Source organism: Geotrypetes seraphini, chromosome 3 (genome assembly GCF_902459505.1).
Source record: "Geotrypetes seraphini chromosome 3, aGeoSer1.1, whole genome shotgun sequence".
In the NCBI taxonomy this organism is placed as follows: domain Eukaryota; kingdom Metazoa; phylum Chordata; class Amphibia; order Gymnophiona; family Dermophiidae; genus Geotrypetes; species Geotrypetes seraphini.
Genome location: NC_047086.1, coordinates 153,152,510 through 153,296,688, shown reverse-complemented (window position 1 = coordinate 153,296,688; position 144,179 = coordinate 153,152,510). Strand labels below are relative to the sequence as shown.

The 144,179-nt window shown below is 42.4% G+C and overlaps 1 protein-coding gene across 1 annotated transcript; it reads left to right on the top strand.

Annotated features, from left to right (window-relative positions):
• Positions 1 to 25,831: 25,831 nt before the first annotated feature.
• RFX6 (regulatory factor X6) lies at positions 25,832 to 143,256 on the top strand. Its single transcript, XM_033937575.1, is given in 19 exon segments — positions 25,832 to 26,057; positions 26,305 to 26,461; positions 29,650 to 29,773; positions 38,384 to 38,445; positions 48,526 to 48,603; positions 50,138 to 50,165; positions 83,673 to 83,780; positions 90,455 to 90,532; positions 90,652 to 90,765; positions 95,575 to 95,624; positions 98,752 to 98,911; positions 100,986 to 101,130; positions 106,487 to 106,581; positions 115,369 to 115,486; positions 117,301 to 117,423; positions 124,283 to 124,492; positions 129,043 to 129,561; positions 137,433 to 137,666; positions 142,889 to 143,256. Coding segments are annotated over 19 exon segments (2,805 nt in total). The 3' UTR covers positions 143,065 to 143,256.
• The last annotated feature ends 923 nt before the right edge of the window (positions 143,257 to 144,179 follow it).

Sequence of the window (144,179 nt, the reverse complement as noted above, 5' to 3'; positions counted from 1 at the left end):
ATTCAGTTTTGTGTGGCTCCCTAGATTGACAGCGTTATTATACCAAAAGTGCTAAGTATATATGTCTGTATAACCTGATGCCTTTAAGAACTGCCCCTATGAGGAAACCTTCACTAATGGTGGAGCCTGTCCTTTATGAGAAAGAATACCCCGTCTGCCTCCCTTACTATAGGTCCTAGCTCCGGCCCCTTGTGTACTACAGGCTACTGTAATCCCATGGTTTTCACTATCACTGACCCATATAACTGGAATGCCAATGTCCAAGTCCAGAAGGCCAGAGACTGCATGGCATTGTATATTGATGGTAAAAGGTGAGACTCAGGTACTGATGTATATGTCCGAATTGTATCCCACTCATGTGCTCCTGTCTATCACTCTGTGGTGTTTCCCCAGTTTTATGAAATTATGAAAGTAGATACTAATATCCTGTAATCACTAGAAATCTGTTTATATAGTTTGCTGAAACTATAGGTCAGACTCTTAATGTTAGCAATTATTTTGTATGAGGAGGGACTGGTATGGGAGAACAGTGGCTATGGGAGGCAATGCAGCTGGACATGTTAAACCTGACTTCACAGACCCTCACTTTTACGTCAGGTCCACGACCTTCACGATGGGCCTTGTGAACCTCCATTGTTGCTTCCCACTGTCTTCAGCCCTTCAGACACTGCTTAATGGAACTTCCTATGAATTATGGTCAGCTCCTGATAGTTGATACTGGCTCTGTGATCTGTTTGCCTACTCTTGGTTGCCTGCTTAATGGACTGGTACATGTGTGCTTTGCATGATTCGTCCCAGCTTCTTCCCGATGGTGAACACCTGGGAGCCCCTGTATTCAACACCAGAGGTCGCCAAAAGCGGTCTACTTCCACCAATTCCCTTAAAATAGGTGAATGGGGTGATGACTGGCCTGCAGAACGGATCATTGCTGCTTATGGACCTGCCACATGGACCGAGGATGACACCTGGGGCTATCGGACCCCAATCTATATGCTGAACTGCATTATTTGTCTATAAGCTGTACTTGAACTGATAACCAATGAGACCTCCCGAGCTTTGAGTACCATTGGCAGAGCGAATGCTAAAATGTGCACTGCTATTTATCAGAATCGTCTAGCTTTGGACTATTTACTAGCTGCTGTGCCTGTGATAAATTCAACCTCTCCAACTGCTGCCTTGAACTTGAGTAAAGTGATTGAGAACGATGTGGATCGTATCACCAAACTGGCTCATGTTCCTGACCAGACCTGGCGTGACCTTACTGCAGACTGGATCTCTGGTACCTTCAGCTCCTGATTGCCCTCTGGTTCAGCATTGAAGATCATCTTGCTGGTTGCTGCCCTGTCTTCTCTGCTCCTTTGCTGCCTGCCCTGTGTGGTCCCCATAGCCATAAAGCTGCTCCACTGAACTATGGACTCTGCTGTCAAACGTTCCACTGCTGCATTGGCCCTCTCCCAGTATCGTCCCTTACCCACTGGGAACCCCGACTTTCCTGACCCCTAACTTTATTTTGTCAGGCTTGGCTCCTTAGGTACGCCAGCCTGAAAGGGGGGAATGTAGGGTCATGAAATAGTTAACTGTTGTTTAAAATATTGCTCTGGCCTACATAGCTGAAAACAGTGTATAATCTATTGACTGCATCTGCCTAAAATGTATGTCCCTACCTTACCACATTGTAAGCTGAATAGATAAGAGTTTGAGCCATGATGTACCCTGCCCTTCTGTACATTTACCTGCAAGAGTTAGATAAGTGTCCTGCTAGTGACCTGCTAGTGTGAGCTTAGAACCAATGAGTGTTAAGAAAAGTAACACGTGAAAAGCTTTTTCTAGAATTCAGTTGTATAGCCAGAAAAATGAATAAATATCTCTGTAACTTCCTGGTTTCGGCACTTCTGAGCCAGCTTGAAGCTCAGGGGTCCAACATGCATGCTGTGAATAAATTTCTTTTACTTTCTTCACGCCTCTGACTTTGTGTGTCCAAGTGACCTTTCAGTTCTTTTAGCAAAGCAAGTTAGGCAGTGACAGCTCTTTGAAAGGATTCATCAAAGTTTGATTGGAAGCTTTTTTTCCAGGTCTTATTTTAGGCATGTTTCACATCAGGTGATATTGCCTAATGCGGAGAGTTTGTCCATTTGTTTGTCCACTTGTCTACTGTATATTTATGCAGTAGTATGCAATCAGGGGATTCAGTGAAGGCCCTGACCATAACTGCCTGCTCTGCGATGCGCTAGCTCCTTGTTACCTCCTGGTTCCTCCTCTGGGCCAGCCGACACAGTCCTGAACATTGTGCTGTTGTCCTACAGTCGGAGAGATTTTTTGTAGTCCAACCTCTAGCATCGTGATGTCAGGGGATTCTCTTCCCAGCACTGAATCTCCTCAGGCTGATGGTTGACCAATTAGAGGCTAGAACAGTATTTAGGCTCCTCCTCTATAGTGTCCTGTCATCGTCCAGCATAGAGTCTTGACTGAATCCGAAAGGGTGTTTTGTTTTGATTGCTTGGGCTGGCAGAACTTCTGAGCCTACCCAACCAATGAAAACAAAGCAAAAAAATCTGCCTTTGAGATTCACTTGGCTCTGAATCCTCTGAGGCAGGAAGTGCTTAAGTGTTGTCTGCACCTGTGGTTTGCGCTTGCAAGTGTCTTGATGAAGGCTGCCTTTTCCTTCGTGATCCGGGACTATTCAATGCTGCAGCAGGAAGTTTATTTGAACTTGTAGAAGGGAATGAGGGGGGGAGGGGCATTCAGTTTCTCCAACTCATCCAAGCCCAGTAGGATGAGATATTTTCCCCTTCTCTTCTTTTTTAAAATTCTCCATCACCTCCTTCAGGGCAGGCAGGGCCGGATTTTTCTATAGGCTAACTAGGCTTCAGCTAGGGCCTCAAGATCCATGTCACATTTTTTATAAAGGTTAGTACCAATAACAATATGTTTCATTTAACATATTGATATATATCAGAGTAATGATGTATTTTATTATCTCTCATGTAATTTACAAACTTAAAAATGGGAGGTGAAAGGGCCTCATAAGTGGAATAGCCTAGGGCCTCTTTTCATCTAAATCTGGCCCTGAGGGCAGGCTCAGTTCCATCAACATTTTATTGTGCAGTGATTACACATTTGGTGGCAGCCCAGAGGCTCTCGTGATGCCTCTAGCTAGTGCAATGCTGACTCTAGAGATGCCCTACTGGTGACCGGTAACTTAATTGTCTTTGACATGGCATCACTTCATGTGCTGTCCTTGTAAGCTTTTCATCTGAATGGAATGAATTCGCTATGCTTTTCAGTGGTCTGAATATCGCCACTAACTAAGGCCCTCTTTTACAAAGGTGCGCTAAGCGTTTTAGCGTGCGCTAAATCAACATGTGTGCTAACCTCTAACATGTCCATAGGATAACATGCACGCATTAGCATTTAGCATGTGATTAGCACACTTTAATATTTACCGTGCGCTAAAAAGCATAATGCACTTGTGTAAAAGAGAGGGTAAGTGATTGCCCTGTAAACCTCTGCCCCTGGACTGCCCCTAACCTAGCCACTTAGGGAATGGCTGGTTAGTGGAGATACTCGGTGGCATTACCTGGTTAAGTGCTGCTGTATATCAGAGGCCGATCAGCTCAAAGGGTTTAACTAGACAGGAGCCTCTTCTGCCTGGTTAAACCCTTTGTAATATTGACTCCCACTGTTTTTTTCTTTTTGTTAAAAGTGGAGTCGTAGCTGTGTTAGACCATATTAAAGGTTAATAAATAAAGAAGGCGGAGTCTGGCAAGAGATGGGCGCTTGAGATCTGAGCTCCTCTTGCCTTTAGCTGAAACCAATTTGTAAAAAGAATTGAACAATGTACAACCATCATTATTTAACACCATATATTTACAAGAAAGACTAGCGGTAATAATGGTTTTTGACAGAAGCAAATTCTAGCTCAGTTGGAAGTGAAAAAAGGCTTCAGTACCCAGATAAGTGCTGTTGGCCAAGTTATGCCCAAATATTCAGCACTGGCTTGGATCCAGAGACTGGCACTGAACATTTGGGTATAAAATAACTGTGGCAGCTGATATTTAAATTAAACACTGACCTCTACAGCTAAATATTTGGGGAAGGTGGGGAGAGACCCTTGTATTAAGTTTTGGTAAACACTAATGCATGCTTACTGAAGGGTAAAAAGCACTACCATGGAGAGTGCTCAGTCGTCCTGAGGTAGTTTCAGGATCTGCATGTGCTTTCCACATGCTAAAAAAAATATTTTTTTGGTTTTAGCAGTGGGGTGTATTTGGGGATAGAGATTTTGAGTGTTCCTGGCTAGTCAGTTAGGCCCCGATTCACTAAAGTCAGCAACCTGATTCACAAAACAGCCCACCGTGTGCTTTCCCCCTTGATTGCCCATTTTCTGATCTGGCCATGAAAATTTGTAAAACCCCATGCAAAATAGCCAAGCAATTGATTCACTAACATTTGCTTGGCTATTTTGTATCGGGTTGTACAATCCTAAAACCCATCTGCTGTAGACCTGTCTTGATGCCTAAGGCCGGAGGAGTAGGAGGGTCTGACTAGGTACCCCTTCTGCTCCCGACGTAAAGATACAGGGGGGAGGGGCTGATGGAGGGTGATGATGGGGGCCCCAATGGCAGGAAGGAGTGGGCATCCCTCCTGCCAAGTTTTTTTGTGGGGGAGGGGTGAGGTATTTGTAGGCAAGAGGGAGAAGGCATCCCTCCTGCCATATCTAAGTTAGGCATGGGTTGGGGTTTGGGGGGTTCTGCGGGGAGGGTGGGGGAGTGGGCCGATGGCAGGAGGGAGTGGGCATCCCTCCTGCCATATCTAAGTTCAATGAGTGTAGGGAGCAGTGTGGGCCATTCAGTGCGGCTCCCCGCGCTAGAAACTGCTATCGCAGTTTTGTAAATGAAGGCCTAAGTATATAGCCCTCTGATAGAGACTGCCCCAACTTTGTTGGTTGGACTGAGAACTTTTCAGCGGCCCCTCCTAACTATATCCATTTTTAGACAACCCCTTAAAAAAGGGCCACGGATGAGAAATATGCATTAGTATGTCAAATTTCAGGTGTGCATATCTTATCTTTTAGAAAATTCAAATAATAAATCATGACAAATAAAATCAATAACTTGACTCTCAACAACATGTTAAAACCAATATTGTCATTCATTAATCACTGGGCATAACTTACTGATGCTCCTTTCGTATACTTAAGTCAACCTGGAGAGACAATGCAATGACAAAAATGATTTTAATGGTCTCATTTAGCTGTGCACAAGCTTTGAGCTCAAGAGGGGGATTGATCTGGATGGAAAACCAACCTGCATGCAATGATGGGAAACAGATACTCTCCTTTCTAATGGTTCTGTTTCTTAAGTCAGTATTTATAAAATTTGTTTCTCTGTAGTTTGAGAATGCTCATGGGTGAAATTTTTGTCTATTTTTCCTTTTTTCCTGAATTCTCTCCAGTACTTGGCTGACTCTGTACAAAACTGTATTCAGGGCATAGAAGTACCAGTCTGCTCTTTAACTTAAAATTTCAGAGTGATTCTGTCAAATTCTTGGAAAGTATCACATGGCAGCCTGTCTCATGAACATGTAACAGAAACATGAAAACGAAGAAATAGAAAATGTGACAGCAGAAAAAGATCATACAGCCAATGTTCCCTCTAAGCCAGGAAAGCAGATGTGCAAGTCGTGATATGTTCTGAGCAGCAGTTGGTTTAGGCTGGGCTGGCACATGGTATGTGTGTGGGGGGTTAGGGGGGAGAAGGAGTGCACAGACAAGCATTTTTTGAAAATTATCCCAAATGATGTTAAAAAATAAAAAAAGTTAAATTAGTTCTATTGAACTGTAAAGAAAATATAAAGCTGTACATAAAATATATGTATACTTGTATACATATATGTGAAAAAGTTTAACCCCCCCCCACATTCTAATTTCCCCTATTAGTAAGCAGAGGGGGAAGAGTAGGGGAGCATGGCATGGTGATGTGGTCTTTTCCGGGCACCACCCTCCCTCACTACGCCACTGGGTGGTCTCTCTCTCCTCCTTGCACCCACAGCTATCTGTCCTCTTTCCTTAACCCTTTTTGTTGTCTCTAAATAGTTTTATATATTCTTTTTTACTGTTCTTATTTTTTACACATTTATGTACATTTATTTTTACTATTTTAATCATATTTTACATTTTATTATATATTATACATATGGATGCCCTGTGTTTTCATTTTAATGCCCTTGGTTTCACTAACTGATATCACGGTTCTGAGACTACTACACAAGTTTCCTGCCCACAGTGAAGAGTGGAAGGGAGTGGGGAATGTATGTGTTACCTGCAAGGGTATCAATTGGGTATGCAATACATACCTGATCACAATAGGCCCTTGCCCACCTATAGCATAATCCACAATAATGCTGAACAAAACATGCATTGATGCAAGACAACAGACTGTGAAACTCAGCAAATGTTATGAGACATATAACAAAACAGCCCAACTTGGCCACTAAAACACTGTAGCTCAGGATACAGCTTGAGAATAGACCAAGGAGACTCAGCACATAAATATTGCTCACTGGTCACAGCCAGAAGACAGATCCAACTGTCAGGTTTTCCCTAACCTCATGCCCTCGATGGGATTGTTCTATAGTACAAGGGGTTCATAGTCATTCGCGCGCGGGACTTCAGCGTGCTGACATTACAGTGCAGACAATTTGGCGCAAGACCCCAGCGTGCCGCCTAAATAGTTACTTTTAAAGAGCTCTGACGCGGGGTGTGTGGGGGAACCCCCGTTTACTTCATACAATCCGTGCTGCCGTTGGGGGGGGTTGGGGGTTGGAACCCTCTATTATAGAGTAAACTTAACTTTTTCCCGATTTTTTAAGAAAAAATTGTTTTCTCTATAATTCACAGGGGGGTTGCACCTCCCACGCCCCCCCAACAGCAGCGCGAACAGTATGAAGTAAAGTGGGGAGGTTGCACCCCCCACACCCCCCACTGGAGCTTTTTAAAAGTAACTTTTTAGGCAGCGCGCTGGGGTCTTGCGCCAAATTGTCTGCACTGCAATGTCGGCACGCCGAAGTCTCGTGGGCTTTTGTCCTTTCACCGTACAAGGACAAAGTTTCCAGACATTCTTTTATAAAAGCATCCTCTCTGTCTCTTGTGGACTGGATTTTAGCTTTGCCAAAGCTAAAGCAGTATAGGGTAAGGTGAGGGGGTCAGTAGTTGATGATGTGAGAACTGAACCCAGTTTTCCTGGCTCCACGGCAATTACCCTAACCATTATGTTAAGGGTCAAGACACATCTCTAAACCGTATAGGCTAGATACTCAATAAATTACCATGGTATGGGATGTAGGAGGGGCCAGCAGTTGTAGCAGACTGGCCACACAGACTTCCCAGCAGAGCAGTGGGTACCTCAGGGAACACTGCAGTGAACCTCACATAAAAGATCCTAGGTAGACATCTCACCATAATCCCCTCATATTGAATAGGAAGCCCTCCAAAACCCACCCAAAACCTATTGGCCCCCAACTGTAGATCACAACAATAACTCTTCTGCCTGCAGATGGCACCTATATGTAGGTACAGTGGAATTAGGGTGGGTTTTGGAAGGCTCATATAATCCACCATAAGTGTGCTGTTTAGTGTGGGGAATGGGCCTCAGTTACATTATGAATCAGGAACATGTGGAATCCTAAATTTCCAATGATAAATAAGTATATAAAAATACAAATATTTGTATGTGTTTTGTGTCTTTTTACATATCATGCCATATGTGAATATTCTTAATATGTTTATAGTTTCATAAGGTTCATTATTCTTTACAAAATTGCTTAAACTAGAGGAAAAGCCTTAGGGCATGGTCCGATATTATAAATATCCTCACAAACCTGTCAGGGCCTGATTCTGTTTTGAGAATCGGACACAGGCGTCCTATACAGAATAGTGTCTGTCCTAACAGACAGATGCCTAACCACCTTGATTCGCTAACTGGCGTTCATGTCACAGGCACCATTTAGTGAAATGTGTTGCCACTGAGCTGATCTGTTCAAGGGAATCTCCCTGCCACGATCAGCTAGTGGCAGGGAACCCCCGACACCCCCCCAGCAAGTTGACTGGCAGGAAGGATGCCCATTCCCTCCCGCTGCCATTCAAAAATCCCCACACTGTATGCAGCATGAGGGATACCCACTTCCTCCTGCTGGAACCCTCAAAACAACCCTCGGCAGGTCTCTCCGCTGGTTGCCACCGGTCCAACCGCTCTCTCCACCAGTCACTTGCCAGTTCCATTAGCCTTGGACCTTGGACTCCTCCTGTTCTTCTAGCAGCTTGTGGGGCAACCGCTGGTCTCTTATTCCCTGGCCTTGGGTTCCCATGGGTCCTGGACACTCTTCACCGGTCCTGCCACCGGTCATCAAACTTGAGCCCCTTCTGGACTCAAAGCTCTACTGGGCCCTCCAGCTACTCCTTCTTCCTGACCCACTCACAGTTGCTCAGTTGTCTTTTCCCAGACACACACACACTGTTTTATTCTCGGTGTTTCACTTTGGGTTGGTTTTGGGGATATTCTTCTTTCCAGTTTGAAGGATCCTCCCATGGGTGACACCCCTCTTTTCTGATTGAGAGACTTCCAGGTCTGTCTCTTCAGTATTTATGCAGCAAAGTTCTGGATTTATACTTCTTTCAGATTATTTTTTGGACTGCAAATATCCAAACAACTGAAGCAGAGAACATTTGAATTTTGGAAAGAAACTGCGCTATCATTGCATAAAGGTTTCTTAGCACTATAAAATGAGCTACAGTATCAAAGGTTATCACTATAATGGATTTTGAGTACAATAGGTTAATAAAATCTCTCTGAATATTCTGCGTGTCAGTCTTGCGCACTGCACAATGCCATTTTATCAAACCTCGCTTTGGAGGAAAACATGTTACAGCTTAGACACACATGATTAAAGCTCCTTATCATTTGTGTTTGCCAAAGTTCTCTTTTCCTTTATGTCTTTCCTAGATGGAACATATTTGCTCATATATTGTAATGGTGGATGAGAAATTAATCTACTCAGAATAATACATTGTTTACATAGGTGCACTGAAAACTGAACCCTATATACTTTCCTTACGATTGTAAACATCCTTACTTTTATAGTAAGCTGGACGTTTAATTGCTCATCGGTATGGAAATAAAATGAGTATAAAACCTGTTAGAAAGTGCATGCTAGAAGCATGGCACAAAAAAGGCAATTCTATAAGTTGGTGTCTTAATTTAGGTACAAATATTACATCTACTTTATAAAACTGCAGTGCTTATATGTGTGATTGGCACCAATAATTGGTAGTTACACACATAAATATTTTATTTATTTCAGTTTTATATCAGTTTTATAGTAGCTCAAAATGGGTCACAGTAGTACGTTCACAGTGTTTTGGGTACAAGGGTAGCAAAACTTTCTACCGTGTTTCCCCGAAAATAAGCCCTAGCATCATTTTTGGGCTAGGTCTTAATATAAGCCCTACTCCAAATATAAGCCCTAGTTCCGGGATTCGCCGGCAACTCATCAGTAATGCAGCTGGGTGAGATCCCTGACGGACAAGGCCAAGCAGCCTGTTTAGAGTGCTGCTGGCCCACTGCTGCTTCGGCTGAAGCTAGAGCTCGCTCGCAGTCGGTTGGGAGGGAAGGATGGAGGATCAGCAGGGCTGTGCAGTGAAGGTGGGGGTGCTCAAGGGTTCTGCTGCATAAGGGATGGGAGGGAGGGAGGGAGGGAAGGATAGAAGCTGGACTTAGCTGTGCAGGAAATGTGAATCTCCTCATATACCCACCATATAGTGCAAAATGTGCAAAGGTCTGGTTTTTTCTTTCGATCACTACATAGCCTAATGCCACACAAGCAGCACTGTTACAAACATATTCTGAAGGTCAATGCTAGGGTTAACAAAGTTTCCTTCCTTGGACCAGGAGATACTGACACACCACTGGAAGAGATCCCAAAACAACTACCCAGGAACAACACCCAAAGACCCACTCGTGTGTGAACCAGTTGAGTGGAGTGGACTAACTGGGGGGTGGAAACGGGCCTGGAGTTTGCTCAGCAGAATTTCCCAGGCCACCTCTTCCTCTTAACACATTGACACGCTGCCACCACCACTAGGAACACCTCACCAGGTAGGCCAGCAATGCTTATAAACTTTATAAAACACATTACCATATTTTCACTCATATACCGCGCACCCGTGTAAACCGCGCACACGGGTATAGCGTGCGGGAAACTGTAATTTATGTAAAGAAATTTTTATATACCGCACACACTCGTATACCGCGCATGCCGCCCCGACTCTCCCGTCGCCGCCCGACTCTCCTTTCGCTCGCCCCGACTCTCCTCTGGCCGCCCCGACTCTCCTTTCGCCCACCCCAACTCTCCTCTGGCCTCCCCGACTCTCCTTTCGCCCGCCCCGACTCTCCTCTCCCCCTTGAAGTCCTGTCCCCACCCTGAAAGCCTAATGCCCCCCCCGATGACTGATTCACCCCCCCGCAGGACCGCTCGCACCCCCACCCCAAAGGACCGCTCGCACCCCACCCCCATCATGGAGAAGCTCCTACCGTTAAAGTTCCGTTAAGTACCGTTAAAGTTCCGTTAAAGTACCGTTAAGTTCCGTTAAAATATGTGCTTTACAAGAAAATATACCGTATTTTCATGAATATAATGCACGCGTTATACACGATTATACAAACCGTGCATAACCATGCGCGTTATACGCGTGAGCGCGTTTTACAACTTTTTTTTTACATAGTTCCCCCCCGACGTCCGAATCACCCCGCAGGACCGCTCGCACTCGCATCCGCACCCGCACCCGTACCCCCACCCCGAAGGACCGCTCGCACCCCCACAGCCTCCCCACCCCTCCAAATCATGGAGAAGCTCCTACCGTTGTCCTGCTGCTTCCTCTGCTGGCGGACCCGCCCCTTCTGTGAGCCCTGCGTCTGCGCTGCTTCCTCTTCCAGCGGTCCCGCCCTTTCTCTGACGTCAGAGACGCTGGGACCGCCGGAAGAGGAAGCAGCGCAGACGCAGGGCTCACAGAAGGGCCAGGACCACTGGCAGAGGAAGCAGCAGGACAACGGTAGGAGCTTCTCCATGATGGGGAGGGGTGGGGAGGCTGTGGGGGTGCGAGCGGTCCTTCGGTGTGGGGGTACGGGTGCGGGTGCGGGTGCGAGTGCGAGCGGTCCTGCGGGGTGATTCGGACGTCGGGGGGGGGGAACTATGTAAAAAAAAAGTTGTAAAACGCGCTCACGCGTATAACGCGCATGGTTATGCACGGTTTGTAAAATCGTGTATAACGCGTGCGTTATATTCATGAAAATACGGTATATTTTCTTGTAAAGCACATATTTTAACGGAACTCTCTGACATCCTCAGCCTTGCCATTCACAAAACTAGAAGGAAGAAAAGTTCCCATTTCCTGCTGTCTCATGTCCCTGGCCTATGCAATATTTTTCTTCTGCAGACCCTTCAAAAGTCTGACCAAATCCTCATTTCACTTGCATTATGCCATCTATCCCCAATCCCAGGTCCTAAAGTCTAAGACACTAGCGCAAACTAGTGCTGCCCGATTCAGGAAAAAAAATTTAGATTCAGCCTATTGAATTGTTTTTTCGATTCGATTTTCCTGCCCAATTGGGTGTTTTTTTCAAACATCCTGGTGGGTTTATTTTATAGCTTTTTCACCCCCTTTGGCTTCTCCTAACCACACTGGCGCTGTGGTGTAAATAAAATAAAGAAACAAAAAGGATTTTTCCTCTCTGTTAAATCCTAGCTCACATTTGCGGTCTAACACCAGCTCTGGCAGGATACACATTTCAAATCTGACATATTGTAATCTCAAAACAGAAAATAAAATTAGTTTTCTACCTTTTGTTGTCTGGCTATTTTTCAAATCTTGTTGGTCCAAGGCTCTGGCTGTCTTCTGATAACTTACTTGCCAGGGTCTCCTTCTTTCTTCTTTCTGCATGCTAACCATCCATCTGCCATCTCTGTCCTCCCCTCCCGTTTCCCTTCCCTCCCCAAGAGGTCTGGCAACTTTCCTTTTTTTCGTCTCCTTCCACAGATCCACCTTTTCTTAACTACCCTTTCATCCGGCATCTCTCCCTCCTTCCCCACTACCCCAGCGTCCGCCATCTCTCCCTTTCTTTTCCCAACTACCCTGCTATCTAGTTTCTCTTTCCCCCCTCCATACCATCCCTTGTGTCCAACTTCTCTCCCTTTCTGTTCCTTCCCTCCCTAAATCCCATGGTCCATCATCTCTCCCTCTCCTCTATTTTCAGACACATTATTTCTGCCCCCCTAAAGTCCGTCATATGCAAGTCGCTTTGAACCCCCCTTCCCTCCGTGTACGTCTACACCAGGGCCCACCTCCCCTGAAGGCCTGTACCCCCTTGAAGGCCTGTCCCCCCCTTGAAGGCCTGCACCCCCTTGAAGGCCTGTCCCCCCCTATGAAGGCCTATCCCCCCTGAAGGCTTGCCCCCCCTTGAAGGCCTGCCTGCCTGTCCCCCCCTTGAAGGCCTGTCCCCCCTTAAAAGCCTGCCTGCCTGTCCCCTTGAAGGCCTATCCCCCCTTGAAGGCCTGCCTGCCTGTCCCCCCCTTGAAGGCCTGTCCCCTCTTAAAGGCCTGCTTGCCTATCTCCCTTGAAGGCATATCCCCCCGAAAGCCTGTCTCCCCCCATGAAGGCTTGTCCCCCCCTTGAAGGCCTGCCTGCCTATCCCCCCTTAAAGGCCTGTCCCCCCCTTAAAGACCTGTCCCCCCCTTGAAGGCTTGCTTGCCTGTCCCCCTTGAAGGCATGTCCCCCCGAAAGCCTGTCTCCCCCCCATGAAGGCTTGTCCCCCACTTGAAGGCCTGCATTCCTCCCTGGAGGCCTGTTTCCCCCCTGAAGGCCTGCCTACCTGCCCCACCCTGATGGCCTGCTGCCCCACCCCGAAGGACCGCTCGACCCCCCACCCCGAAGGACTGCTCATCCCCCTGGCCTCCCCGTACCATTTACCGTAGCAAAGCAGCTTGCAGCAAGATCGCGATGCCAGCGATCTTGTGCTGCTTCGTGCTGTTTCCTCTGCGCATTCCTGCCCCTTCCTCTGACATCAGAAGAGGGGCGGGACCGCGGTGGAGGAAACAGCACCGAAACAGCGCAAGATCGCTGGCATTGTGATCTTGCTGCAGGCTGCTTCGCTACGGTAAATGGTGCGGGGAGGCCAGGGAGGGGAAATCAAGACGCCAGACGCCAAGGGGGAGAACCAGACGTCAGGGGGGAGGAACCGGATGCCAATGACTTCAGGCCGGGAGCACCGCATCAGGGTTTGCACCCAGGGCGGACCGCTCCCCCACTCGCCCCCCCTTGGTACGCCACTGGCAATAAGTGATATTACGAGCATTAAGATATAGAAGAGTGTGGCGTCAACTGAATTTCTATTATGTTAGAAGGAACATGTCTACATATTCCTAAAAGATGAACTATCTCTTTAAGATTTGCAACAACTTGTTTTCCCTTTTATGTGGTTTATTTATTAGTTTGTCCCTGCTAGCTGAGTTATATAGGTTGTTAGACTTCATGTGCACTCAAAACACAGTTGTCTGAACATTGATACAATATAGAACACAGAAGGGGAGTGGATTTCTTGGTGTGGCATTGCATTACGCTAAATCATTCTTTTAATGACTTCAAATGTGCAGTGATTGATTGCATCATTCCTTCTCAGTGTAGAGACAACATAAAAAAGAAGCTCCGTGAAAGTGAACAGAAATGAATTTTTACACTCAACACAATATGTCTGAATGGGCTTAATCAAAAAAATAGAATGACATTTTTTTTAAAAAACAGAATTAAAGAAATTAAATAATGCTGCTCTGGAAGTTTTTTAAAGATATAGTCCCAAAAGTAGATAGGCTAGGAATTATACACAGTGAAGTGGGCGTCTGTGGGTTCTGGACCACCATTTTTGAGTATAATTGCACAGATTTGTGATGCTATAAACCCGTCAATCAGCCAGAAGTGGCAAAACGAGGACCATAGAAACATAGAAATAGACGGCAGATAAGGGCCACGGCCCATCTAGTCTGCCCACCCTAATGTCCCTCCCCTACCTTTGCCCTGTGAATAGATCCCATGTGTCGATCCCATTTGGCCTTAAAATCAGGCACGCTGCTGGCCTCAATTACCTGCAGTGGAAGACTATTCCAGCGATCAACCACCCTTTCAGTGAAAAATAATTTCCTGGTGTTACCTAGTAGTTTCCCGCCCCTGATTTTCCACGGATGCCCTCTTGTTGTCCTGGGACCCTTGAAAAAGAAGATATCTTCCTCCGCCTCGATGCGGCCCGTAAGATACTTGAACGTCTCGATCATGTCACCCCTCTCTGCGCTCCTCGAGCGAGTATAGCTGTAATTTGTCAAGCCGTTCTTCGTATGGGAGATCCTTGAGTCCCGAGACCATCCGGGTGGCCATTCTCTGCACCGACTCCAGTCGGAAGTTTTTTAAAGATATAGTCCCAAAAGTAGATAGGCTAGGAATTATACACAGTGAAGTGGGCGTCTGTGGGTTCTGGACCACCATTTTTGAGTATAATTGCACAGATTTGTGATGCTATAAACCCGTCAATCAGCCAGAAGTGGCAAAACGAGGACCATAGAAACATAGAAATAGACGGCAGATAAGGGCCACGGCCCATCTAGTCTGCCCACCCTAATGTCCCTCCCCTACCTTTGCCCTGTGAATAGATCCCATGTGTCGATCCCATTTGGCCTTAAAATCAGGCACGCTGCTGGCCTCAATTACCTGCAGTGGAAGACTATTCCAGCGATCAACCACCCTTTCAGTGAAAAATAATTTCCTGGTGTTACCTAGTAGTTTCCCGCCCCTGATTTTCCACGGATGCCCTCTTGTTGTCCTGGGACCCTTGAAAAAGAAGATATCTTCCTCCGCCTCGATGCGGCCCGTAAGATACTTGAACGTCTCGATCATGTCACCCCTCTCTGCGCTCCTCGAGCGAGTATAGCTGTAATTTGTCAAGCCGTTCTTCGTATGGGAGATCCTTGAGTCCCGAGACTATCCGGGTGGCCATTCTCTGCACCGACTCCAGTCTTAGCACATCCTTGCGATAATGCGGCCTCCAGAATTGCACACAGTATTCCAGGTGGGGCCTCATCATGGATCTATACAATGGCATAATGACTTCCGCCTTACGGCTGACGAAACCCCTTCGTATGCAACCCATGATTTGTCTTGCCTTGGATGAAGCTTGCTCCACTTGATTGGCAGTCTTCATGTCCACACTGACGATTACCCCCAAGTCTGCTACCGTTTTTGCTAGGATCTCACCATTAAGGGTATAAGACTTGCATAGATTTTGGCTGCCCAGGTTGCTCAAGGCAGTGGTGAAGCAAGGGTAGGAGGCGCCCAAGGCAGTGGCACCCAGCATCACACTGCTGAGCGCTCCACTACCCCCCCACCACCACTTTTCTCCTACATTTGAGCACTCTCCCCGCATACCTCTTGAAATGTTCACCAGCATGAGCAGCGAGTTCCACCTGCTGCTTACGCTGGCTTTGGCTCACTTCTAATGTCACCTCCTGGTCACAAGACCAGGATGTGATGTCAGAAGGGAGTCGAGGCTGGCACGAGTAGGAGGTAGAAGAATTTGCTCGCACTGTCAAACATTTCAAGAGGTACATTTTTGCTCTTTTTATGTATTACCTGCTTTTTGTTGCTGGAGACATTTATTAGATTTGCTTCAGACATAGGATAACCGTCTGAATTATCTGCTATTGCTGTTCCTTTTGTTACTTTCATGGTTGACATACTGTTCTGTTTTCTACTGTCATATACCAATAAAAATATTGAACACACAAAAAAAAGAGGTATGCGGGGGAGAGTGCTCAAATGATGGAGAAAAGTATGTGTGTGTGTGGAGGGGGCGGGGGTGGATGGAGCGCTCAACGTTATGATGTTGGGCGTCGCTGCCCCAGGTGCCTCCCGCCCTTGTTACAGCACTGGCTTGAGCAAATCACTTTACCCTCCGTTGCCTCAGATATAACTACATAAAAAACTTGGGGCTAGATTCACAAAGCAAACCGATCATGTACCGATCGGTTTGGGACACCTTTGCAACCAGATTTCCCTCCGGCCCGATTCACTAACCTCTCCTGCGATCCACTTCCAATCTTTGCGTGCAAATGAGGGGAAACGCATGCAGAGTAGACAGGGACCCGATTCACCAACAAAATTTTTAAAACCGACTGGGTTGGCCGATCAACGCCAGAGGCGTCTGCTGGGGACCAGTCGCAAACGGCTTTCCGACTCTCCAGCCCCATTGGAGCTCTGCTCTCTGCATGCCCTGCTTTCTGCTGCCCCGAATCTCTCCTGCCTGCCTCCCCGATGCTCTTTCCCGATCTCTCCTGCCTGCTCTGACCTGAATCGCCGCCGTGCTCTCTCCCGAATTGCCGCCCTGCTCATCCCTGGATCTCTCTTGCCTGTCGTCCTGAATCTCTCCTGACCTTCCCCACCCTGCGAGCCCGTGGTTGTAACCTGCGGGTATAAAGCGGGTTAAAACCACAGGCTCGCTCTACAGAGGGTCCGCGCATGCATTGGGATCGCACACCAGCAATCCGTGCCGGCAGATGTGGGCATTCCTCTGATCGCTCTCATCTGCATATTAGAGGTTGAAGAATCCATCGGACCTGCCCGCCCGGATTGGCCACGAATTGGTCCTGATCGGGCAGGTTTGTGAATTTAGCCCAGACATGGGCAACTCCAGTCCTCGAGGTCCAATCGGGTTTTCAGGATTTCCCCAATGAATTTGCATTGAAAGCAGTGCATGCAAACAGATCTCATGCATATTCATTGGGAAAATCCTGAAAACCCAATTGGATTCCGGCCCTTGTGGACCGGAGTTGCCCATGTCTGATCTAGCCCTAGGTTTTCCAAAAGGTAAATACCTTATATTTTCACAAGAGGACCCATGCGATTTACTTACTAATAATGTGCTATGTTAACACTCTTTTTCATTGCAACCCACCCATTTCCTTCATTCATATTTCTTTGTTACTTTGCATTCAGATATTATAGGGGTCCTTTTATTAAGGTGCGCTAACTGATTTAGCGTGTGCTAAATTCTAAGACATCCATTATATTCTATGGGCGCCTTAGCATTTACCGTGCGTTAAATCAGTTAGCGCATCTTAATAAAAGGACCCCATATTTACTTATGTAGTTTACTTTGAGGATTCCTGAGGAAGGCACATTGTGCCGTAACATGGACCATGTTGAGTTCTGCTTGCATGCATCATTTTTATACACATTTGAGGCTGTATATCTTCAACAAATTGCCTGCTTTATCCAGATACTATGGCTGCTTCCCACTTCTTTGGTGCTCTTGGGTTAACATGATAGTACATTTGTATTAAATCAATGTGAAGATAGACCTCTTTCTGTTTCCTTATTACATAAATGGTGGTGTGATTTATTACCTGATCGTACATAAGGGAAAATTTTACAGAGTTGGAGTGAGGAACTGGGAAGTCAAATTTCACTTTTGGATTTTACACAAGCTATTAATAGAATACCAAAAATTATTACAGGTTCTATTTGGAGGGAATGTTCATTTAGAGTCTTACATAGAACTTATTTTTCATAACTCCAAGCTTTTTATGCAGGCTTGATTAATACCCCAATTTGCATTAAGTATAATAAGGATCCTGGTACTTTAACACATATGTTTTGGTAATACCTTTTAATTAGGTCATTCTGGTCTGCCATCCTGTTATTTTTAGGCTCATTATGGGGTAGTTCGGTTGTTGATTCATCAAGGAGAGTAATTTTTGGAAAAGCTGCGGCTTGTGGGGTTTTTGGTAAAAAAAAGTGTCTCTTATTTCAAAAGGCATGTATAATAGGACATAAATGTATTATGCAATTTTGGTTATCAAAAGAAGCACCTAGTTTTTGGCATTGGAGGAACCAATTTCATCATCTATTGTTATTTGAGACTTGGGAAGTTAGGTGTTCGGCTAGGAAAATTCATATGTTTATGGAAATTTGGGATCCGTATATTCAGAATCTGTCAACTAATCTAATCTAATCTAATCTAAACCTTAAATTTATATACCGCATCATCTCCATGAGAATGGAGCTCGACACGGTTTACAAGAACTTAAAATAGTGGGTAGAGAAGAAGAAAAAGGATTACATGAACTTATTACATGAACTAAGGCAAGAAGTTTAATTCTTAATGATTTACATTGAAGCTATGATTATTTATTTAAAATTTCCAGTTTTTTATTTTTTTTATTCTTTATTTTTGTCAACTTTCATTGGGTTTGGGGGGTTTAATTTTTGGGTTATTTTATTTCTTTACTAAAAGGATTACACATAATTTAGGGGGATAGGGAAGGGAGGATGGGGGGGAAGGTGAATAAGGAAAAGGGATGGGGTTAGGAAATAGGGGGAGGGTATTGAGAGATGCAATGGGTAATTTGGAAATATATTTTGAAGAAATGAAAGACATTTGATGGAAATTAATATGATAAATTTTAATGTAGTGACTATTTTATTGTATTTTATTATTGCATATTTACTGATTTCTTCAATAAAATGTTATAAATTAATTACTTATATTGTGCCTGAAAACCACTAAAGCAGGGCTGTCAAAGTCCCTCCTCGAGGGCCACAATCCAGTCGGGTTTTCAAGATTTCCCCAATGAATATGCATGAGATCTATTTGCATGCACTGCTTTGGTTGTATGCTAATAGATCTCATGCATATTCATTGGGGAAATCCTGAAAACCCGACTGGATTGCGGCCCTCGAGGAGGGACTTTGACACCCCTGCACTAAAGCAATATACCTTCAGATATACAGTATTAGTTATTTTTCTGTTGCTAGAAGGTTCATAATCTGAGGTTACATCTGAAGCAATGGAAGGTTAAGTGACTTTCCCAAGATTTTTAACTGGGCTGTCCTAGTTCTCAAAAATAGCTATTAGGCTGCATCTAAATTCTAGCTCAGGGATGGGCAACTCCGGTCCTCGAGGGCCGGAATCCAGTCGGGTTTTCAGGATTTCCCCAATTAATATGCATGAGATCTATTTGCATGCACTGCTTTCAATATATATTCATTGGGGAAATCCTGAAAACCCGACTGGATTCTGGCCCTCAAGGACCGGAGTTGCCCACCCCTGTTCTAGCTCTTAAGACTGCATGCTTATGCAACATACTTTGAACTCTGATTTGAAAAGGAAAACAATCGTATAGAAATCCGAGACTCGTCATCATTTTTCCTTTAACCTTTTCACTAATCCTCTGCATCCAAAACCAAATAAACACAGAAAATTTTGCATTGTTGTACAGCGCTGCGTATGCCTATTAGCGCTATAGAAATGTTAATTTTTAGTAGTAGTAGTAAAATGATGGCAGATGAAGATTGTTCAGCCTTTCCAGTATCTCTATCTGTCTTCTAATCTGGATGTCAGTGTAGCTTGGATGTCGATGAATGGGCTTTGATTAAATACAGTAAAACCTGGGATTGCAAGTAACTTGGTTTGCAAGTGTTTTGCAAGACAAGCAAAACATTTTATTACATTTTAACTTGATATACAAGCAAGGTCTTGCAATACAAGTACATACAGTATACACACATCACAACTGAGCCGAGAGTTCTTCTCTCTCTGATGCTGCAGGAGTATAGTGCTGTTCTATATGAGCGAGGTCTTGCAATACAAGTACGTATAGTATTTTGTATTAAAGTTTTTGGGTTGTGGAACGAATCATCTGAGTTTTCATTATTTCTTATGGGGAAATTCACTTTGATATATGAATGTTTTGGATTGCAAGCATGTTTTCGGAACAAATTATGCTCGCAAACCAAGGTTTTACTGTATATCAAGAGCAAAAATGTGGTTATCATCTGCTGGAAATCTTGACACACCAGTGAACTTTGTTTATCATGGAGTTTCAATTCCACTACAACAGGAAATCAAAAGTTTGGGGGGTACTGTTAGACTCTTCTCTATCTTTTTGAAGACATATCGTTTCAGTGATCAGGATGATGCTTTTTTAAGATCTGCCTGGTGCTAAGATTGTATAAGTTGCTTTTGCCTGAAAATTTCCATCAAGTTATGTAGTGTTTCATGCTGCCCCATTTGGACTACTGTAATGCACTTTTTTGTGGTTTGGCAAAAAAAAAAAAAAAAAAAGTTACGTGCATTATAGGTTGCCCAAAATGCTGCAGCAAGGGTGATTGGTGGTCTCCCTTGCACTGAGCATGCAACATAGTAAAATAGTAACATAGTAATGTGGTAAATGATGACAGATAAAGACCCGCAGGGTCCATTCAGTCTACATGTTGCTGAAAGTCTTGGGTTCTTTAATTAGATCATATGTTCCCTCCCATTTTTTTGTGATTCATGTCTCAAAATCTTTTGGACGTTCCATCTTTGCGGATTATTACAAAAGCTACAGTTTGCTCCAAGGTATTTAGGGCTCCTTTAACAAAGCCGCGGTAGAGGCTTCAGCACGCGCGACTTTCATCACACGCTAACTCCTGCGCTAGCCTAAAAACTGCCACCTGCTCAAGAGGAGGCGGTAGCGGCTAGCACGGCCGTGCGGTATAGCGCATGGTATTACACACGTTAAACCGCTACCGCGCCTTCGTAAAAGGAGCCCTTAGTGTCATGGGCCCATACCTGTGGAATGTGCTTTCAAGGCTTTTTTTTTTTTTTTTCTAGGAAGCTTTTGGTAATTTATGAAAGGAGAAACTGTATTTGAGTACAGTATTTTATTATAATTTTAATTTATGACTGTCTGATTCAATGTATTTGTATGTTTTTTGTAATCCGCATAGATTTTTGTGATCTGCGGAATATAAATGTTTTTAAATACATACCAACTACTAAGCTCTACAATTCCTTTCTCTCTCTCAGAAACCTTCTATGCTTTCCCCATGCCTTCCTGCATTCAACTATAGTCCTTCTTTCATACTTCCTCCACTGGGAGGCTGTTCTATGCATCCGCTACCCTGTTCATCTACTCTGGCACAGTTTGCAACACTAGCTTCAGAGTTAGAAAAGTACAAATAATCTGGTTAGTCATGTTACCTGTGTTGTATCAGTTGTACTTGTCAGAGATGTGTTGCTTGAAAGCAAACTGATTTTCTTGCATTCTAGTGACAGTGATTTATTCTAAGGACTTGGACAATCCACTAATCATACAGATAAAGTCTGGCTGGCAACAATAAATACAGAATGTGTACACATATCTACCTTATCTCTCCTAATTCAAACAAATCACCTGCTGACTGCACCTTTCTTTACCTCATTCCTAGGTAAATATTACATAGAACCTTTTAAACATATACCAGCATCAAACTGGAAATAGTAAGAGCTTAAATACTGATGACTTTGGTTATGATAAAGCCTTTCTCATCAATTTGTCAACATTTTTTTTTTCTAAATTTTTATGAACAGATGCATAGATGAGAAAAGATAAAGACTGTCCGACTGATATTCAGCACTGTTTAACTGGCCAGAAACGGCGCTGATCGGCTAAATTGTGTTTGACTAAATCCAAATATTCAGCGCAAGATAACCAGTTATCTCTGCTGAATATTCCCGGTTAGTGGCTAAAAGTTAACTGGCTATATCACGCAGTAACTAGCAATTATTAGTGCTGACTGGCCAAGTTTAGCAGCCAAATTAGGCCTTGCAAATAATAGTCCTATCTTTGGCTACTATAAACTTAACTGCCCAATGCTGACTATTGATTTAGGGGCTCATGTTCAAAAAAGATAGATGTCCAAAAGATGGCATAAACCGACATTTGGACATCTTACTAGTCAAAATGTCCAAGTGGGCATTTTTGAAACTGACTTTCTACACGTCTTTTTGGTCATTTTGTCTCCAGTGCATCTAAATCTTAAGGAGGCATGTTAGAGGTGTATTTTGGGCAGGATTAGTGTGGGATTAGTACTTAGACGTTTTACAGTGATAATCAAACATTTTACAAAACATCCAGTGCACAGTTTGGACATTTTGGGCTAGATCTGTTTTTAAAACAAATAAGGGCCAAAAAGGTACCCAAACTGACCAGATGACAATATGTCTTCCACACACTCCCCCAGTGGTCAATAACCTCCCCTTCTACCCCCCAAAAATCCGCATGAAAGATTACCGTATTTTCACGCATATAACGCGCGTGTTATACACGATTTTACAAACCGTGCATAACCATGCACATTATACGTGTGAGCGCATTGTACACATGTTTTTTTTTCATTCGAATCCGGCATTCCCCCTGCGAACCGGCATCCTCCCCCCCCGCTCGCGTCACCCCCCTTCCCCCGCGATCTTACATCCCCCCCAGCACCGCAAAGACAACTCTTATCCAATTGGGCACCGGCACCGGCACCAGCACCAATGCACAGGATGTGCCAGTGCCAGTGCCCGAAGATCCTCCCTCATTGGGTTGGGCTGGGCTGGGCGGTGCAAGAGAGATCCTTCTTCTTCTTGTGCCGGGCTGGACAAGATAATCTCAGAGAGAGCGAGACCAGAAGGCTTTGAGCTTGCGCAAATGCTCAAAGCCTAGTCCAGCCCGGCACAGGAAGAAGGAGGATCTCTCTCGCACCGCCCAGCCCAGCCCAGCCCAGCCCAACCCAACGAGGGAGGATCTTCGGGCACTGGCACTGGCACATCCTGTGCATTGGTGCTGGTGCCGGTGCCAGTGCCCAATCGGGTAAGAGTTGTCTTTGCGGTGCTGGGGGGATGTAGGATCGCGAGGGAGGGGGGGTGACGCGAGCGGGGGGGGAGGATGCCGGTTCGGAGTAGGCGGGAGGAGGTTTTAGCATGCGCGGTATACGCGTGTGCGCGCTATATTAAATTTTTTTTACATAAATTTGTGTTCCCCGCACGCTATACCTGTGTGCGCATTTTACACGGGTGCACGGTATATGGGTGAAAATACGGTACACATCTGTCTCTATGATAGCTGCAGATACTATGTCAAATCCTAGTAGAGCTGCAAGCAGGTCTCTGGAGTAGCCTGTTTGGCAGTACAGTGGACTGTGGAGAAGGAGACCCAGGCCCATATGCCACCCTAACTAGTACACTTGTGGTGGAAAGTGTGAGCCCAACAAAACCTACTGTACTGCCATATACAGTAGATGACACCTTCAGGGTTAAGGGCTATTGGGGTGGTAGACAGGTAGGTTCAGTAGGTTATGGAGGAGTCGGCTCACCATATAATGCACATGGGTTATGGTGATATGTGTACCTGGCACCCTTAATGTGAAGTTCACAGCAGCGCCCCCTGGAGTGCCTCACTGCTCTGCTAGCATGTCTGTGAGGCCAGCTCCCCTCTCCTCCCCCCAAAGAAATGCTGGCCCCTCCTACATGCAAAATGCCCAAAATCGGACAGACATCCTTTTGAAAATGCCTCTCCATGTCAGTTAACTTTTTAGTGGCAAAAAGTATCCCTGCATTAAGTATCTATGGTCAGCATCGACTTTGGGAAATGTCCGGCTTGCCTCCTGGCGGATGAATATTGGACCCTAGATGGTTTTAATTTCCAAGGCTTTTCATAAATTAAAGTGTTCTTTTCCCCTAACTTTCTGAAGACTTGTTTCTCTAAAAGGGTATGAATTGTAGTAGTCACGTTTTGAATAATGCCAGCTGTCATGAAACTGTAACTTAGAATGAAAAATAATATTCACCATGACTTGAAAAAGATACTTGAATCAAATAGGCCGGGGGGTACCCCAAGTTCCAGTCAAAGAGCAGCATCTGAGTGGAGGCATTCCCAGTGGCATAGTAAAGGAGGGGGCATGGTGGAGCAGTCCGCCCCGGGTGCCATCATTCTAGGGGAGCTTGGACCCCTCCACCTCCCCCTGCCGCATGCGCCCCTTGCCTTCCCCTGTACCTTTTTTACTTCTCCGTCTCGAGCAACATTGCTGCCCGCGTTGGCATCGGCGTTCTCTCTGACGTCAGCTCCAGGTCCCGCATCTAGGAAGTAATGTCAGCGGGCGAGCCAACACCGACACGGGCACGCTGCTCGTATCGGAGAAGTTAAAAAGGGTATGAAGAACGAGAAGGGGTGCACGCGCACAGCAGGAAGGCAGGAAAGAGGATGGGAGAGGGCCGTTACCGCCCCGGGCGCCTCTCACCACACTACTCCACTGGGCATTCCTGGTGCAAGACCTCTCTGCAACTCATAACAATTACTTCACATCTGTCCTGAGGATGTTACTTCTTCCAGCAACTAGGGACAAACAGTGCAACTACCCTGTACCCCACAGCTCCGGGGGTACCCCATGGGCCAGGATGCCCTTCCCTTCTCTTTCACCCCATTTCAAAGCCCCTTCACCTTTTATAATTCAAAGGGGTAACCAGCATGGCAGTGATTCTCTAGCACTGCTCATGGCTTCCTCGGCACTGTTCCTCTGTCGCAGTCTGCCCCCTTTATGCAACTTCCTGTTTCTGCTTGGGCAGACCACAACAGACAAACTCCATTGAAGAAATCACAAGTAATGCTAGGGAATTGCTGCCATGCCTGTGACCCCTTTACATTTTAAAAGGATAAGGGGGCTTCAGAATAGCATGGGGAGAAGAACATCCCAGTCCCCTGGGGGCCCCCCCTGGAGCAGCTGATTTTTAAATAGAAACATGATGGCAGATAAAGGCCAAATGGCCCATCTGCAGTAAACATTATCTCTTTCTCTCTCAGAGAGATCCTGCATGCCTAACCCAGGCCCTCTTGAATTCAGACAATGGTTAAGGGAAGGGATAGGACTGCACAGTTGTCTGGGGTGGAAGAGATGCACCAGAAATCCTGCATCAGATCCACCACTTTTACTTTCTGCTTCCCTTTTGCTAAATTGGGTTTACATAGGATAAGTGGAAACTTTGGATTTCTTTGTACATTCTCTCTTTGGCATCCTATTTGAACATTTTCTCTGGGAGATAAATGTATCTCACCAAGCCACTCCGCCTCTGTGAGTCTCCTCCTTCCTTGCTTGGATGGCTGCTGATTTCCAAATTTCTCTGCCTGCCTCGAAATGAATGAATACAGCCACTATTGATTCTTGAAAGGAACATGCTCCCCACGTATCATAGGCTTCATCTGTCCACCGTCAGATATGGAAACACACAATAAACACTTCTATGACTGACACAATCAGAAATGATTGTTCCAGCCTGTTAATTATTAATCCACCTAATCTGCTGTCCACCTTATTTCTACTCCCACCCCCACCCCATCTGACAATAAATAAACCCAATTCATTAGGTTCACGTCACATTCAATGCAATTAACGCTGGCAGAGGGTGCCTCTTTTTTTTTTTTTTTCTTTCTCACAGTAAAAGTACCTGAGATCCCAAGCTTCAACCTGCTGATGATCAACGGCTTTCTTTCTTAATAGTAGCCCTCTGCCTGTGCTGGGGGGGGGGGGGGGGGTGTCTCGCTAGCCACCTTTAAAACCCCGGGGGATGTGCAGAGAGCAAGAGCACGGCTTGGTAGCACTGGACGGATAAAGCTAGGGAATGAAATTCATGCTCAGCCTGGAATACATTTTCTCCTGCTGTAAAACAAAACCCTCCCTTGGCTCCACATTTCTATAGATGATCCAATTGCAGAGTAATAATAACTGTTTCTATTACCTGAGCGCATCCAGGGAAGTCTGAACGGCTGATATCCAGAAAGCTAGCTCTGTGGAATGAATGGCCCGTGGCTCTAAAGGGTCCATCGACTAAGTCCATTGAAACGCCTGGTCTGGCGCATCCACGAGGGGTGGGGGAGGGGGGTTGCTGGACAGTAAAGGCAAGAAATGCCCATGAAGAGGATGCTTAGGGCAAGGGGAGGGGAAGACTCCTTTCCGCCCCTGCAGCAGAAAGTTTCCCCGGGACTCCAGGAAGAATGCTATGGGGAGCTGGTTGGAAAAGCTTTGTTTTCTTACCCAGAACCAAGTCTGTGCGTCGGAGAGCTGGAGGAGCCTTCACTGTCCAGCAGAGAGGAGGAGGACGAGGATGCTCTGGGAGTGGGAATCAAGACAGGTGAGTGCCTCAGCTTCCTTTTACTGCGCCTTGCGGCGATCTCTTGTGTTTGAATTGCACGGCCTTGATTTGTAGAGATGGTCTCTCTTGCTCTCTCTCATTTGTCTCTCATAAAGTTTCCCCAAAGTCCATGCTGTTGCCAAAAGAAATGGGGCAGCAAATTAGAGAACTGTGAAAACATGACTGTCTTTCTAAGAGTCGGACAGCCCCTTGATGAGATTTTTCTCCCCCTCCTCTGTTACATCAGAAATACATGGTGTCCATGAAATCCTGTCCTCTGGAGATGAAGATGCTGAGATTCTGTATGGAAAACACAAAGCACTAGACAAGCCACTGACTCAGAAGAAAACCGTCACGCAGATTATTCGAGATAAAAAGAAGCAAACGCAACTCACCCTCCAGTGGTAAGAATTTAAATGTTAAATGTCAGAAACATCTGCCTTTGTCAGCTTTGGTAGTTGCTATTTCTAGTTTTAGAGAATGAGGGATGTGACAGAGAACCAGTACATTTGGAAAGGTGCTGAAGTTAGCAATGGGCATTTTCTATCTTCTAGTTTTGCATGGAGATTCAGTCTGATTTTATCTGTTACACACTACAGTGGCATTCACTTCTTGCCTGATACATTTGATAACAGATTAAATCTGCTTCTGAATGATGTAGTCAGATCTGCCTCCTGTACAGAATACAATGTTTATGGTGGTTCCGCGCCATTTCAGCCCAACTACGACTATCATCTGTGAAAATGGTGTACTGTCTCCCCATGCACCATCTCTCCTTGCCCTCCATCCTATGTTCAACATTTCTCCTTCTCCATGCATGTCTCACTCCCCTCCACCAAATGTAGGATTTCTCCCTCTCACCCTTTTCTACCTCTTTGCTGCATCTCCCTTCCTCTTCTCCAGCCTATGTGCAACAATTCTTCCTCTCTCTTCCCCCTCCCCCCCCCCCCCCCGCCCTATAGTAGCTTTCCCTCCCTCCCTCTGTGTAGCAGTTTTCCTTTGCTCCCTCCCTGGGTCGGATTTAGACATCCTGGGGCCCAGGGCAGAAATTAAGGAGGATACTCTTGATCCTCTCTCCTCCTTGCCTCCTCCCTCTAATCTCCTCTCCTGCCATTACTACCACACATAAAAACAACTTTAAATGACTTCACACACAAAACACAGACCTTTTTAGATCTGGGAACCCCCAAGAAATTAAACTCAGCAGGAGAAAGAAAAACCAGATATGCACTTATGGTACTGAACACACAGGGGTCCTGGGCTCAGAATCTCCTAAAATTAGTTACCTCCCTTGTTGGTGGGGATCCCAACGCACTACCAGTTGAAGACTACCTCCTCTGGTCTGGTAGCCAGAAATCTCCAAGCTCTGTAGCTAGCAGCAGTGTCCCCGAGCTGCCACTAGCTGCAGAGCTGGAGAGTTCTGGCTAATGAAGAGGTCTTCAGCTGCCATGGCTTTGGGATACCACATTTGCTGTTATTTATATTTTGAATTTGGGGAAGGGGCATGGGGAAGGGCAGGGAGAAAATTTGGTGGCCATCCATTTTGGGCTCAGGGCTACTGCCCACCCTCCCTCCTCTCCCTTCCCCCATCAGCTGTCTGCTAAACCACTGAACACCAAACAAAGATCTGTGATAAACATATCCCAAAAGCTGACATATTCTGGTTAATACATTTATTTATTTATTTTTTATAACTTTATTTATTAATTGGTTACAAATTATATAACAAACATAAAAGAATATCAATTACAGTCATCAGCATAAATAATGCTTAGGAAAATAATCTAAGGAAAACAAATAATTCAACGATCTAGCCCAGTGGTTCCTGGAGGACCACCAGGCCAGTCGGGTTTTCAGGATAGCCCTAATGAATATGCATGAAGCAGATTTGCATGCCTGGCACCTCCATTATATGCAGATCTCTCTCATGCATATTCATTAGGGCTATCCTGAAAACCCGACTGGGAATATTGTCTCGGTGTTGGGAGTAGTAAGTGACGATTTTAAGGTTTGGATTTTGTTGGCAAAGTGGTCAGCTAAGATTATTGCGGGGGGCGGGAGTTCTGAGCTAGAGCGTTTGTGAGAATCGGTATCTAGAAGGGAGTTGACTAATCTAAAAAGTGCTTTGCTGTTTAGGGAGGGGGTGTTGATGAGTTGGGAGTAATATTTACTGCGTTTTTCAACTATCAGTTTTTTGTATTCGCTAACTTTATTTCGCCAGTTTAGTCTGTCGTTGTCGTTCCCTAATTTGCGCCATGTTCGTTCTAGTTTCCTTACTTCGCGTTTTATGGCTAAGAGATCCGCATCAAACCATTTGTTTGAGGGCCGAGGGTTTTTTTTTGTGGAGTCTTGGGGGGGCGATGGTATTAAGGACTTGGTCACTGAAGTGTTTCCAGTCAAGGTGGAAGTTGGGGTTGGGGTCGGGGTTGGAAATGAGGGTGTAGTGGGACCAGAAGTCTACGGGATTTATTTTTTCTCTTGTCCAGGTCATCTTCTTTGTTTGGTTAGGTGTGTATTTCCTGTCTGGTTATTTTTTTTACCAGGATAGTTCAAAATGACATAGGAGATGGTCGGACCAAGGGGTGTTAGACCAATTTTGTTTTGTGAGACTTATGTTTGGAGTAGTGGGGGAGTTGGAAAGGAAGGTGACCATGTCAAGCTGGTGTCCTTTATTGTGTGTTGTGGTAGGAGGGGGCTTGGCGAAGCCTAGTGATGTGAGGAAGGAGTATAGGTCTGCAACATTGGGGTTTTCTTCTTGCTCAAGATGAAGGTTAATGTCTCCTGCTAAGAGGTTGTGGGTGCCAGCTGCTGAGTTTGTGAGAAGGAATTCAAAGTAATCTTCTTTTGCAAGGTTCCATTTATTCGGGGGGATGTAGAATAGCGTGACGTTGAGGTTATCGAAGAGGTCGGTTTTAGAGATTTTGCAGGTGAGGATTTCTAGATCATTGGTTGATTTGGAATCTAGGATTTGGAAGTGGAAGTGGTCGCGTAGTATGATGGCCAGGCCTCCTCCCCTTTTGGAGTTTCTTGAGAGGGGGATGATTTTGTAGTGTGGTGGGAGAATGTCTGCTATGATGGCATCCTGGTCGGAGATGAGCCATGTTTCTGTTAGAAGTACAAAGTCTAGATGGGTTTCTTCTAGCCAATCTTTAAAGAGTTGGGCTTTATTTCTAACCGAGCGAATGTTCAGGTAGGCGCCAGGAAGAATGGATTGTTCTAGGGGGGGCGAGGGTTCCGTGAGCGTGAGCGCCCCGGGACAGGTAGGGAAAAATGCTTGAGTACCTGAATGTGGACCGGCTATAAGTGGTACATAAGTACTAAAATAAATAATAAATACTGATCATTAGTGCATGTTAAAACGATTAGTACACGCTAACAGTTAACAACCATTGATGAATTCTCCCCCTTAATTCAGCTTAGTAAAAGAGCACCTATTTATGAAAGCTACAAGGCTTAGATGAAAACGTTCAGTGGAACGAGGAAGAAGAGAGCAAAAATAAGTGAATAACGATTGGAAAGCTATTAAATAGGAAGAACGAGGGAATCTGGTTTGGGTTTTCTGCTAAAAGAATGACTGTGTTTTAACCTGCAGGCTGGAGGAGAATTACATTGTATGTGAAGGAGTCTGTTTACCAAGATGCATTCTCTACGCACATTACCTAGACTTCTGCAGGAAAGAGAAACTGGAGCCAGCTTGCGCTGCAACATTTGGGAAGGTGAATATAATATTTTCTCTCCTTTTTATATTGATGAGATGTTCTTCTAGTGCAGGGGAAGGGAACTCCAGTCCTCGAGAGCTGTATTCCAGTCGGGTTTTCAGGATTTCCTCCATGTATATGCATGAGATTCATTTGCATTGGGGAAATCCTGAAAACCCGACTGGAATACGGCTCTCGAGGACCGGAGTTCCCTACCCCTGTTCCAGTGTAAATGTTTCATATGCTGCAATCGTATGAGCTGAAATAAGCTCAGCTGTTGAAGTCATCTGTCATTAACATCTCTTGCAAACTTGTAGTTCAAATGTCTAGCTCATGATATGGTTGACTTTGGCCTCTCACCCTTCAGCAGCAGAATGCATTTGAAGCTCAGCTGAGGAAAAGCTAAACACTGACTCTTCTGCAGTGCTTAAGAACTTTACCATACTTGCTGTTCAAACTCAAACTAATGTTATATTGAATGGCCGTATCACATTAACATGGATTTCATTTCCGAGCAGCTATTCTTGTTTTAAGCACCTTCAGATGAACACATGATAGTTAAGCTTATTTATAAGCAGTTCTATGAGACTAGTAGGAGCATTTTCAAAACACTATAATGTCAAAAGAACAGCATAAATTGACATCGAACATATTAATCGCCAGGACATCCAAGTGCCAATATTTGAAGCTGTTTTTCTGGATGTTTTGCAAGGTGTCCTAGCTGTTGTGCATCTAAAGCTAAAGGGGGAGGGGGGGGGGAGTGTTGGAGGTGTGTTCTGAGCTGGCCTAGACTTGAAGAGTCTTGTGGGAATAACCAAACCTTTTTCAAGATGTCCTGGATGGAACTTAGACATTCTGAGCTAGACCTGTTTTAAAAGCACCTAAATGCCAAAAAGGTACTCAAATTGACCAGATGACCTCTGGAGGGATTAAGTTGTGATCGAATTCCCACCACACTCCCCCAGTGATCACTGACCCCTTCACCCCCCCCCCAAAAAAAAAAAAACAAACAAAAACAAATCTGAATGACACAGTAAATAGAAAAGCAGCTTATGGTATGGGAAATCCTAGTAGAGCATCACACAGGTGTCTTAAGTAGCCTTGTAGGTGGGCTAGTGAGCCATAAAGAGGAGGACACAGGCCCATAAGCAACTCTAACCACTACATTTATGGTAGAAAGTGTGAGGCCACCAAAACCTACTACTCTGCTATAGTAGAATCTCAGCTATCTGGCACCTATGGGGATTGGTGGATACTAGATAACAGTTTTTCTGGTTAATTGAGAGTGTGTTAGAAAACTTGTCTAACGCAGTCTTAATTCCACCTCCCTCCTGCCCTGAAGCACTAGAGTGGCAGCGGTCCTGAGTCCCTCTCCTCCCTCCCTCAAACCCCCTTAGTGGCAGAAACAGGTGGCAGTCCTGTGCCGTGAATCCCCTCACTACCTCCCTTGCTCCCTCTCTCCCTTCCGTACCTGAAGTGTGGATGGTTAGCAGGAAGCAGCCTCAAAGCAGACTGCTTGTGGCCAGCCCCGGCAGGGTCTTTTCTCTATTGCATCAGAAGTAACACATCAGAAGAAAGGCCCTGCCAGGGGTGGCCACGAGCAGCCGGTTTTGAGGCTGTCTCCTGCTGACCAGCTGCACTTTGATAAGGAAGGGAGAGAAGGAGGGAGTGAGGGAGCGAGAGGGTTTGTGGCTCAGGACTGCTGCCTGCTTCTGCCACTAAGGGGCTTGAGGGAGGGAGGGAGGGCTTTGTGGCTCAGGACCACTGCTGTGCTGGTGCTTTAGGGTGGGAGAAAAGGGGGAGGGGTTCCTCTCTCAGCTTCTTCGGAGCTTGGGGGCTTGAGAGAGGGAGGGGGATATGCAGCTCAGGATAATGCTGCGCTGGTGCTTTGAGTCAGGAGGGAGGTGGGGTCACGGCTCAGGACTGCTGCCACTTGTACTTATTTGGGGCTTGAGGGAGGGAGCTTTGCAGCTCAGGACCGCTGCAGCTGTTGCTTCAGGGGTCATTTGTTTTCAACGGAAATTTATTTGTCAGTTGGTTGAGAGTGCCAGTTAACCGAAACCCAGTTAACTGAGATCTTACTGTATATAGGTGCCACCTGCAGCCATAAGGGCTTTTGGGGTAGTAGACAGTAGTTTGGGGAGGAGTTTAGTCGGGCTCACCATAAATTAGAAGGTGGTTATGGTGAGATGTACATCTGGCAACCTTTATGTGAAGTTCACAGCAGTACCCTGCAAAGTTCTCTGTTGGGATGTCTGTGTGGCTAGTCAGTGTATTACATGTTGTCCCTCCCATGTCCAAATGGTCTGGATTTGGACATTTTGAACTTGGACAGTTTTGTGGTCAAAAATGGTGAACAAAGTTGGACGTCCTGGCAGTCAAGATGTCTTTGTAGATGATTTTTTTTTAAAATTGGGATGCCTAGCAATTTTGCCAGTTTCAAAAATGGCTATTTCTTCACCTCTGACTTTGGACGTCTTGTGGGAAGATGATATTTTCTTTCTCAAGGGACCCTCGGCCACAAGAGGGCACCCGCTCAAACTCAGGGGCGGAAAATTTCATGGCGACACCAGAAAGTATTTCTTCACAGAGAGAGTGGTTGATCATTGGAACAAGCTTCCAGGGCAGGTGATCGAGGCAGACAGCGTGCCAGACTTTAAGAATAAATGGGATACCCATTTGGGATCCCTACAAGGGTCAAGATAAGGAAATTGGGTCATTAGGGCATAGACAGGGGGTGGGTAAGCAGAGTGGGCAAACTTGATGGGCTGTAGCCCTTTTCTGCCGTCATCTTCTATGTTTCTATGTTTCTAGATGGCCTATCGAAAATGTCCCTCCATGGGCCTGAATTCATTTTCTTTTGTAATCCAACCTGAGATTTATATACCTGTATAGCCTCTCTTTCCAGAAGAAATATTATACACTGAGATGATATGTATGATTCAAGTGTGGAAAGCAAAGTACTATGAAGACTAATTGAGACAGTACAGAAAATTGAGTTTGGTACAGAAACAGAATTGGAGAGAGATTGAAGTGCAGAGAACAGCAAGCCAGGGAAGACTGCAGCTCAGCATCTTTAAGGTTTTAACAGACTACTTGCCAACCACGGACTGACCCAGGTTCACTCCAGCATACATCTGATGCCCCCACTCTTGAATTATCTGCATTTTCTTCCTTCCAGTCTTTCTATATCACTATTGTCACTCCTATACCACATGAATTTTACTTGCTTCTGGTACTGTATTATAGCTATTTTGGTTGAAGTTAGAAGACCATATCTACTTTAGACTGCTTGCGATGGTTTATTTGTGTATGCATGGTCTGGCTCCTGCAAGTTTGGTGGATATTATTCAGGCTTACGTCCCATTATCCAAGTTATATTCTGTCCATCATGGTGACTTGTTTGTGCCACCCATAAGGGAATTGAGACTGAATACCTTATGTGTAAACATGTTTTCCTGCAGAGGCCCCCAGGAATGGAATTGGCTACCTTTGTATAGTAGAAAGCAATGTAATTTTGATGCTTTTAAGAAGTTATTGAAGAGACACCAATTCTGTAACATGAAATATAGGCATTAAGGCATTTGCGACTGTGTAAGTGCTGGTCGCTTATTTGTTTGTGTTTTATATGTATTTTATGCATTTTTATTTATTATGTATGTTTAAATTGTGAGCTGCCTTGGGAAAGGCAGGTTACAAATAAAATAAAACAGACAAACCTCTACTGTGAGCAATACGTGAGCAGATGAGAAGGAAGAGGACAAGGTTTATAAGCGTTTTTACCACTCTCATAATCCATGCTATTATCTCTGCATGCTTGAGGACCACAAAGAAGGAAGGAGAGCTAGGTGAGGAGGATGAGAGAGGTTTGCAATAGTGGAAGTAAAGACATCAGTGTATCTGAGACCATGTGCCTCCTGAGATTTCAGGTGTGCCGCAGTACACTGGGGAGGAGGAGAGGCGCTGGCGCCAGCTGACTGCCTACAGGATGTGCCTCTCGTGGTGAGAGGCACGTCCTGTAGGCAATCAGTGGGCGCCAGCACCTATCCATCTTTCTGGCCCTCTTTCCTTCTGGAACCCTCCCCCCCCCACTGGCATCTCAGGGCCCACCTGGAGGGCCTTCACACATACGCGGACATCGACTTGATGATGTCATGCTTGCGTGTGATGTCATCATGGCGATATCCACGCACTTACAGGTGCCTCGAGCCATGTCCACTACCTTTAGTGTGCCGCAGCTCGAGAAAGTTTGCGGGACACTGAAATAGAAACGTAGAAACATAGAAAGATGACGGCAGAAAAGGGCCATAGCCCATCAAGTCTGCCCACTCTATTGACCCACCCCATTAAGTCTGAATGCTAATGACCTGGTTCCTTAACTCGACCCTCGTAGGGATCCCACGTGGATGTCCCATTTATTCTTAAAGTCGAGCACGCTGGTGGCCTTGATCACCTGCACCGGAAGTCTGTTCCAGTGATCTACCACCCTTTCTGTGAAGAAATACTTCCTGGTGTCGCCACTAAATTTCCCTCCTCTGAGTTTGAGCGGGTGCCCCCTTGTGACCGAGGGTCCTTTGGGAAAGAATATATCGTTTTCCACCTCGACACGACCCGTGACGTACTTAAATGTCTCAATCATGTCACCCCTTTCCCTGCGCTCCTCTAGGGTATAGAGCTGCAGTTTGCCCAGTCTTTCTTCGTATGAGAGACCCTTGAGCCCCAAAACCATCCTAGTGGCCATCCTCTGGACCGACTCAGCTCGAAGCACATCTTTCCGGTAATGTGGCCTCCAGAATTGCACACAGTATTCCAGATGGGGTCTCACCATGGTTCTATAGAGTGGCATTATGACTTCAGGTTTACGGCTGACGAAACTTCTATTGATACATCCCATCATTTGCCTTGCCTTTGATGAGGCCTTCTCTACTTGTTTGGCAGCCTTCATGTCTGCACTGATGATTACCCCCAAGTCCCGTTCCTCTGAGGTCCTAACTAGCGTTTCTCCATTCAAGGAGTATGTTCTGCATGGATTTCCTCTGCCGAGATGCATGACCTTACATTTTTTAGCGTTGAAGCCTAGCTGCCATGTCGAGGACCAGTTTTCTAACGTGATCAGATCTTGTGTCATACTATCCTGTAGGTTGCTTTCACTTACTATGTTACACAGTTTGGCATCATCGGCGAACAGTGCTACTTTACCCTGAAGCCCCCGGGTCAAGTCCCCTATGAATATGTTGAAAAGGGATGGTCCCAGGACTGAGCCCTGCGGCACTCCACTAGTCACCTCCGATGTCTCAGAGAGGGTGCCGTTGACCACCACCCTCTGAAGTCTTCCACTCAGCCAATCACTGACCCATGCAGTTAGTTTCTCACCCAAACCCATTGATTTCATCTTGTTTAGTAGTCTACGGTGTGGGACACTGTCGAAAGCTTTACTGAAATCCAAGTACACTATGTCCAGAGACTCTCCCAAGTCTAGCTTTCCTGTCACCCAATCGAAGAAGCTTATAAGATTGGATTGGCATGATCTGCCTCTGGTGAATCCATGTTGACAGGGATCCCTTAGATTCCCTTCATCCATTATCGTGTCTAATTTACCTTTAAGTAGAGTTTCCATGAGTTTGCACACTATTGATGTGAGACTCACCGGTCTGTAATTCGCAGCCTCTGCTCTGCAACCCTTTTTGTGCAGAGGAACGACGTTAGCTGTTTTCCAGTCCAGGGGGACTCTCCCCGTACTTAGACGTACTTAGACGGATGAAAAGAGACTGAGGGAAGAAAGAAAAGTGGAGTGTACGATGAAGCAATGGAGAGTTAAAAGACAGAAAACTTATTCAGTGACAGTATCTTGAAAGCAGTATTGGAGAGAAGGAGGAGCAGTAGAAACAGGCTGGGGCTAGAGTAAGAAACAGGTAGCCTAAGATAAAGAGCTAGGAAGCATAAAAAAAATAAATAAAAATTGGGAAAACAAGAACTTGTATAAGAAGAGCGAAGATGCGGAAAGAACAGAGATGAAAAAAAAAAAAGAAATGCATATTTTTGTTAGAATTCTGAGTTGTTTTCTTTGCTAATTAAATTGTCTCAGATGATGCTAACTCTTTAAACTGGACCAGAGCTCTTGGTTTTGGCTGTGGCTTACTTTGATGATCAAACCGTGTACGTGTCAGTTCAGTACATGATGCTGGAAACAAGGCAACAAAAATCAAACCAATACTCCCTTAGCTACAAATGGTAGAACTTCTAATTCAACTGTGCAATGGCTAGAAGATTCTAGATAGAAAGAAAGGAAGGAAGGGGGAGAAGAAACTTGTGTTGGAGTAAGCAGTCCGCATGGAGCAGAGAACAGCCATCTTGCTCCCCACAGGATAACCTAATGTTCCTCAAAAGTTGTGCAAAACAACTTTGTGAGATCTCTAGTCTGGAAGAACTAGATGCCTCAGGTGTGAGAAATGCAAACGCCATTGGGTTCCTCTTACTAGATGTAGAAAGCAAATACACTTTTAGCTGAGCAAGAAGAAAATGAATTACACACTAGGATCTGCTCGGCTTTTCTACTGGAGGCACTATAAATGATCGTAATTTAAAGGCGTTTCCTAATGAATTCTTGTGCAATAGATTAATTAAGAGCTGTAACAACTGTTTCTTGTGAAATGCAACTTACATTTCCCCCTCTATATTCGCGGTGATAGGTTGAACAGCCTGGCAGCGAATAGAGAAAAACCACAAATAACTTTTCATAAGTTATTTGCGTTTTTTTCTGTAAAAATCCATAGAAAAAAAAACAAAACTGCGAATAACCTGACCTGTTCCTGTGAAGAAGGATCGATTTTCTCTGTGCAATGCAGGGAGCAGTGATTTCCTCTGATGTAATTTTGGGGGCGGAGCCTGCAAACAAAAAAACGCAAATAACCGAACCCGCGAATACAGAGGGGAAAGCGTATTTGTTAAGGATGTGCATTTATTTAAAACAATGTGGGAATATGTACCTAACTCCCACGCTTCAGCCCAAAATGACAGTGTCTTCTTGTGTTGTAAATCGAGCACACTCTTTTTCAAAATTGCACACGTGCACAAATAATGCACACTCTTCAGAAAGAGTACACAGCATTTACAACACTGCCCTCAATACGAACACATATTAATATAGTAGCATAGTAAATAACGGCAGATAAAGACCTGAACGGTCCATCCAGTCTGCCCATTCGTTTTTTCATTAAAAATACATGATTAAATTAACTTGTCTCTTCTTTGATATTTCTGGGCCATAGACTAAAGTCCACCTGGTATTGTCTAGGTCAGTGGCTCCCAACCCTGTCCTGGAGGAACACCAGGCCAATTGGGTTTTCAGGCTAGCCCTAATGAATATGCATGAAGCAAATTTGCATGCCTATCACTTCCATCATATGCAAATCTCTCTCATTCATATTCATTAGGGCTAGCCTGAAAACCCGATTGTCCTGGTGTTCCTCCAGGACAGGATTGGGAATCACTGGTCTAGGTTCCAACTGCTGAAGTTGCCATCTAAGCTCACTTCAGCCTATCGACTGTTGTTTGCAGCATATCTACTGTAAAGTCTGGCCAGTAATGTCCTTATGTTCCAAGTTAGTGGAGTTTCACTGATGCCCTCCCCAGCCCATACTACACTGAATCACCATACATGGGACTCAAACCATACAAGTCTGTCCAATACCGGCCTTAGTTCTTTAATTTATACCATTTGTTTTCTAATTTACAAAATCCTGCAAACAATGCACAAAATTACCCTCCCCCCCTTTATGAAGCCATGTTAGGCTTTTTTTAATCACCGATCATGGCAATAAAAGCTATAGAATTCCTACGAGCGTCGGAGCTAATACTGCCACAGCCGGCGATAAAAAAAAAAACCTAACGCAGCTTCATAAAAGGGGGCCTAAATTAGTTGGGCAGCACATCCCTATTATACGCAGTCTCCTAAATAAAGTCAGACTAGTTTGGAATTATTTGGAGTTGCATAAGAGGAACTGTAGTGGTAGCTTCAGAGAGATATATCTTTTTTACCCAGTTGTCACTTATTTCTTTAGCATTTATATACCACTTATAAGCATTTTCCCTCTCTTTCCTGGTGGGCTGACATTCTACCTAATATACCTAGGGCAATGGGGTATTAAATGACTTGCCAAGGTCACAAGGAGCAGCATGGGATTTGAACCCACAACCTCAGGGTGCTGAGGCTGTAGTTCTAACCACTGCGTCACACACTCCCCTCTTGAGAGCCACTAAACAACTGATTAGCTAAAGAGAATCAGAACCTAATGTTTGCTCAGGCATTCCCCCTAAAATATCCAGCTACATCAAAATATAAAGGATAAAAGAAGTAAAACTGAAAGAAAATTATGATTTTTTTTTTCCAGGACACCTAACGAAGCCAATTGATCGAGGCTGCTAAAAATGAAAGTGTTTGCAGAACATACATTTTAAATCACAGAAGGAATAGAGCTATGTGGCTTTTATAGCAGCATGTACAATTAATCTTGTAGGAATAAATTATGAGGTAGGGCTCAGCAGTTTTCTATTTGGAACAAAATATTTCAGGATTGCTTGTCCAGAGCACATGATGACAAACTGCATTCTTTTTTTAAATCACTTTAGACCATTCGTCAGAAGTTCCCTCTTCTTACTACAAGAAGACTCGGCACAAGAGGTCACTCAAAGTAAGACTGCTATATTATATACTTGCTGAATGTATGGACAACCTCTCCCCTGATTCACTCTATATCTTTGTCTTTTTCTCTGTTTTGTGCTCACTGCCTCTATGTATTGATCTTCGTTCATTCAGGTACCTCTTTCATACCTTTGTAGAGCCATTGACCAGCCAGATATCAAAAATCGGTGCAGTAAGGTACAGGTGATGTTAGAACCTGTGACTCAGCATTATCTCAATTTATTCTGTATCAGCACTTATCAAACTCTGTGGCCGTGACCTCATTATCACAGTGATAGAACGCCCATGAACCCCAGAGATGCAGGATGATGATGTTTCTATTTAGAGTCCACTCAGATTGTGATACCAAATTTGGGTTTTGTGACCCCATTTTGGGTTATGACTCACTGTTCTATATGGACTTGCATTTCTTAACTTACATTTGGCTAAATTGATTTAGTTTATGTTAACCTACAAATTAACACAGGTTTAGCAAACAAGTATGCATTAAAAAGCTTTTACATGCATTTTTTTTATTGAAACAAATGTGTGAAGTGGACCAAAAAACACCCCAAAACAGCCTAAATGTTGTGACAGAAGCTTAAATGAACTAATGAACCAAAAGCTTTTGCCCTGTTCACATCATAACCTTACTGGGTCAGACCAATGGTCCAACAAGCCCAGTAGCTCATTCTCATGGTGGCCAATCCAGGTCCCTCGTACCTGGACAAAACCCATTCAAAGCAAGTTAATGCCATAAAAGTGGGCACAATTTTGCATCACAATCAAAATTCGCAAACCGTTCACTTTTTGTTTGATTACATTAGAAGCATTTTTCATTTGAACAATGCAATAAAGGTTGGTGATTTTGTTGAGGCCTGCTCAGAATGGGGTAAGTGTTGATATCAGACATAATGCATGGATCTTTGGAAAATAACATGATTGCTTTCGTGATGTGAACATTAGTTGCCTATTTGTTTTGGCTTGAACCTTCAGCTTTCCCTCCACTCCTCAAAGTGAGAGAGGCATGGCACTTTCATATGCAGAACATCAGACTGACATGCACATACATATTTCAATGAATGTACATTTGACATGGCTTTCATTTAGATTCACTGAATTCTTTTATGTTACTACAAACAAATGCTAGTGAAAGGGAAGCAAAAGGCAGCTTACCGTAGTTCTCTTTGGCAGTGGCATATACTACATGTAATGTCATTTAGGGGGACTTTTACTAAGTTGCGGTCAAATCTTGCCTTAGCACACCCTTATGCATGTTTTTCCTGCACGCTAAAGCCATTTTTACTGCAGCCATAAAAACGGTCTCTTTCTATTTTTGGTATTAACAGCTATGCACTACCGTTGCCAATAGTGTGCGGCAATTAAAAAATGACTGCATGGCAGGAATCCACTAAACAGTGCCTACTTTAGGCGCTACTAGACGCCCTTATTGGCGGCGCCTAGTGACCCCTGACTAAAATCTATGCACAACCTAATTTGACTTAATTGACATGGTAATTGACCATGCCATTAAAAACCAATTTAATAAACCCCCCAAATTAAAGTTGCATGTGGAATTCTGCATGGCGCCTAGCAACGCCTAAGTCATGGCACCTACCTGCACCTATCAACGCCTGTAGTAGACATGGTTAAGGGTGGAGAGTAGAGTGTGTTATGACTTAGGCGTTGCTAGGCATTTGAGTTATGCACTGGTAAATTAGGCCAGGAAATCCAGCGCCTACCACTAGGTCATATCAGCCTGCTTATGCGCTACAAGGCATGATTCTGCAAATGGAGCCTAGCAATTGATTGACAATGGCACTGAGTAGTGCCAAGGATTGGCACCTAGGCAGACTAGACGGGACATTTGGCCTTTATCTGCCATCATGTTCCTATGTTTATAAAATCAGGCCCCATGTGCTCTAGTATTACACGTGCACATACATAGGAAAACTGATTTGGTATAAATATAGAAACATAGAGTATGATAGCAGAAAAGTGCCGTCAGCCCAACAAGTCTGCCCACTCAAAGAACCCTCCCTCAACAAGAACCCTCCTTCTAAGCATTTCCTCGGAGCGAACCCACATGTTTATCCCATCGTCCCTTGAAGTCGAGCGCGTTACTGGCCTCAACTACCTGATGTGGAAGACCATCGATCAACCATCCTTTCGGTGAAGAAGTATTTTCTGATGTCACCATGAAATCTCTCACCCTTGAGTTTGAGCGGATGTCTTCCTCCACCTAAATACGGCCCGTGAGATATTTGAATGTCTCTATCATGTCTCCCCTCTCTCTGTGTTCTTCGTAGAGAATGACACGAGGAAAAAATCTGTCCCCGTCACCGGCCCACCATCCTCTGCACCGCCCCGTCACCGCTGTTCCCTTCACCGCCCCATCACCGTCAACGCCATCCCTTTCACCGCCCCGTCACCGCCACTGCCATCCCATTCACCGCCCCGTCACCGTCCCCGCTGCATCCATATAAGCCTTAGTACTGTAATATTTAGCTTATTCCTTTCTTATAAATCAAAGTTCCTGCTGCTGAACTAGAGAAAGAGATGTTCAGCTGGCAGGGCTTTGTTTATAAATTTTTATCAACACAACTAATATACTATTTTATCCTAAAGCAAAAAATAAATAAATAAATATAATTTTTTTTTCTACCTTTGTTGTCTGGTTTCTGCTTTCCACATCTTCTCATTGAATTCCTTCCATCCACTGTGTGTCTTCTCTCTGCGTCTTCCATTTGCTGTTACTGTGCCTCTCCCTTAACCCCCCCCCCCCCAATTGGTCTAGCACCCATCTTCTTCCCTCCGCTCCCGCATAGTCTGGCATCTGTCTTCTTCCCACTCTGTCTTCCACATTTCCCTTGGGGGTCTGTTCCTCTCCACCCTCCTTCAATGTCTGTTCTATTCCTTTCCACCACCACCCTTCCCTCCCTCCTTTACCATCTGTTCCTTTCTACTACCCTTCAGCTCCTCTCGCGTGGCCTATCTACCTTCCTTCCTCTTATTTTCATGGCACGTTACAATGTAATTTGTGCAAGCCACTGGAGTGGCTAAAATGCGGTGGCCGCGGGTAAACCGCCACCGTGTCATTCTCTAGTTCTTCGAGAGAATATAACTGCAGCTTGCTTAGACGTTCTTCATATGGAGATCCTTAAGTCTTGAGACCATCTTGGTGGCCATTCGCTGAACCGACTCCATTCTCTTCACATCCTTTTGTTAATGTGGCCTCCAAAACTGAACACAGTACTCCAGATGAGGTCTCACCATGGACCTGTACAACGGCATTATAACTGATAAAACTTCTTCGGATGCAACTCAGCATTGTCTAGCCTTGGCTGAAGCTTTTTCCACCTGATTGGCAGTTTTCATATCTTCACTAATGATTACACCCAGGTCCCGTTCTGCGACAATTTTTGTTATGTTTTCACCATTCAGGGTGTATGTTCTGCAGGGGTTACCTCTACCAAGGTGCATAACCTTACACTTTTTGGCATTAAAACTCAGTTGCCAAGTATTAGACCGTTGTTCCAGTAAACGTAGGTCTTGCCTCATAGTGTCGGGCACGGTTGCATTATTGGGCTTGGTTGCGCTGCCCACAACATTGCATAGCTTAGCATCATCGGCAAATAGTGTAATTTTACCTCGAAGTCCCTGAGGCAGATCCCTTACATAGATATTAAATAGTATCGGACCCAAGACTGAGCCCTGCGGCACTCCACTAGTCACTTACGATGTTTCTGAGGGAGTACCATTTACCACCACCCTTTGAAGTTTACCACTAAGCCAGTCTTTAACCCATGCAGTTAATGTTTCTCCTAGTCCAATCGTATTCATCTTGTTTAATAACCTACGGTGTGGGACACTATCAAAAGCCTTACTGAAGTCTAAATACACAATATCCAGGGACTCTCCCCATCCAGTTGTTTCGTTACCCAGTCAAAGAAGCTTATCAGATTGGATTGACAATACCTTCCCTTCGTAAATCCATGCTGATGGGGATCCCTCAGTTTTTCGTCATCCAGAATCGTATCCAATCTGTTTTTAATCAACGTTTCCATAAGTTTACACACTATTGATGTGAGACTCTCTGGTCTGTAATTTTCAGCCTTTGACCTGCATCCCTTTTTGTGGAGTGGAATGACATTAGCAGTTTTCCAATCCTAGGGGACTTTTCACTTGCTTAGGGAAAGATTGAAAAGCGCGGTTAACGGCTCTGCCAGGACATCTCTCAATTCCCGAAGTACTCTGGGGTGTAGATTATCTGGTCCCATGGCTTTGTTCACTTTTAGCTTTGATAGCTCGTGGTAGACGTTGCTCGCAGTAAATTCAAAATCCCAGAACGGGTCCTCCGAGCACCCCCTTGTCTGTAGCTGCGGTCTGGATCCCGGCGCCTCATAGGTAAAGACTGAGCAGAAATAGCTATTGAGTAGTTCGGCTTTATCTGAGTCTGAGTCTACAAAGTTACCGTCGGATTTCCTTAGGCACACAATCCCGTCTGTGTTCTTTCTTCTGTCGCTAACATACTTGAAAAACGGATTTATCCCCTTTTTTAACCTGCCTAGCTATATTTTCTTCCATCCAGAGTTTGGCATCCCTGACTGCTTTTTTAACAGTTCTAGATTTTACCAGATAGGTTTCTTTAGCTTCCGGTCATTGTGATTGTTTGTAAGATTCAAATGCTTTTTTCTTTTGCTTTACTAGTTCCGATATCTCCGCGGAGAACCACTGGGGCCTATTATTTTTCTGTCGTTTACTCATGGTTTTTATGTAAAGGTTGGTTGCTTGTTGCAGGGTAGATTTAAGAGTCGACTACAGTACCTCCACACTGTCCATCGTGCCCTGGTTTTGCCATGCCTCATAGACAAAATCTCCCATGCTCTGGAAGTTAGCTCCCTTAAAATTGAGGACCTTTGTCAATGTGTTCGACCTAGTGACTTCTTTCCTGAGATGAAACCACACCATGTTGTGTCACTGAAGGCTAAAGCATCTCCTACCAAAACTTCTGTGACACTGTCTCCATTGGTGAGTAACAGGTCCAGAATCGCCTGATCCTTGGTGGGTTCCAATACCATCTGTTTGAGGCGTGCTCCCCGTATGGAGGCTAGTAGCCTCCTGCTGCCGCTGGTCGTAGCTGAGAGTTGGTTTCAGTCTACATCAGGCATATTGAAGTCCCCCAACAGCACTGTGTCTCAACGCAGAGTGATGGTCTCGATGTCTTCTATTAATTCTTTGTCTATGTTGTCCTGTTGTCTTGGAGGTCTGTATACAACACCAAGATACAGGCATTTGTTATTGCCCCTGGCAAGGTTCACCCAGAGGGATTCTCCTGTATACTTGACGTCTGTGATCCTAGTAACTTTGATGTCCTCTCTAATGTATAGTGCTACTCCTCCTCCTATTTTGCCTTCTCTGTCTTGACGGAGTAAGTTATATCCTGGTATAGCCATATCCCATCCATGGGACTCCGAGAACCAGGTTTCCATTATCGCCACCACATCTAGGTCGGCACTTCTCATTTCTGTTTCCAGTTCCAGAATTTTATTGCCCAAACTACGTGCATTAACATACATGGCTGTCCCATTTTCCCATTCGAGTTAGTTTACCCCTCTCAGATTTTCCCGTTCGAGTTAGTTTACCCCCCTCAGATTTTCCCATTTGAGTTATTTTACCCCCCTCAGTATTGCCTTTGACGCAAATACATACCTCAGTATTCCCTTTGACGCAAATACTTACCTCAGACTAAAAGATGGAGTCATTTACCCTACTAGGATGAGAATGGATCCCCTTCCCCAGCTCACCTAGTTTAAAGCCTTCCGGAGCAGGCGAGCCAGACGTCATCCAAAGATGTTCTTCCCTCTTCTGGTCAGGTGTAGCCCATCTGATTCCTGCAGTCCTTGAAATGCCAAAGTTTGCTGAGTGTTTTTCTCGTCTTGCAAAATACTCGCAAACCGAGGTTCCATTGTATTTCTGTTTCAATTATGAGCTCCTTATTGTTTTAGTTTGTAATAACAATTTGTTGAGGTAGAAGAAAAAGCCTCATACTCCGACCTGTCACATATACTTTGTAATGTGGACAGGTACAAACTTTGGAGATACCACATTGGCACAGAAAACCTCCTCCTCCCAAATTTTGTCTCATATCAAATTTCATTTAATTATCTCAAAGTTCATTCATCTCAAGTTTTAAGCTCATATTCAAAAACTTTTAAGTTCACTTATCTCAAAATTCAGTGCTCTCCATAGATGCCAATCCAATTCAGCCGTACTATTGACACTCATCCAATCTTATACTATTTAGCCAAAGCCAATGATGGCCAGCCAGTGTTTCGCTGAAGCTGCGTCTAGGGAAAACAGGCTTAATTTTGAGAAAGAAAGACTAAATAAGTTGATGTGCATGAACTTTAAAAAAAAACAACCTCCTTCCCAGGAGTAGAAAAGCCACAAATACTCACTCTGGCACTTATGAGTTTCCCCGGGAGCACTATCAGCCGTATGAACAACCTATCAGATGCCAACACAATTGCAATGTCATGATGATGTCAGACGCTGTGAAAATAGGACAAAGGAGTTCCCAATCTGCCGATTTGATGGGGGAGTATGGAAAGTTTCTTAGGGATATTTTGGAAACCAGACCGGTTCATAAATCCAAGGACTGGGCCATTGTTTGTGATTTCTCAATTGTCCTTGTGCCATCAATGCAAAATTGTAAAGAATTAACTCCCCCTTTTACAAAAGTGTGTAAGAAGTTTTTAGTACCGGCCAACACGCTGAATGCTCTGCACTGTTCTTGTGGCCATAGAGTTCCTATGAGCATCGGAGCAGCGCAAAGCATTCAGCATGCCGGCCGGCGCTAAAAACCTCTTCTACGCTTTTGTAAAATGGGGGGAGTGGGGAAGGGGAAGTGAGCAGTAAAGCTTTTGCTTCTTGAATGCTTCTTGACTGTCTCCAGTGACCAAAGAAAGTGCATTTTGCAAAGGCCAGAGAGGAATCTTGTCACAGGTTATGTGACTCCACATGATATTGCAATACTGAAAATATAAGCTTGAGTATTATACTATATCACTGTATACTGAGTATTATACTGTATCACTGTATACTGTATAACTGAGAAAATAGCCTTTAGTGTGGTGTCATAAAATAGTTCGCGGACAGAGAGAATTACTAATAAGTTCTGGTTATTAGATTGTAAAGTTCTGGTGGAAGAATAGGGGATCAAATATTTATCAATAAATGCAGGACTGTTGAGTATTATACTGTATATTCTGATGTACAGTACCTCCATTTCACAGTTTGATATTTGTAGACAAGTGGTTCCAGCTCAATTTTGTTTCTTGTAAATGATGACTAGAAGTTATTATATTTTTCCTTTTTTTTATTAGTAGTGATTTAGTGGGCTAATAAAACTGCTGGCAGCTGGCCTCATGATAACAAGTTATTGCAAGTCCTTGCTTCGCTTATTCTTGTCATTTCCTTATCAGCGTACATTTGCTGAAGGGAGGATGATCAGATAGACAGAAACTGAACATATGTTACTCCGAAGCTCACACTGTTATAAAATTGTATACAGTGAAATCTGTATTCTCTAATTTATTTGTGAGTTGTGAGAATGAAAAGAATGAATAGCCCTTCTTATCCCAAGTTAAAATGTAATAATTCCCATTATAGATATATAAACCAGTCAAAGGGGAGAGTGTAGTGCAATGGTTAAAGCTACCGCCTCAACACTGTGGTTGTGGGTTCAAACCCAAGTTTATTTATCTTTTGATATACCATTTATCAAGTATTGGCTACACAGTTTACAAAAGTAATGATCAAAGAAAAATAGGGTAAAACCAAGAGAAAATGTAAAAAAAAACCCACCCAACAATATCATATATGTATAAATAAAATAAGGGTAAATTACAGACAGTTTACTGAAAGAATCGAGGGGAAAAACATTAGGGAGTATAATTACATCAAGATTCAATTAAAACAAAAGTGAGAAGAGGTGAGTGGAATATCATGAAAGGGAAGGGGGGGGGTCGCTTCTTAGGAAGCGCTTGTTATTCTCTGCTAGAGTGTACGTCCATATTGGAAGAGGAAGTGAGAGCTCAGGTTTTGTAGGCATCCCTGAAGAGAAATGTGTTAACTTTGGAGGGGAATTTTTCCAGCGAGGATTCTAGCTTAATATCTAGTGGGAGAGTGTTCCAAAGCAATGGTGCTGTAACTGAGAAAATAGCCTTTAGTGTGGTGTCGTAAAATAGTTTGCGGACAGAGAGAATTACTAATAAGTTCTGGCTATTAGATTGTAAAGTTCTGGTGGAAGAATGGGAGATCAGATATTTATCAATAAATGCAGGAATGTGAGTTTATTTGGTTTTGTAAATGAGGAGAAGTATTTTATAAGTGATGCGAAGCACGATAGGTAACCAATGAGCTTCGCAGAGGAGGGGAGTAACGTGATCAAATTTCTTAGCTTTGCAGATAAGTTTGACTGCTGTATTTTGCAGAATTTGGAGTCGTTGAATTTCTTTTTGCGTTATGCCTTGGTAGAGTGAATTACAATAGCTGATAGGTGATATGAATGGATGGATATGTTTATAGTTGGGAGGGGGGGGGGTGAGATCCAAGAGTGATATGAGTGAGGGTATGAGTTTTCATTTATAAAAGCATTTTTGGATGACTGAGCTGATCTGTTTGTGAAAGGTTAAATTTTTGTCCAAGATTATCCCCGAGTTTAATTTTTGTTTCCATTTGAATCGGTGTGGTATCTGTGCTGTTCCTTGTGACTCTGGGCAAGTCACTTAGTTCCCCATTGCCCCAGGTATATTAGATAGATTGTGAGCCCACTGGGACAGACAGGAAAAATGCTTGAGTACCTGAATAAATTCATATAAACTATTCTGAGCTCCCCTGGGGGAACAGTATAGGAAAATTGAATAAACAAATATTCAGCTGGTGGAGTGTGTCAACCACTGCTGGCTAAATTAGACCAGATATTCAATACTGTGCATTGAATATCTATGTTGTCCTGGCTGTTGCTGAAACTTATATGACCCTGGCTGAATACTGCGAGAACCAGCATTAGGGACTCTCCTGTTCCAATCCCCCCTTCCCAGTTGTGATCATCCCTTGCCCCTGTTCCAATCTCCCTTATCCCTCTTCCCAGTCCTAGATCACCCCCAGAACAAACATGAAGGTGATTCCTGGTATCTAGTGGGATGGGGTTGGCGTTAGAGCAGTCCCCTTTCCAGTTCTGCCCCATCATCTCTGGGTCTCAATAAACTGTAGTCACAATATACTACCACTAGGAATCAGCTTCTATATAAGAGGGGGATTGGAATGGGGGTGTTGGAGAACAGAATAGAGGGATCAGGAGGACCAGAAAGTGTGTGTGTGGGTGGGGGGACAGGAATCAGATCAGTGACCTGGAAGTTTTGCAGGTGCTGGCCAATATTCAGTGCCAGCACCCACAAAGCTAAGTGACACAAGATGCACCAATCAGGTGTTTGGGTCCTCTTCATTCTTCCTTTTAAAGTCCCTTTAAAGTAGTTCCAGAGTTGAAGATTATCTTCTTGATATAATAAAGTCTGCATCAGTTAAATCAACCTCCACAGTATTTTTTGTGTTGGATAAACGATTGCACCATATTCTATTTGGCCATTTAGCTATGTGACCACCAACAATGACTGTGAATGCATAAATGTCAGATCAAAGGTCCATCAAGTCCAGCATCCTGTGTCCAGCAGGGGCCAATCCAGGTCACAAATATGTGGCATAGATTGAAACATAGAAATTGATGGCAGATAAAGGCCATAGGGCCCATCTAGTCAGCCCATCCAAATCTTCTGTTTTCTTTTCCTCTCTCTATAAGATCCCACATCAAAGTTTATGGACTTCTCTGCAGAAACTCATCTACATGGGAACAGGAAATCAGAGGGGTGGGGGTGGGGAGAAGGGAGAAGTTTATGATGGTTTTGTCCTGTCTCCTTATAGGTGACTCTTACATAACGTAAATAGGACCCTGATGTTGCACACACACACACACACACATATACATACATATATTTGTTGCAAACCTTTGTTTGCTATTGTTTTATAGGTACCATTATTATGGCATTGGTATTAAGGAGAGCAGTGCGTACTACCACTCAGTCTATTCTGGAAAAGGTTTGACCAGGTAAATTGCAAGACTATTTATGACATTCCTCTTTCTCTGGCTAAAATTCTCACTCCTATCTCTATCTGCAATTTATTTCCCATAGGTGTAGCAGAGTAAAAGAGGGAGCAGGAAAAAAACTTGAAGATAACAGTCCAAAAGTAGCATTTCAAGAAACCTAGAAAAATGGTTTATCTGAGTGAAAGACTTAAAGAGCCTGATTTTGTAAAAGGACTTCTATTTGAGATGTTCAAAGGCAGTATAGGTGCCTATGGCCCTTATTGTAGCCATTGTGTATTATTTAAGCCACTTATCTTTTTGCTAATATGACTCGGGAGAGCCAACCCGACATGTTTCGCACTCCCTTGCTTTATCAAGGGTCTCCCGAGGGTGTCATTGTCATCCGACTCTACATAGTTTCTCTTCCAAATACTATGTAGAGTCGGATGACAGTGACACCCTCGGGAGACCCTTGATAAAGCACGGGAGTGCGAAACATGTCGGGTCGTCTCTCCCGAGTCATGTTAGCAAAAAGATAAGTGGCTTAAATAATACACAATGGCTACAATAGAGTTTTATTAGAATTTAAGAACAATATTAAAGAATATTGAAATATAAAATAGATTAGATTGGAAGCCGGTGATGAGAACCACATAATCCTTCCCGCTGTCAAAACTAACTAGCGGTGGAGTGGTGGGGCTGAGGCTTCCTTAAAACCCAGATAAAGGTTTAATATAGAGTTCTATATTTGGGACTCAAATATTGGAGTTGGCTTATTCTGAGTTGGACATCTTTTTTAAAATCTGCCTCCATGTGTCTTTAATAAATTAGGCTCCCAGACCCAGTTCACAATTATACCTGATCCTAAGTTGGTGTAAATGTATGCATGTACCCTAAGCATGTTACTCATTTGTTTTATAATATATGTACTTATACCTAAACTATGTCCCTAGTAAAACTCCTATATGCCTCTATCAATAAGAAAACACTGGAAGGACATATAAGCAACAAAAATTGCTTAATTATGATAATAAGAATGAGAGAGAAAACTTCAGTAACCAGCTACGTCAAATTGCTCAATGGCAGACGTTAAGTCGCTGTAAATAGTTGCATGCGGGAGATTTTCTGATTCGCTAATGCATCAGTTACTTCATGATGATTCTCTCTTAGTTGTGCTCAGTGGTGTAGTAAGGGGATGGGGCGGTTTGCCCCAGGCGCCATGTTGGTGGGGGCACCGGCACCCCTCCTCCTCTCTGCCTCGGGCATGCGTGGGGCAGGGGGGAGTGGGGAAGGAGCAGGGGATGGAGACAAGAGTAGGGGAGGCGCCTCTTACCATCGCTACACCACTGGTTGTGCTATAATATATGCTGCATCTCAAAATCTCAGTATGTCTCGATGTCCACTCATTGTGAATCAAATTTCATATTGAGCCCAATTTGATGTAAAACAAAAAACAAATCTATCCATATAAGTGCATCTCTAATACGCCGATATGGATAGATGATCTTACTGGTTTTCGATTGTAAGTGATCAAAGTTCCCCTTGTTCCCCTAAGGTTTTCAGGAAGCAAGCTGAAGAATGAGGTGAGTGCAAATGCTGTAAAAGGACAGAAAACTTTCACCATGCACAAATTACCAGTATATTTTTCTTTCATTCCTTCTTTATCTCTTTCACTTTATATACATCTTTTTGTGTGAGAATTCACATGATTTAGGCCCATATCCCCATTTAAAAACATGTTTTGCTGGTGTGAGACCACCTTTTTTTTTTTTTTGCTGATGAGGTGTTTGCCTTTTGTCTGTGTGTTGAAACTTTTCATAATACTTTCATTAAGCTTTGGCATGGGACACTGAGGCTGTATGTGTGTGGTTAGAGAACTGAGATTTTAGTTTCAATCGACACAAAATTAGGGAAGATATGATTCAGACGTTCAAATACTTGAAAGGTATAAACGTACAACAAAATATTTTCCAGAGAAAGTTAAATGGTAAAAAACAGAGGGTATAATTTGAGGTTGAGGGGTGGTAGACTCAAGAGCAATGTTAGGAAATTCATCTTTACGGAGAGGGTGGTGGATGCCTGGAATGCGCTCCCGAGAGAGGTGGTGGAGAAGAAAATGGTGACAAAGTTCAAAGAAGCATAGGATGAACACAAAGGATCTAGAATCAGAAAAGAATAGTAAATATTGAAGAACTAAGGCCAGTGCTGGGCAGACTTGCACGGTCTGTGTCTGTGTCTCCGTTTGGTGGAGAATGGGCTGGGGAGGACTTCAATGGCGGGGAGGGTATAGATGGACTGGAGTGAGCTTTGACGGAGACTTCAGTAGTTAGAACCTAAGAACAGTACCGGGCAGAGCTTTGGATTCTTTCCCAGAAATAGCTAAGAAGAAGAATAAAAACAAAACCCCAACCAATTTTTAGATTGAATCAGGTTGGACAGACTAGATGGACCATTCAGGTCTTTATCTGCCATCATCTACTATGTTACTATGACAACTTTTAGTTTGCTTGGAGGAAAAGATGTGCTTCTCTTGTGCTTCTGGCATGCATTTTTGGATTCTGATTTCCATTTTAAGATGATAATGTAAACTAGAATTTCAGTACATTTATTATCAGGATAAACCATCAGCAAATACTGTATGCTTAGGAAAATATTTTGTTTGACTCTAAAATATATTTCATTGTAGTTCATTGAATCTACTTTCCATGGGCCTTATTTTCAGTCCCTGAGGCCACAGGATAATCTATAGTTTTTGGTGTGTAGAGCACCAGACTGACAACAAGGGAAGTCTGCTTCAAAGCCTACCACTGCTCCATGTGATCTTGGGCAAGTCACTCAACCTTCTATTTATTTATTTATTGGGCTTTATTAACTGCCTTTTCATGAAGTGATTCACCCAAAGTGGTTATTGCCTCAGCTACAAATTTAGGGGCCCTTTTACTAAGCTGCAATAAGAGCTAATACTTGCTTATCGGAGCTTAAAACCGCCTTCCTCAGAATGTGCTCAGGCATCCTGTTGTACGTTCCAAATCAGCATGCTAATTATGCACAAAAAAATTGTACATTTTATATTGGGAAGAGATGTCTAGGGCATCTGCATTACCGTGAGCTTGGTTAGCACAGGATTACCTTATGAGCCCTTAGAGAAGTGTCTCACAAACTTTCTGGCCGGCGGCACACTAAATCTAGTGCACCGGATGGAAGTCACCCGGAAGTGCGCGGACGTCGATGTGATGATGTCACGCACATGCACGACATCATCACATTGATGTCTGTGCATGCGCGGAGGCCCATCTGGCCACGACCCACTTCGGTGGAGGGATCTGGGAGGTATGGGGACAGGAGAAGAGATGCCAGCCAGGAGGAGAGTCATCTGTGCCAGCTGACTTCCTACAGGACGTGCCTCTAGCCACGGCTCTGCTCCTCACCACGACTCTGCTCCTCGCCAGTGTATCACAGCACACCTGAAATCTCAGGAGGCACACTGGTGTGCTGCGGCACACAGATTGTGATACACTGCCTTAGAGCCTGATTTTCTTTTGGGCACCGACATTGGCATCTGCCTATGAAGCGGCCTCCGATTGCATTTGGCGATTGCGATTCACATGTTGGCGTCCAAAAGAGAATCGCGTTTATAGTCCCGATCAGAAACCTGAAATGTTGGCCAGCATTTTAAGGTGTCTGTCTTGCATCTACTTAGACATGCAGCAATGCTTAAGCCTGTCCAAGGCCACTTCCGGTCGAAGCCACGCCCATGACCCACCTTGGATGTGCTTAAGTGTTACTATGTGTCAGGCATGCTCCGGAGGCTTACAATGTGGGTGTCCTGCCTCAGACAGTTTCTTATTTTTTAACGTGCATCCTAATTGGCTGCCGGATGACGGTAGGATGCTTACCAATGTCTGCCATCAGGTCATGTGTTTTTGAGAATCAGGGTCTTACTGCATACTGTTCACATAGTAATTCTTTTTAATGGTTGCACAGTAATGGCAACATTAGCACCTGACCATTAATAGGAAAAATAGAAAAACTGGTATTTTCCAGCAGTGATAAAAATGGTCTTAGTGTGTAAAAAAAGAAAAAGAGCACTTAGATTATAAGCCCTCTAGGGGCAGGAAACATCTACTGTAGTGTACCTGAAAGTAACTCACTTTACACTACTAAAGATTTGGGCTAAATCCAAATAAATAATATTTATATTATTTATTATATATTTATTTGTATTCAGTGATGCTAACTGTTTTTTGTTTTTTTTTTAAGTTCAATCAGTTTTATTAGCATTTTGTCATAGAAATACAAGCATAGACCTCATATACATAAGAAGTTTTCACAGATTGTAAGTACAGACGGTCCATGACATGTCATCAAAAAACAGAACAAAGAATAATAACATAACCTAACGAACAAGCTTATCAGCCGTGTGTACAGGTCTGAGGTAAACACGCAAGTATAAGAGGATATAGTAACATTAAAAGGTGTCACATAAAGATATAAGATATGTCAGCATGATGATACAGTAAGGCAATTCTTGTATTCATAAGTCTGGCCCACCAGGACGGTCATGGGGCAACACAAATGCTACTTCACTAGACAGTGGTACCCACATTTTTGTGAACTTTCGGAGCGAGTTATTACGTTCAGCAGCAACCCTTTCATAGCGGGCATACAAACATACAGTGTTCCACCACTCAGTGTATGAGACATTAGAAAAATCTTTCCAATTGGCTAAAATAATACGAATTGCAATTAACAATAATAGTTGTATTAAGTGGTACGTCTCATGTATATAGGGGTCTTGAGTGGAATGTATAGTAGTGATTAAGCATGCATATGTGAGTGGAATAGTACTACCCACTAGAGAGGTAATATGAGACCAAATCTTGGCCCAAAAGCCCTTCAGCAAGGGGCACTCAAAAATCATATGTTTCAAAGACCCCATGGATAGTTTGCAAGACCAGCAAAGACCTGTTTTATCTGTATGTTGTAATTTTGATAACTTTTGTGGCGTCCAGTACGCCCTGTGTAGCAAGAAATAATAAGATTGGTACAAAGCAGCCGATCTAGAAATTTTATATGGCATAGCCCATATACCTTCCCAGTCTTTTGAATCCAGGCTTGCCAGTGCCACAGAGGTTTTTTGGGACAGCTCTGCCTGGAAGAAGTTGTAGATTCTGGCTTCAGAGGTCTGCAGCTGGAGTGGGCAACCTTTCATCTAGGGAACCTACCTAGCTGCCTGCACTATCATTAAGGACAGCTCAGGGGCTGGTCCCCTGAGATCTTAGCTTGCCCCGATTGTCAGGTACTTGAGCACAGGCTGACTTGCTCCTGCTTCGGTCCTTGGGGATTTGTGAATACCAAACGTGTCCCCCACCCTACTGAAGACATGAGATGAGATAATGGGATTGAAGGTTTTAGGCTCTGTGAGTCTGATTAAAAGGCAGCCCAAAGAGACAAGCTCCTGAGACACTGCAGGCTTGTAGAAGGCAGAGAAACTTCTTCACAACCAGCTGCTGTATGTGTGAACTGATGCAGGCAGGCACGTCTCCAGTCTGTAAGTAGACTTCTTTCATTGTGGATGCCTTAGTATTTTGAAAATACCCCTAGTAGTGTATCTAGACTTTCAGAAAGTTTTCAACAAAGTTTCTTGTGAGAGCTTCCTGAGAAAATTAAAGAGTGTTGGGATAGGAGACCATGTTCTGTTGTGGATTAAGAATCGGTTATTGGACAGTAAACAAAGAGTAGGATTAAATGGCCATTTTTCTCAATGGAGGAGGGTGAATAGTGAAATACTGCAGGGATCTGTATGGAACTGGTGCTATTCAACATATCTATAACTAATTTGGAAATTGGAACAGCAAGTGAGGTGATTAAATTTGCAGATGACAAAACTATTCAAAATTGTCAAAACACATGAGGACTGTGAAAAATTGCAGGTAGACCTCGAGAAAATAGAATACTGAGCACCAAAATTGCAGATGAAATTTAATGTGGACAAATGCAAAGCTAGGCATATTGGGAAGAATAATTTAAATTGTAATTACCTTATGCTAGGGTCCACCTTAGGAGTCAGCACTAATGCTACCAAATTCACAATTTGAGAATATCATCTAAGCATACATTGGACTCGACATAGGCCGTGTTTCGGCTAATGAGCCTGCATCAGGAGTCCAGAGCGTTAGTCATTGCTCATGGACTTTATGCCAAATCATAAAAAATACAAAAAAAACCCAACAAATGCCACAGGTGTCACAACACTTTCACCCTACTATTTGGGTTTCTGCCACTATTCTACTCCCAAACTACAAATCAACGTCCTCCAAATGCTTGATGGAAAAGATAGATTTTGAAGGCAGTCTTAAATCAGGGTACTGTAGGCTCAAACTGAACATGTTTAGGCAGTGAATTCCATAATAAGGGGACAAGGATATAGAAAATGAATTCACAACTGTCAGCAACAACAAAACATCAACAAATTCGACAGAACTACAAAGGAAAAAACAAAAATGGTACTGTGGAAATGAAGTTCTTGATGTAAAAGTTTATTGGAATAGTTCCTAACAGGATAAAAACTGATCCAAGCTATGCAGGTAATGTAAAATCAATACAGTACTCCCCCAATATTTGTGGGGGTTCCTTTCCAGGAACCCCTGCAAATCTTGAAAAACGCGAATATGTTTTTTCTTGGGGGAGACTGGAGAGGGCAGTGGGAGAGGCAGGAGAGAGCAGCCGGAGCGCCGACGAGTGAAGGAAATCACTTGCTGTATACTCCAACCGCCTCTTCCTGCACTAAAGTCGGGCCTTACTAATCAGGAGCTGTGTGTCAAAGCAGCTCCTGATTGGTAAGGCCCAACTTGAGTGCAGGAAGGGGCGGTCGGAGCATATAGTGAGTGATTTCCTTCACTCGCCGGTGCTCCGGCTGCTCTCGCCTGCCACCCCAGCTGTCCTCTCCTGGTTGGTGGTTCGCGGTCGGAAAATACCACGAATGACCAGGATCGCAAACCGCCGACCGCGAATGATCGAGGAAACACTGTACATAATAACACAGCAAAAATTGTGGTGCGGACCCGACACAGTCCATATTTCGGCTATAATTACCTTCCTTGGGTGCCCTGTAGGAATGTGTATATGTAAATATACATGAGAGATTAATGTGTACACAATACTGATGAATGTGAATGATACCACACTGGTAAATAGAAAGGCGAAAAGCGAAAGACATGCAATAAAGTGTGACGTCAAAAATACTTTAAACGGTTGTGTTTTTGCTGGATCATGATACCATTCACACTCTTAGGGCTCCTTTTACGAAGCCGCATTAGGGCATTAACGAGCAGAATAGCGCATGCTACATTGCCGCACGAACTAGATGCTAACGCCAGCATTGAGCTGGCATCAGTTCTAGCCGCGTAGCACGCGGTAATATCTTGCGTGCGCTAAAAACGCTAGCGCACCTTAGTAAAAGGATCCCTTAATTTACGTATATTTTCTTGTTATTTGATATTTGCAACACACTTTTGGATGTTTGTTAGCTGGTAAATATTAAGTTATCGTGCATTTTTTATTTGCATCCCCCTTTTTTATGATAGTTTGGATATTCACAATCACGCTCTGGCATTCAGTAAAATCCCTCGGTAAAATCCCTCGGAATCCGAACACCCCAGAACTCAAACGACTTGGAATCCGAACTATTTTTTGTAGTAAATTTTGTCTTGGAATCCGAACTCTGCTTTGGAATCTGAACGCCCTGCACATTGTATATGTGTGTTTGTGCCCCAGAATCTGAATGCTGCTTTGGAATATTTGTTAATATTTTACCTTAAAATCTAGTGTATTTCCTGTTAACATTTGAGTTTGCGGGACCCAGGAACGGATTAATCCAGTTTCTATTATTTTCAATGGGAAAAATTGTCTTGGAATTCAAATGCTTTGGAACTCGAACGGGGTTCTGGAACGGATTAAGTTTGGATTCCAAGGTATCACTGTATTTGTTTTGGCCCTTCACTTTTATATCATATTTGTTACACGTCTTTTTGGTTGCAGTTCCAATTTTGGCCTAGTAGTCTTTCTGTAGCATCCCCCCCAAAAAAATAAAAATTATTTCTAACGCTTATGTACATGAAGGTTTACATATATTGAAAAGTTTTGCAATATTTAGGAGTTTTTGAGGGGTAGATATATATTTTTGATAGGGTTCTTAAAATGCACGCGTCAGTTGCTAGACAGAAATAGCCGGCGAGGATGTAAACAACTGGTCCTCAGCAGTCGTAACTTTGTGGAACAGAAAGGCCAGTCGGTTTAGAAACATAGAAACATAGAAAATGACGGTAGAAAAGGGCTATAGCCCACCAAGTCTGCCCATTTGGACGAAATGGTTTCATGAATCAACGCGTTAAGATTTACATGCCTTTTTACTCATTTGCATGCGCAAATTGGATCGGGTGCGGATGGGATATGGAGGAAGGTTAGTGAATCAAGCTGGAGTCGGAAAGTGAGCGCAAACCGAGCGGCACACGATCGGTTTGCTTAGTGAATCTAGCCCTGGGTGCCTTTAGGATTTAGCGCACGCTAAATTGGATAGCGCGCCTTAGTAAAAGGACCCCTATGTTGGCTAATGAGGCCTTTGACATAATTTCTAAGAGTAAACAATTTGCTGGCTTTTTTTTTTTAATCTGAATTAATTAGTCAACCATTAGAGACTGCATGGCTAATTAGTCAGCTAATATTGCTTCACTATCTCAGTGCTAACTGGTCATTAAAAACAGATGGTATATAACTAAAAGGGCATACAGCAATAAGAGAAATGTATCACCTAGAGTCAAAGGTACAGCAATGTAAATCCATTAGCACCCTACCATGAGCTGATAGAGGTGGAGTGGGGTATATTTCTCATGAGAAAAAACAACCTGATTTTTTTCTTATGAAAGCTTTTAATGCATTTAATGGGAAATTGCATGATAAAGGGACACCGATTACTTCTTTTGTCAATTTAAAAGAAATCTGATCTTAGCAATCCGGTTGTTAGCCTGCAGAAGAAGGACTCATAAGGCATGTAAATCTTAATACGTAAATCCGGGGTAATTTTTATGTCAATACAGAACTGGAAAAAAAAAAAGGTAATTTTCTTTCATTTTCCTCCTTCACTGTTTGATTTTGATGATAGCAAAGGCATGTAATAGCATAAATGCACACGGTACCTCTCTTTAGCTTTTAAGAAGAAAGATTTGATTAGCAATAATTTAAAAAAAACCCTGGGGTCTGCTAACCTTTACTGCGCAATAAAGATGCTGATCAATGCAAGTTCAAATAAAGAACATACCACGCAGCTCCCTGCTATCAGCTTAGAAATTAACTAAAGAAAAAGAGGAAATACAAATCAAAAGCATTCAGAAAAGTAAGGCAATTTTATGATAGGGCCTATGCTTTAAAGACTCATAAACTAGGTGCCATTTTTCACTACCAATTCTGACCATCCAATACAAGCAATATCAAAGAAATGGTACAGAAAATGACAGAATATGATAGCCAGTAGAAGCAGCTGGTGTTTGCAATTTGAAGATGAATGCCCTAAGAGCTCCAGATAAGGTGTTTTTGTAATTAACACTCCCTTCCCCTTTTTACATAACTACAATAACAGTTGAATGCGTTGAATGCTCAGCTCACTGCTCACTCTGTCCTGCAGCTCGCCCACAAGCACCGGAACCAAGCAACGAGGCATCCCAGGCTGTGGTTGCGGTTGCAGTGTAGGGCTGTAGGCCTTTGGCAAGTATGTGAAAAATGTGTTTCTTTGGAAATTGCAATTATCTGTCCCACAGAAATTTTTTTTTTTTAACCCCCTATGATTTCTCCTGTGGTGATGTTTCTTCACATTGGCCTATGTCAGTGGTCAGCATACTGCGGCTCTTTAGCCACATGAGTGTGGCTCGCGGCTCGCCTAAAACAGGGGTCCCCAACAGGCTCCCTTCTCACTGCCCTCCCCCAAGTCACCGCCACTGGGGAACAGGCCGCCACCACAGCCGGTGAATAGGCTACCACCGCCACCATCGGGGAATAGGCTAACACCGCCACAATTGGGGAACAGGCTGGCGCCGAGTTATTAGCTCTCCCTGCTTATCTTCCTCAGCGCGGAGCCGACCGATTCTCATCACCTGACGTCAATTCTAATGTGGGAGAGGAAGTTCTGGGCCAGCCAATCGCTGCCTGGCTGGCCCGGAACTTCCTCTCTGACGTTAGAATTGACGTCGGGTGGCGAGAATTGCATACCTTCCGTGAGTTAATTTTGAAGGATCTAGATATTTTTAAAAAATCCTTTTCTAATAATACTCGTGGTTATTCTAATTTGACCACCCGTGAGCGTGCCGCCCTTGTAACTTTGAGCAAAGATACTCAGTGTGTGATTAAACCCGCGGACAAGGGCGGCTCTATCGTCATATTGAATAACCACCAGTATGTCACGGAAGTTAACAGACACTTATCTGATACGCGCTTTTACTCCATTCTTTCAGGGGATCCTACTGATTCCCTTATTACCACTATAGCCACCATTGTGGATAAAGCATATGAAGAAGGCCAACTGACCAAGGCAGAGACTACATTTCTTAAATTATCCTCCCCTCGACGTCCGACTTTCTATATTGTCCCCAAGGTTCATAAGAACATCAGTCCTCCCCCAGGTAGGCCTATAGTGTCCCTAAGGGGCACAGTTTTGGAGCCTTTATCTAAATTCATTGATTGGTTTCTTAAACCTCAAGTGGTCCGTGCGAGATCTTATCTTAAAGATACCACTCATTTTTTGACTTGCATCACCCACATCACAGATATTCAAGACACGCACATTTTGGTCACTATGGATCTCAAATCCCTCTATTCTAACATACCTCAGACAGCTGCTCTAGAACTCATTTCTAGAATATTTATGCAGGATATTCACCATGATCGTATTAGAGCAGATTTGCTTATTCAACTGGCTCAGTTGGTATTGAACCACAACTATTTTCAATTTGATCAACAATTCTTTCTCCAGACTCATGGCGTTGCCATGGGCACTGCTGCAGCCCCAAGCATAGCCAACTTATATGTTTCCCGGTTTGAAGAACGTTATCTGTATATAAGAAATAAAATTACATTACATTACTCATCAGCCTGGTATTCATACATTAAAGTATGGCGCAGATTTATCGACGATGTCTTCTGTATCTGGACGGGCCCTTCTGATTTGTTACCCCATTTCCTTGATTGGCTCAATTCTTTGGACCCCAATTTGAGATTTACTATGGTGTCCAATTTGAGCCAAATTTCCTTTTTGGATGTGTGGGTTTACAAGTCAGATCATACCTTAACCACTACAGTATACAGAAAACCAGTGGAGGTCAACAATTATTTAAGTTACACCAGTTGCCACCCTACTAAACTTAAACAATCATTACCCATAAGTCAGTTTCTACGTATTTGCAGGCTTTGTACTGACAATAATGAGTTTCGTATTCAAGCCCGGAAACTGTATGTTAGGTTCAAAGAGAGGGGGTACCCTTATCGTGTTCTCCACAATGCTTATAATAGAGCCCTATATTCCAACAGGGATCTGCTACTTTCCACTGTTCCAACTCAAGAAGAAACTGGCACTACTTGTATCCTAGCTTTTTCAGATCATGCTGCTTCTGTGGCTCAGAGCATTAGGAAACACTGGCACATTCTTCAGATGCACCCGATTTTTCAAGATTTCCCTCGTATAGCATATTCTCGTGCCAAAAATATAGCAGATTATTTGGTTCGTCCAAAATACACCACGATCAGGGGGACTCCTACTCGTGAGGGACAGCATTCTAAATGTAGTGACACTTGTGATATTTGTAAAACTACCATCGAAGGTAATAGGTGGCAACATCCTAGTACCAACAAATCCTACACCTTCAAATCAGTTACTACCTGCAAGTCTATGTGGGTAGTACATGTCATTATATGCCCTTGTTGTATGATATATGTGGGCCGGACTCAAAGAACTGTTAGAACTCGCTTAATAGAACACCGCTCACGGATCAATACCCAATCTATGAGCTCTCCCATGGTCCCCCATTGTATTCAACGTGGGCATGTTTTTCAAGATCTTCGGTGGTTCATCATTGAACAACTATTTGATGATTACCAGGGGGATAAACTATCCTGGCTGCAACGGAGGGAACAGTATTGGATATTTGAACTCCAAGCTTTGATCCCCAGTGGACACAATGATTATATTGAATGGCAACATACTTACTAGCAGTTGTCATTGTGGGGTCTAGCCTGTATCTTTACCTTCTTGGGAGTTTTTCAGCTTGTTTTATCTTTTGTTGGATGTTCCCTTGTGGAACTTGAGAGTCATCTGACTCTAATGACGCTTGTGTCTGCAGTTTAAATCGGAGGCATTCACATCGGTTGAGTGCCATTTTCTACCTTGCTTTCTTAGCTGTGTCGGAGGAATTGAGAGACTCAGCGCAGTCCAGTTGTTCCTGAGGAAGGGGGTGTGCACCCCCGAAACGGAGTCCCGTTGGACGAAGTTACCATCTGCTGGCTGTTTATCACACGGAGAAGCTAAGTACTTCCAGACTGTGATTTGCTTTGTTGGATTTGGACACTTGTTTTTCCTTTTGGCTCCCTGGATAAGGGGTAGAGACAAATTCAAATCATGTTACAGAGTGTGTTTTTTTGACTTATTTATATATTTTTTCACACTTTGCACTTTTGGGGTGCACTTTATTTATTCGCCTGTACGGAGAGAGCCCGGGGATGTTTCACAGTTAACACTCATATTGGGTGTAAGCCAGTGACAGCCTTTCATCTGGGAATTCCCAGTAGGTGGCTGTGCGACTGAGGGCTCTCCCGTCCTAACAAATTTCTGTTAAAGCTAGCTGATTCTTCGTTTTGTCTTTGTCTCTCCCCCTTATCCATTTTTATTCTTGGGGTTTGGGAGGTTTTTGCTTTTGTCGTGATTTTCTACCTCCCTTACTTTAGGGCTTCATTTTTGTTCTTCTGACCCAGAAATGAGGCACAGGAAAGGTACAACAGCACACCCTAGGGCCATCATAGAGAGGACCTTTAGACTGCTGAAGACACGATTGCCCCCTAACTCTGTGGGCTATTCAGCTGTATCTTATTAATATTTTTCTATTTTCTTTATTTTGACTTTTTGTACATGCATTAGCAATAATAATAATACATAAACCATATAATTTTGTACCATATATACTCAAATATAAACCGGGATTTTTGGGCCAAAATTATATTATGTATATAATGTATATTATGTATATAATATTATACCCCCTAGTATGTGCCAGGTTAGGATAAAACCTTGTATTGTAAACTTATACTGAAACGATGTATGTTTAACCTGTAACCCGTTCTGAGCTCTTTGGGGACAACAGGATAGAAAGCAAAATAAAATAATTAAACCAAAAGGTATTCTGCTGCCCCTGCAAATAAGGCTTCTAAAATAATCACATTTGTGTAGCTATTTATTATTTATTTTTATTTTAAAAATTTGTATCTTTGCTCCCTCCTATAATACTTTTTCTCGCCTGTCTCTAGATGGGATACTCAGTTCCAGTCCTGGAGGACCACAGGCAGGCCAGGTTTTCAAGATATAGTAACATAGTAAATGACGGCAGATAAAGACCCGAATGGTCCATCCAGTCTGCCCAAACATACACTCTGTATAATGTAATGATTTAATTTAAATTGTTGGGGCCAGAAACCCAGAGCTCTGCCCAGTACTGTGCATCTACTGGAGTCTTCATCAAAGATATCCACAATGAATATGAATGAGAGAGAGATTAGCCTGCACTGCCTCCTTGGTATGCATATCTTTGTTATGCATATTCATTGTGGATATCCTGAAAACCTGGCCTGCCTGTGGACCTCAAGGACCAGAATTCAGTAGTCGTGCTCTAGTGTATGCATTTTATTCCTTTCTTTTGCAGTCTTTCCTTCGCTCTTTGACTCTGCATGTTCCCTTTCAAATTCCACCCCTTCTATTCCAATCTCCATTTCTGCTACTTCCAATGGATTTTTCTCTCACCCTTTTTAAATATGACTGAGAGTAGCAAGCAATGGTCCTGGTTCTTAAAGAGCACTGGTCGCCGTACATGAAGAAGGACACGGTACTACTCAAAAGGGTCCAGAGAAGAGTGACAAAGATGGTTAAGGGGTTGGAGGAGATGCCGTACAGTGAAAGATTAGAGAAACTGGGCCTCTTCTCCCTCGAACAGAGGAGACTGAGAGGGGACAAATGTCCTGGACATGATCAAAACATTCAAGGTACTGAAGGGGATAGACTTAGTAGATAAGGACAGGTTGTTCGCCCTCTCCAAGGTAGGGAGAACAAGAGGGCACTCTCTAAAGTTGAAAGGGGATAGATTCCGTACAAACGTAAGGAAGTTCTTCTTCACCCAGAAAGTGGTAGAAAACTGGAACACTCTTACGGAGTCTGTCATAGGGGAAAACACTCTCCAGGGATTCAAGACAAAGTTAGACAAGTTCCTGCTGAACAAGAACATGCGCAGGTAGGGCTAGTCTCAGTTAGGGTGCTGGTTTTTGACTGGAGGGCCGACACGTGAGCAGACTGCTGGGCATGATGGACCACTGATCTGACCCAGCAGCGGTAATTCTTATGTTCTTATAAGCTAAGTACTTTAAGCTTTAAGAGTTCCAAAAGTTTGAATGGAAACAAAAAATTTATAGCACAAATGTACTTTTGATATGGCACTTTAAAGCACTAGTACACTTTTTACACTAGTGCACTTTCTGTCAGTTTCTGAAATGAACTGTGAGGTTTAAATAGTTCTAAGTATTAATGAATTATAAAGAATTAAATATTTAAAATAATGGAATTTCTTATAAAGTAAATAGTAAGGTAAGTTAGGAAAGTTTTCATATAAATTAATTGTAGATTGAAGACTGAAAAGTAATTGAAGAAATAAAGATTAAGGGCTCTTTTTACTAAGCTGTGATAGCGGTTTTAGCACGCGCTTAACAAGCTCAAAATTGTCGTGCACACTAGATGTTAATGCCAGTATTGAGCTGGTGTTACTTCTTGGCATGTAATATGGGGTTAGCACGTGCGGCAATGCAGCGCTTGCTAAAAACGCTAGTGCACCTTAGTAAAAGGTTAGAAATAAGGTAGGGAGGATGGGTTCAAGCCGGTGATGTTAATATGAGTATGAGAAAAGAATTGTCTTTCTCTTTGAAAGAACCCTGGATGGGTGAGAACTCAATACTCTGAGGCTTGTTCCCGTTTATATAAAAAGAAATAGAGAGAGAAAAAAGAAAAATAATCACCTTCTGTATCATTTTGGTATATATTGGTGGTTCTATATATTGCACTAGCTGATGCCCCGGTGTTGCACGGGTATTTAATTATAGCAATAACACTGTAAATGGATTCAAATAAAGATACTTTATAGTGGTGAATGAAATTATTTTTTTACAGCTTAATAAAAAGTACAATATTCAAATTATAATATGAAATATTTAACAAAATGAATACAATACAACTAACGCAAAACGTGATTATAAACAACATTTTTAATTTCACCTCCAGGAGCAAGAACATATAAATTGTTGGGTGAACCCACCCTTGAGCAAGCAACATAGAGTTGTGGGCCGAGAGAACCCCAAAACAGATCACCCCAGGTAGTGAGGGATCTGCATACCAAGTTTGGTTCAAATCGGTCAAGCCGTTTTTGAATTACAGTGAGAATGGCAGCTTTTTACATTTTTTCCATTGACATGAATGGGTGATATCTGATTTTCTGTTTGTAGCTCCGCCCACGTGTGCAGGTGGGCCGCGAGACCCCCAGAACATATCAGCCCAGGTAGTGAGAGATCTGCATACAAAGGTTCGGTCAAATCGGTCAAGCCGGATTTGAATTACAGTGAGAATGGCAGCTTTTTACATTTTTTCCATTGACATGAATGGGTGAAATCTGATTTTCTATTTGTAGCTCCGCCCATGTGTGCAGGTGGGCCGCGAGACCCCCAGAACATATCACCCCAGGTAGTGAGGGATCTGCATACCAAGTTTCGTTCAAATCGGTCAAGCCGTTTTTGAATTACTGTGAGAATGGCAGCTTTTTACATTGACATGAATGGGTGATATCTGATTTTCTGTTTGTAGCTCCGCCCACGTGTGCAGGTGGGCCGCGAGACCCCCAGAACATATCACCCCAGGTAGTGAGGGATCTGCATACCAAGTTTCGTTCAAATCGGTCAAGCCGTTTTTGAATTACTGTGAGAATGGCAGCTTTTTACATTGACATGAATGGGTGAAATCTGATTTTCTGTTTGTAGCTCCACTCACGTGTGCAGGTGGGCCGCGAGACCCCCAGAACATATCACCCCAGGTAGTGAGGGATCTGCATACCAAGTTTCGTTCAAATCGGTCAAGCAGTTTTTGAATTACAGTGAGAATGGCAGCTTTTTACATTTTTTCCATTGACATGAATGGGTGAAATCTGATGTTCTGTTTGTAGCTCCGCCCACATGTGCAGGTGGGCCGCGAGACCCCCAGAACATATCACCCCAGGTAGTGAGGGATCTGCATAACAAGGAAGGTTCAAATCGGTCAAGCCGTTTTTGAATTACTGTGAGAATGGCAGCTTTTTACATTTTTTCCATTGACATGAATGGGTGAAATCTGATGTTCTGTTTGTAGCTCCACCCACGTGTACAGGTGGGCCGCGAGACCCCCAGAACATATCACCCCAGGTAGTGAGGGATTTGCATACCAAGTTTCGTTCAAATCGGTCAAGCCGTTTTTGAATTACTGTGAGAATGGCAGCTTTTTACATTTTTTTCATTGACATGAATGGGTGAAATCTGATTTTATGTTTGTAGCTCCGCCCACGTGTGCAGGTGGGCCGCGAGACCCCCAGAACATATCATCCCAGGTAGTGAGGGATCTGCATACCAAGTTTCGTTCAAATCGGTCAAGCCGTTTTTGCGTGATCGCGGCACATACACACACACACATACATACACACATACATACCTCCGATTTTATATATATAGATTAAATTACAAGTAATTGGAAAAACCATGATAGAATTAATTATACATTTTGGTGGGTGAATGTGTGTACTACATACAGATACGAACGAATTAACGCAGAATGTAGGGGTTTTAGTGTGGTATTTAATAAAATTTGGAGCCCATTGACTAAATTTGTAAAAACATAATAATGTATTTTCATCATATCTCTTCTTTTCTTTGGTTTATTTATCTTTACACATCCAGAGGGGTGGGGGGTTTGAGGGAGGGGAATAAATATTGATAGTGATATTTGGGTAACTTTATTCTTTATTTGTATTGTACATTAGGATATATTATGATATTATTATTACATTACATTACATTAGGGATTTCTATTCCGCCATTACCTTGCGGTTCAAGGCGGATTACAAAAGATTAATAAAAACGGTGTTACAATGGGAGAACTATTGATTAGCTAGAGAGGTAAGTAGTAGATCTTTTAACATTTCACGGGTTGTTAAGGGTAAGGCGGTTTGCAAAAGAATTAAGAAGGGGGTCACAATGGAAGCTCTGTTGTTATTATTAGTGAAGTAAAGCGTAGATCAATTGTCAGTTTTAGAGTTATTAAGAGTACGTGATGTTATGGCTGCTTCAGGAATTTCTTGAAAAGTATAGTTTTTATTTCTTTTCTGAATGTCTTGTAGTCTGGGGTGGTCGTCAGAAGGATGGAAATCTGGTTGTCCAGCCTTGTGGCTTGAGTGGCTAGGAGGCCGTCGTGTAGTTTTGATCATTTTACTTCCTTGATTGGGGGAGGTATGAATGGGGAGTGCGTTTTTCTGTGTCTGGTAGTGGGTGCTTGGATGAGGCAGTTGTTCAAGTAAGATGGGCTGTCTCCGTTTAGGGTTTTAAATAACATGCAGTAGTATTTAAACTGGATTCTTTCTTGGACTGGAAGCCAATGTGAGTTGATGTAGGCTTCTGTTATATGGTCATGTTTTCTCAATGAGTAGATGAGTCTCAAAGCTGTATTTTGGATTGTTTGAAGTTGTCTAATCATAGTAACAGAGCAAGGAAGGAAGAGGATATTGCAGTAGTCCAGTAGACCTAGTATTAGGGATTGTACTATAAGTTGGAATTGTGTTCTTTCAAAGAATTTCCGGACTAGTCTCAGATTTCTCATGATTGCGAAGGATTTCTGAATTGTTTTGTTTATTTGCGGTTGCATGGTGCAGCATCTGTCTATGGTCATGCCCAGTAGTTTTATGGTGGTTTGGATGGGATAGTTGATTGCGTTGAGTTCTAAATTGGTTGTGGTTTGGACCTTGTCATTTTCAAGAAGGATGAATTTGGTTTTGTCTGGGTTGAGTTTAAGTTTGTGATCTTTCATCCAGGTTGTGACTGTTTCAAGTGTTCGGTGAAGTGTGTCTGTCATGGTAGGTTTAGAATTATATGCAGGAAAATGAAATTATTGAATGATATTTATGTTACCTGTATATACAATAGTGTAATATGTGGAATATCTTTTGCTCTTTCATTTGTATGACACTGTTTTTGATTAAAAATCAATAAAGAATTAAAAAAAAAAAAAAAGTAAAGGCTACTTTGTGTCCCAGTTTCCCAGCTGCTTTTGTCTCTTCTGCAGTTGTGTTCATCAATCAGTTTCCTTTTATCAAATTCTAGTGTGAAGCTTTGATTAATTATAGCACCATGGTATTTGGAAGCCTTCATAGAAGTAATGTTGCAATTTGGTTGTCTTTTATTTATTACTTATTTTTTAAAAAGGTAATATATAGAAATAAAACAAAGGGGTTCTTTTATTAAGGTGAGCTAACCAATTTAGCGAGCGCTAAAGATTAGTGCATGCTAAATGCTAAGGCACACATTATATTTTATGAAGCCATGTTAGGCCTTTTTTTAAAATCACCGGTCGCAGTAGTACATTTCTCCCTCCGTATTTGCAGCGATCAGGGATGAACAGTCCTGAGAATACAGAAAAAACGCGAATAAGTATCGGAGGAGAAAAGAGGGCATAAACTACAAGCAAACGAAAAGCGTGCAATCAGCTCATTTTACCTTCCTTTGCTATCCTTTGTGGCAGCCACCCACATCCATTCACACCCACTCTGTGCTCCATATTAAAACTCTCCCTCCTCAACGGTCGGGCCCTGAGGCCAAACCCACCTCCCCGCACGCGCCCCACCCATTAGGCGATGTGTGCGTTTCAAGCCTCTCTCTGAGCAGCCTCCTTCACCTTTAATTGGACAGCTGTAGATGCTCGACTGGTTCTCGGCCCAGAAGCGTACAAGGGTTCGGTGATTTTTCATCACACACTAACCCCTAAACTAGCCGAAAAACTACCGCCTGCTCAAGAGGAGGCAGTAGTGGCTAGCACGGACGGCGGTTTAGTGCACGGTATTACGCGTGTTAAACCGCTAATGCGCCTTCGTAAAAGGAGCCCTAATAATGTTGGTCAGTGATCTTAAATCAACTATCTAGGAATTTTGTCATGAGTGTGAATTATAATTAAACTTAACAAAACTGAAAATCAGAATAAGTAAGTCCATGACTGTATTAGAATTCTGGTAATTTTTCTACGAAGTTTTATTCACCTTGCCATGGATCAGGTTTATGATTTGCTGTAATTATCCCTGTCCACAGGGAAGTGTCTTCCAAAGACTTGAACTGTGAATTGGCTGCATCGTACAACTTTAACACACTGGCATTTTTCTAAGCCTTCTGTTTTGCTTCAAAATATGTATTATTTGCGGCCGTATTTTAGTTAGAACATAGAAATCAGAACTGAGACATTCCAGTCAGTATGTGTGTAGTTTCAATGGTATTTTAGAGAAGGATCTGCTGTCAGAGAATTTTTTCTGAAATGTATGTACATAAGAACATAAGAAGTGCCTCTGCTGGGTCAGACCAGAGGTCCATCATGCCCAGCAGTCCGCTCACGCGGGGGCCCACCAGGTCTAGGACCTGTATAGTAACCCTCTATCTATACCTTTCTATCCCCTTTTCCTTCAGAAAATTGTCCAAACCCTTCTTGAACTCCAATACCGTACCTTGTCCTATCACGCCATCTGGAAGCGCATTCCCGATGTCCACCACCCGTTGGGTGAAGAAGAACTTCCTAGCATTGGTTCTGAATCTGTCCCCTCTTAATTTTTCTGAATGGCCTCTCGTTCTTGTAGTTTTCGAAAGTTTGAAGAATCTGTCCCTCTCCACTTTCTCTATGCCCTTCAAGATCTTGTAAGTCTCTATCATGTCCCCTCTAAGTCTTATAGCCATACTGCAGCTCAGGACTGAGCTCTACAGCGCTCCTAGTGGCTAGACATAAAAAGTACACCAGTGTGTGATCCGGTCAGGAATCACCCTGAAGGAACTGGATTGAACAAAAGGAACTCAAAATCAAAACACAACCACAGTTGCACAAATGTTCATAATGAAAATTTACTCTTCAAAATAAAGATAAAGATGACCCAAACAAAGCAGGTAGTGCTGTTAGTAAAGTCTCAACAAAAAAAACTCCAAAAGGAACAAAAACAACTTAGATAACAGTTCAGGGTTTTCCTCTTTACACTAGTCAATATTTCTCCTGAGGACTTGCTCTCCTCAGAACTACTGTCCCTCAGGATTCTCACTGCCTGCTCTCAAGCAGGTGGTAATGCAAAAAATATATAGTTCTCTGCTCTGGTACTCTCAGAGATCACAGTTCCCAAAACAGAAGCCTCCAGCAGCTTCAAAAGCACTGCTGGGCAGTGGAGAGTGTCCAAGGTTTGCCTTTCCAAAAGCTTTACAACACAGCCTTCAAATTCCCTCCCTGGGTGTTTGCAAACCTCTCCCCAGAAAGACACTTTCAGCTTCTTAAATGCCAACCAAAAATGCAGAGTTTCAAAAACAAAGTCCAAAACAAAACTCACAGTCTTAGGCTTCTTTCTGGCACTTGGTGATTAAGCCTACTTCCATTGGTTCAGGAAATTCTCCAAACTCCTATGGCAATACTCCTTGTAGATCCATAGGAGTTTCTTCATCCGATATTGGCAGATCCAGGGAGTTGCCAGCTTCTACAACCTCCATAGGTGTACAGCTATCATCCCTGCTTGGACTGGGAGTTCATCGGGAGAGAGAGACCTCAACTTTCTCCCAAGCTTGCTCAACTGCCCTGATCTAACTGAGTCAACCTGAAACTGCACGGCTCTTGAGCTCCCCTGGTGGTGACCTGGATACAGAATACCTTGAGAATTCTTAGTTCTCCCGGCTCCCCCTGGTGGATGATCGGGAAATCACCGGGACCAAGGCCAGGACGGATCCTGCCTGGTCACAGTCTCCGCTTCTCCAGGGAAAAGAGCCCCAGTTTCTCCAATCTTTTGGCATATGAAAGATTTTCCATATCTTTTATCAAACGTGTCGCTCTCTTCTGAACCCTCTTGAGAATCGCCATATCCTTCTTTAGGTACGTCGACCAATATTGGACGCAGTACTCCAGATGTGGGCGCACCATCACCCGATACAGAGGCAGGATAACCTCTTTCGTTCTGGTTGTAATACCCCTCTTGATAATAATAATAATAATAATTTATTTCTTATATACCGCTATACCCTAAGTTCGAAGCGGTTTACAGTGAAGTCGTGTCTAGAGGGAGTACAGTGTTAACAGAAGGATACAGGATAATACAAAGTGGTTACAATAAGGTATGAAATATTAACATGAAAAAGCAGTTACAGTGTGTTTACAATGAGGTACAGGTACTGGGGTGTTTACAGGAAGGTTAACACGAAAAAACAGTTACAGTGTGTTTACAATGAGGTACTGGAGTGTTTACAGAAAGGTACAAGATTAACAAAAGACCGGTTACCGGATGTTTACAATAAGATATAGGAAAGTACAAGGAGAGCGGGTACTGGGGTGATTACAGTAAGGTTCAAGATATTGACGAGAGAACAGTTATAGGATGTTTACAATCAGATACAGGATGTTATACTAAGTTGTAGGAAGATACAATATGAACAGTTACTAGGGATCAGTGCTGTTTACAGCTAGATATATATGATAAGCGTAAGAGAGGTACAGCATAAGACGTTGGGGGAGGGGAAAAGGACTTTCGATGTGGTTTATAATTGGTAGGGGGAGAGTTTAGGTGGTGTTGAAGAGGCGGGTCTTCAGAGATTTTCTGAAGTCCACGTATGATGTGGCTTCAAGTATTGGTTTTGCTAGCCATGTGTTCAGTTGAGCTGCCTGGAAGGAAAGCATTCTGTTTAGGTACTTCTTGTAGTGGCATGATTTCAGGGATGGGTAGGTAAAGAGGTTTGTTCTGCGGGAGGTCTTTTTTGGGCAGTAGGTGAGGAATTGGGAGGCTAGGTAGGTTGGTAGCATTCCGAAGATCGCTTTGAAGCTGATGCAGGCAAACTTGAAGAGTATTCTGGATTCTACTGGTAGCCAGTGGAGTTTTTGGAGGTATGGAGAGATATGTTCCCATTTCTTGAGTCCGAAGATGAGACGGACGGCAGTGTTTTGGATTAATCTTAGCTTTTGGAGGGACTTTTTGTATGCTCCCAAGAATATGATGTTGCAGTAGTCCAGAGTACTCAAGATGGAGGCTTGTACTAGTAGACGAAAGGATGATTCATCGAATAATTTTTTGATAGTGCGAAGTTTCCATAGGGTAGAGATACATTTTTTGAACATTAGGTCAGTGTGTTTTTCTAGTGTTAGGTGTCTGTCAAGGGTAACCCCTAGTATTTTAATAGATTGATCAATTTCGTAATATTTGCCATTCATGTGGATCTTGTTATCTTTTATCTGCTCGTTGGGAGAGGCTAAGAAAAATTTGGTTTTTTCTGTGTTCAGTTTGAGTTTGTAGGCCTTCATCTAGAGTTCAATTTGGTTTAGGATATTAGATAGGTAAGTGATGAAACTCGGAGAAATATCAGATAATGGAAATATGACGGTGATATCGTCAGCATAGATGTGGAAGGTGAGATTTAAGCTCTGTAATAGGTGTCCCAATGAGATGAGGTAGATATTAAAAAGGGTTGGTGAGAGCGGGGAGCCTTGGGGGAGTCCACAGTTGTTGTTCCAGATGAGGGAGAGATTATCATCTTTGAGTACTTGATAAGACCTGAGTTCGAGAAATCCCCGGAACCAGGTAAGGGTGTTTCCTGAGATGCCTATTGACTCTAAACAGTGCAGCATGATGGAGTGGTCAACTAGGTCAAAGGCACTGCTTAGATCCAGTTGGAGGATCAAGGCGTTGGAGCCTTGACTGAGAAGGGAGTGTAGGAAGTTTAGAAGGGAGGCCATTATAGTTTCAGTGCTGAAGCCAGGTCTGAAACCAGATTGGTTGGTATGTAGTAGGTTGAATTTGTCTAAGTATTTGTTTAGGTCAGCATTTACCAGGCCTTCCATTAATTTGGCAGCCAGAGGTATATTAGCGACGGGTCTGTAGTTGGTGATGTTGTTGGTCGCTTCTTTTTTGTTCTTTTTTATAGGGTTAATAATAATTTGGCCTAGGTCTTCTGGGAATTTCCCAACGGATAGTTGTAGATTGATCCAGCTTAGAAGGTCGGTTTTAAAGCTAATGGGGGCAGATTTCATCACGTTGGGGGGGCAGGGGTCTAATTTGCAGTAAGATTTTGTATATTTGTTGTAGTACTTGATGAACGACAGCCAGTCTGTTTCCTTGAAGTTGGACCAGCTCATGTCGGCTTTAGAAGAGGAGTCAGGGTCCTGGAGGATGGTGTAGTTCCAGTGGGAGTCTTGTGAGTTTGGGAGGGCAAGTCTTGATTTAGCTATTTTTGAGTTGAAGAAATCGGCCAGGTCGTGTGCTGTGATCGTGGAATCTTCTACTGGGTTTGTGTAGGGGTGGGTGTCTGACAGGTCGTTGACAAGTTTGAATAATTTGCTACTGTTTAAGGAGGTGTTGCCTATAATGTTGGCGTAGAAGGTTTTTTTCTTTTTAGCGATGGTGTTTTTGTAGTTAGCTAGCATTTGGCGCCAGGCGTCTCTGGATTCTGGTGTTCCTAGCTTTATCCATTTCCTTTCTAATCTTCTTAATTCTCTCTTTATCCCAAAGAGTTCTGAGTCAAACCAGCCTGATAGGTTTCTAGGTCTGAACCTTCTTTTCTTCAGTGGGGCCATTTCGTTTAGGATTTGGGTGCTGGTGGAGATCCAGGAGTTCATGAAGAGGTTGGGATCCTCGTCGTGGTTGTGGATAATGTCATAGTGAGACCAGAATTCTACGGGGTTGAGTTTGCCTCTGCTTGTTTTGAATAGGGTGGGTTTGTGTTTAACTTTCCTCGTGTTTGGTGTCTGTTGCCATTCCAATTCGAAGTTGCATATTTTGTGGTCGGACCAAAGTGAGTCTGACCAGGTTTCTGATATCAATCGGATCGTAGGGTTTGTTGAATGTGAATTGGTCAGTGATACAATGTCCAGTTGGTGGCCTTTTGTGTGGGTTGATATTGGGGGGGAGTGAGGGAAGCCTAGGGAGGTTAGAAAGGACCAGCATTCGGTGGATTCTGGTAGATCTGGATTTTCTAAATGTAGGTTAAGGTCACTGCATAAGAGGTTGTAAGGGCCCGTAAGTGAGTTGGATAACAGGAATTCCTGAAATTCTTCTTTGGCTGCTGACCATTGTTTCGGTGGAATATATGTCAGAATGATAATAAGGGAGTCGACTAGCAGTTCTGATTGAAGCTTTAGAGAGAGGATTTCCAAGGTGGGGGAGGATTTAGAGCTGAGCATGGAGCCGTTTAAGTTGTCTTTGAGGATTACGGCCAGACCCCCACCCCTACCTCTTTCTCTTGCTAAGGAGAGAATTTTGAAGTTAGGGGGGAGGCATTCTTGGATGATGATGTCTTCATCTGAGAGTAGCCAAGTCTCTGTTAGTACGACGAAGTCAGGGTTGGTGTCGGTGAGCCAGTCGTGGATTAGTTGGGATTTGTTCCTCATAGATCTTATGTTTAGATAGGAACCTCTGAGGCTGGCATAGGTTAGAGGGGCAGAGGGGGGGGGGATGGGAGGGAGCTATGTTTTTTAGTACTCTGGTTTTTTTGGTATAGGGTCTGGAAGGTCTGTGGAAAGTAGTTAGGATTGGGATCTCTTGGATATCAAAGGAAGCTTCGATAAGGGTAGGGGGGGGTTTGGGCTTGAAGATCATACCTAGCATTCTATTCGCTTTCTTAAAGGCCGCTGCGCACTGCGCCGACAGCTTCATTGTCTTGTCTACTATTACCCCCAAGTCCCTTTCAATGACAGCCCTCCCATCGTGTAGCTGTATCTCGGGTTTCTGTTTCCTACGTACAAGACTTTACATTTCTCTACATTGAACTTCATCTGCCATCTCATCGCCCACTCCCCTAGTTTGTTCAGGTCCCTTTGTAAACCTTCGCAGTCCTGGTACTATTAATTTGGAGTTGGGGGGGAGAAGAAAAACACTGAAGAATTAAAAGGGGGTGTCCCCTAACCCATGCTGTAGAGCGCAGCGCTAAAACAGCTACTTTTATCAAACATATGTACACAGGAGCAGCTGCAAATGCAAACAGTGATCTCTGTGATTATGGACATGCATGCCTCGTCTGATATCCCTGTGCATTTTTTGGTTCTTCCCTAATCCTGCCCAAATCATACCCTCTTGTCATATGCATGTAGTTCAGATATTACATGAATAGATCCTAGCTTTCTAAAATTGGGGCTTCCATATATATTTGGAGGTACAGTATATGTTTAAGTTTCAATATTTACATACATAAATCACAAATGTGGCTTCTAAATAAGAATTATATTGTTGTAAGTGAGGAAAACCCTAAAAAAATGTTTGAGATTAAAGACAGAAGTAAAGTCCAGCTGAAAATTAACTCATCAGCTGTCAAAACATGCTGGTTAACAATTAACAGGGGGAGCAAATCTACCAGAAGAGAAAGATGCGAGGAGAAGGCTTCCTTGTTTACCTTTGACATGTTTCCGTGCTAGCATGCCTCTTTTTCTAATGTGTCAGAATGCCATTCAGCACCTACCGTTCCATGACACTCCTAAAGATCATAAAATGATCGTATGGGCAGAGAAAACCTTAACTGATTACAAGTAACATTTTTTCTCATCATCATTTTTTGCAGGCTCTGTAATCAAGAACTTTAAGTATAGAACTAGGAGCAAGATCTTAGAAAAAAAAAATGTGCCTAATTAGGATGCTAATCAAGAACTTGATACAGAGTTTTTTTCAGTATGAATAAAGATGGACCCTAATGCGCTGTACTCTTAGGAAAGATTTTTTTTGTCATATATCCCCAAATCAGCTTCTAGCAAAATTACACTATCTTGCAATATCTGCTACTTCAAATGTGCATGTCTAACTTTTAAGATCTTATTCGGCATTTGTCCTTTATTAATTCCTCTGTCTTGGATCTCTCCAAAATTTGGACAGGTTGAACTATGCATAAATGTAATTTCCCTCTCTAAAATGCATAGTTTCCACTAGTAAATTGGGGAAGTTCTTTTCCTTCAATTTAATTGAATTATGGAATAATATTCCTCTGTGGCTCAGAGAACTGGATTCCATTCAAATCTTCCATAAACATCGCTAAAAACTTGGTTATTTACCAAATTGTAAACCTTGTTTTTTCTGTTTTTTTCTCTTTACATCAAATGCTGTAAACTGAATCGAGCTTTATTCTTATAAAGATGACACATCTATAAATTTAAGGTTCAGTTTAATTAGTTTAGTTTAATCAGGCATTTATTTTAAATTTCTTATACAGGGAAAAGGGACAAGATTTGATATAATACATTTCTGTGGCTACAATCAAAGTGGGTTACATATTATATACAGGTACTTATTTTATACCTGGGAAAATGGAAGCTTAAATGACTTGCTCAGAGCCACAAGAAGCTGCAGTGGGAATTGAACCCAATTCCCCAGCCACTGCACTAACCATTAGGCCAAGAGTCAGCTTTCTATGCAGGACCGGTTGCCTCCCCATCCTGTTCTAAGTGCACTCAGGGCCCCAATACGTTTTCCCATGCTCTTTGGCAGTGTTCATTAATCCAGTCCTTCTGGACTGATATTTTTCAACATTTGGGCATCTAGTGGGGTTGTCAGGTGAATGGGTCCCCGGTGGGAGCTCTGTTTGGTAGGGCTTCTTCTTGTGGAGTATTTGGCCTGGGAAAACACCTGCTCTTTCAAAAAGCCTGTATGTTGGGTCATAAATACATTTTACAGCATTGAGTACTAACCGAGCCTCCCAGTTTTTAGCATTGGCACAATCCCATTTGAGGTATGGGAGGCTCGGTGAACATAAGAACATAAGCAGTGCCTCTGCTGGGTCAGACCAGGGGTCCATCTTGCCCAGCAGTCCGCTCACGCGGCGGCCCATCAGGTCCAGGACCTGTATAGTAATCCTCTATCTATACCTTTCTATCCCCTTTTCCTTCAGGAAATCTTAAAAAACCCTCTTGAACCCCAATACCATACTCTGTCTTATCACACCCTCTGTGTAGATCCATATCTTTACTCTCTTCCTCCTAGAGCTCATAGCCTGGTACATCGAGTCAACCAGGTGAGGTGGGAGGAAGGGGATTTGGTTTTTGCTCTTTATCTACATTTGGAAGGACTGCCATGAGACTGGAAACTATATTGGTGATGGGACTGTAAGAATATTAGTTTCCATTTGATGTATTTACTCCCTGTATCCATACTTGCTCTGTATTTTCTTGTTGATTTGCATTTTGTTCTTTGGCTTTCCTTCAATGAAAATCGTTTGAAACATAACAAAAACAAAAATTTTATTTTTCTGGTTTTGACCAAATTTATTTAGAAAATTTATTTTAGGACATTCACTTTTAAAGGAATTGCACAAATTGTTTTTAATTAATAAAGAAATAAATCCCATCTCACGAGGTGACAGGTACAGGCTGCACCATTTCGATTGCATCTGGTGATTACCCTTATGTTGCCTGTATCCCACCAGCTATGTGGCCTGAGACATTGTTTAAGTGAAGTCTTATCAATGATTTGTCTTCTTCCAGGGATGATAACTCTGGCACTCTCATTATTGCCATGCTCACAAGAACAACAAATCAACAAATGACAAAATACAATTTTAATTGGCAGTAAAATTTGGCCACAGTTTTATTTCAACTATATAACAATAATAATCATAGAAACATGATGGCAGATAAAGGCCAAATGGCCCATCTAGGCCGCAGTGACCATTATCTCTTCCTCTCTTTAAGAAGTCCCATGTGCCTATCCCACACTTTCTTGAATTCAGACACAGTCTCTGTCTCCACCACCTCTTCCGGGAGGCTGTTCCAAACAAAATTGATTTTTAACCATCACTTTCTGTTGCATCTTAACTCCCCTTTCCTCTGACTGCTAGTCAGTGACGACCTAGCTGTCATGCCATTCTTAAATACATAACAATATATAACAACAATAACAGTGTTCAAAGAGTTTTGCGGTGAAGCCAAGTCCTCACCCCACTTGTGGCAGTATTGCACATGGGCAGATCACTATCCCCATCCTTTAGTAACTATATTCCCCTCCTCCTAACTTAATTGACCACCAGGAATCAAGCCTTTCTTTCTTCTGCCACTCCGACTGCCTCCATTCCCCCAATAACGAAATCCAATAGCCTAATAACATTCCCCAAGTCCCATTATCCTCATCCACAACCATGTTAAAGAAAAGACAAGGCAATAAGAGAGGGTACCCCTCTGTCACCACACTCCCTCATGCTATTGCTTCAACCACCCAGACAGTCTTAACCCCCCCCAAAAAAAAAAAAAAAAAAAATCCTGTCCTCACAATCCTTTTCTCCACTGATCTCATAGCTTCCAACAGTTCTTGCTTGTAGCCTAACCTCTTGACTTCACTCCTTCCCATTACAAACTGCACAGCCCCTCCTCATACCTTAAACTGCCTTTAGCTGTGTCCACAAACCACCATTCCCTGACACTTAAACTGTGACCAGATAGCAGCATGACCAGAGTTTTCAGCCCACAGGTTATTTCTTTGGGCACCCTTTCTTGCTAGAAACTCCTTAGTTAAAGCGATCAATGCATCTATTTAGCCCAGTGGTCTCAAACTCAAACCCTTTGCAGGGCCACATTTTGGATTTGTCGGTACTTGGAGGGCCTCAGAAAAAATAGTTAATGTCTTATTAAAGAAATGACAATTTTGCATGAGGTAAAACTCTTTATAGTTCATAAATCTTTCCTTTTGGCTCAGTCTTAATAATAATATTGTAATTTATAGCTAAAGAGACATATGATCAAGAAACTGTTTTATTTTATTTCTGTGATTATGATAAACATACCGAGGGCCTCAAAATAGTACCTGGCGGGCCGCATGTGGCCCCCGGGCCGCGAGTTTGAGACCACCGATTTAGCCAATTTTAAATCATGATTAGTCGATTATTATGTGCCATTGAGTCTTAGTAACTACAATGTGTTTGGTTGTTGCTAATGTGGTGTTCATCGCTGTTGCTACTGAGTCGATCTATTGATTCATGCAACAAATTATAGTCAGTTGAAGACTGGATTTCCATGTTATATTGATAATAATGAGATATAAATACAAATTTAAAATAAAGCTGGCAGTGAATCACAGGGATTCAAGCACATAGATATAAATAAATTCGGGACCAGCATGACAAAAGAAAACATGGATAGGAAGAAAGAAATGTACAGTATATATACTGCTCAGAAAAAAGGGGGGCTGTCATGGGGATTGCCTTGAAGATGTGTAGTGTGTTGTGTCTGGAAGGGAAAACTAGTATGCTGGATGTGGGGTAAGGACATGAGATATAATAGTGTATGATAGAATGTGTGATATTATAAAAACACATACAGTATATACATTTCTTTCTTCACTCTAATCCTGATTTTTTTCCACTTTTTGACTCTACCTTTTTCTCTCTTTTCACCACATTACTTTATCTGTTTTCATTTATCATTGAATTTTTGTTTTTTTTGTCCACTCCCGGCCCCTGTATTTATGTTTTCAGTCCCGTTTCATGATGTCTTACCACAGTGCCAATTCATTCCATTTTCCCACAGCGTCCTTCATTACTCACCCTACATATCACTAGGGTAGCTTCATTTTGCCTTAGACCCTCTTCCCAAAGTAATTTTTTTTTGTGTGTCTTACCCCCCTCTTTTACAAAAGTGCGCTATCCTATGGACGCGTTAGCGTTAGCGCACATGCTGATTTAGCGCACGCTAAATACATGCTAAAACGCATAGCATGCCTTTGTAAAAGAGGGCCTTAGTTTTTTCTCATCTCTGATTCTGTTAAAGGTTTATACCACATCAGTAACAGCCTTTCTGTTATCCTTTAGTTTTCTTCTTCCAGTCGATTTTTATCATAGTTTTCTATACTGCTATAGCTTTTTCAGTTACTTCTGGTATTTATAACTATGGCACCTGAACTCACTTTGAATTTTACAGGCCATCAAGGATTGCAAGAAGCTCTAACTTATTTATTTATCCTAAACCAAATGGAGTCAGATATAAGACCTTTTCTGAAAGGACCTTAGCATTCCAGGCAGGCAGATTACAATGTTGGCTCGGTGAATGCATCCATCAAGCCATGTCTTATTGCTCTTTTCGTAAATTAGTAAAATCTGCTTTGTTTGATAAATTTATTACTTAATTAGATTTTTAAGATTGTAATTTTTAATCTTTTACTCTGTTTTTACCTCATTATATGTATATGTTTCGCTGATTGTTCAGTCTCTTATGATGTAAACCGCCTAGAACTCTTGGGCAATGGTGGTATAGAAAAATAAATTTATTATTATTATTATTATTAGGTTTTCAAATCGGTGCTTCCTTTGACTCGTTATGGTTTAGGTTTGAGTTTTTAAACATATGTGTTCTATACGTGCTGCTTTTATTTATATTTAAAATAATATGATTTTTTAATTCCATATTCATTATGGTTTTTAAATTGGTTCTCCAATTCTTTTTATCACAATTTTTTATCCAATCTTTTACCAGATAAATTATGTTATTTAGGCCCTCTTTTACAAAGGCGCGCTAAGCATTTTAGCGCGGATTTAACGCATGCTAAATCAATGCATGCACTAACTGCTAACACGTCCATAGGATAACATGCACACGTTAGCATTTAGCGCACCTTTGTAAAAGAGGGGGTTAGTCTATTATATTCCTTTTCAATTACCTCTTCCATTTTAAGGTTTTATCTCCAATTCTGCTAGCATCCACATTTGCCCTAGTTTAACCTCCAACCTTAGGTATGTATTCATCGCTACACTCAGAGCACTGATTATTCATCCCATTCACTCTTTTTCCATTGATTCCATTTCCTTCAACCAGATACTTATCCACTATTATGAGCACTGACACTCCATGCTTTTCTGATTGTATTAAAAACACATCTTTCGGTTAGCATTTTTCAGTGTACCGATGATACACATCCTGTGGTCACTTGACATCACATTTACACCCTCACGTCACTCGCTCATTTTTTATTCATTATTCTCTACACATTTCACTTTTCATACTCACTGTATTGTTTTTCATCCACATTCACTCATTTTGCTCATATTGTTTTCATCCCCTTTCACTCATTCATCTTATAATTTTTCCACAACATCTCTCTAAAAAGATCTATGTTCAATCTTTGCACCCCTGAGGAAGATGGTTAAGTTGAAACACAGCCCGTGTTGGGTCCGTACTTTTCAAGCTAATATGGATACTGTTGATTGCATAGACATCTGCATCTTTGTGTAATACAATAAATCACATCAAGAAAACTTAACAGATCAGCTCTACTGCATCATGAACATCAGCTCCGCAGTTTTCTCTTTTTGCTCCTTGGTTGCACCATTTCACTGCAGACCAGTTAGATTGCTTTTTTGTTTGTGAGCCATAGCTGGTCACCGCTGATTTTCATTGTCTGGCCAGCTAAGGCACGTTAATTTTAGCCATCCAGCCAATGAAAATTGGCTTGGCCAACTAAGTGGGAACTGCCAGACTTTGCTCTGAATATTCAATGCCAGCATTCAATGTAGACCTTGGGATTGAATATCTGGGATCGTTGCTGTTTGTGGGAGGCAGTCGGCCCACTGTAATAACAATAACAACTTATATACCGCAGTACCGTGAAGTCGTGTGCGGTTTACAAAAGATTAAAAAAACAATTGAATAAGAAATAGAAATAAAATGATTAAAATAACATTATACAAATCTAAATAGATTACTAAGCTTACAATTATCCATACAAGCTAATTACCCAGATATTTCAAGCACAAATGTGTCTTTCCACATATGAATTAGAAAGCTTGATCAGATGTTCCAGGTCCTTACCTCAAAATGCTGCTTGGTATGATAAAAGACATTGATGATGTTTTTTAAATTTACATCCAATTTACATTCAAAAGTCATAATCAACATCAACATCTTCTCTCATATCAAGCAGCATTTCGGGGTAAAGACCTGGAACAATTATTTATGCTTGCTAATACTTATGGGGGAATTCAGGAGATACCTAAAAACATATCTTTTCCTGAAGTACTTAGGCAGCTGATTTGTGCAATCTTTCCCACAATAACTGATCTCTAGAGCCGCTATTCACTAGTTTAAACCAGCCAGTTTTACTCAATTTGTAGCATTTTTAATCATTGTAAACCGCATAGAACTTCACGGTCCTGCGGTATATAAACTGTTTATTATTATTATAATCCTTTAGCAGACAGAAAACCAAAATTCAAATGTAAGTTCCTCCTATATTTATTGGCTGCAAAAGAAAAGAGCTCGGTCATATATTTAGGGGTTAAACCAAACAACACCCTGAAACAGAAACAACCAAACTTGAACTTCACCCACGCCTCCACCGGCAACCAATGCAGTTTCCGGTAAGAAGGTATCATATGGTCGAACTTCTTCAACCCCAAAATCAATCTGACCGCCGCATTCTGAACCATGCCCAGTCGCTGCATATTCCTCTGAGAAACTGCCAAATAGGCAATATTACAGTAGTCAAGCTGACTAAGTATAAGATACTGTACCAAAATTCTGAATGATGAAACATCAAAATAAGCCATAATAGATCGAAGCTGTATGTGCTGTTGGAATGCACGTTTAAGTAGTGGATTTTCTAATGTTCTATATAGTTCCATTTGCATTTACAAATTTGCTCTTTACATATGCAAATCTAGCTTAAACCTTCTAAAATTATCGTCTTAATCTGTCGCTGCTCAGGACTCATGCAAGGTAATTTTGTAAATCAGATTTTAATATAAAATGCTGATTTACATATGTAAATGACTTTTTCCAAAATTAGGTCAAGCCTAAAGCAAAATCTTAATTCAAGAAATTAAAAAAAATGTGTCCTGAAATGAAAGTCTAGAAAATCATAGCTGGCTCATTTTTTTTTTTTACAATGGGCATGCTGAAGGGAGGAGTTTGGCCAGACCATAGGCAGCCTTGCAATGTAAGTACATATTTTATAAAATACATATGTACACAAATACATATTAAAATTCACACCTGCCCTTGAGCAGACATAATGCCCATACCCTGAATGTAGGTGCTAATGCTGTCAGATTTGGGCTAGTATTTTATAGAATCACATAGATGGCTATAGGACTATAAAGTAATATGTCTTCCTGTTATAAAAATAGGGGTCATGGCTTTGATACACTGCCTTTCTGTGACAAAATGAAAGTGGTTTACAAATATTATTTGCAGGTACTTTGTGTCCCTAATGGACACATGATCTAGGACACATGTGGAGGGTTAAGTGACTTACCCAGGGTTACAAGGAGCTGTAGTAGAAGATGAACCTGGTCTCAGTTCTCCCACTGCACTAACCACTAGGGCTACTTTTCCACTCCTTAACAGAGGAGGAGAGAGAGAGAGTGAGTTTATGAGTGTGTGTGTGTGAGTGTGTGTGTGTGAGAGAGAGAGCGAGAGAGAGAATATGTGTATGTGTGCATGTGTCATGATAAGGACAATGTGAGTATGTGTGAAAGTGTGTGTGTGTGTGAGTGTGTGAGTTTATGAGTGTATATGAGAAAGAGATAGAGAATATGTGTATGATATGTGCATATGGGTTCATAGACAACCCTGTGAAAGACAAAGGCGCGCGCCGACAACTGAGCGCAAGCCAGAGGCGCGCGCCGAAAAAAATTACAGTTTTTAGGGGCTCCGACGGGGGGTTTTGTTGGGGAGCCCCCCCAGTTTACTTAATAGAGATTGCGCCGGCGTTGGGGGGGGTTTGGGGGTTGTAACCCTCCACATTTTACTGTAAACTTAACTTTTTCCCTAAAAACAGGGAAAAAGTGAAGTTTTCAGTAAAATGTGGGGGGTTACAACCCCCCAAACCTCCCACAACGCCCCCACAACGCGGCGCGATCTCTATTAAGTAAAGTGGGGGGATTCCCTCCCCCACGCCCCCCCGTCGGAGCCCTAAAAACAGTAATTTTCTGCGGCGCGTGCCTCCACGCTGTGCTCAACTGTCTGTGCGCGCCTTTGTCCCGGCGCACTTTTGACCTGACACCGTGCATATGTGTGTCTATGAGAGAGACAATGTATGTGTGAAAGAGAGAAAGAGTGTGTGTGTGTGTGTGCGTGTGTGTGAGAGAGAGAGAGACTAATATGTGTTTTGTTTGAACATAGTTTCTATAGTGCTGGTACACTGGAATAAATGCACACATTAATTACTTTGGAGGTCAATATTCAGTTGATGGTGGTGAGTGTCTTGCTCACTGCCAAAGGAGTTATTCCTGGATATTCTAAGCTGGGCCCTGTCTGGGCTGTGGCTTGAATATCTCGTTAAGTGGCTAGGGGTTACCACATGCGGTCCCATTTATGTGCCAAATCTGGCCACTTAAGGGCTGAATATGAGCCTTAAGTGGCCAAGTGCTAACTCTGCCCCCTGGAATGCCCCCAACACAGCCAGCTTTGAGTTAAGTGCTAACTGTGAATTTCAGCAGCTAAATGCCGTTGAAAATTAGCAGCTAGCCCTAACCAAGTGACTTAACCAGTCAGCAGCAGACCAAATCACTTTGAATATCAGTCAGATTAGCTTCTATTAATGATATATTTTTATATATTACAGGGAGGTTTCACTCGGAAATATTCTCTTAGTTCAAAAACAGGCACGCTCCTCCCTGAGTTCCCCAGTGCTCAACACCTGGTGCTTCAAGGATGCCTCTCTAAAGAGAAGGTACTGTATAACAGGAAAATGTCCAGGAATGTGTCTCCATGTCTCAGCCTTCGAAGGGTCATACTGTTGGCATTTCAAAGACAGGTTTCATACTATCAACTGACTGATTTATGGAAAATATGAACTTTTGCTAATGCTCATCAACTCTCTCGCTAGTGGAAAGATGGTTGAATAATTCACCTATTAACACACCTAGCATTTACTTCATCAATTATATGTTAGTGGGACAGAAAACAGCTACATTGTTAAAATCTAAGGACCCTTTTACTAATGTGGAATAAAACTTTACAGTTACCGTGCATTAGATGCAAAACTTAACGGGGCAATTCTAGTGTTCAAATAGTTTATTGTTTTTTTTCAGTTCAAAGATTTTTATTGATTTTAATAAAATACAAATGTAATACAAATATAAATGTTAACAAGGCAAGATACAGACAAGTTGTACAAAGCAAAGAATCATAAAATATTATCTATGCAAAACAACAATCTGACTCCTGCCTATCTAAAAAGAGAGCGTCAGCACAACCCGCAGCCATAACCATATACAATATCCAAAGCACAGAAGAAGTTATATCCTCGTATAAATATGAATAGCGAGCCATGATATAATGCATAAGTTCTGTTGTAGATATCTATATCCTAGCACAATAACTGAATTCCATCAGTCTATATTGCAATAAGAGTTGACCGGACTCCAGATTTTGATAAATAAGCTCATAGGAGTTTATTGGTTTTAATAATAAAAAAAGAAAGAAAGAAAAAGAAAAAAAATACAAACATAACAGAAACATAAAATACAGAAATGTTAATAGGACATGTTACAGACAAGCTGTATTAAAAACCTCAACATCTGTATAAATAACAGTATTCTGACCATAATACAACTGGCGGCAATTCTATAACTGGGCAGCTGGTAGGAGCCAGTTCTGATTGGAAATAAGTTAGATGTGCACATATATGCCAAGACAAGACCTTCACACTAATTATTGCTTTAATCAATAAAACATTAAATATAGCCTTTGTGTGTTATCGTAGTATAGCCGATGAGCAGCTTTGGACAGTTAGTTCAAGTACTTTGTTACACCTCTTTCCCTGATGAAGTGAATGAAACAGGGCTCGTGTCAGAAGAGGTAGTGCTGCAAGCTAAGCTAAGCCTAGTATTTTTATTATGATAAATAAGATATAGAAAAATTATAGTTAAGCAAAAAATTATAAGATTAATTGCTTACCCTACTAGGATCAATGAGGATTGCAGTCGGATTTGGTTATGCTGCCCAATGGACAGTCTAAAGATCCTTGTACCTTGATAATTTAGTCCTTGTCACGAAGGCTATATTTCATATGTTTTACACATATGTCATACACACAAAATATGAGGGAACTTCTTTTTTCTAAGGTGATAAATTTATATATCACATATGTCAGCAATAGAGCCAGTGGCATAGCAAGGGAGGCTGGCACCCACAGCGGTGGCACCCAGCATCACCACGCTTTGTGCCCCCACTTCTTCAGTATCTCTTGAAATGCTCACCAGAGCGAGCGGCATCTTCCACCTGCTGCTCGTGCCAGCCTCAGCTCCCTTCTGACGTCACGTCCTGGTCCTGCGACCAGGAAGTAATGTCAGAAAGGAGCAGAGGCCGGCGCAAACAGCAAGTGGAAGATGCTGTTCACACTGGCAAACATTTAAAGAGGTATGAAAGAGGAGGAGAAGTGCTGGCATTGGCACCTTCTGTGAAAACGGTACCTGGGGCGGTCCATCCCCCACCCCCTTACTACATCAATGCATAGAGCTACTGTGTCTGTGCCCAAATGTTAGAAATAGGTGTATGAGCTACTATATTCTATAGGTTACAAGTGTGTCATTCTTGCCCATGTGCTGCCCAGAGTCCACCTATGTGCATGATCATCTGTTAAATACACACTATGTAAGATACACATGTATTTGTAGAATAGCACTTAGGTGGAATCGTGTATTGATTCTACTTTCTGGTGGTTTACGTATACATTGTGCTAATGAATTACATATGAAATCACCACAAAACTGTTAGACTTTATATTGTTACATGCTGGGAATTTTAAGTGGAAAAGATTTCTGGTGGAATATTTGTTGGAGGCACTCTGGTATAGGATGACCTCTTAAGATTGGTTATAATATGTTTAATTCACTTGTTGTAAGAATTCAAAAATGAATAAAAAAAAAAAAAAAAAGGCAGTGATGCCTAATGTAAACTTCTTGTAGATGTTCTGATTTCCGTAGTTCATATATGAGTCTTACTCCTGCATTTTGAGCTAGTTGTAGATGTGATAGCAATGTTTTAGAGCAAAGAACTAGTGTTACATTACAGTAGTCTAGTCAGGATAGGATTAGGGATTGCACTACAGTTCAGAATGCCTGTTTCGAGGTATTCTCTGATGGATCATAGCTTTCTCATCATAAAGAAAGATTGTTTTATTATTTATTGTACATGGCTTTTCATGAATAGGTAGTTATCGATTTCTACTCCTACGATTCAGAATTGTAGTTCTAAGTCTGTGTCGTCTACTTGGAGTGTAGTTTGGGTCGACTGAGGATCCTAGCCAAATGAATTTGGTTTTGTTCTTATTTAGTTTGAGGCAGTGGGTTGAAGTCCAGTTTTCTAGGATGTGGACACAATTTTTAGCAGTAGTGAGGGTGTTGACTAATGTATCTATTACAGGTAGTATGATTGTTATGTTGTCCACATAGATGAAATGTTTTATTCGTGGCTCCCAAGAATTACAATTCACAGATGGTGAAAGTAGGGATCCTTGAGGGACCCTGCTAGAAGGGAGCCAGTTATAAGAAAGTTCACCATCTTTAGGTACTGCATAGTGTTGAATAATTAAGAAGACTCAGAACCAGGAGAGGACTGGGCCACTAAATCCAAAATCATTGAGGACCTCAAACATTTGCTCAAAGTCTACAAGGTCAAATGTGCTACTCAGGTCAAATTGGATTATGATTGCACTGTGACCCTTGCATAATATTTCTTTGCCATATGTCATCTTAGTGCTGTGTTTTGTCCTGAATCCTGATTGTGAAGAGTGGAGGATATTGAAGCTTTGTAAGTAGCATTCGAATTGTTCTGTGACATATCCTTCCATCATTTTTATAAATAGGGGGATGGAAGCTACTGGCCGATAATTGATCACATCAGAGGGGCTAAGTTTTGGATTCTTGGAAATGGGCCTCAAGATAATTCCTCCATCTGATTTAGGGAAAAGCCAGTTTTTAGGTGATAGTTGAGCCATTGGGTTATTTTCCCTATGGTGGTTGGGGTGGTGGCTTTGATCAGGTGTTGAAGCTGCAGTATGCTTTGGAGCTTTTTAGGAGAAGCTGTTATGTATCTTTGAATGTAATCTCTTGAAAATCATTCCAAGAACTATCTGCTGATATTTCTATAGGTGGTTTTGTTGCAGTGGGTCTAGCTGCATTGGTGTGTGTGTGTATGTGTTGGGGGGGTGGGGGGGTTCTGTTCTCATGTGGATTGAATCTTTGTTTTAAAATAGTTAATTAGTTCTCAGGCTGTTGGATTAGAGGAGTTGCTGCAATTTGTGATCGTGTTCATTTTGGTTAGGTTATTTAATATTGAGAACAGTTTGTTCATTTTAAGATAATCTTCTGTGTTGATCTGTTTAGAGTAGTATTCTTTCTTCTCTGCGTCAGTAGTAATTTATATTCATGGATTTTCTGGCATGGTGCAGTAAAGAAAAAGGTGGAATGACACGCTGATTCCAGCCTAGAACATAGAAACGTGTGAGGGCCTATATGAGGTAATTAACAAGGATGGGTATGAAAGGATCCCTAAGTTAAGGACCTTATGGGTCAGCGTTAGCCTCTTGAACGTGATACGGGCCAACAACAGAGAAACTTGATCATAGTGAGAGAAGTGGGAGAGAAGTCGTATCGAGTACTCTTGATTACAAAGAGTGCTCACTATTATCAGTAGACAAAAAGAAAACATAAAATGTGTGGGGTTTTTGTTGTTGACAATATACAACATGGGATATATATATATATAAACACTTTTATCTCTTACTGCTGGGATGGGAACCTCCAAATATTAAATCATTAACTGAGGGGGAGAAAAAGACCTCACAAATTACGAGGTGCTCATCAAACCAGCCGAAGCTGCAAAGCGAATAAGCCCTCAGTTCATCCTAGATCATAAAAAACTCCCCCACAGACTTCACAAATTATATTATGTTTTATGTTTATGAACATTTGATATACCGCTTATGCATATTACAGATCTAAACGGTTTACAATAAAATACAGGTACTTAGAACTTCCCTATCTGTCCCAAAGGCTCACAATATAGCTAAAGTACCTGAGTAACAATTATTAAAATAGAAAAGATATAACAAAATTCCAAGAATTGTGAGGGAAAGGTACAATTCAAATAATAAAAGAAATAAAAAAGAATAAAATTAAAATATACAAATAAGTTTAAAAGGTTGGAGACTGAGCAAAATAAATTCCAATCTGGTGCTAAGTCCAATCATCAATCCAGTCCAATAGAGCTCCACATCTGCAAGGAAGGATCGACACAGAGAAGTGATGGTGGGCTGTGGGGCTGTCCCTGCCAGAGGTGAAGGAATCAACGGCTGCATTCAACAACAGGAAAAACACAAAAATGAAGAGGGATTTTCATTCTTTTTGGCACTTGGAGTTTACAGTGGATTTTCGGCACTTGTTTGAGTGCATTGCAGTTTTACTTGGTTGAATGGACAGCCAATGAATTTCAAAGAAATCCTGCATACATGAGTGCTTTTCCATCCATAAAGTGACTTTCTTTTTGAGCTAAGCACTTTGAACTATGTAACTGGTGGTTTGGATATGGCGTGTATATTTTTTGCCTGGATTAGCTGGATTTTTTGCAAGGACTGAACTTTGTAGAGACTGCCTTTCTCGTTTATAAGCTGATGCTCTCCATTTACTGCTCCACATCTCATCTGTATTGTGAACCTCTTCATTTTTGTGTTTTTCCTGCTGTTGAATGAGATATAATTTGAAAAGCCTGTGGGGGAGTTTTTTTTTAATGACCTATGATGAACTGAGGGCTTATTCGCTTTGCAGCTTCGGCTGGTTTGATGAGCACCTCGTTATACGTGACGTCTTTTTATTCCCCTCAGTTAATTATTTAATATTTGGAGGTTCCCATCCCAGCAATATATATATCCCATGTCATGCAAATGACAGTCCATCCCTATTCAGCATTTACTACTTCAGAGGTGGAAATAATATGTCACTTACTAAACATAAAAACACATGATTAAAGCTTTCAAAAAAAGTTGAATTTGCTGGCTCAGTTCCAAAGGCATCTGATAGCTCAACATTCTTGTAAGCTTTAAAAATGTATCTTCTTTTATGATTAGTGGTATGTTAGGCTTGGTAAAATATTGTGACGTTCATCAATTTGTAGTTTTATCAAGAAAAAAAAAGAGGAAAATATCTTGGATGAATCAGGTCAGTATTGGAAGCATTTCTAAAGCAACAGCAGCCACTGCACTAGCCAGAGGATATCTGTGACTGACTTCACTCTTTTTAGAAGAAATCCTTATCTCATAATCCTATCAAACAAAGCAGTGGTATAGCAAGGGTGTCTGGCATCCGGGGCGGTGGCGCACCTCTCCTGCCCTCTTACATGCCCCCCTGCCATGCGTGTATGCCCGCACCTGGGGCAATGGAAGCGGAAGGTTAAGTGACTTATCCAGGGTCACAAGGAGCTGTAGTAGAAGATGAACCTAGTCCCAGTTCTCCCACTGCACTTACCATTAGGGCTAATTTTCCACTCCCAGAAGTGATCTCAGAGAAAGCGTCAAAGCGGACACGGGCAGCAAGTTAGTCGCTGCTCACGCTGAAGTTGAAAAGGTACGGGGAAGGGGCGTGGGCGCACATGCGTGCGGCAGGGGGAAGAGTGGGAAAGGGCAGAAAGGAGGACGGGTGCCCCGAGGAAGATCGTGCCCAGAGCGTACCACCCCCCCCTTACTATGCCACTGAAACAAAGGTCTCCTTTTACAAAGCCATACTAGCGATTTCAGCACGGCAAATGAAACAAAGTCCAATGAATTTCTATGGGCTACATTGCATTTGTCGTGCTGGAATCGCTAGCGCAGCTTTGTGAAAGGGGCTCAAAGAGAGCAAAAATACAGAAAGCAAAGTAATGTTTATATTAGAAGTATTTATATTAGAAGACAGTCTGGACCTAGTTTCCCTCCCCCCATTAAAAAATCGTAGCGTGGTTTTTAGCGCCAGCTGCTGACACTCATAGGAATTCTATGAGCATTGGAGCTGTCATCACCACGGCTGGCGCTAAAGACTGCGTTACAGTTTTATAAAAGGGGGGATGTTTTTGTTCTTTTGGAAATTTCAGAGTGAGGACGTAGCTTCCCCTTCTTGTTCTTGTTGCAGTTTTTAATTTGTAAAAATATTAATATTTCTCGCCCTCCTTTCTTTCTCTAAGAAAACCTGTATATAACCTGGGTGCCTGAAATCAAGTCATACACTCCAACTTTGACTACATGTACATTTCAGAACTTTTGAAAATTGTAAAGGAAATTGCAGTGCTATTGGCTAAAAGTCAGAATAATTAACAATATGTTAGAATAATTAACATTATTATTCTGTATTCTTCACATTCCCAATGTAATAGGTGGATACCCTTATTATGATGTATAAAACCCACTGTCAGTGTGTCCTTGACAATGCAATCAATGGGAATTTTGAAGAGGTAAGGTTACCAGAAAAGTGCATTTATGGGAATGAAATTTACAGTTGCACTATGGATGAAAAAATTTATAGTAAAGATTCTTTTTCTTTCCTTTCTTTTTTCCTCCCTTTTTTTCTCAGATCCAGCATTTCTTACTACATTTTTGGCAAGGAATGCCTGATCACCTCCTCCCTTTACTTGAAAACCCCGTCATCATAGATATTTTCTGTGTTTGTGATTCCATTCTCTACAAGGTGAGTAATACCTTTCAGGCCGCTTTCTCCAATGTCATGGAAATGGCATGCAATAGAGATACTGTACATTTTCCCAATATAGGCTGTACTCTTCTAACCTGTCTACCTATGCTGGAGACTTGCACAATTATGCTGTAAAATGGAATTATATTATGTTGTTAATAGTGCTTCTTAAAGTGCACACATTATCTCCTTCATTCTACCACAGGTCACCTATGGATTGTATTTCTCCCCCTCTTTCCCCCCCCCCCTTTTTTTTTTCTGTCAAAAGCCATTCTATGTATCTACCGTAATATGTCCATGCATACTGTTACATTATTTTAAAACATTTTTCTGGTATGAGTTTAGATAGGCAGTCTATCAAAACCTAATAAACTTGAATTTGAAACCTATGGTTAGGTGCCAATTATGCACATAAGTTATAGAGTGCCAGGGCTTTTGTACATAACTGTAATATTTGATAGGAGTGCACTCAGTGGTACTCTATAACTGTACTGTAGTAAGGGGACATTCTAAAAATTCAGCGTTGAAAAAGTACTATTTTATAAGTCATGCTTAAAGTTAGGTGCAGTTTACGAGGGGGTGCCGAAAAGTTCTCAGCCAACCAAGAAAAAATGTCGTGGATATGGTTCAATCAATGATCTGAAACAATGTCAAAACATAGAATTTTGTTTCTGCAAATTGGCACTTAATAAAATAAGATAACATTCTTTTCAGCTACAGAAGCAAAATAACACTTAGAACTTAGGAAGTTGGTTGGTTGGGTTGAGAACTTTTCAGCACCCCCTCGTATGTAATAAAAGTGAGCCAAGTAGAGGACGATCAAGTCATTGTGACATCACTGATGAGGTTGACTCTTATTGGTGGAATGAGGCATTATGACATCACAGTATCAGCTCTGGTTACCAAAGATTGAAACTCTTTACACTACCAGGGACTGTTGAAAAGTTCTCAGCCCAACCAAGAACAGAATGATGTGGATATGATGGTTCAATCAATGATCTGAAACAATGTTTAAAAAAACGGAGAATTTTGTTTCTGCAAATTGGCACTTAACAAAATAAGATTACATTCTTTTCAGCTACAGAAGCAAAATAACACTCAGAATTTAGGAAGTTGGTTGGTTGCAGTAGAGTAGTAATGGGGGGGGGGGGGCGGACTGCCATGGGCGCCATCTTGATGGGGGCACCGGCAGCTATCCATCTCACCACGCCATGCCTGCGCCTTCCCTTATCCCCTGCTGCATCTCTTCAAATCTTCATCATTGCGAACAACTTCTCTGGCTTGCTGCTCGCACCAGCCTGGCTCCCCTCTGAAATCACTTCTGGGTCACGGGGCCAGGAAGTAATACCAGAGGGAAACCAACGCCAGCACAAGCAGCAGGCTAGAGAAGCTTCTCACACTGGCAAAGATTTAAAGAAGTACAGGAGAAGGGGGGGGGGGGCACGAGTGTGGCATGTGGAGGTAGGGAAGGAATGGGTGTGTGTGGAAGAAGTGGGGGGTTGGCGAGGAGGGCATGGGGTGCCACCACCCAAGGTGTCTCCTACCCTCACTACACCACTGGTTGGTTGGGCTGAGAACTTTACAGCACCACCTCATACAAAATAGCACTTACACCCGGAAACCATGCCTAAATTTAGGCAAGGCCATTTGCACCAACAAAAAATGTGGTACAAATGTCCACATCTAAAGTTAACAAATGAAAGAACCTCCCTCACCCCAAGAAGTCTGCAAAGATTAGGGAAAAGAGATGAAGTCCAACTCCAAACTAAGCAGAAAATGAAAATAATTCTATAATTTAATTTAAGAGCATTAACCGGACAAGCCCTCAGTCACACAGCAACCTCTGGAAACTCCAGGGAAAAGCTGTCGCGAATTTGTACCCAGAAAGGTGTTAACTGCGAAACATCCCCGGGCTTGCTCCGGATAATGTTTGTGGTGCTTAACTAGTGCAAAATGTGCAATGTGTGAAAAAACTCAAATGAAAAAAACACACATTATCAAAATAAAGAAGGAATTCATCTCTTACCCCTAAGCTGGGGGCCAAACTGGAAAGTTAGTGTCCAAATCCAACCAAGCTCAAAAATACACAGGCTGTAAGGACTTAGCTTCTCCGTGTGTAATGGAAATGGTGATCCATAAGCAGTAAATGAAGTAAATGTAGTAAATCCATAAGCAGTAAATGAAGTAAATTAGTTTGGAGTTGGACTTCATCTCTTTTCCCTAATCTTTGCAGACTTCTTGGGGTGAGGGAGGTTCTTTCATTTGTTAGCTTGTTGTTGTACCTCCTCCATTTAGGGTTCTATTTTTTGTCACATCTAAAGTTAGGCATGGATACTCTTATTCTATAATTGCATGTGTAACTTAATGGAGTGTCCCCAGTCTACCCATAATCCACCAATTTCCGTGCCCCTTTTTTGACTCACTTATAATTTAGGTGCAGATCCTATGCCTAAATTTACACATGTAACATAATTAATTCTAATTAGTACTAATAATTAGCTTGTTCAATTATATTGTGCAAATTGGGTGCATGCCCAAATTTATATGTACAATTTGCAGTGCTTTTTATAGAATTAGGGAGTTAGTGCATAATTTCATGGGGGTGTTCACAGGGGGAGGAACATAAGCTGGCTATAGACATCTCCTACTTATTTGGATAACTTGTAGAATACGGTAAGTTATGTGTGTAAGCGCCACATTTAGCCAGGTACATTTATGTCTGCTATTGGCATAGGACTAAATTCTATAAATTTCAACTAAAAAAATCAGCTCCTAAAAAAAATTGCACTAAGCACTATTCTATAAATGCCGCTTAAAGTTGGATGCAGTTTATAGAATAGCACTTACACCAGGACCGGTGCCTAACTTTAAGCATGAACTAAAACCTGGTATAATTCTACTTTCTATAACTACACATGTAACTTGGACGAATGACCCTGATCTGCGCAAGAACCACCTAGTGCACTTACTTTTTTTTGCAGAACTCAGGGCCTAAATTTAGGCATGTAAATATTAGATAAAACCCATTAGTACCAGTAATTGATAGGACTCACTTATAAGCACTAATTGGCTTGTTAACCAATTAAGTTGCACACCCACAATTTGGGAGTGTGCCTCAATTTGCACGCAGAACTCATAGCGCCTTATATAGAATCCAGGGAATAGTGTAAGTGGGCATACCTAAATATAGGCTTAACAAACAAGCATACCTTTGTCCATTTTACCTTATCATCACCCAGTAGCAAACCCCTCTCATCCAAACCATATTTCGATGCAGTCATCAGTTCGCTGATCCTGAATGAACCAACACCCACCCCCTCCTGAAAATGTCACCTGACCCAATGCAGATTAATAGGAAGATAAACTACTAATAATTTCAAATAGAAAATCATGCCAGATAGAGCTAAATAAAGTTCTCTCAGCCACTCTTAGTTTACCTTGAATTGCACCTTGGAACAACCCTGTTGGATCACAAAAATCCATCCATATATAATAAAAGGCAACATTTGCTAATAGGCTCATAACAGTAGACTCAGGCTGCATTTTTGCCTTTAAGACAAATTTCAAAATCACGGCAGTGGAAATAGGACATCACACCACTTCTATCAACAAAAATGATAAAAGGGGTGGGACGACTTCTCAATGAGGAGAGGCTAAAGCGGCTAGGGCTCTTCAGCTTGGAAAAGAGACGGCTCAGGGGTGATATGATAGAGGTCTATAAAATAATGACTGGAGTGGAAAGGGTAGATGTGAATCACTTGTTCACTCTTTCCAAAAAACACTAGGGGCTCCTTTTACGAAGCCTCATTAGCGGCTTTAGCGCGCGCAACGTTTCATCACACGCTAACCCCCGCGCTAGCCTAAAAACTACCGCCTGCTCAAGAGGAGGTGGTAGTGGCTAGCGCGGCTGGTGATTTAGCACGCAGTATTACACGCATTAAACCGCTCCACACCTTCGTAAAAGGAGCCCTAGGACTAGGGGGCATGCGAAGAAGCTACTAAGTAGTAGATTTAAAACAAACCGTAGAAAAAATTTCTTCACACAACGTGTAATTAAACTCTGGAATTCGTTGCTGGAGAATGTGATGAAATCAGTTAGCTTAGCAGGATTTAAACAAGGCTTGGATAATTTCCTAAAAGGGAAGTCCATTATTGAGATGGCTTGGGGAAATCCACTGTTTATTCCTAGGATAAGCCTTATGAAATCTGTTTTATTACTTGGGATCTTGTCAGATACTTGGGACCTGGGTTGGTTACTTTTGGAAATAGGATACTGGGCTTGATGGACCTTCGGTCATCCCAGTATGGCCATTCTTATGACCTGCTGAAATATAACCCACAGATTATTATTCCTACTATTCTATTCTGATTGGATTACTAGAAGGCTATTGAATATATAGTTTAGATGGCACTTAGAGATCCCTCTGATCCTAAATGACTTCAAACCCTATGAAAAGTATATTCTTCATAAGTTTAAACTCTTCCATGTTTGTGCTCATCTGATACACTTTAATATTATCATAAAGGAATGAAGATTTTTCTCATTGTAGTATCAATTGTGGGGACCGTGTGATTATAAAACCAGGCCTATTTTGTTTAAAAGCATACCCTGATTTGGTTAACAGAGTCTTTGTGACTTCATGATTTTCCATCTCTCCAAATACTGGAAGTGGCATTAAAAAGCATCATTCACAATCCATTAATGATAAAAGTAGTTTATGTTTTTTTTCTAATAACTGGGACATTCAATTCTAGGACAATGTGGAAGAACAGAGACAAATAATGTGTGGTTTTTCTCTCTACAAGGTTCTTACAGATGTACTCATCCCAGCAACAATGCAAGAAATGCCTGAAAGGTAGGACAATCCTCCCTTAGAAATTAAAGGAAACTAGTTAATATACAGTGGTGCCTCGCATAACGAACGCCTCGCACAACGAACGCTGCACACAACGAACTTCATGTCTTGATTCACACAACGAACTTCATTTCACACAACGAACTTCACACAACGAACTTCGTTTCACACAACGAACTTCGTTTCACACAACGAAGTCGCCCGAGCTGCCGATGTATTGCATCCTTCCGCGCAGGCACTGCAGGCAGTCGTTAGTCACTGCGCTTAACTGCCCTCTCTCACTGTATACAGTCGTCCTTTTAAGATAAACTCAATATTTTTTATATATCATGGCTTCTAAAAAAAGCAGGAAGGTGATTTCTGTTGAAATGAAACGGGAAATAATTAGAAGGAGTGAATGTGGGGTAAAACAGTGTGACCTCGTCAAAGAGTTTGGCCTCAGCAAGACCACCATTTTCACCATTTTGACAAATTTATCTTTTTTTATGTCATCTTAGCATATTTTATGCTGCAGAACGAATTATTTTTTTTAACATGTATTGTTATGGGAAAACGCGTTTCACATAACGAACTTTTCGCATAACAAACTTGCTCCTGGAACGAATTAAGTTCATTGTGTGAGGCACCACTGTAACCAAATATGGTAGCATGAAGATAAAAGAAACTGAAGTTTGTTTAATCTGTGTCTGTACCATATGAATTTGCATAAAAATATGTGTGAACTCAGCATCATGGTTTATGTGAGCTGCTTAGGAGCTAGTTGTCATTGGATTCACATATTAAGTTTGTTCATATATGGGAGGCTTCTTCTAGGCAGATATGTATGGAAAATCAGCTGTTTTATTTGAATGCCCCATTTATTAATTTAAAAACTTTTTTTTTCAGTTCAGTTCACTAAGAGCTGATACAGAGAAAAATGTCCCAACTAATTGTGAACTTTGGTAAATGAAACTAATCACATCCCAGGCTTATAAAATGTAGCTCACAATTCCTGCATATAATTGGAAATCCTGAATGACTTCCTTTTTGGTATCTCTTTTAGTCCAATCCCCACCTGAATTTCTGTAAAATATTCTTGGTTAAATTATATTGGAGGTAACTATAAAGAGAGTTCTCTGCATGAAAAGTCTGTGTTATATGTGGAAAATAGCTCTTATGTGCATTAAGGGCTACAAAGGGGCGCTGAAAAGTTCTCAGACCAACCAACCAACTTCCTAAATTCTGAGCATTATTTTGCCAATGTAGCTGAAAAGAGTGTTATTTTATTTCGTCAAGTGCCAATTTGCAGAAATGAAATTCTATGTGTTGGCATTGTTTCAGATCGTTGATTGAACCATATCCACTTCATTCTCTTCTTGGTTGGACTGAGAACTTTTCAGGACCCCCTTGTAAATTCTATATATGGTGCCCAAACAACTAGGTGCTGAAAGATGCACAATTCTATAAGCTGTGCTTAAAGTTAGGCACGGTTTTTAGAATAGTGCTTTTGTCTGGGAACTGTGCCCAAATTTTGGTGTGGCCATTTGTCTGCAGCTTTCGATGTTGTTCATCACAACATCTTGATTCATCTGCTCTCTGAAATTGGCCTTGAGCTCACGGTCTTAAACTGGTTTTCCAAATTCTTGTGATCTCGATCTTATATTGTTAGCATGAATGATACAAAATCTCTTCCCTGGAAACCATTATGTGGAGTCCCTCAGGGATCACCTCTCTCCCCTATTCTTTTCAATATTTTCATGACCACTTTGAGATTTTTTAAAACATCTACTCTTGAATCTTTGTACACTTATAGCGATGAAATTTTCATTCTTCTCGAGGTCGACCCAAGTCTTTCAAACTTGTCAACAAATATAATTCGGTGTTTACTGAGACTTCAAGCCTGGGCTCTTTCTGTACAAATGAAATTAAATGAAAATAAAACTAAATTATTATGGCTTAGCCCTAAGCGGGATCATCTTTCCTCTACTGTTTCATTGCTATCAGGGGCCTCCTTACAAATTGAGTTCTCTTCTAGAATCCTGGGGGTTATTATTGACTCATCACTTTCATTTGGTGAACACATTAATTCCTTAGTAAAAAAAAGTATTTTTTTCAGCTTAGAAAAGTTAGGTCTTGCTTCCAACAGCAGCACTTCTCTGTCCTTGTTCAATCGATCATTCTCTCACAGCTCGATTACTGGAATTCCATATATCTTAGCCTAACCAAAAACAACTTGCAAAGACTTCAGCTGATCCAAAATACTGCAGCAAGGCTGATCCTACGCAAGACTAAGTTTGAAAGGCAAGTCCACTGCTTAAAGAACTATACTGGCTGCCAGTCAGGAGCAGGGTCCAGTTCAAAATTGCATGCATGGTCCATAAGGCCATATATGGAGAAAACTCAGCTAGACTCACTTCCGCCATCCATGTCACACAGTCCTTCAATGACTCAAGGACAATCCAACGTTGGAAACTACCTCTTCCCTCTTCACGCCAGGTCAGGAGGAAAGCTCTTTTCAAGACCACCTTCATGTTCCAAGGCCCCAAAATTTGGAACAGCCTCCTGAGCAACTTGCGCCAAATTCCGACTTCCAGTTTAAGGAAGGCGCCGAAAACACATTTATTCTCTTCACTGCACTAGCCTATTCTTATGCAGTCATTTGTATGATGTCTATGCCTCTGTATTATTTCTAATATTACATAAGCCATAATGATTCCTAGCTGTCAATTGTGAGATACAAGAATCAATATGGCATGGTCTGGTATATTGTAAAAATTCATAATTAAGTAGACAGTTCTGTGCTCTTACTGAATTTCTATAAAACCCATCTAGTACGACCAATCCCTACCCAAGCCCCCCAACCCTCTCTATACCCTTAGTACTCTCTAATGTTCTTCTATCTACCCAACGTAGTCTAAAATGCTTCTAATTCACCCAATTCTTATCTCCTTAAGACCTCGATCTCCCTTTGGTAACTCTTTACCCAACATTCATGACCTTAAGAAATATTATGACATCGCTTATGCTGTTCCTGCAAACTTTTAATGTAATTCTTGTTAATTTTGATGTAATCCGCCTTGAACCGCAAGGCATTGGCGGAATAGAAATCACTAATGTAATGTAATGTAATACATTGTTTTTATTTTAGTTTACTGGCAGACATAAGAAATTTTGCTAAGCACTGGGAACAGTGGGTTATGTCATCTCTGGAAAATCTCCCAGATGCCCTTTCTGAGAAGAAATTGCCTATTGTGAGAAGATTTGTATCTGCTCTGAAACGGCAAACTTCATTCTTACACCTAGCACAGGTATGCCTCCGAATCTTTCTATTCTGCATTTTTGCTTTAACCTCATTGCTGGGATCAATTTGTATTTGTAATGTAGTTTATTCATGATCTTCTGTGGCTAGAGTCCAAAAGTCCATAAAAATAGCCAAACTGGGTCAGACTTAGGGCCCATCTAGCCCAGTATTTTACGTCCAATAGTGGCCATTCCAGGTAACAAGTACCTGACAGAATCCCAAATAGAAGCAAGATTCCATGTCATCCCCCATGTGTATCTCAAAGCTGACCAAGTGCCCTAGATAAATCTTCAGCCTTGCCCTCCCTCATTTAATTTCTACGCCCTTGATCACCTTCTTGAGATTTCGATAAACCTTTCCATCAGAAACTCATCCAAACTTTTTTAAAACTCAAATATGCTAACTACCATAACTACATCCTCTGTCAAGTGAGAAAAAACAATCCTCCTATTTGTTTAAACTTCATTGAGAGTCCCCTAGTCTTTATATTTTTTGACAGAGTAAAAAGTTAATTCACTTTTACCTGTTCTGCATCAGGATTTTGTAGACCTCAATAATATTCCTACTCAGCCATCTTTTTTCCAAGCCAAAACACCTTAACCTCTTTAACCTTTCCTCATATGAGAATAGTTCCACCCCCTTTATCATTTTGGCTGCCCTTTGAACCTTTTCTAATTGCAAAGACTGGTGATGGTATGTGTCTGTGGGGGGGGGGGGGGAGAGAGATGTAGAAGTTGGAATAGTACACAAGGGAAATGGGGAGAGGAGAAAGTGTGAAGAGAAGGAGGAGAAAGGATAGGTTAGAAAGGCTGAGAGACACAAGAGGGAGGGGGCTGCAGGACCAGGAAAAATTGCTTGAGGAAGGAAGGATGGCAAGAAAAGGCAGAGAGAGAGTATATGGGGATGGCAATTAAGGGAAAGAAGAGTGTAAGGGATGTGAGGTTGAGGAAGTAAGTGCAAGAAGGGCAGAGGAGTGCATGAGGGAGTGAGAGAATGCTTATGTGGGAAAAGTGCACACACCTCATTCCACCTCAACCCTCCCTCCACACAAAGTACCCTACTTATTCTACATCACCACACATAGACACATCCACATCCCACCCCATCCCATACACATGCACAGCTCAGTGGCCCCAGCAACCTGCCTACCCCCTACAGCAATGATCGCGGCAGGAGAGATGCCTCATCTCCCCTACCACGATGCCATCACTCCTCTACCCGAACTGCTGCGACCCGCGGCAGGAGAGATGCCCTTCCTTTTACGAAGCCGCGTTAGCGGCTTTATCGCATGCAACTTTTTAGTGTGCTAACCCCTGCACTAGCTGAAAAACTACCGCCTGCTCACGAGGAGGCAGTAGCGGCTAGCGCGGCTGACAAATTAGCGAGCGCTATTACGTGCGTTAAACCGCTAACGCAGCTTTGTAAAAGGAGCCCTTAGTTTTTCTGTATTTGTTTTTTTTTTAATCTTTAACTTCTTGAAGACTAAAGTACTTAGCTTTTTTGTAGTAGCAGTACTGGCAGCTCTTAGCTATATAGAATGGCTTTAAAGATAATTCGGCTGATATAAACAGCTCTCAGCTAGATTTCTTGCTGTACTATATTTCGCTCAACAGAGTGTCCCCGTTTCACTCACATACGAGCTTCCTCAGGAAAGGCTGATGTTTCATTGTCATTTAGCCATCATTTAACCTCACGCTCTGCCAAAATCACTCGACGGCGAGAAACACTCCCTTGGAATGCTGTAGTGAAAAAATGGCGAACATGTTCCAAAGGCAGACGGCTGTGAACACTTGAGGTCTTTTCACCTTTCAAAATATATATATATATATATATATATATATGCAATTTATACATCACTAAAGTCTATAGTTTTTTTTATAAGATTCCTTCCTGTTTTCATCTTATATAAATAAATAAATCATAATGGTAAGGTTTATCAAAATCTCGAGAAGATGATCAAGGGTGTAGATGTTAAATGAGGGAGGGCAAGGCTGAAGATTCGTCTAGGGCACTTGGTACTTTTGCACTGGCCCTGTTATAATAATAAATTGATTGTGTTGATATTGGGGTTTTTTTTATAGATTGCACGACCTGCCCTTTTTGATCAGAATGTAGTGAATTCCATGGTGTCTGATATTGAGAAAGTGGATTTGCACAGTATTGGATCTCAAGCTCTTCTCACAGGTTCGGTCAGTGCTGACTCTGATTCAGAAGCCTACACTGAGTGTAAGTTCATTAATAACATGATTTTTGTCTTGTATCATTGCTATAAGAATAGCACATAGATAAAGGAAATTTAAAATATAAGCGATATTTAAAGTGATTTTTCTATTTTGGGTTTAAAGGGAAATCCAAGATCAGGCTTATTAAACCAAATGTTTTTGTTCTATCCCTTGGAAGTTTGGCAATTCCTGTAGTACTTATTAGAGAATGACATGGGAACCGTTTACTGTGGTAAACCGTGGTCACTGCAGTAAATCCGCAGGAATGGAGACATTTGCAACTGGTTTACTGCAGGAATGGGGACAAGACCTTTTACCACCCCGTGGGAGCGGTGAAAAGTCTTGCTCCTGTGGTAAAAAAAAAAATTGCACCTGCGTCAGACTCGGCATCTCCTCCCCAGCTCCTCTTACGCCTACCTTCAGGAGCCAGCCATGCCACGATGAAGACAGAAGGAACCCAAATGCAAAGCCTGAGACCAATGTGATTTGAAGAATAAAATTACCAGACAACAAAAGGTAGAAAAAAATTAATTTATCTTATATTTTGTGATTAGAATGTTTCAGATTTGAAATATGTATCCTGCTAGAGCTGGTATTAGACATAACTGGGATAGCAAAGCCCAGGCTTTGCTTCTTTAGCTTCCAGCTGGCTTAGGGCTCTCTCTCTGACCAGGGGGCAGTTGCCCTAGTTGCTCTCCCCTAACACTATTCCTACCATGTGTGACTGAAGTATTCTGTTAGCTTGATTTTTTTTGTGTAGCATTCTGTAGTAATTTGGTTTGTTCAGTTTTCACAATAGTGGAGGGGGATACTTGTGAAAGGGAGGGGAGACTGGAGTTTTGTTGATCCCTGCTCTGTATTATTTGTGTTTATAAAATGACAATTGTACAGAATATTGTCTCTTTTTATACTTTAATAAAATGAGTTCAGTATAAAATCATAACTATTTGAGGCTTGTGTGGATGAGATCTGACAGTTTGCAGGACGGGGACCGAGCTTGCGGGGCAGGGATGGTGATAAATGTTTTTCCCCATGTCATTTTCTAGTACTTATAGCAGGATTCTGTATTCCTACCATGACTCAGTTCTCTGTAAGCTTGAGTCACAAGGTGCTGGACATTCAGGTTGGTCTTACAGTTTCAAGTCTCATTAGACATAAAACTGTGAGACCAATTTGAACTTCCAGCATCACACACCTCAAGCTTGCAGAGAGCCATATTGCAGTGGGAAAGCAGGAATCCCACTTTTTCTTCTGCAGCTGAAGCCAGGTGAAGGGAAAGAAACTGGATGAAGACAGCGGCCATACCCACTTTTGAGGTAGGCACCTTGACTTAAGAGTCAGTAAGTGCCGCTCCAAGTTCTACATGGAACTCTTGTTTTTTATTATTTTTTTAATGAGGTTTTAATGGCCAATTCAGCTTATTATTCAATTTTGAGTTCCACGTGGAACTCGGCTAGGCGCCCCAATGAGGGCACCATTTATACAATCTGGCCCTTAGTTTGTGAATTAGGCAGCATCATAATGTCTAGAGAACAAAAGAGAAGAAACAAAGCCTTGAGCTAATAAGGAGAAAACAGCAAAAAGAGGCACTGGAAATGTCGCTACCAACAAAGGGATACAAGTCTTTTATTGGAGTAAAGTCACTAAAATATGTAAAAAAAAAAAAAAAAAATCCCAACTAGGACCCAGTTTTGGCAACAGCATTGCTTTCTTCAGGGGACAATATCAATCTAGAAAAATGCATATAAATTTACATATAAATTGAACAAGTAAATACACAAAAAATAATGAAAACATGGACAAATGAACTATATGGTGCATTGAAGATGCATCTTGATCAATGTGAACTGATGATTGTAATGAAACAAAAAAATGGGTTTAAAAAAAATGTTCCCAAATGTTCATCCAATGAACAAAATATCAAAATAAAATGTAAATATGCCTATTAAATAAAAAAAATTTAATTCATAATGATAGATAAAAACTATGATACATGACAATTTAAAAAAAAAAAATGAATCCAAGATGGCCGCGAGTGGCTGAATTTTGGAAGCGTTCATCAGAAGCTCGGTGAAATCGAATTTACCTTTAGTTTCAGCTTGGCTGAGTGACTGTTCTTCATGCCAAAAAGGAGGGGGAGAAGTGCTGCAGGAGCCTCGCGGCGCTCTGGAAATCCCCCGACTATCACTATCGAGCAAATGCTGAATCGGCTTCAGAGGGAGACAACGGCATCAGGGAGTCGCCCGTTGGAACCGGCGACGCAGAGTGACGTCGCTAGAGGGATCCCTGGGCTGGAGGTTACACTCAGCCCTGATGCAAGAGATACTCCTCCCCAGCCACAGCTCACCAGCTCACCACGGGAACCAGACTTGTCCGGAGAGATAAGATCTGCTATCCGGGAGGCTCTTTCATCGGTGAGTCTGGAGACAGATATCCCCCAGGACTTTTTGAGTCCAGGGAGAGATACAGAAGCGCTGGAAACACCGGAGAAGAGAGAGGAAAAACAAGACAAACAAACTACATCTTTGGAAGGTGAGAATGGTTCCTTTATGGTAAAAAAAACCCACTGAAATTACTATGGAGTCTCTATGGGACTTAGTAATAAAACTGGGGAATACTTTGACTCCACAAATTAAAGAAATGGGAAAGACAATTTACAAACAAGAGCATGAACTAAATAAAATACAAGCAGATATGACTTTAACTAAAACAAAGTTGGAAAAAAATGAACTTGAAATAACGGAGGTTAAACAAGTGCAAGAAACAGTGGTTAAAGATTGTGTGAATATTAGGCGGAAACTGGAAATGATTGAAAATGGCCAGCGAGCCAATAATTTAAGGTTCCTAAATTTCCCTAGGGTCTTATCTATGACACCTAGAGAAATGTTAAAGAAATACTTTTTGGAAGTCTTTTCAGTTTCTGAGGAATTAATTCCGCCCTTTTCTCAAGTATATTATTTGCCTGTCAGAAAAATGGAACAGCAACTGGGTAATCAAGATCAGCAGGAACCACAAATGGACATATCCACTTTATTGGAATCTTCTACAAAGGACTTGGTTACACCAGCAACACTGTTAGTTACTGTTGCTTTAGCACCAGATAAGAACTGGATTATGAAAATGTTTTTTAAAAATAGAACTAAAGAGTTCCTAGGACAAAAAGTACAGATTTTTCCAGATGTCACCAAAGAGACTCAAAAACGGAGAAGGCAGTTCCTATTGTTAAAACCAGGAGTGATTTCAGTGGGGGGAAAGTTTTTTCTTAGATTTCCCTGCAAATGCATTGTTCTTCATGGTGTAGATAAATATGTTTTCTTTGATCCAATGCACCTAACAAATTTTGTGGCTTTGAAACATCTTGAGAAAGAAAAAACTGGAATGATAACTGACTCATGATTAGGAAACTCCCTCCGATTTCAGCCACCTTGATTTGCTTATTATTGTTATTTTCTTTTTAGTTATAAGTTCACTCTAATGAAAATCTTGGATTCAAAAAAATTGGGGACTACAGATTGCTTAAGAGTAAGAGAATATGTTATATGTATTCTTCTCATTATTGTACTTTGGATACAATCTTTCTGTACAAGATATAATGCTTGATAATTTTTTGTGTAAAATGATAAATAAATAAATAAAAAAAAAACAACAAAAAAAACTATGATACATGAATTAAATATAGGTTTGGATTTGAACAAAATGTTCACTTTTTTTAATCAAAAGATATTTAAAACACAACATTGTATATAAAAAAATATTGTTTCTTATAAAAAAGGATATACAGTAGACCCAAATCAATACATTAAAAAATAAATTATAAAATCATGAAATGATTGATCATTTTAACATTTAGAAATTGGACAATGGAAAAATTTTACGGTATTGTATGCAAATGAAATGTGATGGTAATGTCTGCCATGCTTGTTTGCTCATAATTATCACATGCTAATTCATGTGATAACGGATTAGTGCAATTTAGTAAACAGGCATCTAGGTGTCTATAAAGTAGGCATGCAATAGGGGCCAGATTCTATAAGAGGCACTTAAATTTAGGCAGGCGTCAATTTAGGTACCTACCTTAATTGCTCAAACCAACTTAATGGCTTAATTATGAGCTTTAACAAGCTCTTAATTGAGAAAAAAAAAATTAATTGGCTAATAGGCATCTACCCGATTCTATAAAAGGTAGTCGCATATTGCATGGCACGTAGCAGCGCCTAAATGGACATGTTTGGAGGCAGAGACAGACCCTGGTCTATATTGCCAGTGCCTACGTTTTTTGATAGGCACCGTTAGCCACGATTCTATACATGGCGCCTAAGTGTGATTGACACACAACCGGTGCAATTTTTTTTCTAGACAACTGCTGATTTAGGCGCTGTATGCAAAATCCATTCCAGGATGTCTCTTTGTGCTCCTAGACACCTGTGGTAAACTTACCCTCCACATAACTGGGAATTTTTATATTTCACGCCTCAAACATTTTGAATGGCTACTCTGATTTGTTTTGCTTTTTTGAGCACTGGGCAAAATAGTGGCTGAGCAGCCTAACAGTTAGTGCAGCAGCCTGAGACCCTGGAGACCTAGGATTGATTCCCGCTGAAGCTCCTTGTGACTCTGGGCAAGCCACTTAACCCTCCATTGCCCCAGGTACAAAGTAATATGTATATAATTACGGTTATCATATTTTCATCTGGGAAACCCCGGACACATGCCCCCTGTCCCACCTCTATCCCCACCGCATTTTGCCTCCAGTCCTGTCCGGTTCTGCCTCCAGCCTTGCCCAGGATTCTGCCTCCAGCCCTGCCCAGTTACACCCCAGCCCCACAAAGCCTCCTCTCTTTTTCTGGATGAGCACGTCTGGAGAGCCTGGAGCATGTGCGGATGTGTGTGACATCATCCACACATGCTCAGAGGCCGTCCAGGCACAGTCGGAGCTCATTGGGGCTTTCCAAAACCCAAACAAATGCCAGGTTTTGGAAAGTCTGTCCAGGAGCCCGGACAGTCCTCTAGAAAGAGGACATGGTCTGGGTTTTTCCAGATGTCTGGTAACCCTATATATAATATGTAAACCACTTTGACTGTAATCACAGAAAAGATGGTATATCAAATCCCATCCCCCTATCTGTTTTGGGAATACACCAAAACACACTGTCGCAAGTAAAGACAGAGAACTTCTCTCATATTCCATATTTATACAAAGAATCTACTAGGCGTGGAAATATCATTTCCGTGGTAATCCTGTAAAACTGTCAGTGGGTCATTCCCCTTTTTTCAGTGCTTCATAAAATGTCACAAACTCAGTGCTACGCTCTCACATTAGACTAGTGCAACATTTTCTTTTCCTGCTGATTTTTTTACAGTGTTCCAAGATCTAAAAGACCTGCTCAAGAAGAATGCCACTGTGGAGTCTTTCATTGAATGGCTGGATAATGTGGTAGAGCAAAGAGTTATAAAGGTATATTTTACTTCTTCCCCCACATTGGGTTTCTAACATAAAATGGGTCATTGTAAATATCTATCTGGTCTAATTTTGTTTGCTTTGACCATATCTTGAAATATTTTTATAATCAACATTTCAATGGTGCGGACCGCTCCAGGTGCCATTTTTGCGGGGGCACCGACACTTCTCCCCCTATCTGCCCCCATGTACCTCTTGAAATGTTCAATGGCACAAGCATTATATTCCACCTCCTGCTCACACTGGCCTCAGCTACCTTTTGATATCACTTCCTGGTAACAGGATAAGGATGTGATGTCAGAAAGGAGCTGAGGCCAGCACAAGCAGGAGGTAGAAGATGCTGCTTGTGCCAGCGAACATTTCAAGAGCTACGTAAGGGGGTGCTCAAATGACGGGGAAGAGTAGGGGGGCGCACTGCTGGGAGCTACCGCCCCCAGGAGCCTCCCTCCCTCACTATGCCACTGCACCCAGCCATTTTTTTTCATGCTCTCACTGAAATAAAAGGGAAGGTAAAATGTGCACTAGTGTCATACCAAATATGCTTCCCTTCAGGAGAAGCTACATAGTAAAGTTGCTTACCTCTAAGGGGAATGCAGCCACACTCGCTGGTGAAGGCCTTTGACTGAGGTTGTGTGCCCGTGCTGTCCTCTAGGTATAGTAAGTTGTTGTTGTTTTTTTAACTTACTGAGCATGTGCAGACACCCTGCCTTCTGAGCTCCTCCCCTTGCTTAGTCAGTTATGTTACTAGCTTTAAAAAAAGGTGTAATTGTGGGAATGGTGGGCGGGCAAGTGTGGCTTCATTCCCCTGCTGTCTACAGAGAACCTCTCATACAGGTAAGCAACTTTGCTTTCTCTGGAGACAAGCAGGGGAAATGCAGGCACACTTGCTGGTGAGTCCCTAGCCTCAAGCAGCAATTGAAGGAGGAAACAAATTATAGCGCAAATAAATTGCGGAGGACAGATTGTCCAAACTGAATATCTTATGCTGAATTCTGGTCCAAATAATAGTGCTTAGTAAAAGATATGTACTGAGGACCAAGTTGCAACTTTGCAAATATCTTGAAATGGAACTGATTTCAAGTTTGCAATTGAGGAAGCTGTTGTTCGTACTTGATGTGTTCCAATTTGTCTAGGAGGAGACAGATGAACTTTAGCATAGCAAAAAGATTTGCAATGAGCAATCCATGAGGATATAGTCCATTTAGATACTGAGTTGCTTTGAGTAGCTGAATTGAAGGAGACAAAGAGTTGATTTGTGTTGCAGATAGGCACAGTTCCATCTAGGTAGAAAAGTAATGCTCTTTTGCAGTACAATGTGTGTAAACTTTGCTCTGCTGAAGAAGAGTGCGGAGGAGGAAAAATGACGGTAGTATTATTGACTAATTGATATGAAAATCTGAATCAACTTTTGGAAGAAATTCTGGGTGAGTTTTCATGAGCAATTTTAGGGGGAAAAAATTGAAGGAATGGAGAATAGATAATTAGTGCTTGTAATTCACTAACTCTTCTTGCTGAAATAAGAGCTATTAGGAAGGCTGTTTTCCACATTAGGAATGGAAGACCCCAAAAGTTCAAAGGGATCTTTCATCAACTGGTCCAAAACAATATTGAGGTCCCAAGCTGGAGATGAAGTCCGAAATGGAGGTCGAAGGTTATTGAGACCTCAAAGAAACCTAGAAACCAGAGGATTTTGTGAAATTGACTTTCCATCTAAAAGGTAATGTTATTCAGAGATGGCTGACAGATGAAAACGTACAGAATTAGTCTTAAGACCCGAATCTGATAAATGTAGTATATATGCTAAAATGTGATTGATCGGTGAGCGATAAGGGTCTTGAGCTTGGGAACATGCCCAGATGGAAAAACGTTTCCACTTAAGTTGATAAGACTTCCTTGTAGAATGACTGCAGGAAGAACCATTTTTACTGATGAAGAGACTGGCATGTCAGCAAGGATTGTGCATTCAATTTCCATGCTGTGAGACTGAGGCTGCGAAGATTGGGATGTAATAGGTGACCACTGTGTTGGTAGAGAAGGGACGGATGATCCCCTAAAGGAAGTGGTGGAGAGTTGAGAAGGTCCAGGAGTATCAAATAGCAGATTTGCCTGAGCCAACAAGGAGCAATGAGAATCATCTGAGCGCTGTCTCTGATGACTTTCTGAAGAACTTTGGAAGTCAGTGGAATTGGTGGGAAGGCATACAGGACAGTGAGATTCCATGGAATTGAAAAAGCATTGCTTGCGAGTGCATGAGGGGCAGGTTGTAGGGATCAATATTGGGTGCACTGAGCGATGACTGTGGAAGCAAAGAAGTCTATTGTAGGGTTGCCCCATTATTGAAAAATGTGATGAACCACTTCTGAATTTAACTTCCACTTGTGAGGATCGAGTTTGCAGCTGAGGGAGTCTGCAATGATATTCATCTTTCCTGAAATGTATACTGCTTGTAATTCTGTGGAAAGAGAGAGAGCAAAGATTCATAGATGGTAGGTTTCTTTGCAAAGAGGAAGGGACCCCAGATTCTCCTTGTTTGTTCAGATAGAACATTGTTACCTGGTTGTCAGTTTGGATAAGGAGATGAGCATAGCAAATCCAAGGGCTGAATGCTCGAAAGCATAATAAATTGCTCGAAGTTCCAAAAGATTTATGTGAAAGCATAGGTCTGGTTCTGATGACTGACCTTGAGTTTGTAGGTGGTTGAGATGTGCTCTCCAACCCTTGTTTGATGCATCTGTTGTAATAGTGAGTAGATGAGTTGGAGACTGGAATGGGCATTCCTATTGAAAGGATGGAGAGTGAATCCACCAGGAGAGGGATGCTTTGATTCTGACTGGTACAGGAATTAAGGTTGCTAAAGATTGAGTTCACCGAGTCCAATTCAGCTTGAGATGCCATTGCAAGTGTCAGACGTGCAGCCTTACATGTAGTACCAAAGCAAGGGACGCAGCCATGTAATCTAAGAGGCATATAATTTTGGATGCTGTATGAGCGGAACATTGTCACATCTGGTGTGTTAGAGTGATTATTGTTTGATGACCTTCATCTGGAAGATAGGCTCTTGCAATGACTGTGTCAAGACGTGCCCCAATAAACGTGAAACAGCAAACTGGTTGGAGCTTTGATTTGTCAAAATTGATTATGAACCCCAGCACTTGCAGAGTATGCACTGTGGTCTGAATGGTGAGAAGCAACTGCTCTCTGGAGTGTGTTACTAGGAGCCAGTCATCCAGATAAGTGAATACCATGTGATGTTTTCTTCTCAGGTCGGCTGCTACCACCACCAAACACTTTGTGAAAACTTAGGGTGCTAATGATAGGCCGAAAGGAAGAACTTTGTACTGGTAGTGGTTGTTTAGGAATATAAATTTTAGAAATTTCCAGTGGGAAGAATGAATGGGAATGTGGGTATATGCATCTTTGAGGTCCAAGGCAGCTAACTGATCATCTTTTCTGAGGAGTATTGCTGGAAGTGAAATCATCCAGAATTTCTCTGTTTTGAGGTAAGCATTTAAAGGACGAAGGTCTAGAATAGGTTGAAGACCTTGCGTCTTCTTGGGAATGAGAAAAAATCTGGAATAGAATCCTTGGTAATGTTTCTGTTTGGGAACTTCTTCGATGGTGTTGTTCTGTAGCAACAGGGGGATTTCTTCTGCTAGCTGAGGAATGTGTTGATGTAGAATGGTTGATGGTAGAGGAAGATGAGCATGAGGGTGGTGAGGAAGGAAGTTAAAGGAGTATCCTTGAGAAATGATAGTTAGTACCCAATTCTCTGTGGTGATTTTCTGCCATGCTGAGGAAAAATGGGTTAGCCGCCCGCCCCCCCCCCCCCCCACACACACACATACATACACAGGTAGAGGGTCAAAAATTTGGATCAGGTTTAAGCGAAGGGAGTTGAGGACTTGAAGGCTGCTTGTGGTCTCTTGAACGTTGCTTTTGAGCATATGAGGAAGATTGGGATCTCAGAGAAGTAGCTCTGGGATAAGGAATAAAACACCTCTGAGGATAATATTGTTGAAAAAATTGTTGATGGTATGATCTACGATAAGATGAAGCAGTGGAAGATATGCAAAAAGGCTGGGACTGATTCTGAGGATGTACTGAGAGCTCGCGCAAGGCTATGGAATCTTTTGTGAATTGCGAGATCATAGCTTTCATTTTCTCACCAAAAAGACTATCTCCAAGACATGGGGCATCTGCCAATCTGTCTTGAAGATCTACTCTAAGGTATGAGGTTTTGAGCCAGGCTGTGCGGAGAGCTGCAATGGCGACTGCTGCAGTTCTAGAACTCATGTCATAGGCATCATAGTTAGTTTTGATTAAACGGTAAGTGGACTCTTGTAATGCCATGTGGAGATTTGGAATTTCCTCAGGAGAGGCTGAGTCTAATTGTTGCAAAATAGAGTGTTGAAAATGCAGAATTTGCAACTGATGGGCCATGATTTTTGATGTTAGCATGGAGCCCTGATAGACTTTGTGTCCAATCAAGTCCAGGAAACAATCTTTCCCTGGAGGTGAATTGTATTGAGACTTTTGAGGATTTAGACTTATGAATAGTTGACTCAGATTCCATGGAGTAATCTGGTAGTTGTGGTAAATCATGTCCAGATGCCTTTTCAATCCTGTATTTTAGCTCTAGGCACCTGGAAGCAGTGGGAACTGCTTGGGTCTTCTGCCAGTTAGCAAGTTGAAGATTTTGGAGCATCTGATGCACTGGGAATGCAATAAAGTCTTTTGAAGGAGTTTGGCAGGACTTTAGGTTTGCTTGAAAATCCTTTTATTCGCCAACGTAGCAGTGTTGTTGAGACTTAGAAGAATAGAAATTTTCTGGAGGAACTTGGAATAAGAATATTCCTCAGTTTGGTCTGGCTGAAATGATTGCTGCACTTGAGAAGGAGGATCTGTATCTAAAGGAGCAGTTTCAGGGGAAAACATACCAGTCATGGGTAGGAGATGTCTGCTGGCGCGGTGAAGGGCAGAACGATGTACGAGGAGATCTAACAAGATCTGGTGGATTTGAGAAAGATTCTGAGCACAAACTGTCAGGCAAAGGATGCTGGTCAATGCAGTTAGGGCACTGTTGAATTTCCATTGAGTTGACAGGAGAGGGAGGGGTTTGGTGCAGTAGTGCAACACTATCCCTCATAAAATTTTGTAGAAGTGAGAAAAAATTAACAACAGTATGCATTGAACTTTGTGTTTGTGGAGGAACTGCTGGCAGTAATTGAGGTATAGAAAACTTCTTAGGAGGTATAATGTCCTCAGAAAGCTGGGCTGGAGAAAGAGGCCTCTTTGTACTAAATTGCTTAGAAGAATTCAAAATGTTACCTGAAGAGTCCTGTGTTGTGGCAGGAGAGGGCTGTGAAGCAGAAGCAGTGCCAGTGGGAGGCCTCCATGATTTTTTTGGGGACGTGCAGCAGTTGCAGGATGTTTCTGGGGGCATCGTACCGCCTTTGTGGGAGCCGGTGGAGGTTTTACATGCCTCCACAACCAGTTGCTTCTTTTTTCTGCTGGTCGCAGATGCCGTTTTTGTTTTCTCTAATGGCTGCAGCAGTGGTGAGCTTCCTTCCACCGGTGGTACCGAACCTGGGCCCTGAGGGGGGGAGGAGCAAGTGGCGATGAGTACGGCCTCAGAGATTTCCCGGCACCATTGGCACAAAGCGCCGGTGTGAGAGAACTGCCCTTTGTGTCCTTGAAAAGAAGAGTCTTTGCGGTCCTAGCAACCACTGGGTTAAAATGGCAGAGTTTATCAATAAGAAAAAATTCTACAGTGTTCTCTCCCTTATTTTTGGAAGTCTGACTATATAGAAAAAGTCTATATTTAAAAAAATTTTTTTATTAAATAGCAAAGAAATAAAATGGAATTCTACTATTGAGGTAGGTTTTTCTTTTTTTTTCTTTTCTTTTTTTTTGTGAAGAGGCAAGGAGAGGGGAAAGCTGCAACCTGTGAGAAGCCCGGTCAAAGAAAAAACTGACTAAGCAAGAAAAGGAGCTCAGAAGGCAAGGTGTCTGCACATGCTCAGTAAGTTAAAAAAAAAAAAAAACCCAACAACTTACTATACCTAGGGGAGAGCACCAGCACGCAAGATCATTCAGAGGACTTTACCAGAAAGGTGTGCCTGCATTTCCCCTACATGTCTCAGAGAATACAATGTGTGAGGATTTGGGGGTTTGGCAAAGTTGCATAATAGGATCTGGGCTGAGTGCTCAGAATGGTGCATTTGGTGAGATTGAGAACCTGTATAATATGTGGAGAGAAATGTTATTTCCATGCCAACTACCCCGTGTTGCTCCTTGTGACCTTGGGCAAGTCACTTATGAGGGGGCCGCTGAAAAGTTCTCAGCCCAACTAAGAGAATGATGTGGAGTCATGAAATTTACAAGTTATTCCACACTTTTCTTGACACTTTTCATTTCATATCATTAAAACAAAAAGTGTCAAGAAAAGTGTGGAATAACTTGTAAATTTTATGACTCCACATTACAGTGGTACCTTGGATTACAAGCATAATCTGTTCCAGGAGCATGCTCGTAATCCAAAATGCTTGTTTATCAAAGCAAAGTTCTCCATAGAAAATAGTGACAACAGCAAAAATTTGTTCCAGAACCCGGGGTCTGTACCTGTCAGGTGCTGGGTGTTGCAGCGCCGTCTCCTCCGTCCGTCATCTGAAGAAGAACCCCACAGTGCCACTTCGGGGGGGATGCCTGTAATGTCCGCCAGCCGCCAGAGAACCCCGCAGTGTCACTTCAGAGGAATGCCTCCTCCATCCGCCGGCCAGCCCTACACGTCGGATGCCCCTCGCATGCTGGAAAGCCCCCACCCGAGCCCACACAGCTGATTGCCACCCCACCCACACGCCATGCACGCCACGCACAACGCCGATGATTGACGCTGTGCGCGTCACACGCAACGCGCAGGCAGGACAGCACCCAGCCGCACAGGCCCAGACAGAGGTCCTCCAACCTGCAGAAGGCACCCGACATGGAAGGCTGGCCAGAAGACGGAAGAGGAATCCCCCGAAGCGGTGCTTCCTGGTCTGTAAGTGCTTGTTTATCGGGGCAGTGCTCGGTTTGCGAGTCTAAAGTTTGCTGAGTGTTTTGCTCATCTTGCAAAACACTCGCAAACCGGGTTATTCGCAAACCGAGGTTCCACTGTATTCTCTTCTTGGTTAGGCTGAGAGCTTTGCAGCAGTCTCTTGTCCTGGCTACTGTACAAAGATTGTGATCCCACCGGGACAGATAGGGAAAAAAATGCTTAGAGTAGCTGAATATAAAAAACACCTTGACGGTATTGAGAAGGGAGGTATATGAGTACCTTAATAAACCATAAACCTTTAGAAAACAGTTCTATAATCATTGCCAATGAAGAGGATTTAGAGTTTTGTAATTGTCAATGTGGGCTCCTGTTAAGATGAATCGAACCTGTCAGCATAAATGCCAATGTGCTGTCCTATGGTCAATTGATATTTGCAGCTTGGCATATGGAAAGTGACCACAACCCTCGATGGTTACTAATTTTGGATTATTTGACTCCTGACGTAGGCCTTATTTCCAAAACACAGCTGTGTCAAGCCTGATCCTTTGTATCATTGACTTGTGCATTTGAATGAAAGTAGTTTGATTATTCTATTGGACTTTAATAAAGGCTCCTCCTAGAGTACAAAGCTCTTGTTTTCCTTGCCTCTGTGGGTTTATTTCCCCACTTTTCGGTTTACCAAGATGTTATTTTACCAATAAGTCATGCTACTTTAGCACAGGTCCCATTTTATGCAATAAGACCTAGTTACTAATAATTGGGGTTAAAACGAAATAACTCATCCATGACAGTGCCCGGGGTCATCCATGACTACCCCACTGGATATGGCCATTACTGCAGGATGCCTGAGTGTGTTCCAGGGTACGCCATTTTAAGTTGTGTTAGGCACTCATTAACGTCTAACGCAGCTTAGTACAAGGGCCCCGTAATTCGCTGCACTCAGATAACAGAACTGTGCTTATACCGTATAAACCCCTGGTTAGGGATGAGTGGTTATTTTTCCATTGCAATATGTTTACGAGCGTATATGATTAATAACATTTGACAAGAAAGACCATAGTCACTTCACTATTAGGATCTGTGTCTGTGCCTAGATGCTCACTACAATTGTTTGTTTAGAAAGATCAAAGATTTCCATCTTCCAGAATACGGACATATATATATTTTTTTTTGGGGGGGGGGGGGTTTCCTTTTCTTTTTTTTGTTCAAAGAGTTTTATTGATTTTGTAAAATAATACAATACAATACCAACAATGTGAGTGTTCCCTAAAGGGGGAACACATATTAACAAGCATTAACACTTGTGAAGTGTATTAAACAAGAAGATAATAATATTGTGCCTGTACATTTTCTTGGTAAGAAAATTAATTATAAAGCATCACAGTTGTTTGAAGGCTACATTTATTTTTGAAGTGTTTTTTTTTTTTTTAACTTGTCTTTGTTATAGAGCTTTGCAATATACAGATAATTTATAGTAGAGACCATTCAACAAAGGCCCCTTTTATCAAGCTGTACTAGAGTTTTTTAGCGCAAGCCGGTGCAGTAAATGCTCTGACGCTCATAGAATTCCTATGAGTGGCGGAGCACTTACCTCACCGGACCATGCTAAAAACCTGTAGCATAGCTTAATTAAAGGAGGGAGGGGTTAAATGAAAGAAATTATTATATGAGGTGCGCTATGGCAGTGACACAGGGGTATTTTCACACAATGGCTTTTATTTCAGCCCATGTTCTTTCTTCATTCTCAGACAAGTAAGCAAAATGGCCGGTCTCTGAAGAAGCGGGCTCAGGACTTCCTTTTGAAATGGAGCTTTTTTGGTGCTCGAGTGATGCACACTCTTACACTGAACAATGCATCAAGCTTTGGTAAATGAATACTTTAGAAGACTGTTCCACTTTTCTGCATAGCTTGACAATTCATCTTTTGGTTTTCTTTCTTTCAGCCCCCCTTTTACTAAACTGTGGTAGAGGTTTCTAATGTGGCCCAGGGCGCTAAATGAGAACTATCAAAGTTAAACAAAACCCGAGTATGTATAGAACAGGAGCAAACACTAAGGGCTCCTTTTACAAAGCCACGCTAGGGCCTTAACGTGCGGAAGAGCGTGTGCTAAATTGCCACGCGCGCTAGCCACTACCACCCCCTTTTGAGCAGGTGGTAGATTTTCGGCTAGCACGCACTATAGCGCGCTTTCATCCGGTGCGTGTGCTAAAACCGCTAGCGCGGCTTTGTAAAAGGAGCCCTAAGCACAACGAGTTCTGTAGCACAAATGTTCCACAGACTGTGCGGTGCGACAGCGGAGAATCCTATAAAAGATGCAATTTTAAATTTTTGAAAGTGAAGGAGGACCTCCGTGCAGGATTGTATAGTTAAATAAACGAATAAACGTTCAATACTGCAATCCGTGTGTCATCCCAGAGCACACACCTCACCATCATAGAATCTTCCGTGCGAGATACTAAGGGCCTGTTTTTACAAAGCCGCGCTAGCAGCTGACCGCGTGGCAACAGCCCCAAAGCCCTTTAAATCTCTATGGGCTTCGAGGCCGTTACTGCGCTGCAGCCGCTAGCACGGCTTTGTAAAGCAGGCCCTAAATAGTGTCAAAATAATAAAGTGAAAAAATACTTTCAAAAATTTAAAATTGTATCTTTTATAGGATTCTCCGCTGTTACACCGCACAGTCTGTGGAACATTTATGCTATAGAACTCGTTGTGTTCAGCCAATGAGCATTGGAGCAGCGTTGGAGCATTTAGCACTCTGGGCCGCAGTAGAAACCTCTACTGCGGCTTAGTAAAAAGGGATGTGGTTAGGGTTTTTTTTTTTCATATATTAAGGTCCAAATTCCTTTGTTTCAAGCAATGGAAAAAAAATTCTGAAGTAGAAATTCTAAAAGATTAAAAAAAAAAAAAATAGTTTGTAGATTGGAGAAGCAGCACAGTAAAAGAAGAAATGCATTTCTTTGTTGCTCCTTCACCATTTCATGCATAATGTAAGATTATAACTTTAATATATAATGTATAATGTATTCAAAATTAATTTTCCTATGAACTGTTTTCCTACCTTCTTCTACTCTATGTTTATAACCTAACTAATTTATTTTTCTCAAGTACTTTAGCAAGAATGTGAGCCTTTGGGACAGTCAGGGAACTCTAAGTACTCTCTCTTCATCTTAATTAATCTTACTTATTGCATTTCTTCTGTTTCTACTGTAAACCGCTTAGAACTTCACGGTACAGCGGTATATAAGAAATAAAATTATTATTATTATTATTATTAATATTGTACTTTTTCTCAAGATTCTAAATCAGTCATGGCATACAGTTTAAGTATAAGGGAAGCACAAATAAAGGAAAGCCAGGATCATTCTGCCCATGTTAGGCCTTTATCTACCTCAAATATGAGCCCTCTTCAAATATTAAAGCTGCTTCACTTTCATCACTTTGATGTCAAGAAAGACGAAATAGTTCAAAGGCCAGTAAACATATGGAACTCAGTGGGCCAGGGCAAAGATTAGACCTAGCAGTTAGATACTATCCCTTGTTGATCTTGTCAGGTCATTTAAAGTCTAGCGATTTGTTTGTTTCACTCGTTGCTTGTGAGTGCTGAGAGATGGTCACGGAGATAGCAACTTTACATAACTCTCTTTCTCTCTGATGTCCCTCCTCATTCTCTTTTTCTCAGGTTCTTTCCACCTAATTCGCATGCTGCTAGATGAATACATTCTTCTAGCCATGGAGACCCAGTTCAACAATGACAAGGAGCAAGAGCTCCAGAACTTGCTGGACAAATACATGAAAAATGCAGGTGTGTAAATTACCTCACTTTTTTCCCGCATCTTTTCTTCAGCCAGTCAGTATTTCGAATAATTTGCTCGTAAACACACACACACATCTTGGTTCGCATCTTTCATTCCTTTTTTGTTCGGGTACCTCTTCAAACTTCATCGCATACTCTGGCAGCACCCTCTCCACTGCTTACTCCTTCTCCATCTCCCTAGCGACCCTGGGAACTTCCCTTGACTGCCACTGTACCAAAAGCAGACTGCTTCTCATTGGGCCTGAAGTCTCTCTTTCTGTAGCATCAAGGTAGTAGAATGAAATAAAACAAAGGAAATAAGGCAATACCTTTTTTATTGGACTAATTGCATTTTATGATGAGCTTTCGAAGGTAACCCTTCTTCAGATCAGATAAAAGCAAATGTTGACAGATATCAGTATAAGTATATATAAGTGCAAAGAGGCATATTACATCGGTGTAACAAGCCAAATGCTAAAGACTAGAATCAACCTACATAGATATCATATTTAGAATTGCAATACCAACTAAGATGTCACCTCTGTCAGACTATGGGCTCCTTTTATCAAGCCACACTAGTGGTTTAGCATGCGTTAAACCACCAGCTGCGCTAGCCGCTAATGCCTGCCTTGAGCAGGCGGTAGTTTTTTGGCCAGCGCGGGGGTTAGCGCATGATTAAAAGTCATGCGTGCTAACCCCGCTAGCGCGGCTTGATAAAAGGAGCCCTATATCATGCATTCAGGTTCCACATAACAATAGGAGAAAAATGCCACAGGTTTAATTGTTAAGAATTTGGAGAAAAGACCTCAGTGTCACAGTAAGATTTAATAAAAGATACAATCCTCTGGACAAAGCAGCTTCAAAAAAATTTAATAAGCTTATTCCCCTGACAAAGTTTAAAGATAGCGAAACAGGGGCCCTATCGGGAGTTTGCTGAAGGGGGGTCCGTTGATGAATATAGTTTGGATTCATTCGGACTCAGAGTGAACATCTGCTGCACCCTGCTCACATAACGTGTGGAAGAAATTCCTGCTGCAGATAAGTTTTTGTTTCTTTCTTTGCTTTGAGTTTTGAGAGGATTTGATTACGCTATTTATTATACTATTTATATGATCGTTAATTTGACTCAAGCAAGGAATGACTGTATAGAGTGGAGTTTTTTAGACCGAGGATGTGTCTGCACCTTCAAAATTTTTTTTTGAAGCTGCTTTATCCGGAGGTCTTTTCTCCAAATTCTTAAAACTGTGGCATTTTTTTCCTATTGTTATGTGGTACCTGAATGCATGATATAGTTGAGGATTTAAGGAGCATTCCACTTGATTGTTTGTTTGTTTTTCAACCTCTGTCAGACAACACTTTGGAAAAACTGACCACTGCACCAATGATTTTATGGTGAAAATACTAAAAGGGAACTTTAAGACAATACAAGAACGTAAAACCTTTGAAATCAAAATAAGTTATTTTGACACCTACCAGACAGGACTTAACAGAGATCTGGGCTTTCTTTCCCACTATAAAGACATTTAAAACTGCTCTGCCACCTTTCTGTCTCCTGTCCACCCCTCCCTCTTCCTATCACCGAAATACTTTCAAGTTTTCCTTATATATACTGATATTTGTCAACTTTTGCTTAATTCTGATCTGAAGAAGGGGTTACCTTCGAAAGCTCATCATAAAATGCATTGAGTTAGGCCAATAAAAAAAGGTATCACCTTATTTCCTTTGTATTTTTCTTATTTCTTTATACTTCCTTGGAAAGTGGACTAACACAGTCACCACACCATTTCACTCTGTAGCATCAGAAACAGGAAGTTCTACCCAGCAAGAAGCAGCCTGCTTTCCGTGCAGCCACATTCAAGACAAGTTCCCAGGGCTGCAAGGGGCACAGAGAAGGAGTGAGCAGGGGAGAAGGAGCTGCCAGAGTACATGATGAGGTATGAAGAGATGCTTGGGGAAAAAAAGAGAGAGAAAGATGGGGATCACTAGCAAGGGGGGAGAGTAAGAGAGAAAAATGTTTGGTGTTCTGCAGAGATTTATCCTGAGGTGGAGGAGAAGAGAGGCAGAGAATAGGTTCCCATGGAGGGGAGAACAAGGGGAGAAAGAAGGGAAAAGATGGTGTCCATGGAGGGGAGAGGAGATAATTATAAAAATAAAATCACCAGGGCTGTACATGCTAAATTTATTTCAGCTCTTCTACATTTGGATCACTCAATTAACCATGTGATTAAAAATTGTAATCGATGAACAGCCTGGATTACTGCAACTTGCTTCTCGCAGGTCTCCCGCCAAGCCACATCTCTCCCCTTCAATCCATTCAGAGCGCTGCTGCATGCCTCGTATTCCACGTTATGCATGCCTCGTTATGCTCATGTTATCCCTCTGCTGAAGTTGCTTCACTGGCTCCATATCCATTTCCACATCCAATTCAAACTCCTCTTATTGACCTTCTGCGGCTCCTCAATACCTCTCCTCTCTTATTACCCCCTATGCTCCACCCCGGGAACTCTGCTCATCTAATGTCTCTCTTGTCGGTGCTCTTCTCCTGTACTGCCAACTCCCGTCTCCATCCCTTCTATCTTGCTGCACCTGCCTGACTCGATACGTCAGGCTCCGACTCTGGCAGTTTTCAAGTTCAGGCTGAAAATCCACTTTTTTGAGGCTGCATTTAAATTCTAATCCTACCACATATTAGTTCCCTATCCTTTCCACCTCATCATCTCCCTTCTCATTCCCCATCAGCTACCTTTGTACTCCCCACATGAGCAACATGAATAGATTCCTGTCCCATATGTTATAATTAGATTGTAAGCTCTTGCAAGCAGGGACCATCTCTTGTGTGTTTAATGTATAGTGCTGTGTGCACCTGGTAGTGCTATAGAAATAATAAATATTAGTAGTAGGAGGAGATATGGAAGGGGAGAGAGAATGTGAAGATGCTGAATGGTAAGGGAAGAGAGGAGGCAGACACTGTATAGAAGGGGGAGAGAGGGCAGAGTTAGTGAAAGACTAGGAATAAAGGGAAGTAAAATAACAGAGCCAGAGTGAGGGAAAGAGATGGAAAGCTGCCGGTAGACTATACAAAAGAGGGAACTTGAAGACTAGATAGTAAGAATGAGTTAAATCTGGTCATAGACGGAGAAAAATTAATTGAAGAAAGCCGAAAGGAAAAGGAGGAGAGAAAAATTCTGGAAAGATGGAGGAAAGCAGAAACCAAAGAAGTGAATGGCCAGAAAATAAAGGAAGAAAAAATAATTTAATTTTCAATTCATTATAAAGTAATATGTCCCATTTTGAACAGGACCATCCCGTTTTTAGGTAGCCTATCCCGTTGTCCCCCGTTTTCAGAAAGAGAGCAACCCACTGTAACAATTTCAAAAAAGGCGCTATGCTTGGGGACAAAGGGATGGGGTGGGCCCACAAACCTCTCACCCCCCTCACCCTCCCCAATGTCAATTCTGACTTCGGAGAGGAAGTTCAGGGCCAGCCAATCGCTGCCTGGCTGGCCCGGAACTTCCTCTCCGATGTTAGAATTGACATGGGGGTGGGGTGGGAGGAGAAGGCTTGTGGGCCCGCTGCTTGTAAAGTCGCTACACACACCTGGCCTGTTGCTGCGTTGGGGAAGCAGGAAGAAATCGGCGGCGGTGGCTTGGAGAAATTGGCGGCGGTGGGGGTCAGGGAGAGAGAAAGAAAGGGGGCCAGGGAGAGAGAAAGAAAGAAAGGGAATGGAAGGGGAGGGGGCAGGGAGAGAGAAAGAAAGAAAGACAATGTTATTACCTAAAAATTAGTTGACGTCCCTTCTTGAGGAAAAAATAAATGGTCAAGTTAAGTATGGTACCTGTCTTTATAAAGGTTACTAAATGTACATAGAAAATAGAATTAAGATGATATATTTTCTTTGGACTAATTTTAACACATTTTTGACCAACTGTCAGAGACCGAAACCTTCTTTCTCAGGTCAAGACAGCTTGGGAGAATCAGGGCCTATGAGCACCTAGGCCACAGGTGTCAAAGTCGGTCCTCGAGGGCCGGAATCCAGTCGGGTTTTCAGGATTTCCCCAATGAGATCTATGTGCATGCACTGCTTTCAATGCATATTCATTGGGGAAATCCTGAAAACCCGACTGGATTATGGCCCTCGAGGAGGGACTTTGACACCCCTGACCTAGGCTAATCAGTCTTAGGCCCCACACAGTGCATCCCAGGATGCACCGTGAAGGGACCTAAGGTCCTGATTGACCCAGGAGACTAAGGCCTCTCATATGGGAGGGGCCTTAGGTGTCTGGGTCAATCAGAGTTTTGGGTCCCTCCCAGTGCATCCCAGATTGTCATCTAACAGGTACAGGGTTATGTGGGGTGTCAAGGGCTCATGGTAGGGTTTCAGGAGTTTGGGGGTGTTGCAGGGGGTATCTGGGGTTTGGAGATGTTAGTGGTTTTGTGGGGGTTTGCGGGGGCCCCAGCAGGAGGAGGAAATGGGAATCCCTCCTGCCACTCTTTAATGTAAAGGTGGGTGGTTAGGGGTTCATGGGGGACTCCAGTGGTAAAAGGGAAGTGGGCATCCCTCCTGCTGCTCTTTAAAGGTGGAGGATGGCTGAGGAAGGAGGGAATGGGTTTCCCTCCTGCTGATTTCTTTTTAAAGTTTAGGGGTGTGGGCCATTGTTGGGGGGGTCAGCAAAACTTTTTTCTTTAATGATCACAGATGTGTGTATGTAAAAAACATGCACATCTGTGCCCATTAAAAAAACTACTCTTCCTGCCACAAACAGCTGAGCGGTAGGAAATTGCTTCAGGGCTTCCCCTGCAACTCAGCTCTTCGCGACTTCCCCTGCTGGTTCTGCACATGTGTAAGTCACTTTCTCCTTGAAATAAATGGCAGAACTCCATGAAACTAATTTGCATGCAAAATTGTTTGAACATCAATCGTCGTTTTCAAATCGGACAATTAATCGGACCCACAGCAACCCGTAGGATTATAACGATTTTTGTGCATCTGGCCCTAAGTGTATAGCTCTTGATGGAGTCTGCCCCAACTTTGTTGATTGGACTGGGAACTTTTCAACAGCAACTCGTAGATAATGTGGGTGGTATGTCTCTTTGACCATGAGGGAGCGATGGTCAATTAGGAAGGAATCATTTCTTGATCTCTGTATTTAAATTTGTAGGTGTTTTTGTACTATAGAGTGAAATTGCCTATTCTAAATTCACCTGGGAACTTAGGTTTCACTGCAATCACTGGTATTTTTGGTCCATTTCCAGACTCAGTATGTATTTTTTCCAGTTTTTCCTCCTTTCTAAGTATGGCCCTTTCCTATAAAGTTTGTAATTAGTTACTTGAACTGTAGAAAGAAAGAGAGAGAGATTCTCACCTCCTTGTGTGTACGTTTTTGCCATTAATCCATCTCTTGTGGTATTTCAGTGTCGGTGAGGTCACTCACTGGGTTGGTGAGTTCTTCAGTTGTGCAAGTTACCGCACAAAGAAGTGTACCTTTGGATTGTGCTTTAGGCGATGTCCAATGATGTCAGCGGGGTGGGGGCAGGCGGAGTGACCTCCCATACCCAGGGAGCTTGCTCCAGCTCCCTTCTTAACAGGAGCCCCTTCCTGGCTGAAGTCTATCCTACCTTCATGGGTAGCACCTAACGATCTTATTCCACGTTTGCGCACTTTCAATATATAACATAGATTCTGATAAGTAACTGATCACACATGTTTAAAAGACAGAACATCTAATAACAATTTGATCTAACGTAGATGGTTTAGTGAAATGGGTCTCTGTAGAATTAAGACTACATTGTTTCTCAAGCAGATTTTAAATGGATTTAACAATGTCTTAGCTGCCTAACAGTGTAAGTGGATAGAGACATTGGAGCAATTCAACAGTTTCAGATTTCTGAACCATTTCTGAATCTTGTTGGAGAGTCTGATATTTTTCACAGTCTGGGAAGATGCAAAAGTAAAAGAGGTTAAACCAGAGGCTGGGAGTATAAATATCAGATTAACGTTTTAGTTAAAACTTCATAATGGATATTTTTTGTGGTACAGAACATTATTTTGTCCAGTTCACCATAGGGCAGTGTATTGGCTAATGCTAAGGTGTTAGAATGGGGGGTCCATGGGGGCCATGGCCCATCCATAAAATTGGCAGTACAACCTCTTGTGTGGCTTGTAGCTCCCCACCAGGTTCCAAAGCTGCCCTCACCCCAAAAACTGCAAGGAGGGCACTGGTGTGGCACAGATTCTCCAGCACTTCCAGGGTCTTCCTCTGTACTATTCTTCCACCATTCCACTGTGAAGCAAATTCCTGTTTCCAGTTGGGCGGATCGCAGCAAAGGAACTGTGTAGAGGAGGCCACGGGCAGTGCTAGAGAATCACTGCCTTGCCGGTGACCTCCTTTTAATTTTCATGGTGAGGGGGTTTCAGAACCAGATGGGTAGATCATTTTGTGGACCTGGGGGTTGGGAGGGAGAGAATAAGGGAGAGATGTTGAACGAAAGGGGCAGAGAGGAGAGGAACAGAGGCACATGGATGGAAGGGAAGGGAAGGGGATAGTTGCATGTAGATGGAGGGGAGGGGAAGGCAAGAAGGGAGGGAAAAGAGATGTACACATGGATGTAGGGAAAAAATTGCACATGGATGAGGGGAAGGGACGAGAAGAGAGGTAAGAGATGGTGCGCATGGATGGAGGGAAGGGGAAGCTAAGAGAGGGAAGAGATGGTGCACATGGATAGACGTGTAGGGAGGAGAAGGGAGGGAGTATAGGTAGGTGGGGTCTCGGGCGGATTTTTTGGGCCCCTTCCCCAAACAAAAAAAGTGTTTCACTGCCTATGGGCTAATATATTATGCACACCATTTTTCTTTTCTTTTTCTTTTCAGATGCAAGCAAAGCAGCATTTACTGCATCACCAAGTTCCTGCTTTCTGGCCAATCGTAGCAAGGCTGGCAATCATTCTGGGGAGGCTGCCGTGAAAAACGAATGCCTCTCAGAGCAAAATTATATATCACTGGCAGCTAACCAGCACCTCAGTATATCCAGTGACCTAAACCCCTTCTCCACTGGAGATGGTGAGAACATGCAGCTTATAGGTAGGAAGGAAATCTCTGTCTTTTTCATGCAATGATCTGTAAGAATGATAATGTGTATCATCACACATCCAACTCAGAGTTTGCCACCCTGTGTTGAGGAGCCTAAGGCCAGTCATTGTTGTTGGGTTATTTTGTAATTCTTTATTAATTTTCAAATCAAATACAAAGTGCAAAGACTATACAATCAATTAATACATTAAACAGCACTTATATCCAAACAAATAGTAATACAAAATACATTTCCTCCATCCCCCTCCCCTTCGGGATTTGTGTAAAAATCAATTAGGAATTAAAGGCTTATTCGATTAATCATTTTTAACAAATTCCACTAATGGACCCCAAGTTTCTTTAAATTTTTTATTATGTCCCAATTATTCAGAATTCATTCTTTCATATCTATAATATTGACAAAGAGCTTCCCACCAAAAGTAAAAGTTCAATCTGTCCCAGTTCTTCCAATTTCTTTTTATTAACTGCATAGCTACCCCTGTCATAATAAGAAGCAGTCTGTTTTTCTTTGAATCAATTGGACTCTTAGGTTGCAATAAAGTCCTAAATAAAACAATATCATACGACAGTGGAATAGAAGCCTCCAATATCCTATTAATTGTACCCCAAATAGACTTCCAAAAGTTGAGTATCAAGGGAAAATAAAACAGTAAGAGGCTCATAATTTAAAAAAACGTCTAAAAAGTGGCCTAAATGGCTACTTGGACGATCAAAAAGCCTGATCGTCCAAGTACCCATAATCAAAGCTGGTTTTAGACGTATCTAAAACCAGCTTAGGCCTTTCCCCTGCCTCTATACACACAGAGAGAAAAGAGGCGTTTTTAGAGGAGAGGAAAGGGCGGGCAGTGGGCAGGAGGTGGACTGACCTAGACCTAGGCGTGCAGCAGGTATAACCAAAACTTTAGGCAGGTTGCCTAGTCGGCACTTATACGTTTTGACTTAGACCAAGTCAAAACAGGTATAAGTGCCGAAAAGGGGCCACTGAGCTGTTCGTGGCTGCTGTGATCAATTCAGTGGCCCCAGCAACCTGCCTACCCCCTACAGCAATGATCGCGGCAGGAGAGATAGCTCATCTCCCCTGCCACGATCCAGCCTTCCCCCCCCAACAATCTGGGCAGGAGGGAGCCCAAGCCCTCCTGCCCCGCGGCACCACTGAACTCCCCAACACTATCGGGGCAAGAGGGAGCCCAAGCCCTCTTGCCCCGCGATCCCCAACCCCCCCGACCACATCGGGGCAAGAGGGAGCCCAAGCCCTCTTGCCCTGTGATTCCCAACCCACCCCGACGACATCGGGGCAAGATGGAGCCCAAGCCCTCTTGTCTCGCAATCCCCAAACCCCCTCCCCCCCAATCTGGCCAGGATGGAGCCCAAGCCCTTCTGGCCCGGGGACACCCTCTAACCCCCACCCCCCACTAAAATACGGGCAGGAGGGAATCCCAGGCACTCCTGCCCTCAACACAACCCCCCCACAACCACCCCCCGAACCCCCGATCCCCCCGAATCCCCCCGCAGCCTCCATGACCCACCCTCATCCCCAATCCCACCCCCGTACATTGAAATCGTTGGCAGACAGACGGGTGCCAAGCCCGCCCATCCGGCAGGCTAGCCATCCCAGGAATGGGGCTGGATTGGCCCAGGCGGCTCAAACCCCGCCCGCAGGTGGGACCTGAGGCACCTGGGCCAACCAGAATAGGCCCAGGAGCCTTAGGCTCCTCCTGTGGGCAGGGCCTTAGGGGAGGGGGGTTGGGATCGCGGGGCAAGAGGGCTTGGGCTCCCTCTTGCCCCGATGTCATCAGGGGAGGTTTGGGGATCGCGGGGCAAGAGGGCTTGAGCTCCCTCTTGCCCCAATAGTGTCGGGGAGTTCGGGGGTGCTGTGGGGGAGGAGGGCTTGGGCTCCCTTCTGCCCGGATCGTTGTAGGGGGGGAGGATTCTGTAACCGGTGTTGTTTTTGCCAGACACCGGTTACAGAATCCAGCTTTTAGGCAAAGGACTGGCTCCTCCTTCGTCTAAAAGCCCTTGTTTTGGACATTTGGAGCTTAGGCTTTTTTTTAGGTTGATTATATGTTATAAGTTTAGACATAGTGGTGGTCTGGGCGTTTAAACAGCTGAACGTAGAGGCAGGCCATTAAAAAAAAAAAAACCTCCTTTTGAACGTTTTTTTTATTATGGACATTTTCCCTGCTTCTACTTTCAACGTTTAAGGCCTTAGGCCAAAAGGAGACTTAGACTTTTTTTTTATTATGCCCCTCCATGTTTATATACTGCGTCCTCTCCATAATTATAGAGCTCGGCACGGTTTACAAGAGCTTAATATAAGGAAGGAACAGCATAATGGGGTTTGAGGTTGAGTATAGGGGGGAAGAGAGCATTACATTTTTGTGAATAGCCTAGTTTTCAGGTGCTTTTGGAATAGTTGGAAGGAGCCCAGATTCAATAGTGGGGCAATAAGGTTATTCCAAAGCCCTGTGATTCTGAAGAAGAAAGATTTCCCTAATTTTCCCACATAGAGGATACCTTTTAGTGAGGGGAAGGATAGTTTAAGTTTTTGGGTGGACCTGGTGGTATCAGGACTCAAGGAGTTTCAAGATAGTGGAATTAGGGGAGGGAGGTTGCTGTGTAGGATCTTAAAAGCTAAGCAGGTGCATTTAAAATGAACCCTGGAAATGACTGGAAGCCAGTGAAGTTTGGAGAGAAGTAGGGGGAAAAATGATCAAATTTGTTTTTTGCGAAGATCAGTTTAGCCGCAGTGTTCTGAATTTGCTGAAGTCTTTGAAGAAAAAACCAAGTTTGTCTCAAAGATGCTGGCGATGTACATCTCATTCTCCAAGTCCATTTCTGTGGCCATTGTGTAGCAGAAATATGCTGCTTGTTTCAATGCTCCAAATGTCTTATAGGTTTTTTAATCAAATATTCAGATATTAATTTATACCACTTGGAGGCCTGGTGCCCTTGCAAATCTGTCTGGAAACATAGGCCTGGCAAGCTATACTGATTTTTTAAGTTATGCCAATCAGGGAACCATTTCTGAATGGCCTGTTTCAACTGCAACCATTTATAACCCTGAGATTTTGAAATGCCAAATGATTGTTGCAATTGTAATAAATGTACCATTTTCCCATTCTGAATTACATCATCTAGAGCAGTGGTTCCCAACCCTGTCCTGGAGGAACACCAGGCCAATTGGGTTTTCAGGCTAACCCTAATGAATATGCATGAAGCAAATTTGCATGCCTATCACTTCCATCATATGCAAATCTCTCTCATGCATATTCATTAGGGCTAGCCTGAAAACCCGATTGGCTTGGTGTTCCTCCAGGACAGGGTTGGGAACCACTGATCTAGAGTATGTATGCCTGCCTTCAACCAATGTTTCCAGAGGATTTTAGACTCGCCGATTTGTAACTTGGAGTTTAACCATAGGGATTGACACATGGATTGTTGTATTGGAGTAGGTGTTAAATTATTAATAAATTTTAATGTATTCCAGGTGGAAAGAAGAATACTATTGTCCTTATATATTCTAGACAGCTTGATACTCAAAATATGGCAAAGACATAAAAGGTTTTCAAACAGCACTTTTTTATGTGTATAAATTCGTAATGAGAACTTTTAAATCTGCTATTTCAACAATGGAGCAAGTTCCACCCACTATTCTCATTCACATATCTTACAATTAATATGCACAGCTTTTAAAGACCCTCAGAAACACCACCTAAGACTCATTCCACTCATTGTCTTTAGGAGTTAAGTGCTGTCTCCTCATTGGGGAAAAGACCTCAGACACCCCTCAACTAAGAACATAAGAACATAAGATCTGCCATCTCCGGTTCAGACCTTAGGTCCATCAAGTCCGGCGATCCGCACATGCGGAGGCTCCGCCAGGTGTACCCTGGAATAATTTTAGTCACCTGTATCACTCTATGCTTCTCATAAGGAGATGTGCATCTAGATTATCCTTACCCGTATCACTCTATGCCCCTCATAAGGAGATGTGCATCTAGTTTACCCTTAAATCCTAGAACGGTGGATTCCGCAATAACCTCTGCTAACTAATTTCTTAGACACCTTTCACATGGGGTTATTTTTATCATAGGTCATAAAAACCCTGTACTAAAATTCTTAAATTACTTAGGCAGAAATTTTTTAAATAAGAAATAGGCACTTTATAAAAATAAGCATTTAATTTATTTTAGGGGGCAATTTTTTTCAGAGGGGGCATATCATGGGTGTAGAAGAGTTATCCAGCTAGTGCATTCACATTAGTAAGCACTATTTGGATAATGCAGGGTTAATGTGGGAGCATTTAGTGCCACCAAAATAAGAGGTGGTAGGTACTCTCAAGTTGTTATTATTATTATTATTTTTTGGAAGTCCTGTGCATTAATGGGTAAAGTTCAGTGTTAAAATGTGCTAAGCCCATATTTTAGCACATTTTAGAAAAAGGGTCCCTATATTTGTCATGTGATCCTCTCTCAAGAAGTGAGACGTTTTATACCAAACATAACTAATGCCTTAAAACATATCTTATTTCATGATTGTAGGTCAAATGGCACTTTCTCAAAGCACTGGCCATCTCATTACTCCACCTATCTCTCCAGCCATGGTCAGTAGAGGAAGTGTTATTAACCAGGGGCCAATGGCTGGAAGACCTCCAAGTGTGGGCCCAGTGCCTTCAACTCACTCCCACTGTTCACCTTATTCTGAACCACTTTACCAGACATTGTCGCAGACAAATCACAGCTACTATGGACCTAGCTCAAATTATCAGGCTGTGCTCCGAACTCAAGCCCATCATCCCTCTTCAGGAGTCTATCACCATCACCGAGCCGAGCAGAACAGGTTTGCTCCATTAAGTGACCAACAGCTTTCCAGGGACTATTTTACTAGCAGTTGTGCCGTATCTCCGTACAACCCAAGACCACCTTCCAACTACGGAACCTCTTCAAATACACAGGACACACACGGCATGCAATTTTTAAATCCAACGAGTTTTAATTATCTGAGTAATTCAGTAGCTGTCAACTGCCAAGGAACAACCTATTCTCCTGCAACTTCCAATGGTACAGTATGACATTTTATTCTTGCATTCCTTCTCTTCTTTGAAACTAGCAATCATTTTGTGCTATTAAGGAGTAATTTTATAACAGCATACTTAGGTTAATAAGGCAGGAAAGCATCTATTTTATAAAGACATGTCTTTATAAAACACTAGCATAAGTCTTGCAAAAACCTGTACCTAGAATGAAGGTGTGGGCATTATGACCCTTACTTTAGAAGTTCTATTTGTGTTTTTGGACATTTAAACCCATCATTTATACCAGTGTCTCTCATAGTGGTGTACCCTGAAGAGATTCTGGGTGTTCCATGAGAGATTCCAAAATTTGACTTTAATTTTAAAAATTCCCTTCATAAGTAGAATAGATGACGTGTATGTTGTGTACGCAACAGTCTGTCAATTTTATGAGTGTTTGTGTGCGTAAGGATACAACCGCCAAGACAAGCATCATTCTTTGTTGTGATTGGTCCTTGAAAACTAATGACAAGTGATTTTATTTTTATTTTTTATGCAGTAGTTATCCTAACTTGAGCAACAAAGCAATCAAGGCTTTATTACATATAAACATGATGGCAGATAAAGGCAAATGGCCCATCTAGTCTGCTCATCCATACTGTTTGGATCTTCTTATCTTTGCGAACTTGGATTTTCAGCTCTGACAGACATTAAATTGAAAAAAAAAGAATGATTGCAGATGATGGATGATGAAATGCGTGTTTGCTTGTCGACTACTGAGCCCTGTTTTGAGTTAATTTGCACTCAAAAGCAAGCACATCCATTGCATTGATTAGCAATTCTATTCTATCTATTTTAATTTCACCGTTGTTACAATTACCCATATATAGCTTAAAGAACTTTAAATAAATAACTCTCAAAATTTAATTTTTGGTTGGCTTTGCAATTTTATAATTTCAATTATATTGTGCCGCAAAAACACATTTGCTCCATTTAGTGTGCCAGAACTAAACAAGTTCGAGAGACACTGATTTAGACATCCATATTGCTTGGATGTCCATACCTTGATTATATAAAGTCAGAATATGAACATCTAAAACTGCAGTATGCCACTCAGCAACGTCTGATACTATAAACTCCTCTACGTTTGCCAAAAGGTGCTTAAAAAGATACAAAAAAGAAGGCAAAAAATGTCAGTAAGGACTCTATGAGTGTGTCTATCAGCTAATCACTACTGACAAACCAAACCACACAAATACCAAATGTCAATTAAGGAGTAGGGACGCTCTCAGTGTGAGGTTATTAGCGACGGGAGAACAAACTCCAGCGCTTCCACTTACAAAGACGGAGGTGAATCACCCCGCCTGCACACCATCATCGGGCGTCCCTAGTGTGCAAAATCAACTGTGCAGAATTAATAACAATAAATAAGTCACAAACAGTGAACTAGTGAGAGAGTGAATCAAACTGAAAACCCACTCATAGAGTCCTCCCCAGCCTAATCCCCAAGATGCAAAATGAAACCACAGCCAACTTAGCTTTTAAAGCGAGCCAAATGAAGTCAATGAGAATTGCAGGAGACCAGAATAGACATTGGATCAACCAGTTTCAGGTGAAACCCTTCATCAGGATCTTAAGGCTGGAGCAGAACCGGCTGGGAGGGAAACAGGAGAGCCCGCAGAGGCAACTGACCGGCTTAAAAGCAGATCCAAAATGACATCAGCAACGTCTGGACATGTCTTAGGCGGGACTAGAGAAGGACTACAATATGGATACTCAACTCCTATTTCAGAAGGGGAAGAGACATCTCTGTCCAAAATGATGAGTGTACTTGTCACATCCAGGTTACAGAAAGGTGCTCTGACTGAGCAGTAGTCCACTGGAGGGATTAAGGCAGGTCATTTATTTAACCCCCCAATGTTTGCTAGCTGCCTCCCTCGCTCCCCAGAATGTGAACCTAGCAAGGGATAACAGGCTTTGTAACAGCTTCAGGAACAATGAATGTTCACTACTAAAATCTTATTTTTTTTATTTTTTTTATTAACTTCTGATAACTAAACCCACTATCTACTATCTTCTCTGTCACTGCCCCCTCTCTTTGGAATAGTATTCCAAATTATTTACGCGAAGAATCAAATCTTAATAACTTTAAGACAAAGCTTTCTCCTCCTTGATGTCTTTGAGACCTAACTGTCCTTTTAAGGGCAATTGAGCGAAAATACTATTGGATTTAACAGCAGCCCTCCCTATTGTTTTTTCCCTAATTGGTCTCTTTTACTTTGCCTAATGTAATTCTTGCCTTTTACCTTTTGTTCTTGTTTGTCTTTGTTTTTAATAGCTTTTACAAGTTTTTATAGTTACAGTTTGGGGACATATTGTCACCTCAAACTTGTATTTTAGTTAAAGTTTGTTTTCTGTTTTTACAAATTTGTACACCGCCTAGAAGGCTGATTGGGCGGTATAAGAAATTTGAAATAAACTTGAAACTTGATTAGGCTACTTCTTTGCTCTGCATGGATATCTAGGTAGCCATTTTATAACACAAATGTCCCTGTGCTGCCACCAAGATGTCTATGTCCCTTGTTTTCCCTGTTCATACTTTGTAAAATGGATGCTTGCTTATACTGGAAATCACCAGCACATGGATGTCTGTTTCTCATGTATTTTAGAACAGGCTATATGGGAGAGGAATGGTGACATTTTTAAGGGGTGACGAGCCACATGGAGGTATTGGCAGCAGTGGCATAGTGAGGGAAGTTAGCACTTGGGACAGAGGCACCTGGCTTAGCCACCCCATGCATCCCCAGTGTACTTTTTCCTGTCGCCCCAATATTGCTGCACCCCCCTGCTCTTCCCTGCTGCTCTGATATCCCCCCCCCCCCGGTATCTCATCACATCTTCACCATCAACGAGCAGGCTAGAATACCCACTGCTCACACTGGCTCAGCCTCCCTCTGATATTACTTCCTGGCCCCGTGAACAAGAAGTGGTATCAGAGTGAGTGACGAGGCCAGTGTAGGGCTGCCTGCTCATTGCTGGCAAAGATGTGAAGAGGTAGCAGCAGGGGGCAGGGGTAGTTACATTTGGAAGTGAGGATCTTGCAATGTCTGTGTGTAAATGCCATCACTTCCATGTGTAGCTGCCCCATTTTACAAACCTAATTGTGTAAGTGTCACCAATGAAGTAGTAAAGCATCACAAATAAGTTACATAGGGTTAAGAAGAATGGTTCCCTTAATCTATGCAAAGCCCTATGAAACCTCAGAAGTCGGACTGCACATCCATAATCTGCTGTGATGCCAGCTTAGTATTATATGTTGTTTTCTGACAGGGGGAAATTGCCTTTCTTAACCCATGACCAGTATATTAGGAAGGGCAATATTCAATGCCTTTTCCATCCATGGGTAAACACATAGGTAAACTTTTTTTTGACACAAACCATTTCTATCTATCATTCAGATATTTAGGGGAAGAGTACCTTAAACCCTCTTCTAGCAAATAAGGTCCACCAGGGTATCTTGTCCAGAGTGGGTGAAATGTGATTGCACAACCTGAGCCTTAGTAAAACTTGTACAGCAGTATCCAGCACATATTACAGCCAATGAAGGTCTTTTATAAAAGCATCTCTGAGCCAAGAATTACAGTAATTAAGCCTCTGGCAACTAAAATGTGAGTCACAATTACCTGAAGTTCAGCAGAGAAATAGTGGCACAACCTACAGATTATTCAACCTTGGTAGTCTTCAAGTGAGTATGGGAGAGACAGAAGGATCTCATTTCTTACAGGATTGGGGCTCTAAATTGGTTGGGGATGGGTAGAATCTAGGGAAAGGATTTTTTTTTTTAGTGGAATGAGGGATTGCTGGTAATATGGGGGGGGGGGGGATTCTTATTATATAAGAACATAAGAATTGCCACTGCTGGGTCAGACCCGTGGTCCATCATGCCCAGCAGTCCGCTCACACAGCGGCCTTCTGGTCAAAGACCAGTGCCCTAACTGAGACTAGCCCTAACTGCGTACATTCCGGTTTAGAAGGAACTTGTCTAACTTCGTCTTGAATCCCCAGAGGGTGTTTTCCCCTATGACAGACTCCGGAAGAGCGTTCCAGTTTTCTACCACTCTATGGGTGAAGAAGAACTGCCTTATGTTCGTACGGAATCTATCCCCTTTCAATTTTAGAGAGCGCCCTCTCGTTCTCCCTACCTTGGAGAGGGTGAACAACCGTCCTTATCTACTAAGTCTATTCCCTTCAGTACCTTGAATGTTTCGATCATGTTCTCTCTCAATCTCCTCTGCTTGAGGGAGAAGAGGCCCAGTTTCTCTAATCTTTCGCTGTACGGCAACTCCTCCAGTCCCTTAACCATCTTAGTCGCTCTTCTCTGGACCCTTTTGAGTAGTACCGTGTCCTTCTTCATGAACGGTGGCCAGTGCTGGATGCAGTGCACCAGGTGAGGGCACACCATGGCCTGGCATAGCGGCATGATAACCTTCTCCAATATGTTTGTGATCCCCTTCTTTATCATTCCTAGCATTCTTTTTGTCCTTTTCGCTTCCGCAGCACATTGCATGGACGGCTTCATCGACTGTTGATCAGAGCTCCCAAGTATCTTTCCTGGGAGGTCTCTCCAAGTACTGCCATGGACATCCTGTATTCGTGCATGAGATTATTGTTACCGACATGCATCACTTTACACTTATCCATGTTGAATCTCATCTGCCATGTTGATGCCCATTCCTCAAGCCTGATTATGTCACTTTGCAGATCTTCGCAATCCTCCTGTGTCTTCACTACTCTGAATAACTTCGTATCGTCTGCATATTTAATCACCTCACTCATCGTATCTATGTCCAGATTGTTTATAATGATGTTGAAGAGCACTGGTCCAAGCACTGAGCCCTGCGGCACCCCACTGGTGACGCTCCTCCAGTCCGAGTATTGTCCATTTACCCCCACTCTCTGTTTCCTATGCTCCAGCCAGTTTTTAATCCACGTGAGTATTTCACCCTCGATTCCATGGCTCGCAATTTTCTAAAGTAGCCGTTCATGTGGAACCTTGTCAAACGCCTTCTGAAAATCCAGATATACAATGTCGACTGGGTCGCCCTTGTCTATCTGCCTGTTTACTCCCTCGAAGAAGTGCAGCAAGTTCATCAAACAAGATCTGCCTTTGCTGAAACCGTGCTGGCTGGTCCTCATCAGACTGTGTCCATCAAGGTGATCAATGATGCGATCCTTTATCAGCGTCTCTACCATCGTTTCCGGTAGCGCGGTCAGACTCACCAGTCTGTAGTGATTGGGAGTTGTGGATCATTTATTTTACTTGTCCTGGCTCTCTAAAAAATATTTGATCAAACTTGAGGTCTAGTATCTTAGGATTGCTATGGCCAGAACCCACATGATTCTCATCTACAGCAATATAAAATTAACTTTACTGCAGAATTCACTAACCCATGGTACTAAATATTGTAAGTTAATGCAATTTTCAATGGCAGCATAACATATACACACACAATTTTACCATGGGTTAGTAAAAAAAACCTTTTGGGAGTAAAATTATCTGAGATTTTATGTCAACTTGGGTACTTTTAATTGATGCACGCTAAAGGGCAAATTCTATATTATATATAGGCGATAGGCCACTCCCATTGGGAGTGACCTAAGGGATCTGGCCAGTTGGAATCTTAGGCCACTCCCAGAGCATCCCAGAATGCACTGAGAGAGGCCTAAGACTCCTTTTGGCCCAGGTGTTAAGACCTCTCCTATGGAAGGGACATTAGGCATCTGGGCCAATCAGGGCCTTAGGTCCCTCCCCAGTGCTTCCTAAGATACACTGGGAAGGGGAAGGCCCGCCATTCTGTGGAGGTGGGCCTGCTGGCAGGAGGGAATAGGCATCCTTCTTGCCAGCCATCAGAGAAAGGTACAGTGGTGACAGGGGGATCTTGAGGGTGTTCAGGGGATAATGGGGCCAATAGCAGGAGGGAGTGGGTATCCCTCCTGCCCAGGAATGTCTCAGGAGTTGGCAGTCAGGAGGGAGTGGGTATCTCTCCTGATGTGGGATGTCTTAGGGGGTGGTGGCAGGAGGGAGTGGGCATCCCTCCTGCCGAGCGATATCTCGGTGGTAGCAGGAGAAATTGGGCACTCCTCCTGCTGCAGACATTTGGTGGTGGTGGAGGAGGGGCTTCAGGGAGGAGGGAGTAGGCATCCTTCCTGCTGGCTAACTTCATGGGGGAGAAGGGTTCCCTTCCGCGGCCATGGCTGCTAAACTGATCACCGCAGGGAGATTCCCTTGTGGCAATTAGCTCAGTGGCAACGTGACTCTAACCGGCGCATATGATATGGACACTGGTTAGAGAATCAGGGTGGTTAGATGGGGTTAGGCATCTGTCCGTCAGGACAGATGCCTTTCTATATAGGATGCCAATATGTGATTCTCCAAAGTCATTTAGGCGGCTGCTGAGTCTGAGCATCCTATACAGAATCCAGCCCTAAAGGTGCCATAATTTGATTTGAACTTAAAAATCCTGTTCTTGATTTAACTTTTTTTTTCTTTATTGCTCAATGTAATTTCTTTCTTTTCTCTATACTTTTGTTTTCCTTTCACTCAATCATTTCTTAATCCTCTCTGCTGGGTTTTCAAAATCTGTCCAGTCACCCAGACAGTCCTCTAAAAAGAGGACATGTCCGAGTAAACCCATGTCCGAGTAAACATCTGGTAACCCTATGGTGGGTACAGAATTAAATTTTAAAGATTTCTTAAACATACATCATTTATAAGCAAGAAAGGAAGGATGCATAACAGTAGTTTTCTAACCAATGTGTTGCATTAGACCAGTGTCTCTCAAACTTTGTGTCAAGGTACAGTGGTGTGCCCTGAAGAGATTCCAGGTGTGCCACGAGAGATCACGAGATTCCAGAATTTTACTTTATATAAAAAAATTTCCTTCCTAAATATACACTAGAATAGATGACATATGCAAGAGTCTGTCAATATTATAAGCCCTGTGTGTGTAAGGATACAACCACCCAGACAAGTATCATTCTTTGATGTGATTGGTCCTTGAAAACTAAAAGCAAGTTATTTTATTTTTATTTTTTAAGCAGTAGCTATCTTAACTTGAGCAACAAAGCAATCAAGGCTTTGTTACTGTTTGGATCCTCTTATCTTTGTGAACTTGGATTTTCAGTCCTGATAGAAATTAAATCGAAAAAAAGAATGACTGTGGTTGGTGGGTGATGAAATGTGTGTTTGCTTGTCGACTATCGAGCCACATTTTGAGTTAATTTGCACCCACAAACAAGCACATCCATCGCATTGAGTAGCAATTCTATTTTATCTACTTTAGTTTCACCATTGTTACAATTACCCATTCATAACTTAAAGAACCTTAAATAAATAACTCTCAAATTTAATTTTTGTTGGTTTTGTAATTTTATAATTTCAATTATAATGTGCCACGAAAATCATTTGCTCCATTTAGTGTGCTGGAGTTAAAAAAGGGTTTGAGAGACACTGCATTAGACGATCCAGATGGTAACTTTCAAAAGCTGTTTACCCTGGGTTAAAGGATTTTTTTTTTTTTCAAACTGCTCTTCCTGTATACAGTAACAGTAAATATGTTATTCCACAATAGGCATATTTTTATCTGTAGTTTTGTAGAGGAAATCATGGTACAAGATTAGATTGGGGAAAAGCAACTAGGTGCTTCTTAGTCATAAGAAAAGCAGTTGCATTTTCAAAGGAAAAGTATTCTTAAAGGCATCCATGGGTTTGGCACCTTCCTACCATGAAACTTGTTCTATTGATCTATAGTGATCCTTTCTATGTCCCTCCAGCCCATAGTACAGTGCATTACATTTTTATTTTATACAATTGTTGATTTGCTACTGAAATTTTCTTTACACTCTTATTTTTCTTGCCAGGATACTATGGAAACTACTCAGAATCCCATAGGCTTGGTTCACTGGTAGACCAGCATGTTTCTGTAATTAGTAGCGTCAGCAGCATTCGATCACTCCCTCCCTACAATGACATCCACGATCCACTCAACATTTTAGATGACAGTGGAAGAAAGCAATCAAACTCCTACTATGGAGACACATCTTCCATTGTTTGTCGGAATCCAGCAGGTAAATGATTTTCTTCATTTATGTACCGTATATGGCCAAACCTTCACTGCTGGGTAATTCCATGTTATCTGGTCCAATTTCAAGGAGGGTCCCCACTTGATATCTTCCATGGATACAAACAAGTGACCCAAATAAAGGGACCCCTAATTCTGGACCTAGTTTTGACCATGCCCCTAAACTTTGGATGTCTTCATTAGAGGTCCCTGAAAAAATTTCAGAAATTTCTGAGAAGGTCGAGTGGAGAGCTCTGGACACCTTCACACTGAATGACCCTGCTATACTTCTGGAACTTTGGAAGCCATATCTTTTTCAAATACCACCTTGAGTTTCTAATTGATACATCTAGATATTTTCAAAATGCAGTTAAAAAGTTTGAAGGTTGGGAAAAGGGTGGGCATCAGGGCCGCCATCAGAAATTTCTGGGCCCCTTACTGAGCAATCCTATTGGGCCCCCAACGCACCCCTTCCCCCCCAACCCTCCCCCCCCCTTCTTCCATGGGCCGAATACACACATACTTTTCTTTGTCGCCGCACTCTTTGACCAAAAGATTTGTAAGCCTGCAACCATGTCAAGGTAGACTCTTTCAGCAGGGCCCTAACCTAACCTAAACTAAACTAATCTATACCTATCTATTCTAAACTAACATATGTCTAATACTGAACTAATAACAAACTAACAAACATCTGCATAATAAATAACTAATAAATAATTAATGCTAGTAGCTATAATTCACTTTTGAATGTAAAATCTCAGTTAAGGATTTCTTTTGACCTTTGTAGGCCAGAAGTAGATCACAATTGCACAATATTTTTTGTAACAAGTATTAAATGTGTTTTTATAAATACTGTAAGCTTAATAAATATATCAGAAAAAACTACACATCTGAGCGCATATCTGAACATACACATCTGTATGATCTCATCCTCCTCAGCTTGCCTATAGCTACATCATGCATGTTAAAAATGTATGATATGTTGATATGTGCACCTTCCTTCCTTCCCTCCCATCCATCCTCCTCAGCCTGTCCTTACACATCCACAGCTGCATGTTAATGATGATGTATATGTTATGATGATAAATAAGTGCATATGAGCACATCATTAACATGCAGCTATAGAAACAATATTCTGTACAATTGTCAATTTATAAATCAGCGTCTTCTCCCCACTCTCTCTTCCCCATTTCCCTTCAGCGTCCTCAGCCCATTCTCTCTCCACTTTCCTTCAGCGCACGCACATAAAAACAAGCAAGTAATTTATATCATTTTCATTCTATTCATTCATAGAAATTAAAGTCTAAATAATGCCAGTCACATAACAAAACATGATTTTACAAAAATAATTCCCTGCACAGTCAAGCCTGCAAGGATTAGTAGATGTCTTTCAGCAGCTCCCCTCCCTCCCCCTTACCTTTGTGGCCAAGTCAAAATGATCTACCAACAATCAAATTTTAAAAACACAAAGCACGCTGTACCCAGAGAAAATGTTAATTATCATTTATATTCCGCGGGTTTTCAAAGAGGTCAAGGCAGATGACTTTATGCAATGTCACCTCAGTAACAACTATACAAAAATAGACAAATTTTCCCCCTCCCTTTTTACTAAAACGCAATAGCGGTTTTTAGTGCAGGGAGCTGTGCTGAATGCCCCACGCTGCTCTCAACGCTCATAGGCTCCCTGCGCTAAAAAACGCTATTGCAGTTTAGTAAAAGGGGGCCATAGTGCAAAATATAGACAGCATATATAAATTCTCAAAGCAGACACATTTTCATCACTAAATTGAAAATAAAATCATTTTTCCTACCTTTGGTAATTTCATCAGTCTCTGGTTGCACTTTATTCTTCTGACTGTGCATCCAATATTTCTTCCCTTCTTTCAGCCTCCTGTATGCTTCCTCTCCTCCAGACCTCATTCCCTCCCCAAACTTTTTCTTTGTTTCACCCTGCCCCTTCTTTCTTTTTCTCTCTCTCTCACCCTGCCCCCTTCTTTCTTTCTCTCTCCACACCCTCTTTCGTTCTGTATGTCTGTCTTTCTCTCTCTCTCCGTGCCCCATTTTTCTTTGTTTCACCCTGCCCCCTTTCTTTCTTTCTGGCTTCCTGTCCCCCCCCCCCTTTCTTTCTTTCTCCCTGCCCTCCCCTATGCCACCACCATTGGGAAAATGCTGCCACCACCACTGGCGAATAGGCTGCCACAGCCGCCATCGGGAACAGGCCGGCGCCGAGTTTGCCCTGCTTCTCTTCCCCGTGGGGCCGACCAACTCTCACCACCCGACGTCAATTCTAACGTTGGAGAGGACGTTCTAGGCCATCCAGGCAGTGATTGGCTGGCCCAGAACGTCCTCTCCGATGTCAGAATTGACGCGAGTGGCGAGAGTTGGTCGGCCCCACAGGGAAAAGCAGGGAGAACTCAGCGCCGGCCTGTTCCCGATGGCAGCGGTGGCACTCAAGTGGCTAAAGAGCCGCAGTTTGCCGGCCTAGGGAGAACACTGGAGGGTGGCCAGATGTGCACCCCCTTAGGACATAAATCCGGGGTGGGGTGGACCGCCCCCCCCACCCTCCCCCACCTTGGTATGCCACTATCTGTACCTCACTCCCACCCTATGACCAAAAATTCTCCTTTCTTCTATTCCCCATGTACACTAACATCTCTTTCCCTCCCTTCCTCTCTCCCAAGTCCATGCCTTCTGTGCCAAAAACCCATTCCCTCCCCCACCTCAGCATCTCTTTCCCTCCCTTCCTCTCTCCCAAGTCCATGCCTTCTGTGTCCAAAAACCCATTCCCTCCCCCACCTCAGCATCTCTTTCCTTCCCTTCCTCTCTCTCAAGTCCATGCCTTCTGTGTCCAAAAACCCATTCCATCCCCCACCTCAGCATCTCTTTCCCTCCCTTCCTCTCTCCCAAGTCCATGCCTTCTGTGTCCAAAAACCCATTCCATCCCCCACCTCAGCATCTCTTTCCCTCCCTTCCTCTCTCCCAAGTCCATGCCTTCTGTGTCCAAAAACACATTCCCTCCCCCACCTCAGCATCTCTTTCCCTCCCTTCCTCTCTCCCAGGTCCATGCCTTCTGTGTCCAAAAACACATTCCCTCCCCCACCTCAGCATCTCTTTCCCTCCCTTCCTCTCTCCCAAGTCCATGCCTTCTGTGTCCAAAAACACATTCCCTCCCCCACCTCAGCATCTCTTTCCCTCCCTTCCTCTCTCCCAAGTCCATGCCTTCTGTGTCCAAAAACACATTCCCTCCCCCACCTCAGCATCTCTTTCCCTCCCTTCCTCTCTCCCAAGTCCATGCCTTCTGTGTCCAAAACGCACTCCCTCCCCCCTTTTGTGTTCCGCGTTTGCCTCCCAGCCCATCTTTGCAACTTTCTCAGCAAAACGGAGCTCGAGCCGAGAGCTTGTCTCCTGCCTGCTCTGCCGCGCACAAATAGCCGACTGGAAGTATTCTCCGACGTCAGCACTGACGTCGGAGGGCAGGCTTTGCTTAAGCCCTCCCTCCAACGTCAGCGCTGACATCGGGGAACACTTCCGATCGGCTATATGTGAGCGGCAGGGCAGGTAGGAACAAAAGATGAGCCTCGCGGCTCGAGATGTATTGAACTCCGCGGGTTCACCGTCCAGCTCTCTCCTGTGCACCTGGGGCGGCCCGCCCCCTCCCTAGACTTTGGCCTAAGACCCTGGGTGAGCCCGGGCCCCCTGTCAGCTCCGGGCCCCTGAATGCAGGACTGGTAGTACTGCCCTGATGGCGGCTCTGGTGGGCATACATATATTTTGGAGGAAAGGCAAGAGAGAGGAGATATGATAAAGACATTTAAATCCAAACGATTCAGAAAAATGTCACTCACCAGCAGTGGGTTACTTGTCTAAGATCCAACATTGAAATTCTGAAACAGGTGGAGAAAAAGCCTCAAAAACGTTTTAAATATGCAGCAATCATTAATGATTCACAGCTGACATTCTTTTCTTATCATAGGCAAAAAACTCCCACCCGCAGCACAATGTAAAAAGATCTGAAAGGGAAAACCCCACTACTGTGCACAGTATATATTTTTTTTAAAAACTTTTAAAATTTTTTATGAATAAATATATGAAATATAAAGTTCTAAATGCAACATTGCTGAACAAGGAAGCAAAATACTTAGCTCTGGCACCACAGGACAGAACTGAAGGAACTCCACCGGTATGAATTGCTACTTCTTTTTTCAATTGCTACTTCTTTTTTCAATGGCAGGCAAAAACTCCCATAGCACACAATCAAGTCCACAGCAGAGCCAAAGCCTCCAACAAGCACTTGTTTCACCAACACATTTGGTTTCTTCAGGGATTCTCAAAAAGCTTCCAATAGCCACAGTATTCTCCTTTAGAAGTTCACCAAACAGCTTTCACAGCCAAAAAGTTAAACACCAGCTTCAAACGTGCACAGTAGTGGGGTTTTCCCTTTCAGATCTTTTTACATTGTGCTGTGGGTGTGAGTTTTTTTTGCCTATGATAAGAAAAGAATGCCAGCTGGGAATCATCAATGATTGCTGCATATTTAAAACGTTTTTGAGGCTTTTTCTCCACCTATTTTTGAATTTCAATGTTGGATCTTAGACAGGTAGCCCACTGCTGGTGAGTGACATTTTTTGGAACCATTTGGGGTTTACTGTCGCTACTCTTTTTGATCTTGAGAGACATTTAAATACCTACATGGCATAAATGCTCATGAGTTGAGTCTCTTTCATTTGAAAGGAAGCTCTGGAATGAGAGGGCACAGAATGAAGTTAAGAGGTGATAGGCTCAGGAGTAATCTAAGGAAATACTTTTTTACAGAAAGGGTGGTAGATGCATGGAACAGTCTCTTGGAATAGGTGGTAGAGACGGAGACTGTGTCTAAATTCAATAGAGCTTGGGATAGGCACGTGGGATCAGTTAGAGAGAGGAAGAGATAATGGTTTCTGCGGATTGGCAGACTGGATGGGCCATTTGGCCTTTATCTGCCATCATGTTTCTATGTTTCTTTGCCATTTGACTCAGCCCAAAGTGGTTGAGGCTACAAATGCATAAAAACTTGGGCAAGCTTTTACATAAGTGAGCTGTCAAGCAGCACACGCTAAATGCTGAGCTGCCCATAGGAATAGAAGGAGCGGCTCGGCATTTAGCATGTGCTGCTCGGCCCATTAGCTAGCAAAAGGAGCAACCGCAAAACTTAATTTTTTTTTTTTTTTAATTTACAAATCAACTTACAGAAAATATCTTCTGATTTTTCCGCTTCAGATATGCAAACAGCGATATCTGCCTCATCATCCCAGTGTATGTATGGAGCTTCCAATCAATATCCTTCACAGGACGCTTTGGATAACAACACACAGACCAGTGAACTTAGGGAGCTGGGGTCATCTTTACCACCAATCACCACTGTCTTTATGGGAACTGCAGCTGGAGGCACATGAACTGACAAATGTGTTTTCTTAATTTCAGTTTGATATCATTTCCCTAAAACGTTTCCAGTGGCTTCATCTTTAAATGCCAACAGTAAACTAAAGAGAACCTAATGGTTATCTATTAATTAAATATAAAATAAAGAACCACTGATATAGATCAAAATGACACTGTGGGTAATTTTTTCTCTGGTTATTATTTAAACGGGAACAAGCCTCAGATTATGGAGTATCTTTCCCATTCTGGGGTTTCTTCAAAGAGAAAGACAATTCTTTTCTCTTACTCCTACTTACATCACCGGCTTGAACCCATCCTCCCTACCATAACTAAAACCATTAATTTATTCTTTATTTCTTAAATTATTTTATCTCCTTACTTAATCATTAATTATTCTTCATGCTTCAATTAATCTAATTGAGATATATAAATCCTAAAAACCTTTACAATTCATTAATACTTCATGTTTGAAAAATTTCATTAAGACACCTCACAGTTCATTTCAACACTCAAAACTGACAGGAAAAATTGTTCTAGTTTTTTAAAGTGCACTGGTGCTTCAAAGTGCTTTATAGAAAGTGCTTTAGTGCTATAAATTACTTCAATGCATCTCAGAGTTTAAAGTACTTAGCTTGTGCTCTTTTAGAAGCCAAGGCCGTTGATTAATACTTTCAGTCTTCCGACGTGGCCTGTGTTTCGCGGGATAGAGTTACATCCCCGTTTTGCTCAGAACCAGCAGTGGTGTGTTGTTAGCCCAAAGAAGCGTTGCTAGAGAGTCTTTTCCCTGATGCTGCAGGGATGTAACCCTATCCCACGAAACGCAGGCCGTGTCGGAAGACTGAAAGTATTAATCAACGGCCTTGGCTTCTAAAAGAGCACAAGCTAAGTACTTTAAACTCTGAGATGCATTGAAGTAATTTATAGCACTAAAGCACTTTCTATAAAGCACTTTGAAGCACCAGCGCACTTTAAAAAACTAGAACAATTTTTCCTGTCAGTTTTGAGTGTTGAAATGAACTGTGAGGTCTCTTAATGAAATTTTTCAAACTTGAAGTATTAATGAATTGTAAAGGTTTTTAGGATTTAAATATCCCAATTAGATTAATTGCAGCATGAAGAATAATGATTA